Source organism: Colletotrichum siamense (genome assembly GCF_013390195.1).
Source record: "Colletotrichum siamense strain Cg363 chromosome Unknown KSG_Cg363_contig02, whole genome shotgun sequence".
NCBI lineage: Eukaryota > Fungi > Ascomycota > Sordariomycetes > Glomerellales > Glomerellaceae > Colletotrichum > Colletotrichum siamense.
In genome coordinates this window covers 6,226,504-6,364,628 of record NW_023501015.1, presented here as the reverse complement: position 1 = coordinate 6,364,628, position 138,125 = coordinate 6,226,504, and the positions used below count along the sequence as shown (strand labels likewise).

General features: G+C 51.0%; 25 protein-coding genes across 25 annotated transcripts in view; 8 read left to right on the top strand and 17 right to left on the bottom strand.

The window, feature by feature from the left end:
* The window catches only part of ATG27 (Autophagy-related protein 27), a gene marked incomplete at both ends in the record, with an annotated part of 1,156 nt that extends 348 nt beyond the window's left edge, over positions 1-808 (bottom strand). The window contains 2 exons of the mRNA XM_036635504.1: positions 1-474; positions 544-808. The exon at positions 1-474 is cut by the window's left edge and continues 94 nt beyond it. Coding sequence (XP_036499070.1) covers positions 1-474; positions 544-808 — 739 coding nt within the window. The remainder of the gene's footprint in view (positions 475-543) is intronic.
* A 1,014-nt stretch (positions 809-1,822) lies between these two features.
* spt20 (SAGA complex subunit spt20) lies at positions 1,823-4,863 on the bottom strand (the record flags this gene model as incomplete). The annotated part of the gene is made up of 2 exons (XM_036635503.1): positions 1,823-4,494; positions 4,551-4,863. 2 exons carry the CDS (start codon positions 4,861-4,863, stop codon positions 1,823-1,825), a joined length of 2,985 nt encoding a protein of 994 aa, XP_036499069.1.
* Positions 4,864-7,844: 2,981 nt separating this feature from the next.
* CGCS363_v003653 (uncharacterized protein) lies at positions 7,845-9,114 on the bottom strand (the record flags this gene model as incomplete). The annotated part of the gene is made up of 2 exons (XM_036635502.1): positions 7,845-8,444; positions 8,500-9,114. The coding sequence occupies 2 exons, from the start codon at positions 9,112-9,114 to the stop codon at positions 7,845-7,847; spliced, it is 1,215 nt and encodes a 404-aa protein (XP_036499064.1).
* An 806-nt stretch (positions 9,115-9,920) lies between these two features.
* Eif2b3 (Translation initiation factor eIF-2B subunit gamma) lies at positions 9,921-11,838 on the top strand (the record flags this gene model as incomplete). The annotated part of the gene is made up of 4 exons (XM_036635501.1): positions 9,921-10,101; positions 10,191-11,546; positions 11,598-11,718; positions 11,772-11,838. 4 exons carry the CDS (start codon positions 9,921-9,923, stop codon positions 11,836-11,838), a joined length of 1,725 nt encoding a protein of 574 aa, XP_036499063.1.
* A 6,535-nt stretch (positions 11,839-18,373) lies between these two features.
* Positions 18,374-19,707, top strand: brlA (C2H2 type master regulator of conidiophore development brlA; the record flags this gene model as incomplete). The annotated part of the gene is made up of 2 exons (XM_036635500.1): positions 18,374-19,398; positions 19,455-19,707. 2 exons carry the CDS (start codon positions 18,374-18,376, stop codon positions 19,705-19,707), a joined length of 1,278 nt encoding a protein of 425 aa, XP_036499066.1.
* Positions 19,708-23,982: 4,275 nt separating this feature from the next.
* On the top strand, positions 23,983-26,367 carry CGCS363_v003650 (uncharacterized protein; the record flags this gene model as incomplete). Its single annotated transcript, XM_036635499.1, has 1 exon — positions 23,983-26,367. The coding sequence occupies one exon, from the start codon at positions 23,983-23,985 to the stop codon at positions 26,365-26,367; it is 2,385 nt and encodes a 794-aa protein (XP_036499065.1).
* A 275-nt stretch (positions 26,368-26,642) lies between these two features.
* On the bottom strand, positions 26,643-27,448 carry cel12C (Endoglucanase cel12C; the record flags this gene model as incomplete). Its single annotated transcript, XM_036635498.1, has 2 exons — positions 26,643-27,042; positions 27,114-27,448. 2 exons carry the CDS (start codon positions 27,446-27,448, stop codon positions 26,643-26,645), a joined length of 735 nt encoding a protein of 244 aa, XP_036499975.1.
* Positions 27,449-32,035: 4,587 nt separating this feature from the next.
* On the bottom strand, positions 32,036-33,582 carry CGCS363_v003648 (uncharacterized protein; the record flags this gene model as incomplete). The annotated part of the gene is made up of 4 exons (XM_036635497.1): positions 32,036-32,281; positions 32,336-32,394; positions 33,117-33,281; positions 33,444-33,582. The coding sequence occupies 4 exons, from the start codon at positions 33,580-33,582 to the stop codon at positions 32,036-32,038; spliced, it is 609 nt and encodes a 202-aa protein (XP_036499976.1).
* A 2,820-nt stretch (positions 33,583-36,402) lies between these two features.
* Positions 36,403-37,435, bottom strand: CGCS363_v003647 (Secondary metabolism regulator LAE1; the record flags this gene model as incomplete). The annotated part of the gene is made up of 6 exons (XM_036635496.1): positions 36,403-36,445; positions 36,511-36,930; positions 36,989-37,123; positions 37,177-37,214; positions 37,265-37,302; positions 37,351-37,435. The coding sequence occupies 6 exons, from the start codon at positions 37,433-37,435 to the stop codon at positions 36,403-36,405; spliced, it is 759 nt and encodes a 252-aa protein (XP_036499969.1).
* Positions 37,436-38,921: 1,486 nt separating this feature from the next.
* CGCS363_v003646 (Secondary metabolism regulator LAE1) lies at positions 38,922-40,560 on the bottom strand (the record flags this gene model as incomplete). Its single annotated transcript, XM_036635495.1, has 10 exons — positions 38,922-38,967; positions 39,025-39,444; positions 39,497-39,631; positions 39,687-39,724; positions 39,783-39,820; positions 39,879-40,005; positions 40,072-40,094; positions 40,150-40,235; positions 40,282-40,310; positions 40,369-40,560. The coding sequence occupies 10 exons, from the start codon at positions 40,558-40,560 to the stop codon at positions 38,922-38,924; spliced, it is 1,134 nt and encodes a 377-aa protein (XP_036499970.1).
* A 5,755-nt stretch (positions 40,561-46,315) lies between these two features.
* CGCS363_v003645 (Transcriptional activator protein acu-15) lies at positions 46,316-48,910 on the bottom strand (the record flags this gene model as incomplete). The annotated part of the gene is made up of 1 exon (XM_036635494.1): positions 46,316-48,910. The coding sequence occupies one exon, from the start codon at positions 48,908-48,910 to the stop codon at positions 46,316-46,318; it is 2,595 nt and encodes an 864-aa protein (XP_036499967.1).
* Positions 48,911-66,574: 17,664 nt separating this feature from the next.
* aah1-1 (Adenine deaminase) lies at positions 66,575-67,687 on the top strand (the record flags this gene model as incomplete). Its single annotated transcript, XM_036635493.1, has 1 exon — positions 66,575-67,687. One exon carries the CDS (start codon positions 66,575-66,577, stop codon positions 67,685-67,687), a length of 1,113 nt encoding a protein of 370 aa, XP_036499968.1.
* Positions 67,688-72,329: 4,642 nt separating this feature from the next.
* LIPE (Hormone-sensitive lipase) lies at positions 72,330-74,575 on the bottom strand (the record flags this gene model as incomplete). The annotated part of the gene is made up of 2 exons (XM_036635492.1): positions 72,330-74,421; positions 74,484-74,575. The coding sequence occupies 2 exons, from the start codon at positions 74,573-74,575 to the stop codon at positions 72,330-72,332; spliced, it is 2,184 nt and encodes a 727-aa protein (XP_036499973.1).
* Positions 74,576-76,136: 1,561 nt separating this feature from the next.
* Positions 76,137-77,960, top strand: CGCS363_v003642 (Heterokaryon incompatibility protein 6, OR allele; the record flags this gene model as incomplete). Its single annotated transcript, XM_036635491.1, has 1 exon — positions 76,137-77,960. One exon carries the CDS (start codon positions 76,137-76,139, stop codon positions 77,958-77,960), a length of 1,824 nt encoding a protein of 607 aa, XP_036499974.1.
* Positions 77,961-81,855: 3,895 nt separating this feature from the next.
* CGCS363_v003641 (uncharacterized protein) lies at positions 81,856-83,015 on the bottom strand (the record flags this gene model as incomplete). Its single annotated transcript, XM_036635490.1, has 2 exons — positions 81,856-82,844; positions 82,895-83,015. 2 exons carry the CDS (start codon positions 83,013-83,015, stop codon positions 81,856-81,858), a joined length of 1,110 nt encoding a protein of 369 aa, XP_036499971.1.
* Positions 83,016-85,239: 2,224 nt separating this feature from the next.
* Positions 85,240-85,590, top strand: CGCS363_v003640 (uncharacterized protein; the record flags this gene model as incomplete). Its single annotated transcript, XM_036635489.1, has 1 exon — positions 85,240-85,590. One exon carries the CDS (start codon positions 85,240-85,242, stop codon positions 85,588-85,590), a length of 351 nt encoding a protein of 116 aa, XP_036499972.1.
* Positions 85,591-89,408: 3,818 nt separating this feature from the next.
* Positions 89,409-91,177, bottom strand: GAD4 (Glutamate decarboxylase 4; the record flags this gene model as incomplete). The annotated part of the gene is made up of 4 exons (XM_036635488.1): positions 89,409-89,462; positions 89,519-90,748; positions 90,822-90,849; positions 90,909-91,177. 4 exons carry the CDS (start codon positions 91,175-91,177, stop codon positions 89,409-89,411), a joined length of 1,581 nt encoding a protein of 526 aa, XP_036500835.1.
* Positions 91,178-93,911: 2,734 nt separating this feature from the next.
* On the bottom strand, positions 93,912-97,886 carry ufd2 (Ubiquitin conjugation factor E4; the record flags this gene model as incomplete). The annotated part of the gene is made up of 8 exons (XM_036635487.1): positions 93,912-94,803; positions 94,882-95,247; positions 95,296-95,388; positions 95,453-95,661; positions 95,722-96,459; positions 96,520-96,724; positions 96,773-97,443; positions 97,830-97,886. The coding sequence occupies 8 exons, from the start codon at positions 97,884-97,886 to the stop codon at positions 93,912-93,914; spliced, it is 3,231 nt and encodes a 1,076-aa protein (XP_036500834.1).
* A 1,137-nt stretch (positions 97,887-99,023) lies between these two features.
* On the bottom strand, positions 99,024-100,475 carry Traf5 (TNF receptor-associated factor 5; the record flags this gene model as incomplete). The annotated part of the gene is made up of 2 exons (XM_036635486.1): positions 99,024-100,282; positions 100,349-100,475. 2 exons carry the CDS (start codon positions 100,473-100,475, stop codon positions 99,024-99,026), a joined length of 1,386 nt encoding a protein of 461 aa, XP_036500829.1.
* Positions 100,476-102,500: 2,025 nt separating this feature from the next.
* On the top strand, positions 102,501-105,251 carry Capn9 (Calpain-9; the record flags this gene model as incomplete). Its single annotated transcript, XM_036635485.1, has 1 exon — positions 102,501-105,251. The coding sequence occupies one exon, from the start codon at positions 102,501-102,503 to the stop codon at positions 105,249-105,251; it is 2,751 nt and encodes a 916-aa protein (XP_036500828.1).
* Positions 105,252-105,376: 125 nt separating this feature from the next.
* Positions 105,377-108,652, bottom strand: CGCS363_v003635 (uncharacterized protein; the record flags this gene model as incomplete). Its single annotated transcript, XM_036635484.1, has 9 exons — positions 105,377-105,586; positions 105,638-105,813; positions 105,862-106,425; positions 106,472-106,893; positions 106,940-107,067; positions 107,114-107,851; positions 107,909-108,063; positions 108,116-108,505; positions 108,556-108,652. The coding sequence occupies 9 exons, from the start codon at positions 108,650-108,652 to the stop codon at positions 105,377-105,379; spliced, it is 2,880 nt and encodes a 959-aa protein (XP_036500827.1).
* A 594-nt stretch (positions 108,653-109,246) lies between these two features.
* On the bottom strand, positions 109,247-111,468 carry AcuM (Zinc cluster transcription factor acuM; the record flags this gene model as incomplete). The annotated part of the gene is made up of 5 exons (XM_036635483.1): positions 109,247-109,501; positions 109,560-110,353; positions 110,502-110,820; positions 111,190-111,212; positions 111,336-111,468. The coding sequence occupies 5 exons, from the start codon at positions 111,466-111,468 to the stop codon at positions 109,247-109,249; spliced, it is 1,524 nt and encodes a 507-aa protein (XP_036500826.1).
* A 2,344-nt stretch (positions 111,469-113,812) lies between these two features.
* Positions 113,813-118,024, bottom strand: hxA (Xanthine dehydrogenase; the record flags this gene model as incomplete). Its single annotated transcript, XM_036635482.1, has 3 exons — positions 113,813-115,538; positions 115,591-117,792; positions 117,846-118,024. 3 exons carry the CDS (start codon positions 118,022-118,024, stop codon positions 113,813-113,815), a joined length of 4,107 nt encoding a protein of 1,368 aa, XP_036500833.1.
* A 2,243-nt stretch (positions 118,025-120,267) lies between these two features.
* On the top strand, positions 120,268-121,861 carry FUS7-3 (putative aldehyde dehydrogenase FUS7; the record flags this gene model as incomplete). Its single annotated transcript, XM_036635481.1, has 4 exons — positions 120,268-120,540; positions 120,593-120,647; positions 120,699-121,493; positions 121,560-121,861. The coding sequence occupies 4 exons, from the start codon at positions 120,268-120,270 to the stop codon at positions 121,859-121,861; spliced, it is 1,425 nt and encodes a 474-aa protein (XP_036500832.1).
* Positions 121,862-122,013: 152 nt separating this feature from the next.
* azaE-5 (Ketoreductase azaE) lies at positions 122,014-123,078 on the bottom strand (the record flags this gene model as incomplete). The annotated part of the gene is made up of 1 exon (XM_036635480.1): positions 122,014-123,078. One exon carries the CDS (start codon positions 123,076-123,078, stop codon positions 122,014-122,016), a length of 1,065 nt encoding a protein of 354 aa, XP_036500831.1.
* Positions 123,079-138,125: the final 15,047 nt, after the last annotated feature.

The following is a 138,125-nucleotide window of genomic DNA, read 5'->3' as shown; positions in this document are numbered from 1 at the left end:
GCCAAGTCATTCTCAAGACATCAAAATCTCCCTCGGCAGGACCGTAGCTATTCCAGATCAAGGCAGTGCCGTTTCCCATAATCTGCTTCTCGTCGGGCGATGGCCCATCCCCGTCCTTATCCTTGTCCTTGTCGTCATTGTCGTCACGTGCGCGCAGTTTCGTGGCAGTATCGTATTGATCTTCAGAGGTGACTTCTCCCTCGAGACCCGTCTTCTCGCGGTCGCAGATGAACTCGATGATAGCCTTCTGTTTCCTGCCGCTTCTAGTCAAGGGGTAGGAGCCGCCGTTCAGGATGAGCCGGAGGCCTTCCTTCTTCGCGTCCGAGTTGGAGTCGCTGGACTTGAGACGCTCGACCTTGGCATCGAGGGGCTTGCCGCCCACGTCTTGCAGCTCGCCGGCGATCGGAATCACCTTCTCGACCTCGTCTTTGTCCTTGTCGTTGCCCGGGTGGACGGTGCGCTCAATGGCACAGACTGTTTTTCCGCGGTGTTAGTAATCCATCAAATGTCCTGGCTTTGTACAGAAGCAGGCAGGCAGCGTACCTCGCGTGCCGTTGGGGCATTGCTCCTCCTTCTTGACGTCTCCTTTCCGCTTCAGAGGCTTGCAGATGTCGACGGTGTAGGACGTGTTGGTGAAGGTTGGGGGGTGCCAGCGGCTAGTCACGACGCTGTGCGGGCCTCCCAGGGCCTTGAGGTTGAAGGAGACATCGTCTACGCGGATGTGTTCGCAGTCGATGGTGGCCGCCAATGCCGGCGAGGAGAAGAGGAAGGCTAGCAGAAGAGCTGCTTGCGGTCGAGGGAAATGCATAACGGGAGGGCCGACCGAAGGGTCGCTGTTGTCGATGTCTGAGCTTCGATGAAGTTCGGCGGAATGGTCTGGGGGTTGCGTGCGGGTGGATCGGGACGGCAGCGGATGGAAGAGGGAAGGGCGCAGGCAACGTTGGAGCTCGACAAGGTTGCAGAAGGTACCGGACAGACCCAAAAAAGAGAACAAGAAGATGTTACTGCTGCTAATGAATGTGGTGTTGAGCTTAACAGGCAGCGCAGTGATGGTGGAAGCTCGAGGTCACGAAATGGTTCATGTGGCTTAAAGGCCAGAGCAGTCAGTCAGTAACCGTGGATGAATGACCCAGCGCGGCACCTTCCACTTTGGATGCTGCTGCTGGACCTGGGCCGTGGACCGTGGAACCTGACCGTTTCCTGCGCCTTAGCGGCATTAGCGGGTTGCATCATCGGGTCTCTCCCGCGTCATGCCGAAGATTAAGCGATGCAATGCACGTGATGCTGCTGATGGAGTCCATGCACGGACCCTCTCATCCTGGGCGGCCTCACCTTCAATGTGTGGAAGAGTCCTGGCCGGAAGCTGGATCCAGAATCCCACCAACATAAGACACAACCACATACATGGAACGCAATGTTGGATTGAATGGTCTCCACACACCAAGCTCATCTTAAGTCGTTACCTGAACTTTTCTTTTCTGAACTGGATTCCAATTCACTGATGACTGAACTGATATACACAGTAACATATTAACTCGCTCTCAGAGTCCCGAATCGCTCTGGCGTATGCATATGCCGTTTGTTTGCGTCAGCCCCCCAATTCAATAGACGTCCGTCCCTGACCGCACCTTGAAGGATAAGGTAGATGCGCCTTCGTAGGGGTATATAAGATCATGCAAGATCGAAACCAGCCAAACCCTCCCCTAGTCCCTTAGACGCCGAAATAAAAAGACGCTCTTAACATGGCATATCCGCTGTTCTCTCACTCCGCCATTGACTCTGAATCGTCAGGACACTTGCCTCATGGCTGTCATCACAGAATCTACATTCCGTGAGGTCCCATCATCCCGCCCATCCCCTGCATCTGCTGCATTTGCTGGTGCTGTTGCTGTTGCTGGTGTTGCTGCTGCTGTTGCTGCATCATCACCTGCTGCGCCCTACGCTGTGCAAGAACGTTACTTATCTGGTTCTTGGCCTCCAACATGCATTGCCGCTTAAAGTTCTCCATCTCGGCAGGTGGGATGTTTTCCACGCTCCCGCCATACTTGGCAGCAAGGTTAGCGATTTGCTTGTTGTAGATCGCCATTCCCTGCATCTTCACTTGGTTCGTGAGAGCGCTATTCCCGCCCATCGCTTGCTGCTGCTGCTGCAACTGCATCATCGCTTGTGCTTGCTGCATGCTGATATTCTGCCCATTCACATTCATCATACCCTGGCCACCCATCTGCCGCTGCATGGGATTGCCCATCTGCGCCTGGAGCTGAGCCTGGAGCTGTGCCTGCATTTGTGGCGTCATCTGACCGCCGCCCATGTGGTTGCCTCCCATGCGGTTAAGTTGTTGAGCATACTGGGCCGCCAGCTGTTGCGTCATCATATTACCCATGTTACCGCGTTGTTGATGTTGCTGCTGCTGGTGTTGTTGTTGCTGCTGTTGCTGCTGTTGCTGTTGCTGCTGCAAAAGCATGCGCTGGTGCATCTGCTGCTGCATAAATTGCTGCTGCTGGGGCGTCATCTGTTGCGGGTTCATGCCATTCATCATGTTACCCATGCCACTCTGCATAGCTGCTTGCAATTGTTGTTGCTGAATAGCACGTTGCTGTTGGGCTACTTGAGCTGCGATCAGATTGGGATTATGCATTTGGTTCGACATGGATCCAGGTGTGCCGACGTTCATCATAGGCTGGCCCATTTGAGAGTTTGATTGCATCATGTTCGGAGGAGGACTGGCTTGTCCCATGCGAGGCGTGGCAGCAACGGCAGGTCGCGGCACCGGCGTTGCCTGCATACTCGGAGTTCCTTGTGGCATGCGGGGCGTACCGTTGGGATGGCTTTGCTGGCTGGCGCGGGCAGACATGCTGTGAGACATAGGAACACCTCCGACGTTCGGGGGGTGGCCTTGAACTGCCGAAGGCGGCCGAGGAGGGCTGTTGGCCATGTTCGAATTGGACTGCTGCATCGGTACACCACCAGGCATGGGCGACGACATGCTGTGAGGTGTGCCTTGACGAATGACTGGTGAAGAAACTGGAGGCTGAGATGCTTGAGTAAAACGGGCCTGGGTCTGCGCTGGAATACCGCTGGGAACAGCTCCCGTAGTGCCATTTGGCATGGTTGTAGGTGTTGGCTGGGGTTGGGGCGGTGCAGCATTCTGGCTCTGGGCCTGATTCTGCGCAGCAGCCTGAGCCGCCAAGGTTCGTCGCTGCTGTTCTCTTTGCTGCTGCTCTTGACGAGCTTTGAGCTCCTGAGCCATAATATGCTCGCGCCGCAGCTTTTCGGCCTCGGCTTGGCGTTGAGCAGTGATAGCAGCCTGTTGCTCCTGCATCTGCTTCTGTTTCTCTTGAGCGAGCTTGCGCTCGTTCTCTGCGGCCTTGGCCTTCTCTTGTTCTTTCCTCTCATCGTGCTCCCTCTTAATCTCGGCAATGACCTTGAATCGCTCGAATCTGGGCTCGAAGGTGGTGACGACCGCAGGGCCTTCTTTGTCGGCGCCGTTCGGTCCACTCTGTGCTCCGCCGGCGGCAGTAAACGTGCGCTCGTCCAAAGTAAGCATGTACTTCTCTTGGTCTGCCGCGGCAGCCTCGTCGGCAGCCATCTCGGCCACAGTCCGCTTCCTCGTCTTTGGCTGGGGGGGAGAATCTGAGTGCTTGGGGTGGGTCAGAGCATCGAGCAGAGCAATCGTTTCTTCCACATCCCTTGTCGGCTCCAAAAAGAGAGGAGCATTGGTCGCTAGCAGGATCTGAGATTCAGCTAGGTAAATGTTGCTGGAGTCCAACTCCATCCTCTCACGCTTCAGCTTCTTGGCGGGAGGCGGCATGGCTCCCGCCGTGGGAGTGGGAGGAACCATAGTGATGGGTGTTGCAGGGGGAGCGCCGTTAGCATCGATGCTTCCACGTCCATCGGCCGCTCCGCGAGGAGTTGCAGCCTTGATCAGAAGATCAGCCTGGAGGCTCTCTGCCGTCGGATGCAGGACAACAGTGAAGATCTTGGCCTTTGGAGGAACTTTGCTCTTTTGGCCTTCCCCCGGGAGACTGGGCGCTGGCATGCTCTCCTTGTTCTTTTCCTCCGCAGTCTTGTGCTTCGTATCCTCATGCTCTTGGTGGGCGAGCTCAGGCTGAGCTCCGAGAGACTCCTTAGGGTACGGGACGTACGGCGATGGTACAATGTATGGGTTATGATTGTGAATAGATGAGGGGACTACTTTGTTGCTCGAGGCAGAAGTCGGTCGCGCAACATCCTTGGACTGGGCTACGGACTTGTGATCATGTACCTGGACGATGAGGCACCCCTCGTAGAAGGGCACACCCCACTGTGTGAAGTATTCGAGGAGGTCGTGAGGAACTGTGCGCAGCCGCAGGTGTTGTAGGAAAATCTGCATGGGCGACTTGTACTGGAAAATTCCGTCTTGTTGGTCGAACCGGAAGTGGTTCTGGTGCATGTGTACGACAAGGGATGGAGGGTTGCCGGCGTATTTCTTCAGTATGTACTCGGGCGTGACCACTGTGTCGATGTTAGCACGAGCAACGCGTCATGATGCCCACCTCGAGTGTACATACCATAAGGTGGCGGCTCAACGGCTTGGGCCGCAGCCATGTCGGCGGCGAGCGAGGCTGAGCGCAGCCCTGCACTGTTCCTAGAGTTGCGACCGCCCTGGGCCGACTGTTCGCGGCGCACGCGGTTGGCGGGTCGCGCAGATTGTGGATTCGCGCCATTCATCGTCGCGGAATTTGGTGGTTTCTTGGTAGACATCGATGGAGAGGGCGATGACTTGATGGAGCTTGCTCCGTTGGTCTGGATGCCAGGGGGCACTGGACGTTTGATTTTGGACGCGACAGCCGGCGGCTGGATTGCCGTCACGACCGGCGCCATATTGCCGGATGGGGCGGCTACCGGACCGCAACGAGGCTGAGAAGTGTCGCGACTGTCGATATGTTGCTATTGTATGATGCACAGGTAGTATCAAGAAGTACTCATTTGAAGCTGGGATGGGGTTCGTCGATCGCGATGGATGGGGGTCGGAGGTTGATGGATGGGCGATCGTAGCTCGTGGTCGCGTTGGACAAATCGGGTGACGTCGGCGTGGAGAATGGTAATCGGGGTCGCGAGAGGGTCGCAAGGATCGCAAAACCTGCTCGTAAGTGAAGAATAAAAGTTAAGAATTGACAAATGAGGCCAAAAAGAGATGCACTCTCGTTCAGGTTGATGGGTTCGATGCGTGTGGGGTTGGGATGTAGTCAGGCTTCCGCGAAAGAGGCTCTATCTCCAAAGGAGGAACCGCCGCATCTCCGAGACGGGGGGTGCAAAGCGTGGAGGACAGGACGTGGAACTCGACTGGACGCTGCTGGATGCTGGAGGCAGGCCCCAGGCCGCAGGCAGGCCAAAGCCTCAGGCAAAACCCCGGATGCGGACCCACCTTGAGATCACAGTGCGTGCACGGTATAACCGACTTTCTGGGGGCGTGGAATATGCAGAGCCATATCTACCTACGGAGGACGCAGCTAAAAGTATTCGTACATCAGGAGGCCTATATTGCTATACAATTATTAGTAGGGTTATAGCTATAGAGATTATAGATAATCTTTTACTTATTTTAGAAGTAATATTAATACGTTAAAACGAAGATATTTTAAGTAAAAATTAGCTTATACTATTATATTAATACTAATATCCTATTTAGAAATTAGCTTTAAAGGGGGGGGTATCTTTATTTTAAACTAAATACTACTAATACTATTATATATATTTAATATTAATAAAATTAAAAGAATAAGATATTATAATAAAAGCTTTAATTTTAACTTTATAGAAGTTAGATAAGTTAATAGTTACTAAGATCTATAGAGATTTTAAAATACTCTAAAATATATTTACTTTAATATATAAAAAAGCTATAAATTAAGGATAGTAGCTAAGAAATATTATACTTAATATATATATTAAGAATAGCTATTAATATAAATACTTATTAGTTATTATTAATAAACTTAAGGTTTTAATCTTAGATATTCTAATAAAAAATTTAATAACTAAATAGTACTTAATATAGTAAATTATTAATATAATTTATTATATATTTATTTAAAATAACTTCTTAATTAGTTAGTAAACTATATATTAATACTTTAAAAATAAGTACTTTTATAGTATTAAACTAATAACTAAGCTTAAACTAAATAACTAATAAAAGAAAGTATAACTATAATAAGTATTATAATATAGTTTTTAGATAATTAAGGATTAAAAAAAAGTTATATAGAGTAATAAGACCTCTATAATATTAAAAGTAATCTATAATAAGTAGAAGGTTTAATAGAGATTTTATAAAGCTTTTTACTACTATATTATTAAATATAAATAGAAAAATTAATAAGAGTTTATATTTTAAGGATATTTTTACTAATATAAAGTTAAGCTTTATTATATATAGTAATAAGAAATAAAAAATAAATAAGAGTAATATATATAGTAAATAAGTAGATATAATTAATACTATAAAGTAATAGATTAAATAAAATAAAAAGCTATAGAAGTTATAAGAGTAGCTAGCTTAAAAAGGAAGCTTTTAAGGCTTAAGTAGTAGAAATATATAGCTAAAACTAGCGCTATAAAATAAAACTTAAAAAAAAATAGTATTAACTAATATTAATATTAATATTTAATTTTAAAGCTACTTTTTATATTTTTTATTAAGTAATAATAATATATTTATCTAGATATAGTAGTATAAGAGGATAATATTAGCTTTTATACTTTATATTAAAATTAAGAGCTATAAATAAAGTTAAGTATAACTCTTATAAACTAGTTAGTTAATTTATTAGATCTCTTAGTAATTAAACTTCTCTAAGTATATCTAAAATAATAGTAGAAGTTTATTAATATTAATAGTTACTAGAGATTAACTTAAATATAGAAAAAAAACTAAAAGAACTTCTTACTTAAGAAATTATAATACTTTATAAAGTAAATCTAATAAAATATCTAATAAGTAATCTAGTTAAAAGAGGGTAATAAATATAAAGAAAAGGTAGTTTTACTAATATTAATAATAAAAAAAGAGGTAATACTATATATTAAGATTAATACTTTTTTAACTTAGCTAGATATTATAATAGTAAATAATAATAATTTATAATAAGAGATAGTTAATAAACTTAATAATCTTAACTTAAATTATTAAGTTAATAAATATATTATATATACTACTAAAGAAGTAAAATCATTAGAAATTAATAATATAAATAATTTTAATATAGAAAAATAAGAATCTAAATAAAAGAAAATAAGAGAGATTAAATATAGCTTTAGAAATATAATATTTATATTATATAAAGTATTTTTAGTAGTATAATAAAAATTTAGCGTTTTTTTATAATTTTAACGATAGTAAAATTAACTATATATATTGAAGTAGGGTGGAGGGGTTATTAGAGGTATTAGGGGCTAGTGCTAAAGTTTAGCCGGCTTCTAGTTAGCCGTACTGTGATTAAAAGTGGGGATGTATGAATACTTTTGGCTGCGTCCTCCGTAGAAGTAAAGCAGACGACGAACTGACTGGCACAATCCAGACGCTGGAAATAAGAAGAAGAGACCTGGATTTGATTTCAGTATAAGCTTAAGGTCTTTCTATGCGGAAGCAACCACTCTCAAGAAGAGAAATCCCGGCGAGTCGCAACCTCAACGGTCGATTACGATAACTATCTGCTCTCATGATAAACGTCACATGATATCGTGGTATATACCAATCCAAATAAAAACACACATTTCCAAACCCTTCCTGCCCTTTGTAGCCTCCCATCATACGGCCTTCGTTCCACGTGAAAGCTTTTTTTGTACAGCGGAGGCAATATTTACTCCCGTCCCTGGACGCGGCGTGCCCAGTCATCGTGGACCCGCATCCCATCAACGACCACAACGCCGCGGCCCCGGCCGACCCGGTCCGGACGCTGCCACCACTTTTCTTCTGGCTTCTCCGCTTCCGACTCGCTGTCGGCAAGACCCCCGTGCCCGTTGTCGGCACCCACAACCAGAACGATGTCGTGACGCAGCCAAGTCTGGAGGCTGGATACCATTTGGCCGTTCTCGCCAGCCAAAGACTCCTGGAGATACACGATCTCGGGCTGCAAGTGGCGTAAAATGTGGGTGTGTCCATTGGCAGTAGTAAAGGGCAGGACCATGGTCTCCTTCTCAACCAGAGCCAAGGCCTGGGAGTAGACAGCGTTGAATGCAGGGCTCGTGGCAGAGGCGTTCATCAGAGGGCTCTTTGCTGGCTCATCTCCAGGAGTTTGGGCTTGGTGGTGGGAAATGTTAGAGAACGACGAGCTCAGCGAAGGTGGCGGGCGGTTACTCGAAGGTTCACCTGCAGTCTCCTTGAGACCAGGGGCGTAGATCAAGACGAAGAGCTTAATGCTGGAGAAGTCAGTGTAGCGTGGAATATGCGACAGGATTGACTAAAGCAAAGTCAGCAACAAAGAATGAGGTATTGGTTCAGGAGGAGTCCCTTACGGCATGCTCATGGAATCCATCGTCATCAAAGTCATCAACATGGCTGTCTGCAGACACCACAATGGCAACAGTCCTCCTTCGCTTCCCTGGCTCCCTCGGAGCGGAGGATCGCTCCTTGCGGGCATCAGCTTCCTCAGACCACGTCTCGTGGTCGGCGTAGGCGTTCTTATCCTCCTCGCGGATAGCTGCTAGCGCGCGCCCGGCGACAGCACCTGCTGCAGCAACACCCGCCGTCACAGTCTTGCCGGCGGACTCGAAAAATTGCTGCGGGCTGGGAGTGCGTCTCAAAGCGCCCGACATGCGCGCCCCCCACGTCTCTGCGCTGACATCGGCATCCCGGGACGCATCGCCAGTGGTGCCGTAGGTCTCGGCCCCAACATTGCTTGATGGCGGCTTCGGTCCTCTGGAGGAATCGTAGGCAGTATTGCCGCCAAAGTCGGCGGCATCGTAGTCGAGGTCTCTGACGTGGTCGGTCTCGGGATTCTCGTCCTCATCCTTGCGCTGGCTCCAGACCCAGGCTGCGAGACCAACGGTCGCAACAGTCACAGTGACTGCGAGCGGCACCCAATGGCTCCATACCCCGCGACGCCGAGAGTGTTGATCGTTCCACGACATTTAGATTGGCGTGACCATTGCACCAGGGCGCGGGGCCCAAGTTGACGTATATTCTTTAGAGATCGGTAGTGGATTTCGAGCTTTCGGGAGCTACTGGCGGCAATTGGGCGCTTCGAACAGACGGTGTGGATTTGGAGGTTGCCGCAGGTGAATCGCCAAAGATCAATGCTTCAATGAGCCGCCCGTGATCGTAATGGCAAACGGATGGTGTCAAATGACAGAAAATCGCAACGAGGAGGTGGGCTGGAAATCGCCCACTTGTTCGCGAGCTCGGGTGGCTGGGCTTGGGGTGCGCATCAACATGGGATGGATGAATGGGGATATGGATGGGGACACACTGGATGACGAGGAGCTAAGGCCCCAGGGGGATCCCGAGGTTGATTCTGGCTGCCATTGGTTGCCGGGCCAAAACAAGCTGACAAGTCCTGGGCAGCTGACAGCGCGACACCTGCCGGGCCGAGGATGAGCCGTTTTTCGTCTTCAAGCTCGTCACGTGCAGTCTCCCCACCATGACGCGCCGGATCAGGACGTGAAAGTGGGTCCACAGAGCCCGTGCCTCCCACTCACAGTCACAGTCGGAGTTTTGGTCGATGACTCCTTCCAGCGGCCAATTATCAAAAAATAGTCACTGAGTCGGCCCTGGCATTGACGTCGCAAACACAGCGCGTACAACCCATAACAACACCATCCGAGTCTGCAATTGCTAGCGCGAACTCGGCAATCCCTCTTGTACCCATTTCAAAGCTCGGAAGGATCTCCGAGGACCCCTCGAAGCAGACGCAAACACCCCACCATCGCATCTCAAGATGCCCCACGCTGTGTCGATGCCCTCACCAGGGCTCCAAGCCTTGGTGCTTTGCGGCCCAGGATCTTCGTTCCCGACGTTCACTTCCAACCCCGATGAAAACCCCAAGGCGCTGCTGCCCATTGCCAACCGCCCCATGGTCTGGTATCCCATTGACTTTTGCTACCGCATGGGAATTACAAGTGAGTTGTCTCGGCTGGTCGTCGCCTGAGCATGATCTCAGCCTTACCCCGCCATCCGCTCCTACCCGCACGAGGCTGACCACTTCCAGATATCACACTTATCTGCCCCGCCTCAGCAGAGAAGGCTATCACTACCGCCTTGAACACAAACCCTCACTTGACGGCGCTGCCCCTGCCTAGGCCAGACATCCTCGCGCCCAAGGACCTCGACCAGACCACTGGTACTGCCGAGATCCTCCGTTTGCCTGAGGTGAAGCAGCTTGTCACGTCCGACTTTGTCATTCTTCCATGCGATCTCATTTGCGAAGTTGCTGGTGAGAAGCTGCTGCAAGCATGGATGGTCAAGGGAGCTAGCATGTCCGACCTCCTCGGCGCACCCAAGTTCTCCGGCAACAGCTCCAGTGCCTTCAGTGGCGGCCTCGGAGTATGGTACGAGACAAAGACAGCCCTGGCCGTCAAGAAGGAGGAGACCGACTTTGTCGCTGTTACGCCGTCTGCGCCCTCCGCTGTTGCACCGCCAAAGGGATCTTTGCTGCCGCATCTCTCGAACCTCGTCTACTCTATGCCCACAGACACCTTGAAGGACTTAACCGAGGAGAAGAAGGGACTTCCTATTCGCCACGGCCTGATGAGAAGTCATCCCAGGATACGTATGCTCACCACACACAGAGACGCTCACCTTTACATCCTCCCGAGATGGGTCATGGACTTCGTGGAGAAGAATGAGCGGTTGGAGAACTTTGGCGAGGATGTCATCGGATGGTGGGCAAAGGCTGGCTGGCAGACTGGTCTCGCTGAGAAGTTGCAACTTGACGAGGTGCTTCGCAAAGACGAAGAGGACGACGATGAGGACTCCGTCCAGGAGAGTACGACATCACCCCAGGACGACGACCCGGAGGAGCTTCGCACCATCCCCGGTGGCGACGACGGCAAGAAGACGGACGGCAATGACCACGCTTCTGGAAACACTCACAGCGACCTCACAGTGCCCCCGATCCTCGCTTACATTCACCCTTCTCAAGCGGATGCACCGCTGGTCCGACGTGTCGACACCTCCAAGCTTCTCCTGAACGTCTCACTGCATCTTGCAAAGCTGCCCTCGGTGGAAGAGACAGGTGTTGACACCGCATCACCTTTCGCTCACGCCAAGAAGGTGGCCTATCCAGAGGGAGTCAAGGGTCGCACGACTATTACCAAAGCCGACTGTCTCATCGCCGAGAACGTCACCGTTGAGGAGAAGGTCTCTATCAAGGAGTCTGTGATTGGCGCCGGCTGCCAGTTGAACGAGGGCGCGAAGCTCCTTCAGTGTCTGCTGATGGAAGGAGCCCAAGTCGGCAAGAACTGCAAGCTCACAAGATGCATTTTGGGCAAGAGATGTGTCATCGGAGATGGAACAACCCTTACAGATGTTGAGGTTCAGGAGAACCTCATTGTGGAAGCCAAGAGTAAGTTTACAGGCCCCGAAGAGAGGACGCCGATTGCTAACTCAACTATAGCCGAGGACAAGGACAACAAGCTCATGAGCTCTGACGGACTGGATGCTACGGAGGAGGAGATGCAGGAAGTCTTGGACGACATGGACAATGAGGTTATGGCTCAGAATGAGGAGGCAGTCGAGTAAGATGCAGGATCGATTCAAGAAAGAAAAAAAGCCTTACTCTCCATCTCAGCCAGGCCTCGCCGGCGGTGCCCTTCATCGGCGATCTCTTCTCTCGTGCTAACCTGGTTCCCTTCTAGAATATCGTGAGCGCCGTCTAGTCCCAGACAAAAGCAATATTGAATGAGGGTGGAACGACACGCTCGACCTAGCCACCGTCGAGGACGGACCAAGGTTCACTAGACCGAACTTATGGGGTCAAGTTTCGCGAGTAAACATGTGCAAAGGGGCAGCAAGACATGGAGACACGAACACAGAGACTTCGAACCGACTCAGGCGCCAAGAAAGGGCATTCGGCCCATTGAGATAATTGAGTTACTCCTAGCTGCTCGAGACGACTTCACCAGACCTTCCGGCCATGGGTGGAGAACCGGTAAAAATGTGCCAGAATCGCGGCGGCAGGCTGGTGTCCGCGGGATAAACGGCACTCGAAGGACGGCCTCCCATCAGTGGAGAAACGCGGCCGATAACATTCCTAATGCTCGCCAGAGCCCAGGTACTAGCAAAGGGGTCGTTCTTGCCGTGGTGGCTCGACGAGAACCCCTTGAACCCCTCTTTCAGGGACTTGTGGTGGCTTCATCAGCTAGACAACATCTCGAGCATCTATTCCCGGCGCAAGCTTCCAAGCCACAAGATGGAGGAGGTCCCAAAATCATCCGACTTTATTGGGCCGTTGCACCGAACATGGCGCTGAGAGACCGCTGACGAGGGTAGATCTGAAAACCCCTCAATCGCGACTTTCCCATCATGGCAAACGCGGAGTTTCTCCAAGGCTACAGAATGGGAATCGAGAGAACCCCTTGATCTGCCCGACCCGGAGAATCGTGGACGAACTATTTGCTGTCTCCGACATCTACAGTACATCATCATCATTGGGCCAGGGGTAGGAGAGACCAGCCGGGGCGGCGGCGGCGCTCTGCAGAAACAGCCCTTCCACCCACACATCTTGCCAGGGGACAAGACTTGGTCTGCTGCAAGGATACAATCAATATTGGGCCACTCAGAGGCCCGATCAGAGACAATCCCAGCCGAATCGAGGCTACGGTCCAAGCGGTGCCAGTGCCGAGCAGTCGACATCGGGCATTTGCTTACATGACAGATGTGAGCTATCACAATCCTTTATTGTGGTGTAAAGGAAAATGCGCATTGTCCTCCCATCGTCCCAGGTTGGCGGGTTGCGTGACAGATGCTGGAGTAATGGGCTAGCGAACAGACGGCGGACGATTTACCGTTCCCCCTTTCGGGAGGATGTTCACAGGGGCCTCGAGAGAGGAGCCGATGATGAGCTCTAGTTTTGAATCTGAATCGCATGCGCGGTCGTACAGAGGTCTGATTTAATCAAATCTAGCAACAATGGCCGGTGGAGGCTTTCGACAGGCGAGCGAAGGAAGAGACGGACTAGCAGTCGTACGGCGGAGAAAGAGGACCAGAAAAAGAGGTACACCACATGAAAAAGGCCAGGCGTCTGGACAAGAGACAAGCGTGCTCCCAGGTACCTCGAGGAACGCGCTTACGCGGGACTATGGATGGTGAGACCACGAAAGTGAGTCGTTCGCGCGAGAGTTGTGCGTTCCTCGTGGCCGTTGTGGCAAACCACGAAAAACCTGGAAGTGCAGAGAGAGAGGAAGGGAAAAGCAAGAGACAGAGGCTCTCCCACGCGCGTGTTTGAGGGTGTTGGATCAACAGACGTGGACGACGCTCAGCATTCCTCTCGCGTGTGCGCCAAGTTTACAGGAAAAAGTAAGAATATGATGATGGATGGACGGTGTGCGCGAGGAAAGGAGCATTTCCGCGCCGGTTCGCCCCCAGGCACCCGGAGGTCTGTGGAGCGAACTGGCGTCTGGCCCCGGGGGGGCACCATTGGCGGCGAAAGCCGAGGCCGCAGACTCAATTTTGAGTGTGTTCATGGTAATATGGAGTCGCGGAGGTAGTGCTGTGTCAGTTCTCGGTGGTGGCCTAACGGCCGAAGGTTGTGTGTGGCCTGCTTTTTCCGCCTGCTGCTACGGCGTTCGACGTGCCTCTTTCCCAGGGACAGGGCGGGAAATGGCACTAAGATTGAGGCGCGATGGGGTTGAATCATGAATTTGAGAAATGCGTGTGGTGGCACCTTGGTTCGGGGTTTGGACAACGTTCAGGTCCCAGGGACACACGCTTTTGATGGATGTGCCTGGGCTACCGCACAATCTAGGCCAGGAAGCGGGAGCAACGGCTGAGCTCTGTCAGTGCCACAGCCTTGGCTATGAAGCAAGAGGCGATGATCGTCGACCGTTGGATTTCTCTCCGGGGATGTTGCGGGATGAACAAAGACCGTGAGCAAGGTCGTCTCAAAACGGACGTCCTGTCAAATGCCACTTCGGGCCTTGATCGGATCTATCAAGAAAGGCCCGGCTTAAATTCGACCGGGGAATCTTGGACAAGAGGTCAAGGAGCATAAGCCAGCACCAGGCACGAAGGCCGGTCCGGGCTCCCATTGATGGAGGAGGAGGGGCAGTGGGGAGAGGAGGGGAAAAGCCATGGTGGCCCCGCCTTCAGCCGGTGACGAGCGAAGTCTATTCTGGGGTTATTCACAATGGCGTCTGTTTCCTAGGAGCGATTATGTCCCTTTCTCCACGGGCCCGTGTCACTCGACAAGCGAGCGAGGAGGGTATGGATTAGAGAGAGGGCGGATCCCGGATGCCGCCATTCTCGCCAGCCTGGGAAAGAGAAGCTCGGCCCTGTTCGCGAGCCGTGACGATGCATTCACGGGGTGATGGAGTGGGATGGGATTTGTCGACCCCTGTCCGCCTGAGTCTCGGCTTCGGCAGCTTGTCGTCGATCATGGATGGGCTGGGAACATGCTGCAGCTCGACCAGGGGAGCGAGGAACAAGAGTGGATAACGAGCGCTTTCCTTCTCTCTTTCTCGATGACGACGCTGCAGGCTGCACAGTTTGAGTATTTTGCCCAGAATTATTTGGAAAACCACAGCTGCATCGACATGGGATGAGATTCAAGTGAATCTCCGAATGCTACGCTGCAGGTGTGATACAGAAAGATTAGACGAGTCTTGGATGCAATGCACGGATGTTGGTGTGCCTGAGTGAGTTGACTGCAGGCCTGGGGTGGTGATGGTGGTGGAGAGGAGGGGACAAGAGGACGAGGAGGAGCAAGCGGACGAAAGAGAGCGACAGAGGAAAAGAGACACAGTTGGCGGCGGACCCCTCAGGCGGGCGCGCCAAGTAGCGCGCCGATAGACGCGAATTGCGGACGCTTGGGGTGACGCTAGCCACCGTCACGGCCCCTTGGTGTCGGACCTGGCTCCTACGAGTTATCGTGTCCTGCGTGTCTAGTCTTTGGGAGTGGTCCCGGAGATGCAGCCCGTCATATCGGAGGCTGAGGGCGAAGGCCGCCGACGTATGGGTCGTCCCAAGTGGTTGTTGACCTGCATCCGACCTGCAGCAGTCTCGGCCGGGGGCCAACATCCGTGGGCGTGGTGTGTGTGGTCACCATGCTGTTGGCCTTGGCTCTCTCTGCGTCAGAAACACAGAGAAGGAGAGAGAGCAAGAGCAAGAGAGCAGGGCAGAGGTCGAGGAGGATGTGCGGAAGAGGGTGTGGTGGTGGTGGGTTGGTCCCCTGTCAGTGATCATTCATGATCGGGACCAGGACCGGGACTGGGACTGGGACTGGGACTGGGACGGGGAAGCTGTGTCTAAACTTGGTGACCCGAACGGTCCCCGCTTTTCCTTTCAAGCGTCCTTTTGAGCCCTTCAACCCTTGTTCATCGCACTCTGCCGGGATCTGCTCTCTCAAGCTCGAGTCTTTCTCGCATTGTCGAGGCTCTGAATGGGCGACCCGATGACCTAAGCCTGAGCTGCACATGGGTTCGAGGCCAATGAGATTGAGTGATGAGCAGCAAGCATCATTCGCAGATCCTACCAATTGGATGGTGTGTGGGTTTCGTCCGCTTGCAGTTTTGCCCGTTTGGCCGTTTAATCCTCCCCCCAATTGAATTCTCACTCTCTTTCTACTCTTTCTTTCAATCACGCAACAAAGTTTCCGCTCCTTCACCCAACCCAACCCAACGCTCTAGACTCACTCGGACGAGCGTTGCAACGGTTGGCCCTGACTCAAGTTCCTGGCCTTTTCTCAGCCTCTCTGTCACTTCCAACTCTCACTACAGTCCACACTATCAATCCGTCTCTCCTGATTCCCCTCCCCCTCCCCTCCCTCTGTATGACTGCCAATGGCTCTTGGCCTGCTCACACATTCCGGACGCTCTTGCTCGTTCAGTCTTCCCGCAGTTCTAGTCCCCTCTGGCTTCGAGTCCGTCTCCTCAGAACTGCTCAACATTTGCTTTTTGCACATCTCTCGTCTGCATCGTCCTGTCTCAGCGCCTCTTTTTTATGATGAGAGGATTAGCCACTTGGCTATGCCATCCAAGCGAGATGTGCATACCTAACTTACGTCAGTCGCTGGCTCGCTGCTCATTCTCACTGTGTGGGCTCTTATTCCCTGGCTAGCGAAGAGCTGGCGACCGGGGTGCCAGCGCCGGCCTGCTGTTTCTTGCTTTTCCCTTGCCAGGCTTTTGGCGAGCTCTTCACGGCCATCGTCATTTCTCACATTTTGCACTGTGTCTCATATGCATCATACATTTCATCCGCGCGTTGGGTAATGAAGGCAACTGGAAAGAAAAGAGGCACACACACTGGCAGATTGTGCCTGCCTAAGTGTCGAAGCTTGCACCGCGGCCTGTGCCCGTGTCTCACACCAACAGCACAGCTGGCACAAGACTCTGTCGGCCCATTGAGCGCCGTACGTATCAAGTTATCAATCCTCCATTCCAGGCATGGCGTGTCTCCATTCCGCAAGGTTACACACATTCAAGCTGCACTCTTACACGCAGAGAGGACAGAGACAGACGCTGCGGCAGACGAGACACACGCACGCACGGCAGCAAGAGCCCCGGTACGTATCCCCGGGCGCCTTTCTCTTTCTCTTTCTCTCTCTCTATCGTCTGTGTGTGTGTGTGTATGTGTCTCCCCACCTGCTCACTCACTCGCTCGGCTGTCATGCCGTCTGGTCCCCTTTGGCCTGTCAAGCCCAATGTCTCCGACCCCACCACCACCACCACCACCACCACTGCCACTGCAGTTGGCTGGTCTGTCCTGCAACACGTCTGTTTTACCGCGACCTGTCATCCACTACGTAGTTTTGAACTATGAGCACGCGTTTCTCGTGCCCCCTTCTCACTCTCACATATGACGATGGAGCCATCCTGCCTCCCTGCTGCTCGTTGGGTGCTCACCAGTAGGAGTCTACTGCCTGTCTCGCCTGTTCGGGCGTCCAAATCTGGAGATGGAAGAGAGATGGAGAAGACGAGCGCAAGGAAGTGGATTGTTCAGACCCCTGTCGCCCATCACCCTCACCCTTCACCAACCCAAGATCCACGAGCAAGGTGCAAGCCAAAGCGGTTCATGCAGGTCCTCTTTCTTCTTTCACCTCCTCTCCCCTGGGGGCGGCCGTGAGAAAATCTCCAGTTGCCTGGCAGTCCCTCGGCCGTGGGTTCGAACCCCCTCCCCTGCTCTGGCTCAATGTCGACTCGATCACTCTTACTCCCCCAGACCAGGGGTTTGCTCACCCAAAATGCAAACCAAGATAGAGTAGACCGGGTTGGCCTGGCCGCTTGGGGGCCCTCGACGAATGGATACAGTACATCACACAAGGACCACCAGCCTTTCCCAGCATCCAAACTTGGGACCTGGCTGTGTCCCCATGTCGGCTCCTAATTCGGAGTCTCTCTCACTTTCTCTCTCGCCTCTTGATCGCTGCCCAGGTTCCTCTGCATAGCCATGTTTTCTTGACAAGAGAAGAAGACCAACAAAGCTGGCCCGAGTGTTGGATCACCAGCTAAAAAGCCCGTCCAACGTCCGGGGCACCGTACCTGGTGCTGGTTCAGCTTATCCTCTCAAACTGACACATATATGTACTGGGTCGCGTTCATGGACCGGGCGATCGTCTCATTGTTTCTCAGGGACGACGAAACAGACAGGCCGAACTGGACCATCCCGCTCAAGAAACACTCGCACGCTGCTAAGGCTCTGGGCCCTCGTCCATCTGCGCCCATTAGATCGGTGGATCCCCCTCCATATGACTTGGGGAGCCTCTTTTGCCTCCCTCTTCCTGCACCTAATCTTCGTTCCTGTCTACACGCCCCCCTCCCGCGCCGCCGCCGACGCCTCTGCTACTGCTGCTGCTGCTGCTGCCCTTAATTCACACGCCACACCTCCCATCCCCACTATCACGTACTCAGACCTCGATACATTCCTATCTGGGGCTCACTGTCTCTAAAGCCTGGTGTGTATTGATGACACTATTTCCCCATTCTGTGAGGATTGCCCTGCCCATCACTCTTTAGGGGCGTCATCTTCATCTCCGTCGCCCTCCGTTCCACGATATAACTTTGGTCGAGCCGCTCGTCTGTGGAACGTTTCTATGATCCCATCATTCTTCATCATCTATTCCACCCGCCAACTCGCTCCCTCTTCAGTCGACCACGCCCTCGACCGAATTTCACAAACGGAGCGCAATAACAACAACCGCCCAGCAACCACATACTCTACAACATCACAGGCACAATGATGTCGCAAATGTGGCAGCACGAGCAGGACCACTCCATGGATGGTATCATGGACTCCTTCCACACCGAGGCCAGCTTCGGCTTCGACGGTGCCATGTCCGTCGGCACTACAACACCAAGCTTCTCCGCCGCCTCGTCCGTCTACGATCCCAACGGGCCCTTCACCCCCCGCTCCGGCCGCTCTACACCTCACGACCAGAGCTCATCATCGCAGTCCACCATCGACTTCGACTCCTCCTTCTCCGCTCACAGCTCCTTCAGCTTCGACCATGCCTCAACACCAGACAAGAGCTACTTCCCCAAGCCCGACAAGGTCGAGATGGGCATGCCCATGCAGTATGCGCAGTCGGCCATCCCCCTCACCCCGTCGAGGAGGCAGAGCGCCGGCTACGGCAGCATGGACCATCTCGACTACAACACCATGCTCCACGTCACGCTCAACTCCCACTGCGTACCGGGCATGTCCTCGCCGCACCATCACAACCACCAGCAGCACCACCACCAGGAGCCGCAGTACGCTCTCGCGCAAGACCTCCACTCCTCCCCTTTCGTGATGCCCACGCCGCACCGCCAGCTCACCAGCTCGACGCCGAGCAACGTCCACCAGAGCATCTGGAGCTGCAGCAGCGAGAGTCCCATCATGATGTTCGGCAGCGATGCCACGCCCTCCACCTCCCCCCTCCAGGCCATGGGCGCCGTCAAGCGCGAGACCACCCACTCCCCGTCACCCCTCCGCTCCTCCCCCACCAGCGTCGCCGCCTCCGCCTACCGCAGCGCCCACAGCCACGGCTCCCGCCGCCAGATCTTCGCCGAGGTCCAGCGCAAGACCCTGGCCCTGCAGAAGAACCAGAACGACATGGAGGCGCTGAGGCAGCTGCGCTCCATCCAGGTCAACCAGGACGGCTCCGTCCTCGACTGCGGCTCGGTGAAGGTGCGCCATGTTGCACCTAGGAGGGAACGCTGCACCTACCCCGACTGCACCAAGACCTTTAAGCGCAAGGAGCATCTCAAGCGTCACTTCAAGGCGTGAGTTCATCATCACATGAGACCTTCAGAGCACAGCCAACTAACAATCTCACCAGAACACACGAGAAGGAGGTCGAGCTCTACACATGCCCCGCAACAAATTGCAACCATGTGTTCAAGGAGCGCCGGGACAACTTCGTCTCCCACCTGCTCCTCCACAAGCAGGGCAAGTCCAGCAGGACGCCGTACAACGAGAAGGCCGCCAAGCTCTACGACGAGATGTGCCTGCAGAGCAAGAGCCGCAAGCGCGTCAAGACCGGCAGCGCCAGCAGCGGCAGCTCCAGCTCCAGCTCCAGCAGCAAGAACTGAGGTCGAGTGCGCCTGGCGCGGCTGTGAGACACGCAGGCCCCGGGGGGTTGCGCTGCGGCCGAGAAAGAGGAGAGGGGACCTGCCAAGACGCGGGATGGCAGCAAAATTACGGCCGTTCAACCTCGCTACCTACTGCGAGACAGGGCTGCTGCGCCTGGCACGCCACGCTGCGTGCTTCCTCCCCATCCTTGCAACGACATGAGACGGGGGGAGTTGGGGGCCCCCGGGGTGCCTTTGACCGCACCAACCAACCAACCAACAAACTGTTAAACAACAAACTCACACAAAAAATTCTTAACCTGTAATAACTTTTCATGTTCCGTTGCACCAACCAAAACCGAGTTTTTGATTCCCGCGGGAGGCGTTCGTCAAGGAAATTTGTCTGCATTTTTACACTGTTTCAAAGTTGGAGGGGGGCCAGTTGGAAGGGAGGATGCTTTTGCTTTATCAGAGGTTTTATGGTGGCATCGGTTCTTTTTTTACTACTACGCAACGACGTTACATGCATTCTTTTCTACGATTTACTCGACAAGATCACACACACAAAAGACGAGACACACATATTTTTATCATCAGACACACAAAAATCTTTGTTCGGAATTGGAGACAAAAAAGAAGTCGTGAGAAAGACCAAGGTGGGAGAGGAGGATAGCGGATTGGGTGGTGCAAAGGCGCGAATTCCTGGGAGGAGAGGCCAACTTGTTTGTCTTAGTCTACCGTGGCGGCGGGATTCTGAAAGTCAACGGCGAAAAAATGGATCGGGAGGGGGCGGCAGATGACGGCTGAATGATGATGTTGCCCATCTGAGATTTCTTTTGATACACTGTACTACTCTGTACTGGCGAGGATACGAAGATCATTTTTTTTGCAAGCACGAGTGGAAGATTAGACAAATTGCTACACCTTGAAGAGACAGCAAGAGAGAGTTGAGAACCGAAATCAAAATCAGGACACTTGCATGAGCGGGTCTTCCGCTATCGCAGTCACAGAAAGTTTCAATGCACATTATTTGGAAGCAAAGAGCAGAAAAAAAACATCAAACGTTTGGTCATTTCCCTCGTGCGTTAGTCCCGTCTGCAGCTTGTTGAGGAAAAGCAGACAGACGCAGGTTCGCAGCAACGCCGTGCAGGTCGCAGACGCAATCTTGGTTCAGCTTGCATCGTGCATGCCCTCTTCGGCCGTTTGGGAAATCGCAGTGGGGCCATGATTGGCGCAAGTACCGAGGCGTTCCCGATCTGGGCCTTCTTTTGCCTTTGCAAAGTAGCATCACTAGCATCAATCAATTCTCTCTCCCCCCTCCCCCGTCGTGCCTTGCGCGGTAGCATTCTTGGAGGGCCCTATCGACGAGCACTAAGCTGAGGTGAACCCTCCTCTCGAGGCTCATCTCGGCAGGTCCCTGTGCTGATCCCGACCGAGCGTGCGAGTTTAGGGTGTTCGCTGCTCCACTCACGCGCGTAAGGTGGATGAGAAAAAAGCTGGTTCGGTTGATATGCCTGTCTCAGATTCGGCGAAGACGCCGTGAGGGACGACTGCCATGGAACGTCCCTGTATATGAGGACAGCTGTACTGGTAGGTTCCGAGCCGTTCATCCCATCTCCGCCCAGGTTGTGACTGTGCTCCATTATGTTAATCCAGAGGCGGAAAAGGTTCGCTCAACGGGCGCGGTTCAGGCCGTCCAGGGCCGTTTTTGGGAGCGATGTGGGCTCGGGAAAGCTTCCGTGGTCCTTTTGGGCCCCCCTGTGGGCAACGAATGGGCTGGATCACGGGACGAGACGGATGGAGTGCGAGAGGGGCACGAAGGGGACAGGGGCGATATGACTGGAATCTAGGGGCTCGGTGGGAGATGGCCGAACGGCGACGATGATGGCATGGCAGGGGGTTGTGCATCAGGGGCAGGGGCGAAACTGCGAGATGGTGCGATAGGGATAGGCAGAAAAGCCAGACTGCAGAGGCCGGCAATTGGGGCAGATTGGATATCGGAGAAGAGTTGGAAAATCTCCGTCTGGCTTGTCTTGAAGGGGTTTGGTGATCGGGGGAAAGGCGGCGGCCGAGGGTGGATGCCGTGTAACCGCCAAACGTCGTCGCGGCTCTGGCGCTGCGGATGGATTTTGGTCTCCCCATTTCTGGAATTTCACCTCTGCCTAGTTCTACATAGTCCTTTTGGCCTTCTGTCTATATCGGTCGTCGTTGTGACCGCTGTCCTTGGTAGTAACCGATCTCGGTCTTGTCACTTTCCAAGCCCCTGATTAGGTTTGGTGTGCATCTCGTTTCCTTGTTTATCTGAGCTGTCAATATCAGTCATAAACGATGGAAAATTGGGCGACTTATAATCAGGCCATCATGTAGCGTTGAGTAATCTAATCAACGCTCGGATGTGAGTCTTCATTGAACTCTGAAGAATTGATGATCCCATACGGCGTCGATCTTGGCCGGCAGCCCGGCATGCAACCAGACGGAGGATTTTTTCTTTGCTCAGATGCAACTATTGAGTGCACGTTTCAGGTTATGGCTTTGTTGTGTTCGTTTCGTTGCACAGCAGCAGATGCAGCTGATCGAATGCGGGCAGCTGCGCCATCTGGTTTGCTTGCTGCAGCTGCCCATCCTCGAACGCAGGGGTGGCCGTTCCCGAGGCCTAGGTTGCAACGGTGACAATCACGTTGTGCTACCAGTCGGGGGTTTGTTAATTGACCTGCTGATCGTAACAAACATGTTTCGATATTTCTTTACGGATCTTTCCTGCATCTTCCATTTACTTCAAACAACAGTTCTTCTCGGCCGGGGCCTTACAGTGGCACGCGATATGAAAAGAAGCAATCGCTTACTTTGCATAGACGCAAAGCAAACAAATTGCACGAGTTGAACGACAAGACCGAGATTTGGCTTATGTTAGCTGTATCCGTAGATACCATATACCAGGCTGCAAGAAATCGTCTTGGAAAACATCAAGAGCATGGATGTGAGCGGAATTTCGCCATCGATGATCTGCTTACGCTCGGTTGCGACGATTGCCATCACAGCAGGGGATGCAAGCTTGGCGATTGCTTGTTCCAGCTGAATGAGTGGATGAATTAAGGTGTGGTGTTGATGTGATTGACAGTTGACGGGGGGCTGAAGCGCAAACCTTCCCCAAAGCAAGGCTTCCAAGCCGAGGAGTGCGCCGTGCGCTGATGTGGGGCGCGCCGGCGCTCGGCCGGCGACACGGGCAGCGGAGCCACAGGTGGATTGGTCCGGGGAAGCCGTCATATGGGGCTCGGTGGGTCCCGGAGGCGCCATTAGCGCCGAAGCGGCCTCCCGACCCCGGCTCGTGTCACTTCTCTCATTCTCTTTCAGCTGGCAACTGTATTTGAAGGAAGAGATTATTGATTATCGCGTCTAGGCAACCTCTAATGACTTGCTAGTAAACGGGGGAGGCTGGCGGATGTGGCGTAAATGTCCAAGCCTCAAGTCATTATGTAATCCAGCAGAAGCGGCGGCAAGCCCATCCTGGCCCCCACGGAGTCTGTTCCCCATCATTTCCGTCACATTGTTTATTCGTGTGCAAAGCAATTCAATACGTACGGACGAACTGCGTGGGCATGCATCTCACGCCCCCAGCTTCGGCCGGGATGCCTGACGTCAAGCAGCAGCCGACACTGAACATGAGGCGACAGAAGCAATCGGGCGGCCCAGCAAGCCTCGTTGCCTGGTTCACCTGTCCGTAGACAGGCGTGGTGCGCCCGGACTGTGTCTGTCTTGTCAATCTGTCAATTCAAACTGGCAACGGCGTCCGTTCGTCACAGTCGTTGGGCAAACACACGTTGGACACGTGCGACGGTGCCACCACCTCGTCAATTCGTCTCATCGTCCGATCGCTTGCGCTTACTTGAACCACCAACACGACCATCTCATCCCAACGACACACGACAAACGACAAACGCGGGGCCCCTCGGTTAGATCGCCATTTCTTCGTCATTCTGGCGCATCGTCGCTCACTGGAACGAGACCTGCATCATTCGCATTTCTTTCACCACCCGCGTTTCTCGCGCCACTTTCTTTTTTTCCTTTCGCTGCACTGTAAGGTACTGTTCGGCTCGCGGGCAGTTCCTGCATTGCAGCAGTCGAGGTCGCCGCATCATCCTTGTCGCCGTCTCCATCGTCATCTCTATCGCCATCCGTCACTGTCCGTCGTCATTTGCCATCGTCAGCCATCGCTGGCCATCGCCCACCATCATCAACCACTGGAGGATCATCCGCTGTAACGTATCGTCGGCCGACAAACTGTTTCATCAGGCGACAATGGCCCAAGACACCCAATTGCCATCGTACCAGGATGCTGTCAGCAGGCTCGACTGGCTTGAGCTTGTTGCACCATACGTCGAGTACAAGGACTTTTCCAGCCTTTGCTCTGTTAGCACGCATTTTTATGCAATCTTTGCTCCCCGCCTCTGGAACGACCCGTTGGTTGCCGTCCGCCGGTTGGGGCTGGATCCCAGCGACGACCTCGACTGGTACCTCACTTTCGCTTTCGACCGCGTGCAGCACGTTAGACAGTCTACCCTGTCCCTCATCACCACCCTTGACTTTCGTGTCTTCGCCAAGGACACCGCCCACTTCCACAATACCAACAGGACAATACCAGAGACACTGCGTTTATTACCTAGAGTACTCCCAAACCTTCGGTGTATTTTGTTGGACGGTCACACCGAGGCCGACCCGGCCACTTTGAATGCGGCCCCAAATTCGGGGGCTTCGCCCCCGCTGTTGGTGCTAAGCATGGCGCACTGCGAGGCACAGTTGCCGTCTGCTTTTTTCACCTCCAATGTCCTCCAACACCTCGTCTATCTTGACGTATCCGGCCTTCCGGGCTCCCTGCAGCCGCTCTTGGCGGCAGCTCACGGACGTCGCCATCTGTGCCATCTGAAGGTCCTCAAAGCAAGACGCCGGGAGATCAACGACGGGCTTGCTTTGCAGCTTTTCCAAGCCTTCAAAGCCAGATTGTGGAGCTTAGATCTCAGTGAGAACAACGTTACCGATGCAATCATTGACGAATTCGTCGCATTGTGCTTCAATAGTCCCTCATTACGGTCTCAGTCCCAGTTCATGGCGGAAGGGAAATTGTCATCCGACGGCCACGGCAATGACTCCCACGGCAGATTCGTCTCTATCCATGAGTCTGACTGGAGCGGCACCTTCAAACATCCGGAGCGACACTTTGTCGATGCCCCAGTCTACTCCGCCGATGCGACTCGGGACCTGCAGGAGGACGAAGCAGTCCGGTCCAATGGCAGTGCGCCATTAAGGCGAGACATCGCGGATCACGTTAAGGCCGCACTCGCAGGAAGTATGGATCGGCCGGTACCTGCTTGGGCCGAGGTGCCGCATCTCGACGTCTGCACTGCGCCCGCCGGGATCACGCATCTGCACATCTCAGACACGCATGTCACCTCTGCAGGCGTTGAGAGGTTGATCAGAAACTCCCAAGGCCAGCTCGAAGAGCTGTCTTGCGATGGCCTGGCTTTCCAGCCTGTGCAGCGATCTGATGCTAGGCAGTCGCTCCCATGGCCAAAGGACGTGCGGCTATCCGGTGTCTTGGGTTGCTCGCACGTCTTCCGACCTGTGTTCTCGTCCAATCTGAGGGTTCTTCGCGTTCACCATTCGCTTGTTACCCTGATACCAACACTGGAAGTAGAGACCTTCTCAAAAATGGCGTGCAACTGGCTGGCGGAGACCACCGTCCGCGAAAAGTCCGAAATGGCCTTCCCGCAGGCGTTTGAGCCGGATATGAACCCCCGACTGACATCGCTTACCTTGACTAATATCCCCCGCCGGTCAAATGGGCCTGTAATTGAGAAATTGGTGCATTTCCTAAAACTTTTGGGTTTACAAGAGCGGGCAATACAAGAGATGTCGTCGTCGTTGTCGGCGTCCTTGTCTCCCACTCGGCGTTGCCCTGCACTGCTCCGCGGCGTCCGCCATCTTCGTCTCGAATTTGAGGCTGAATCAACAGAGGACTCTGCAGGGTTCTCGACATCAGACGACCTAGATGCCGGGGATCTTCTGGACGGAGGCGAGGGCTTCAGCTTTTTCAGCGACGAGCTGCATCAGCCCCGCCCCCAAAACGCCACCAAAAAGCAAGCGGCAGACGTCGAGGCCACTGCCATGCACCTGGCTGACCCGGTAACGGGCCGCTTTACTTTCTCTCCGTTCAGTGAATATGAGGGTGAATACATGGACCTTCACGATACATGGCATGGGCAATCTTTCCAACGAAAAGTATGGATTGGACCCGGTTTGCCGACTACCGCCGCAATTAATGAGTACATGAAGTTGGTACAACACTCAGTGCTGAGGACAAGAGTCGGTCCCGCAACACCTGACCACATCAAGGCGGGCGTCCCACCGGGCGCACTGCTCTTTCATGCCGCGTGGGACGCTATTGTCATGCCGCCAGAGCTGAAGCCTCCGGAGCCCGCAGAACTCCACGGAATGCGGGATGTTCTAGAGGCGATAAAGAAATTCCGGCTCGAGAGCAGGGCTGAATATGAGGCAGCGAAGAAGGCGGCCGTTGGAGGCATGGCTGGAGTCAGCAGACCTCTCCAGCATTCCTTTTGGTCTGGAAAGCTCGAGGTTTCTGTTCAGCAGAGCGTGGCACACTATCGAGCGCCAAACTACTGGCGATAGCAGCTCTCAATGTTCAAATGTCTCTTTCGCAACGTTTTGTTTCTGACTCGTCTCTTTACGGTGGTTCAGTCCCAAAGCATTTTGGTCATTTGTGATATATACTATGTTTTGGAATAAGTATGAACAGGAAAGAAGAAGGAGGATCCAGCTGCTCAAAGACACTAATGCCAAATCCACATGTCTGTCTCAGCTTGCGCAGAACTCCACAACTAACCAACTGACAGCTCATCTGTACTAGCGCCCGCGAGCTGACCTAAGCCCGCATTCACACTCACTCAGTTGAGGACCGCGGTGTACGCCGAGGTCGTGAAGACGGCGTTGGAGCCGACGAAGGGCTCGGTGCCGGCGCCGATGCTCTGCAGGATCTGGGACGAGGGCAGGCCCTGGCTGTTGATGAGGTAGGTGACGAAGGCCTTGAGGTCGCCGCTGAAGCTCTGGACGTTGCTGGGGGCGACGAAGCTGAAGACGGTCATCTGGCCGTTGGTGCCCTTGTACAGGTTCCAGGTGCGGCCGGCGACGGTCGGGGTCGCGATGGTGCTGCCGGTGGCGGAGATGGGGCCGGCGCCGCCGAGGGAGCCGAGCCAGATCATGATCTCGTACTGAGCGGAGCCGGAGGCCGTGGAGGAGGTGAAGAGGTCGTAGGCGACGTTGGCGACGAGGCCGCTTCCGGAGTAGCTGTGTATGGTCATGTTAGCATTTTCCTTCTCTCACTTGAACGGGATGGCAAAGGGGTTTGGACTACGTACCTCCAGTTCCAGGTCGAGGGGATACTGCCGATGGAGCTCAACGCCTTCTTGGTGATGCTGACGACGGCGTTGGCGTACGACTTGACGTTGTACTGGCCGCCGGACCAGCTCCACTTGGTGGACCAGACGAGGTTGCTGCCGGACAGGCCGGTCAGGGTAGTGCACTGGCTGCCGGTGCCGGAGGACATGCCCCAGAGGTTGTTGTAGACGGTGTACGTGCCGGTGACGGCGGAGTCCCACTGGCCGCAGTAGGTCGACGCGCGCTTCTCGACGGTGGGCGTCGGGGTGGCGAGGGCCGCCAAGGGCAGGAGGGCGAGGATGGCGGAGAACTTCATTGTGACGGGGCTCGGGACGGGGAGTGTGGGGCCGGGTGCGGGATCAGAAGCGGGCTTGGGGCAGAGATGAGATGAACTGGTTCAGGCTGGAGTAGGCGATTACACGATATCGATGGCCATCATATTTATATCTAAGTCAACGGAGGGATATACGAGGTGTCGTTTTGACTTTCTTGGCGATAATAGGCCCAGCTCCATCACTCATCTATTTTCCCGTCGGCCGGCTTCATAACAATCCATGTGGAAGGCCCTGTCCACCCGCGCGAATGGTTACATGGATTTCATAGCTCCTATTGAGAAAGGCAACCTACCTTCCGCAAAGACCCCAGAATGGGAGGTCACGAGAGATCTCGTATGCCAGGGGCTGACGGCTTATTTACTTGGGGCAACGATGATCATGCCCTCTCCTGATTTAACGTCCCTGTTGGCGGCAATTCGACAGCACAGTCGCATTTGAGCTAGCACTAATTCTTGTCTGCCATTGGCGGCTCCTGGGGTGCTGTCGGGAACCGGAAGACGGGGCACACATGTTGCGGGGGTTTGTCGAAACCACGAATCAGGGGAACCCGGCTGTTGGCGAGCGGCCGGGGGCTCCCGAGTGGTACAAAGTTCTTTACAGATCTTTTTAGTATCATTCAACTCAAAATTGACGATTGAATGAGTCTTTACCAAAGACTGTACAGATTGAAATCCAAAGTTCACATATTGTAGTTGAGATGTCATTGAAAGGTTGTATAATCGACTGAGTCTTCATCAAGGCTAAGGCCAAGGCTTGAATTTCCCAGCACTGCCGACATCACTTGGCGCGCCCACTCTCGTGAACCTTTGCGTCGACGGGATTCACGGGATATTTCCTTGCCCTGGTACTGGAACTGGGACTGCCGGCGAATGCGGGGTTGACTGCCGCATCCGCACCCCGGACTCCGACCTGGATGGTGGGGTAGCAGGCGGGATCAAACCTCTGGGATTGGCGGGAATGAAGAGGACCGTCAATTTTGGGAAGCGCAGCGGAGAGTTGTGCGGATTGAGCCCTCTGTTCACACGGATCGTCTACTTGGCTGCGTTGCTCTTCGCTTCACAGCTACAAGGCACGGAATATCAAACATTGACATGTTGGCCGGCTACTCTCGGTGGAAGGGCTTCGCCGGAGCCTGGCTGCTCCGGGCCCCGATTCTTAAGGTAGGCAATACATTACGTACATGGTACACCCGATCGGGTCTCCCAGGCGATCTCCTGATTGACGATTTTGTCCCCGATCGGCTTCGGCAAAATCTCTTGGCCATCATCGCCTATTGTTGGTTTGGACTCAATATTCTGTTTCAAGAGGGAGGTTCAAACAAGATGGGATTCTCACTCGTCCTCATGCGCGACTCCATAATTCATTTATCGATTGACGTCACTCACAACCACCCAGAGAGCGAGGATGGCTCCGGGCTCATCAAGGCACTTGATGTCAGCTTACCTGGCTAAGGAACAAGCAACATACGGGCATCGAACGGCATCATATTCCAGCCATGAAGACTGAATCGAGATAGAAAGACATTTCCAAACAGCCTATTGTGGGTGAGCTGGCGCCATGGCTCACTTCAGCTGCTCCCCGCCGTGAGCCCTCGTGGTGAAGAAGGCCTGGCTGACAGCGCCACTCGGGCTCCAGTTCTTCCCAAAGCCTTCCGAATGGGAAAGCCGAAAAGAAAACTCTCGCGGAGGAAATATTCGCTGAATTGTGAGATTGTGAGAGTTGACAAAGGCTGCGATAATTGGTTTTTTTTTTTTTTTTTACCCCTCTAGGCGTTCTTCGTTAGCATGGCGATGGCCATGACGGCGTCGAGAACTGAGCAAGTCTGCCATGTTTGGTTTTTCTACACGCTTGTCTGCTAGGCTCGGGGTCGAAGCCTCTGAGAGGAATGGTTTTACCATCGCCAGTTTTTGATTTTTCCTGCCCTTCGTATCTGCACTTCGCGTGGCCAGCGGCTCTGACGGATATGAGATGTGAGCTGGGAAGGGTCACCTACCATGGCTGGGTTAGATTACGCCATTTGGAGGAAAAGCGCCAGTGAACATTGTACGCCTCCCAAGAACTCGAGGGTGCCAGGGCCCAGGGACCCCCGGAGGAGACGCGTCTGTTGGTGACCCTTTTCCCACAATCTTGGGACGATCGACCCCGAACCTGGCAATTGTCTTGGATGCACGTCTAGCCTTTCTCCTTGGGTCTTCCTTGCCCCTGGCCCGCGGACGTGCGTCGTGCCTGGCATCTGGTGGATCAGGTCCCCGACGCGTCGCGACGGGGTCCACGATGACAAGTTAGCGATAGTGGTGATGGTTGGGCGAGAAAAAGGGGGGTGGAAGGGGGGCGTGTTGGTACTTAGCGGCGGGTTCAGCTGAGTAGCGCGGCCGGGAGAACGGACGCAACTCTAATCTGAAGACATTGCTTTTCGTGAGCCCGGGGCGTGTGAGATTCTTGACTCTGAACTCGTGTCTTTCGTAAACACACAGGAGAGGGTTTGTGTAGGCACTAGGCTTCCGGGACGAGGATACGAAACCCCGAGGAATGGGATTTGAGTTGTTATGAATCCCTGAGGGCAACTCAACACCGCACTGTCTCATCTGGCGTGCGTTCTCGATCGGAGCTGTCCACGGATGGGAAGCCTTAGGCAGGATTAGACGGAAAAGGTTCCACGTGCTTGGGACCATGTGCAGTGAAGTCGAGGAGGCTCAAATTGCCCTGGAGGCAGAGATGAAAGGGTGGTGCAGGTGAAGTCGCACTGTGGCAGGGGTCGAAAGGAGACGGACTTAGACACTAGAGGTGAGCCGGCCGGGACGGCTTTTGCGGGCCTGTCTGGGCCAGGCGTGGATTGGATAGACCGAGGAACGGGCACTATCGGGGAATGAGACGTGGTAAATCGCGCGGGCGGGAGCCTAAGGGCCCAGCGTTGAATGTGTGTGTGTGTGTGTGTGTGTGTGTTTCTCGGTGGCTTGGCTCTCATAACGGGCTAGACTTGGCCTGTTTGATGTGTGTGTCTATCTTGACATTCTCTACCCACGATTCAGTAGATTCGGGGTCGAGACAAAATGAACTGGCATGTGTCGGATGAGGCACTTGCAAAGTTTTACTAGTTCTCTTGTCCGGTTTGTTCCCATTGTTTTCCACGGGGGCTAGGCGTGGTTCGGGCGAGCTGACCACGCGTCTTGATGCTGGGAAGAATGCAATGTTTGAGAAACGCCTCCAAGGGGAGTTTCATGAAAGACTTTGTGACGGTGGAAGGCGGAAGGCGGATGGGGAATTTTCAAACGGGTCGCTGAATACCTTGCTGATCTTCAATATCTCAGACGGCGATCTCATAAGGCCGTACGGCTGTGCGGATGGGGAAACGGAAATGAGGCTTGATACCTGTGTTTTGTGGCGTCCTTGACGTGCGTGATATCTCTGCACAACCCTTCATGCCCCGTCTTGCATGTGGGCTTGCTTACGGGCGCTGTCCGAATTCTCAGTACATGCATGTCTCTCCCCGATATCTGCAGGTCGACACATTGGGAAAACTGCAACTGCGTTGGGAGGTTAGTCTCACTGCCTCCAGGGACGAGGCTACGGAGCGCCACTAGGGTATGCAGGAAGACAGGATCCGGGGAATGTTGCATATGTGTGGGTGGGCATGATGGGCGTGCGAGTCGCGTTCTGGAGGGGAAAGACTTTTCAGTTCCCCTTCCTCGGTCTTGGAATCTGCGACAGGTCGGTTTTCATGGGTGGTTTGCTGATTTCCGGCCCCCACCTGAACTGAGATCCATGCTTTCCTTCGAAGGGTCCCCAAATGACTAACGGCCTTGTCCTGGTCCTTGTGGTTCCTGTCTTTGGCAGCCAGAGGTATTTGCGATTGGTGCATTAGCGCCTCCCAGCTGAGCAGCCCGCAGGACTCTTGCAGCCCTCGATCGAGATCTAGATGACGACGGGCTGGTGCTCCGGGTATTGGTGCCGGGTACCTGAGTTCGTATGAGCGGCTGAAGTCCGAGGAGGCCTATGGCTGTCGCCGCAGATCTCGGCCCCTGTTCGGGGATCGATGAGTAAGGAAAGATACTCCCAGTTTCGACATGTTGGTTATCGACTTGGCATAGGAAAGTGCTGGAATGTAAGGCCTTCATTGATGCCCGTCAAGTATCACGAGAAAGCCTTAGACCACCTGCGGTGCCCGCCGTTCTCCGTCTACTTTCTCGCGGAATGAAGCAGGTGAAGCCGCGTGAGGGGAGAAACCAAAGCTCTTGTGCGCCCTTCAAGTCCAGTTATCGGCAAGCGCGGAAGTACAAGAACCGAACTGGGGAATTGTTGCATCTCGGTTTTCAATCACATCCAGGCCGAAGCTTTTGTTCCATGAGGCAGTCCATGGCCTAGCAGTCTCTGTCTCACTGTTTCAAATGGAGTACTCAAGAGTCTAGACAGATAGTAACAGATAATGATCAAGTTCTGGAGATCTGACGTCATAGCGATGTTGTTTCTAAGGGTTTGTGAAGCAAAATGAGCATGAATGTGGATTAAGATTACAGATCTTTCGTGCAACGGGATGCATCTTTCATGGCTCTGATTTGGTAAAGACTTTTTCACCGTTGCGTCCAAATGATTTCGTCCCAAGAACCCCGCTCGTTGTTCCGTTGGAACAGACGACCATCATGGAACCGGAAAAGTCTTCCGTATTCGTAGATCAGGTGGCCAGGCTCTTCAATATCCAGTGGCGTTTCGTCAATGGCTGGGCCCTTTTCCGTTATGGCGTCTACGGCTTCAGCAGCCTGAACCGGAACTTCGGGTTTGCGTACTGACAGCTTCACCTTCTTTGCTGCTACCACTGTCTATCATACAGATTAGCGCAATATGGCAATCCAGAAAAGGGGATATATTCTCACCTGACCAATCAAGGCCTGAACAGCCTGTACATCTCCCACGTTGCAGTCCACGTAGCGGACTCCAGTGCTTCAGCCAAGTTTCTTCCACGAATGGACGATGCTGCAAACTTGGCGAGATCTTCATCTAGACTTTTCTCGTCACGCCCTTCGTGGGTGCCGACGATGAGAAATGGAACACCAGGAAAGATTCCAGAAATCTCCGGCACCCAGCGTTCCCCGACGGATTGAAACTGGGTGTCGCTGTATTTTCGCGAAAGAAACAGGAAGACATCTACTTCCGAACATGCCATATGGAGGAGAGAAGAATAGTCCTCCACTCCAGTGGTGTCGTGAAGCTCAAGGTCAACATAAATATCAGTCACTCTGATGAGCGTCAGCTGAAGTCGCAACAGCTTGCTTCATGGAAGCAAAGTAAACTGTTCCGGAAGCATACTTCACAGTGCTTCGCGAGCAATCAGACCCCTTTGGGATATCTGCATGTGCTGCAACTGGGGCATCGCCCATGAAAGTGTGAATCATCTTGCTTTTCAATGCGTTCGAGTCCCCTATCACGACCACTCTGCATGAAAATGAGCCGAATTCCATCCCAAGGTTGATGTCTAAACTCACTTTATTTTAGGCAATGCTCTCGATGACTCCACACTCGGCACTCTTCGTGCTACAGGGATCTCGCGAGTCTCCATGGAGGTTGATGTTAAACTTCGTATAGAAGTCTGTCGGTTCCAAGCCATTGCAGGCTTCGAGTACGATGTGTTTTGCATTGTAGCCCTCCTCAACTTACCCTGCGGGCGTACTGGAAGAGCTTGCTCCATGAACATGGCGGAGAAGGTTGACCCTGGGGCAACCAAGTGTACGTCGTTAAGGGTGATGGGTAGGCGGAAGGCAGAAACGACTGAGATATCATTTAGACTGAGACCGGAGAGCATGCTCCACGCATTTGTGGGCGCTGTTGACGTTGTGTAAGATACGTCGCACTGGTTCGAGTGAGAACGACTATACACTCTCGACCTTTGAAGGGCAATCTCAAAGTCCCATCTTGCGAACTCAACTTGTCCCGAAGACAATGACGACGATGGCCTGGCTCTTGAAAATGGTAACGAAGTCATACTGCGTAGTGAGCGGCGACTGGACATGATTGAGATCGCGTCATCCATGAACTTGACGGACCGAACATCTAAAGGACCTCGGTCTTCCATAAGCTGCAAATGTTGACCGAGAGTTCTATTCTGCTCGAGGACCTGCTCCATCTTTACAAGCATCTCGTCGTAGCAGCGAAGCGCCTCGGCATTGGAGTGGCTAAAACTCAGTCAACCTCGTCCTGTAAACTCAAAGGAATTGAACGGTGCCTTTGGAGAACGCTAACGATCAACGTTAACGACGTCTTCTGAGACTCCAAACGAGGCAAAAGACTCAAAACCCTCTTCTCGTTCCAAACCCATGTCAACCGATACCGGAAGCCATCCTTCTGGCAGACGAGTGATTCGAGTTTTGAGAGGGTAAAGACTGCATTCGTAATGATAATAGCGAGATGCTCTAGCTGGATTAATCCTTTACGAGATGCTGAAAGATGATGAAGCGATTCTATCATGGACTGAACAGAAGATAATGCAAGCTTGATCTCCCCAACGGCCTCCAGTGTTGCTGCTGCTGACTGTGGCGCATTTGCAGTGCTGTCGATGAACCCAGATACAACAGTGTAAACCTTTCCAGTCGCAGCTAGTAGACCTGCAATAGAGGCCGCAATGCTTAGAGGATCTGCCATTTGAGTAGATAAGTGCTTGAAAGCATAGTCAATGGTGAATTAGCAGTAGATCTACCAGCCCACCCCCGATCGTCTTTTCTGGGGATTTAATATGGTTGACGTGCGACACCGATCGCGGTGGCTTTCACATCAATACCTATGCAGGGGGTCAGACCTAGTTGCAAACCATGATGCCTGGCTGCATGCATCGAAAGCGCGCTGTCCTGCAGCCTGTTGTAGGCCCTGGTTCTCTGCCTATTCTCGGCTCAGCTGCGCCCCGCGTTGCCAGCCAGTAGAAAACACCAAAAGGCTGAAGATGAATTAGCGAGCCAGTAGGAGATGACGTGAAGGTTTCTCCCCGTAAGGATATCACACAGCCCCTTCGTTTACGCTTGAGGCATCGGACTTGAACGGCAAGGCATCTTGAGGCAACCGGAACACTGGTTTGCCGGTTCTCAAGGCATTATTGGCGCATGCTGGCTAACTACCCCAACATCAGCTGATGAAAGATTCTCAGCATGCAGCTTTCGACTGGAGATTATTGCTGTCCAATGGGTCGCGCGCGGTTTCGATCTCGGTGCAGATAAGTTGCGTCATCGCATTGGATACGTCCTCCGTTTATCTGATTCGCGGTGTTCTCCAACTTGATGATGATGACACATACGGGGCCTGCTGTCTCGGTGTCAACCACACCTGCACCCCTTAGATATCGAGGACGTTTTGCGACAATTTCGCAATAAACTTGCCGCTTTGAATAGCATTACTCTCACATCGAAGCTTCCGCTTTCATCGCTATCAGCTCGAGTGCGAACACTCCCCTCACTCCTTGTAGCGCCAATTTGTGTACTCAGTTTCGGTCAATCTGTCATACCGTAGAGGCCGATTAAAGATGACTGCATGCGTGGTACTATGGCGCAGAAGGCCGGCATATGACAGTATTTGCGTCGACTCATTGGAAAAGGTTCACGATATTTGATAACAGGCTCATGGCCGAATAGTTAAATGGTCAGTTCTTTTGGCGGTCTTTCGTAATCTACAACATCTATCAAAGTCGTCAAACCTTTTCAGCAAATGCCGCCGATTCCGGCATTCTTACCAATCAACCAGCACAGACGAGGCTGATCCGGGGGAGCTTGATTGTATGGAGTGTCCACATACGCCCAGGTTTGCACGTATGCGAGTGACTCCTACGACTTTTGAAAGCTGGAGATATGATAAGGGACGAAAAGAGGAAGCCAGTCAAATGTTTGCATGTATTTGGCGACATGAACCATGGCGCTTATGTAGATACAATCTGGTCATCAATAAAGCCTGGCGGGACAAAATCGCGACCAAAGCCGCTGTCGAGACCAACGGCGAATGGGTCGAACCCTCCTTAGAGAATTGCTTGACACTGGGGAAGAGTTTCAATCATGACGGCTTGAAAGATCTCCTCCATCGAGCCTCGGCCGTCGATATTTCGTAACCCTTTAATCAACTCCTTGCAACTATGTTCACTCGGCTTGATAGAGTCTTCAACAAAGTCAGCACCTCGAAGACTTCGCCTCGTGCCCCTTCAACGAGGTATCAGAAGATGCAGAGGTTTAACATACACCTCGTTTAGCACTCCGGATCTCCGTTGTCACAGCAGACCACCTGTGTGTCCGTTCCGCGCAAGAAACAGGTGTTTGCGGGGCAACCGCCGTCGTAGAAGTTGCAGTCAGCCGAGACAGTGGCCGCGCAGAAGAGAGCCGCAGCAAGGGCGATGATGTGGTTGGATAGCTGCATTTTGATTTTGGTACGATTAATTGCGAGATAAGGTAGCTGAGAAAATGATTTCAAAGTCCGGGAAATCTCGACGACGGGGCTTTATACACAATTTGAAGGCTTTCTAGCATGGCCGATTGTTAATGCTTGCTCTCGGCGTACCCGACACCAGTTACTGAACATTCAAAGGCTATGTTTACTCATCACGGCGTAGCTGGGTCTTTTGCGAAAGCGAAGGTTTGGATTATACTGCTTTCGAGTAATTGCCAGGGATGATGTGCTAAGACAGGAACTGAAATGCGCTGATCAGTGTTGTGAGCTGAGCAACCTGAGTCGTACGTCATTTTCTGAGCCGTCTGGAGAGCCCGGGTCTGCCGGAGTACTACTCAGGCCCCAGGGGGATCCTTAAAATAAATAAAGTTTTCTCAGTCTCTTCACAAACCTGCGGGGGAGCATGATGAGGTTGAGTAGTTAATCAAAAGTAACACATGTACAAAGACGGACTACTCCCACAATATGGCAAGTCAATTCAATCTAAGAAAACAACATCGGCATCTAGATATCTTCATTTTCGCACCTCTTACTTCGCGTCGGCTTCCGGAACTTGACCATAAACCACGTGACTGTAACAAATTAGCATGAGTTCATACCTTACTCGCTGCAAGGATTCAAGTTTGGGGATACTTACAACTGACAATGGCCATGGTAAAGGTTCGACTTCATCTCTTTGCGACATTCAGCAAAGAGCACCTGAGCCTCCATCTGAGTCCACCCAAGGACTCCGGTAAACAGTCTCATGTTATAAGCTTCGAGTCCATCGGTGATCTGGACCAAATTCATATACCCGAGATCTTTCAGACGCTCGTCCTTCGCCCAAGTTCCGATCGGCACTTTGATCATTTTGTGACGAATGTTGATAAATCCAGCGTCTCTCAACCATCCCTCAAGTTGCGGACCAGGACGTGGGTCCCGGCCTATCATACCACAGGAATCGATGAACATTCTGTCCATCTTCATAATGAAGGTATCTTCGGTAAGGGTGCCATCGTCGCAATGATAGAGAGTATCCCAGTCCTGGAATTCGACCCAACCTCCTGGGTTGGTGTTTCTAGTGTACGTTAGTCATTTGGAAGGGCTTGAGTGTGCGGGTGGTTGATTTTGCCTACGCAAAAGTATTCCGCACCAGTTGCGGCCAGTCTGCAATTGCTCCGGCCATTATACGGCTGAAGATGAAGTCGTACTTGGGCCCAATCCAAGGGCTCTCGACGTCGTCGACCTCAAACTTGACGTTGGGTGGAACCCTAGTCCGTTAGCATGCCTTGGTAGGTATTTGTTACCATCGAACATAGCTCACCATTCCATCTGGACAGGGCTCAAGTCGTTCCCAATTACCTGGCAATCGTTAGATGGGAGCAGAGCGGGAGATCGTATGAGCGGCAAACCTCAGCATTGGGAAACTCATCCGCAATCTGGACGGCCCCTAGGGACTGTTAGCTGTTGAAGATGGCGATGTGAGAGGCTCACCAACAAATTCCAGTTCCGGTACCAACGTCAAGAATTCGATGGACCTTGGTAGAGTCAAGTGGAGCGTGGTACAGCTCCCCTTCGGTCATTTTGATGATAAAATCAGACACAAAGTCAAGACGATCGAGCTCTTGCTGTTCGTGAGTAAGGCTACTGTTAGAGTACTTTCATTTCTCGTATGCTGCACAAAAGACTCGACATAGGGTTACCTCATCGTTTGGGCCATAGTATGCTGGAACGCGGTTAGGAACCAAGTTGAATTTTCAAACACATTCGACTTACCACCGTGGCGAAAGGCATGGTAACGGCGTCCATATTCAGTGGGGTAATCAACCACGCTTGAGCTTAGCGATTTCGTGTACGCAGAAACAGATCTGAATGATGAGCGTAAATCGGAATCAAGAAGCTTGGTCAACTGTACAATTGATCGTCCGGAATTGGATCATTTTCATTGACCTAAAAGTGCCATTAGAGACATGGTCATTGGCTCTGGAAAAGGAAATACCGACGCGTTCATCAACCTCGATTGGAACTTGCAGGGCAACGGGAGCAGTCACAGTTTCGTCAGCGCCTTGCTCCGCAGGGGCTGCCGTCGAGCCTGGCACAGTGGGTGAGGCAGTTTCTGATGTTACGGATTTTGGAGATGCAGCTTTTGGCTTCGGAGAAGTTGCTTCTGTCGTTGAAAGAGATGCCTTAGATGGCGAAGAAGTCTCCACCGGACGCGGTGATTTATTTGTGTCAGCCATATTTGGTGCGACTGACAAGACTCAGCAATACGACGGCGTCAAAATGGAAGGCTTTGGGGGAATAGAAGATACTCTCAGAACCTGCCAAGACAAGTGAGGAGAAAGTTGGGAAGAGGAAACCAACGGAGGGGTTTAGTTCAGATAAATATAATATTCTGCAGTGGGTTTCAACCGACCATTGAGGTCTGTTAACCTATTGTTGGCGCACGATGCGTACATGCCCAGCATGCAGATGCACGAAGCATTTTCCTAATCCAACACACAGTACTGATAGTGTCCAGGGTGCACAGCTGATCAACGTCTGCTAATGTGGGACCAGACTTCCAATAGGATTCGTCCCGATGGTTCATCCCCAATATTCTTCGACAAATGCATACTGCGTAAATCAGTACAGGCTGCGGGGCTTGTTTCCTCTTCAGATCGATGTCTCCAGTCCGAATGGAGGGCACAAAGTGATAGAACTCCAACAACGCAGGCCAGCCGTGACTACAGCCTGCTTGTTGCTTGGCACGGGAGAAATAACATGGAGTAGTTGTCATCCAGTCATCGAAGAAACCCACTCCGTCGAAAATCGGACTCGGAAATTCAGTATATGAGGGAGAATATTTGGTGCATTCGGCGCACGTCAGCGATTTACTGAAAGCAGAGACATTGGGCGCCCATTTCCCGCATCACTGGTGGACAGTAGCAACTTGACGAGAAAGTATCTGAAAAGGTGCTGTTGCTTGAACAATCATATTTTAATCGCTTGCTTAACCAACAAGGTGCTAATACTTCTATTGAGGAGCGCGATGCGAAGGGAAAATGCGGACCGCAAGTATTGCGTCCTCTATTTTGCCGCTTCAGACTTTGGTTTCTGAGCATACACGACATGGCTGGTGATATCTTGTTTCAGTATTGTTCACTCATTTCAGTCTGGGTGAAGGACTCACAAGTTTATGTATGCATGAAACGCACCCGTCTTCAATTCCTTGCGACACTGTGCGAGGAGCTCCTGGACCTCCGCCTCGGTCCAGCCAAGAACTCCGGTGAAAAGTCGCAAGTTGAAGGCTTCGAGGCCATCGAGCACTTGGTGTAAGTTCATCATCCCGATGTCTTTGTAGTGAGCGTCCCTCGCCCATGGTCCAACGGGTATCGGGTACCTGTGATGGACGATGTTGACAAAGCCGGCATCTTCGAGCCATTGCGGAATTAGGGGACCCGGCCGAGCCTCGCGGCCGATGATCTTACATGCGTCGAAAAACATGTTCAGCATTTTATGCGTCTGGTGTTTCTCAGTGTATGAGCCATCATCCGACCGGTACAGAAGGTCCCAGTCTTGGAATTCGGCCCAGCCGCTTGGGTTGGTGTTCCTAGAGATAATGTGAGCCTACTATGTCAATAGCTACTTCGACAGAAACTCACGCAAAGATATTGTTGACCAATTTCGGCCAATCGGCAATAGCGCCTGCCATGGAGCGGCAGAAAATGTAGTCGTATGATCTCCCAACCCACGGACTCTCAACATCGTCGACTTCGAATTTGACGTTCGGCGGGACCCTGCAATTGGTCAGTGGGCTCATTCATTGCGACTTGAGGGATGAGGCTCAAATACCAAGTCTCCTGAGTAGCACTCAAGTCGTTCCCAATGATCTGTCACACACACTGTCAGCATAGACTCGACCCTCGTGAAGGCTTGGGTATGGCTCACCTCCGCGTTAGGGAAGAACTCCGCCACTTCGATAGCCCCTGTGTCATATCTTGTCAGTCTCAGACCTGGAAAGGCCAAGCCAGGAAAGTTACAGACAGATTCCGGTTCCGGTGCCAATGTCAAGAATTCGGTTGGTCTTCTCTGGCTCCAAAGGTGCATAGTAGAGTTTTCCAACGGTCTTGACAACAAGCGCAGAAAGAAAGTCGAGGCGATCCAATTCTCTCTAGCATTTCGTCAGCTATCTTTGATGTCTTAGGAACCTTGTGGGTGGCCGGGGTATGGTATTCACCTCGTCATTCGGGCCATAGTAGGCTATGCTAGCGTCAGCGGTAATCCCAAGTCAGCTGTCTCGATCGTGAAGTCTTACCTCCGGCGCGAAACGCATGGTATCGTCGACCATGCTCCGTTGGATAGTCAAGAACACTCGAAGTAACAGATGCAGTGTATGCCGATCTAAAACATCAACCTCAGACCACAGCGTAAAACAGAGCTTTCTTACAATTGATCGTCGGTTACAATGGCAGCACCCTAGTGCCAATGTTAGAACATGGATAATCAACGGATTGACGCCAAGTACTCAACATACACCGGTCGTGTTGTCAACTTCGATGTTATTATCAACTTGGGGAGCAACAGCCTCGGGTGAACCGGGAGCCGCTGGAGACGCAGTCTTGGACTTCGGGGATGCAGTCTTGGATCTTTCAGGGGACATGGTCTTCTCCGCGGGAGGCGAACCCGTTGGCGAACGTGGGGCTTTTGACGAGTCGGCCATGTTCATCTTTGGTCCAAGAAACGATTGCAAACTCAGATTACCGACAGTTTGGCACTGGGTCGAATGTGACGGAAATTTTCTCCAGAACGACTGAGAGATGAACGCAAAGCTCCAGGAAGAGGGGTACGGCGAGGGGGCAGTTGGACCCAGACATTTGGGGGCCATTTGTACCGCCGGCGCCAACATTTCTTCACGAGCTGGTGACCCATTGTTGGCGCAAGAGAAGTTGATTGTGCAGGCTCGGTATGCACAAAGACGTCCCAGTTTCCCCATTCGAGATTCAACCCTCGTCCTTGCCTGTGGTCGGGAGCTAATCAACGGTCCGTCAATGTGACTGTAGTGGGGCCGTTCCGGGCTCCCCGATGCATTCATCAATCTCGGCGAATGAGAAACGAGCCGTCGCGCGATCCCCGGTCTTCTTCACCGAATGAATATGCACAAATCAGCTCAGGTTGCACCCCTGTGTCCTCGCTGAAAGCTACAACGAGAAGAAACAGTGTGAGGAATCCAAGCGAATCTAAACTTATTGCTCGTTTCCAGCTTATGTGTCCAAGCCACGACATGAACTTGCTGACTTGCGCTCTTTAACACCAAAGCGACTGATAGCCAACGATCTGAATGAGAGCGATGGCCAATAAGTGAGAGGCTTTGCTTGGCATTTCAACTCTGTGTCCTCCCACGCCATCGCTAAGACGGGTCGATATTGAAATCCTAGAAATGTATCCAAATGCCCAAAGCAATCATTCGTCAGCCGTCTGTATCCTTTAATCTAAACCTACCCCATTGTTACGTGACGAAGCTGGCCCGGCTACTGTATTGACGTGCTCAATGCGCCCCTTATCGTTTCCTTTCTTTCCCGAGAATAGTCTAATGTGTCCTTGGGGGGTTGCCTGCCAAGAGGGAATTGGCGAGAAGCCTGCATGGAAGCTCTATGATTCAGATTCTTCGTGCACCAGCTCTGTTCCAAGACAAACACTTCCCAACCTGCATCGGATCGGGGAACACCGCTCGAAGTAAGAACATTTTAGCCAGCATCCCTAGGATCTAGGCAACTGTTGGACTTCGCATTCAAGAGATGGCGTTGCCGAGAGATGCAACGGCCTATCAACCTATTAATGTCATATGAAATTGAGGTTTAGCTGAGGCGGACCCCAAAATGAAAGGCTTGTCCAGAAAGCAACACGGCGCTTATGCTTAGACTTTGCTGTCAGGTTGACACTATGGGCAGCTGTTTCACAATGGCGACTGAGAAGAGTCTTGAAGAGAATCAGGTATTATGTGAGACCGCGCCGTAATAACACTCAGCTAAGCCTTTGATTAGTTTCAGTTGTATTATCAGTCTATCCAGTTCCTCACTGGCTTTACAAGTAGCAAGTCTACTACTCAAAGTTAGTAACTACTGGTCTTGATATCTCACGAGTTCTTCATTAGGCGAAGAATCTATGAATATCCCTGACAAAAAAAGGAAAGGGACTGATATGTATAACTTGATTCACCAGAGTTTTCTATCTTGGCACAGGCAGTCCATCCAAGACGAGGATCGATTGATGTCGAGATCTCAGATCTATGCCCCCTCATCACCTGTGAAGATAACACCGCCCTGAAAAAAAAAAACCAGCCTCAACGCTTGCAACCTAGGAGATACCTAAAGAAAACGGACAAAGAAGAAAATCGGAGCAAAAGAGGTAACGATATTCGCCAGCTAAAAGCCAGGCTCAGTCGTCAACCACCACTCTACGGAACGCGGCCACCCAAGTCCAGGCTCCATGGACTGCCAAATTTGGAATTTGATTAATAATCAGACCCGCCTTGCTAGCTCAATCGGTAGAGCGTGAGACTCTTAATCTCAAGGTTGCGGGTTCGACCCCCGCGTGAGGCTCAAATCCTCACCACGATTGACTCAGTCCAATCCGTCGGGTTCTTCTTTTTCGATTTTTGGTTGCATTGACTGACCAGGACTGACCAGCATTGATCGCTTTCATGCGCATGGCTAACGATGAGTGACGAGCCATGGTAACTCGCAACTCTGTTCATCTTGGTCCGCCGTAGATCTGTTCATCCCGTTGTATCACGGTGGCGCGTCTTCCGAACCTCACTTACACACTCCTCAGTGGAGCCATCACCAGAGACCGCCCAAGTCTGCATCGCCACGCTTTCCAGCCTGCAGGCAACTTACTACGCGGTACGTCAAACCACATTCTGTCTGATGAAATCTCCGAACCCTTCTTGTTCCCAGCCTCTGGGTACCGCATCCAAGGTTCACGACGCGTACCCGGCTTACACCAAAGTCCACCTCACCAGCATCCCCTCTCAGTAAGCCCCCTCTCGTCGACGGTATTTGTCAACCCTCTTCAATCACAGCGTGCCTCACACGACGGCCAAAAAGTCTTGGAACGCGCCACAGTGTTGACACATTATAACCTCATCGCCAAGGTCCACACCGGGTCTGATGGAAGGATAGAGCAAGCAACCGCAGCCGGGCCGCGCCCCCGGCCTCCCTCCCCCATCGCTGAACCCTTCCACGGCGAGCGTCCTGACCGGCAACCCTCAACACCACGCATCGCAGTCTAAACTCCGACGTCAACCCTCGGGGAGCATCCCTTCTAATCCCTCTCCCGAAACGGAGAAGCCCATGATCCCTGGGAGGGGATTTACAATCGATAGCCCAGAGCGCACATATCCCTGGCAATGATGCGCGAAAGAGAGGAACGCCGGAACCTTGAACGAAGGATAAGTATCTTAGTGGGAGGGCCAAGATGTACCCGGCCGCCGCGTGCCGATGCGGCTTCCAGCCAAGAGGCGGCGGGGGCCAAAGCCCGACCACGTTAGGCGAAGGGGGGGAGGGGTAAAGAGCCAAGGCCCGGGATGCCGGCCGGGCGGTCCCCGACTTTCCCTGTGCTTATCCCTCCTCTCTCCTCCAAAGCCGTGCCATCGTTTTCGTTTTCCAGCACGCGCCAACCACCAAGGGTAGAAAAAAAAAAAAGGCAGAAAAGCAAAACGATGAAGAAAGAATTCTCCGATTTTACCCACTTTGCCCACAGACGCCGCTGACACTTTGACATGACAACCATCTAAAACAATCTTGTCACGGTCCGTCGAGAGGACCTTTCGATGGAGGCCGGGGAGGGACGGGGGTTCCAGAACGTCACAACAGCCAAACGCCCAAAACTTGCAACAGAAACCCCATCACGGACCAACTACTCTGTGTCAACGTCTCGATCACGAACCAGTAGGTAGGAAAAGAAGAAAAAACTAAGAAAGGGCTGTGTTGAGTTGGCGCTAGTTGGCCAGACCCCCCCGTATCACATCATCCCGTCAAACCCGTCACTAAATCGTCCCAATCCCGCACCCGAAACGGTCTACATCAGAGATTCTGACTGAGCAGATCATCGCCCACACAGCCAAGAACAAGGGGGACGAGCAGAGAGAATCAATGACAGCGATAAGCTTGTTTTTCTCAACATGTCCCCACACCATCAGTTAATCACAACAAGGCTGTGTCCGTCCACGATAACCGACAAGGCCAGTTCGCACATCATTTGGGTGGTGGCCCTCTCCCCAAGGTTCAACCCGTTGCCGCTAGCCCAAAGATCCTTGCAGCATGTGTGACACGCATCTTCTACGTTCCGTAGCCTCTTGAGACTCTCCCGCTAGTCAGGAATGGGCGGACGTTCAGGAGGGAAAGGGTGGTGTGTGGAGTGTGGTAACCTACATTCGGCGGTGGCAGTGCGTTCGAACCTTTTGGTTATCATCTGCGTTCTAGTTCTTCCTGTGGGGGGAGGGAAGTTCCCTGGCCACACCACGCTGCCCAATGCAGAGATCACATCTCAGGGTCTTGGATCACCATACCACCTCAAACAGCTCTCCTCCTCACAGAAGATTGGGGCTAACGCCAGACCTTACTGATGGGGCCGTACTGCAACCCCCAAGGGAAGGCAGGTCATCGGTACCAGTTACCAAACAGTGAAATCGCCAACTACCACCACCCCGCTGGAAGGGGGAAAGCTGGCTATGCTATGCTGCGCTGTCCCAGTGGCATCCAACCAACTCCCCCAGCAGACGAGAAACACGACGCCAAACGCTCCGGACACCGCCCTTCGCCTCTTCGCGCTCATCTCGCACTTGCCCAGTTGACACAAACCTCGTCACACCAGCCCAGCAGCCAGGCCCCAGGCGCCAAACGGAACTACCGAACAACGCTACGACTGGATATCGTGATGGGCACGTAAATTGCCTCAAAACACACGTTTCTCTGCTCTGTCGCCAGATGTGTTTGTGGTGCTTGCTGCGCCTACCAAGGTAGTGAAGCGAGTCGATGGCTTCCAAAAGCTTCGAGAGAAATGTCACAATGTTGGTTTTGGAAACGTCAAACGGCACGATGGCCCCAGGTTCAGACACAGGATGGAGAGAGAAACCGCGCCAACACGGTCCCCTCCCCACGTTTGCGGCGGGCTGGCCTCGCTGGACGCCCGAAATCGTGCGGCTTTTGATTGCGTTGATCGTTTGCTTGGTGTTGAATCCAGTTGAGTTGAAGCCATCGAGAGCTTGTTGTTCCTGCAAAATGCGCCTTTGCGCAGAGTTTGTGCTCCCAGAGATGTCGCTGTGTACACTCCATCGCGCCCATCCCAATTGTAATGATTTCAACCAAATTTTCCTAGTCAGTAGATCTCAAGACGAAGAAATCACACAAGGACAGTTCCAAAAAACAAAATATTGTCATCGTGGTCTGGAAAATACCAGCGAGTTCCGTGCCTCGCTGGCCAGCCGTAAAAATCCGCTTCGTTTGTACATAACCTATGTGCATGTAGGTAATGCAACTTTTTTGCGTAGTACAAAATTCCGCAGTTGCGACAAAAAAAGAAAAAAAAAATGGTTCCAAACATAGAAAAGATGATTTCGACGTCCAGTCAGCCCAACCCCCCATATAGACAATATTCCCCAAACAAAGACAGCAAATCAAGAAAAAACCGACTTTCCAGCCATCATCCTCTTTGCACTGGCGTCCACCCACAAAAGGAAAAAAGGCCCGGCCTCTTCCTCTGCCCCGTCTCCCACGGTTGATTAAAATGACCAATTCGACAAACGTTGGAGCCATTTGAAGTTGCCAAGGCACTGGGCGACTTCCCGCCTGCCTTTGCTTTTTCCCCGCCTGTCCACCAATTTCCCACCAAGGCTTTTGGTAAAAACTCCTTTCACCCGGACCTGGTCTTCCAGCGAACCAGGCCAAGAGACACAAAGGGAAATGCCAAAACACGAGAGACCCTGCCGCCTCCGTTCCCCGCTTCCACTGCTTCCCCCGCCCGGTGTTTTAGTGCAGACATTAAGGTGTTAACGAATGGTTTGAGGGGGGCCCTGTATGGCTACGCCCGCTCTGGATGTGGTGGTAGAGAAAGGAAATTTTGGCGAAAAATGACTGTGGAATAATAAGAAAAAAGAAGAGAGATGAAACGGCAAAGACGACGTCTATAGCCTGATCAACACATTATCGTACAGTGGAGCCGGATTGATGGCTCCAGTCGACTTGACAATCGCAAAGACTGTCCTGGGAAACCGTCGTATCGTTACGCGGTTTCCGAATCTGGTCATTTCCGTGACGTTCGTGAACGGTCATGATTTTGTTGTTGCCTGGGTATTGGTACTGCGAAAAGACATCAGGAAAAGATCATGTATGGCTCCGTAACGGTATTCCCTGGGAAAATCGGTACACCATCCACAGGACGGGTCGCTCAGGGATCGTACGGCGCCAGGCTGAGTAGTCTCTCTAGATGATGTTCGCGATGCTCAGCCTGTCCTGCGGCCGACCCTTTGCGCTCGCCGTCGGGCTATTGCTGCTGCTTCCCTCGCTGGCGGGTATGATGCTCGGCAGTGCAGGGGCAGGCGTGCCCTCCGACTTGATTCCCGCGGGCAACGCCGAAGACCAAGTTGCGGACGTTGGGGTGGGCGTCGTATTACCGGAGGCCAGCCCGCGGATGGCTGCCTCAAGACGTTCCCATCCACCCCATTCCTTCATCTCTTCGTCGCTCAGACCGGTACGTTGCTCCGCACTGAACAGACCACTGCTGGCACCGCCGGAGGCAGTGATGGACCCCGGCGATGTGGGAGAAAGGATGGCTTCGCGCTCCCCGCCAGCCCAGATCCAAGCAGCGTCCGGTGCGGCCTGCAAGTCAGCGCTGACATACGCCAGGAGCTCTTCGTCGTGGAGAAGGGCCTCTTGCAGAGGGGTAGGGCCAGGTCGGCCCTGAGGCGGAGGGGGCGGGGCGAAGGGCTTCGGCGGCGTCGTACGAGCAACGAAGGAGGCATACTCGCTGCGCTTGGTGCCGAGTGCTGAGACGAAGAAGGCGAGGAATCTTCCACAGGGAATCGCGACGTCGCGCCTTGCGTCGATGGAGGCGAGAGCGCGCAGGCATGTCGTTGCGTGGTCCCAGTACCCCGCCAGCAAGAGGAAGAGCGCACATCGGAACGTGTGCGTGGTGAGAAGTGCTGTTGCACCATCCGCAAGGTTCGGGGTAGCGCGCGAGAGGAGGGAAGCTGTTTCAAGAGCTGTGTGAGTGCACTGCTCCATAGCAGCGAGGCGAACGTCGGGAGGGCAGGTTGGAGCGAGGTTGTGGCGGTGCAACACGAGACGAGCGTGGAGCAGGTAGGTGAAGGGTGTCAGGAGGTGAGGAGAGATCTGCCCTGTGCTTGAAGTGTCGCAAACGGGTGGGAAGGCTCGAAGGCACGACACAAAATGCTGATCGAACGTTGCGAGTCTGGTCGGGGCCACAGCTGGGGCTGCCAATGTCTTGATCAGGGACGAGTACGATCTGATCACGTTGATCAGAGCTAGGAGCGAGTGGTTGAGGGGTTCTCGGCCAGGTGGCACCATAATACCGCCTTCGTGGATGTAGTGATCGTCAACGCCAGCGGGCAGGGAAACATCGCAGTCCGAATCGTCAATCAGGACAGGGCGGCCAAGATCGAGCGCTAAGCTACGGTCCAGGATGTATATCGTCCACCAAACTCGTCGGCGCATCTCGCCCTCGATGACTGGCCAAGGTCCGGATTCTGAGTAGAGGCCGAGATCCTGACCAGCTCGCACTGCGGTGCCTAGCCACGTCCAGGCGGCAGACTTTTGGTTCATTTCGTTCAAGCACAGAATTACAAGCACCAAGGCCCGTACATTGTCGAGAACGTAGTCGTTATTCCAGGGGTCGATCATGCCCCGGGCGACTTCGAGGAGCTCCGCGGCTCGATAGGCCCGGTGTGAATGGGGGTCCGAGCTGAAGAGACTTCCTAGTGCCAACGCAGAGAAAAACGTGGAGAGCCACGCCGGCTGCACCGATTTCGTGTTTCCCATCCTGTAGAGATCGTCGACTCCAGTTTGAAAGGTTGGCCAGTGTAGGATGGGAAACATGGTATGGGCTGAGCCATAGTAGGCGTGCAGCAGCTGGTCAGTCGTCTGCCTCGGGGGCAATTCAGGCCTCTGCGGATCAAACAAAGGTGTCGTCGGCGCTTGACGATACTGCGCCGGAGGCTTCCAGATTCCACGAGAGAAGATGCGCATGTTGGACCTCGCTCTCGCCAGGTCATGCATCGGGGCAGGTCGCTTCCTCCGCTTCGGTTCGGTACCAATCTCGGGGAGTTGTAAGGGGAGTTGCTCAAGACCATCCGGATCAACGTCCATCGCACCATCTCTCTCCTGAAGCATCCGCCTCATGCTGCCATTTTCTCGTCTCAGGCGTTCCAGCTGCTTCTCGAGGTCTTGTACCTGCTTGATCGATGACATTCTACGGTTGGTTTCTTTCGTGAACTGGCATTTGACGTTGCGGCTGGAGCATTCCGAACAGCTCGTCGTCTCTGTGGCATCACACTTAACCTTTCTCTCCCTGCATGCGTCACAACTGGGGTCTTTCCTCCTCTGCCTGTACGCTCTCTTCTGCGCCTGCGAAATGGGCGGCAGCGAAGCTGTAGAAGGGCCTGGTGTGCTCGCTACCGACTCCGCCGAGGGAAGTGAATCGCGTCCCATGATCGAGCCCGCAGTCACTGGCGTATACGGAGTGAAGGCGCTCTGGTTGACGGGTGGCAAGGGCGGGATGCCAATGGGTTGTGGCGGCGGCGCCGCCGTTGTCCTCGGTCCTGTATTCATCAAGCCTCTGGGAAGGTACTGAGATGGCTGCTTAGGTGAGGTCGCAGATGAAACCGAAGAGGAGTCGTACGACCTTGTGGAAGGATTGGGGGATCGTGGATACGGGTTGTGCGACGATGCAGCCATTGCGGAGCGCTGTTCAAATGACCAGTACTCGCGCGACTGGTTCAGAGGAGTCTCCACGGGCTCCCCAAGATGATGAGCAAGAGGAAGGCGGCGCTCCACGAACATACAGACGGATGTGTCGGGTTGGCGAGACGAGAGAGTCTGGTTGGTATAAGTGAACTCGGAAGTTGGCACGGGGACTAGAAGCTAGATCCGGAGCCAGTCACGAGCACGAAAATGCTGTTCGCCGGTGTGAAGTTGCGGCTCACTCAGCAACACAGGTCAACCAGATTTGGTTTTTGTCTTCGTGGGTCCGGGCAACAGGCGTACTGCCGTCCTCTTCGACGATGCTGGCGAGAACGCGTGTTGCTGCAGCTGTCCTGTGTAACTCTAGACAGGCTAGACCCACGACTCCGGCGGTTTGCTTGTCTGACCTCGGCCGCAAAACTGCAGGACGGCAAAGATGAGCGTGGAATACGGCCGTTGTGCTGTGTCAACCCGCTGTAGAATTGGGTGCTACCATACGATATCTGGTACGCAGGACTTGGATTAGCGGGATGCTCTCCAAGATCCGTCTGAGTAGCCGTGAGGAGAATGGTGTTGTTCAGAATCAAGCCACGAGTCAACCACGAAGGAACATGACAATGACAGCGAGGAACGGCTTAACTCTTGAACAAAAGACAGGAGGAAGAAGCAACCAACAGGTCGAGATGGGCGGAGGGTAAGAGGTGTAAAGAATGACAAGATGTGGCTGCGCGGGATGGTGGCAGAAATGGGGAGTGCGTCTGGTCGGAGTAAAGAGAAAGCGGGTAGGGTAGAAAGACAAGGGAGGCTAAGGCAAGGCAAGGCAAGGTACAGTAGCGCTGCTTAGGTCGCTATGTCACTCGACGGGTACAATACAAGCACCGGGGGTTTAGTGACGATGGTTTGCGGTGCCATCGAGGCATCAGGTCTGGATCCGGGGCTCTCCGCGCGTGGAAGCAGAATCGGAAATATTATCTGGAGTGGTGGAGGGCTCGACGGCATCCCTGCTAGCACTAGCACAGGAAGCAAGGAGGACGAACAGGGCTGTGGAAGATGCTCATCAACCAAAGTAACTAACGTGTTTCGACCGGAGAGTGGGCGCTGCCGGGGTGCCAGGGTCCTGGTTCAAGAGGGCGAGGGACCCAGGAACCTCGGACAAGTCACCAGGAAGTCCCATGATCCCTGTGGTCAAGCGTCGACACCCAGCCCAGGATTCATGATGGCGAATCGGCAACAGCTTCGAGAATAAGGTCGCCGTGCCGCGACTCACTGACATTTCCCGTAGACAAGCCCACTTGAACTTGGCCAGGGTGCTGGTCCTCAACTTTTTTGCGCAGGAAACAGGGGAGGAGAACATGGCCACAACTGCTGCTCCCCTAGACAGGGGTCATCTTAAAGGGGCTTGACAAGTTGGTTGGGTTGGCCTGCGTTGATATGACTTGTGTTCTATGATCTGAAGGGACCACGCGGTTTGCGCTCCTTTCATCGGGGATTTCGTGAATGGTGGGCCAGGAAAAGGGCACACACGTTACCACGGATCCAGTCGCCCAAGGCCGCTCACGATGCAGAAGAGGTAATAAAGCGCCCCGACTTGTGGGAGGGTAATCAGTCATGCAGCTTCGACATCTAGGCCTGGGGAAAGGAAAGGGGGGTTTGCCTGACGTGGATGTTGACTGAGGGCGGGAAAGAGTTCAGGCGTGACGAGAGAGAGAAAGAGTGGGAGACAGAGAGAGAGAGAGAGTGAGAGAGAAAGTGTGTGTGTGCATGTGGGTGTGGGTGTGTGTGTGCAAGAGAGTGTGGATGGATGGATGTACAGACACTCTTCATAGGATGTATGGATGGGAGTTGGGTGCCCGTCGTTGGTTCGGTTGACTCTTGCTAGGGGAAGAACCTGCAGACTCCGCACATGAAGCTCTTCCACTTCTGCACTTTATTGCAGGAGACTTGTTGCTGTTGGGAGTTGGCCGGCATTCTCTCGGGTTGTGCCACTTGACTTCTGGCGCTGTGGGCTGAGGGCCTATTTTAGGACATGATGTGCATCCGGAATCCTTCCAGCAGTATTTGCAGCAACTTGCAGATGGGCCAACTTTGGTCCAGGTCAGTTGCCTGCGTCTTCTTCTCTGCCATGTTGGTTTTCGTGTCTTGCTTCTGCTTGCCCTGCGTCCAGTTCCTCTACCGGGCTTGAGGCGACTGGACAGCCCACAGACGAGCCGACTACAGCCCGCCCGGGCGGAGGACGTGCGCTTAATGAGAAGGGGCCGCTAAGCCGTTCGTCGGGAGCTATCGAAGAATGATCTTCGGGGCTTTTTCGCTGCCAATGGCCGCAGCGGGTTGATTGGTTTGACGACGGCCGACAAGCATGGCCCTGACCACGTAACCGCGACCCGATCTTGTCATAAAATCTGGCATAAGGGTAATGTCCGTGGCATTGCGTACTAGCCGGTTATAACAGAGGGCACTTAACCAATATCTGGAGCGACGTACGATATTGAGGTGCTTTTGCTCAGTTGATAAAGGGGACGATATTTCGATTGACCAAGGCATAGGACAGGGGAAAACGAAACAGTGACATCCACGTACCTTCTTAGTCCAAGGATGTCTCGGCGAAACCCTCAGAAAAGAGTTCACCCTCTGCTTGCAGACAATGTGCGAGCCCGTGTCTGTCAACGTCTCAACAGATTCTTTCTCAGCCACCAGCTATGCTCTGTGTGTATGTCGTGTGCGGTCCGTCGGGTAACGGCTGGTTCTCGACCTTTCTGCAACGGCCAAGCACGTGTCTTGTTCACTGCTGAGACCAACGGGCAATAAGCATATTTCGGTGGCAGAACCGAAAGCCCGATTGACGTTTTATCTCTCCGAAAGGTGTCGATAGACTGGTGCAGACAGGGCTTCAGCAAGGGACAAGCGAACGTTGCTCGCAGCTTTCTCAAACGCGTGGCGTAGGATGGCGTCGCCAAACCCTGTGTGGGAAGGAAAGTCAGCACCCAGAGCAGGGTTCTTACAGCGCCTTGGTGTGCTTGTTGCGTTTCTCAAGTATCCGTTGACCGATTCGAGGCTGCTCTCCGGGCTGTTGGCTAGGGGTTGAGATTGGCGGGGACTGTTTTCGCAGGGGCGGGAATCTGCACGTTGCCGCAAAAGAACACGGTCCACTGGCCACGCAACAGACGTGATGCTGTTGCAAGGGTTCGAAGAGCCAGCCGGTGTCAATGGCAGGGTGGAATGTGACGAGTTTGACAGGCCTAAAGCCGACGGAACCGCAGAATGGCGACAAATGGGCTTCCTTCCAACGGCCGCTACCACGTTTCTTAGCCGGGGTTTGACAGGCCCAGCCGGCGAACGCAGTCACTACTCGAGGACTGTGGCGGACCTCTGCTGCAGTTGGACGGCCTGAGAAGGGGGACAAGACCCGGAATTGGGGCGCAATCACTGTTCGAAACACTTTGATTCGTGACCTGTTTTCGGGTGTCTTTGAAGGAGGGTGTCAGCCGCCTGGCTTCGGCTATGTTCTGAGTAGGATGCAATAGAATCGTTTCCAGGAAGTGACGATTATGGTCGGCGACAAAAAGGAGTAACTAGATATTTTGTGCGGAGAGGAATACGCATTTGATGACGCAGACAGTCGTTGAACCACCGGTGTTATTGATCAACCACGGCCTGAGCCGGTCCAATCTGTCGGTGCTAGATGGGACTGGTCTTGGCAAAACCAAAAGAAGTGAGCTGGTCCTGGAAGTCAAGATTGAAGTCGGTATGTATAAAAGGAAAGCCCAGAACGATTCAGGGGTGGGCGATGAGCATAAAGACAGATGTGATATGACGGTCGTATTAAGGTGGGCATGAACGGTGATCTCCAATGGAAGACGCAGGACAGATATTGAGCGCAAGGAGTACTCTATAGTTGACGAGCAATATCTGTGGAAGCCCAATGCAAAACAAGTATGATGGGGTTGTACTGCCGGAAGTTCCCAGACTGACTGGAGAGAAGTGGCTGTGGTACTCAGCCAAGGGGCGAGGCGTTGCGTGGCCCAGAGAGCAATACCCTCGTGGTAATAAAGCATACGGATACACTGACGGGCAAAATTTCTGTTTTGACAAACTTCTACCGGTATGCCCACGCGGTGCCGTGGGGTAGGTAGGTTAGGCTGGTGCCCTGGAGTGAGTAGTGACGACGGTGTAGAAAGACGACGGGCCAGTGATCCCACACACCCAGTAGCCCGGGGCGGGACAGATCAGCACTGCAAAAGACATCCTTGCAAGGGTGTGTGGGCGAGCTTGAATGCGCCTGGAGATGGTCTGTCGTCCTGTCTTCTTCCCATCAAGGAGCCGATCAAACGCACCAAACGGCACGAAAGAGGCAGGTCAGAGACGACAGTGCTAAGAATAAGCCATGGCTGGCGAGGGGAACGCTGGTAAACCGAATTGGCGCAACGTTCGTCTTGCCGTGGGTGACAAGTGGCAGGCAGAGGTCAGTGTGAGCCACAACCCCGCAAGCACCAAGTTGATTTTGGCCTTTGAGAGGTTGGACGGGGCGATTGTTAAAGTCCCGGTTCCAGAAAATCAGATCCCAGGCCGGACGCAGCGACGGGTGGTAGACGCCGGGTCCTCTTCATGGGACAAACAACGTCAAAACTGCATAGTCCAAGGCCAAGGCGTGAGCCGGTCGGAGACTGTCCGATGTGTAAGATGAGGCGCCGCGAGGAGAGTTACATGGCGCTGGGCTGCAAGCCTGCGGCGCCATTGGTGTGCGTTGTCGTCGAAAGTGGCGTCCAAGATGTGCACACTAAGGGCACCGCACCACACACAGCGCGTTGTAGCGTGTTTTCTGGCATGCGCCGCAGAAAAGACTTCCAACTGCTGAGCCAACGGCGGCGAAAATTCAGCTATCCGTAGACAACACAATACAGAACTGATGCAACTGGTTAGCCCGCCCGCTGCTGCGTGGTGGCCTGGTCCACACCCTTGGGATATCGGGGCCGTGGAGCAGGCTGTGCTGGGACTTGGAGCAGGAACTCCAAGAAATCTGAAAGGACTCGAGTCAAGCTGAGAGCTGCATCGTCCAGGGCCCTGACCCCTGGCCGGTCTGTTCCTGTTCCCGTCTGTTCCCAAAGGAAAAACATCGGCGGGGAATCGGGATGGCCAGGATCCCGGGCAGGGATACGCAGTTTCTCAGGTCTTTAGGTCAACGCTTGAGGTTTTTTTTGGTTTTTTTTCTTCTTCGTTTTTGATATGAGGAACGATCGGTAGTCTATGCTATGAGAAAGTCTCCCGAATGGTCTCTGCAGCGCCGCAGCCCCGGATCATGTGTAACCGCCTAACCGTTGGAGTCAACGAACGGGCGTTAACATAAGTTGCGCCAGATGGGACGATGCGAAGCGAGGAGTTCGCCTCCTCTGGCTATCCCTAGCCTTGTGCTGGAGGCTTCGTTTTCGTGTATCATTGCGTGGGCTCCGGCAGGGTAGGTACAGTAGGACAATGTGGCTCTCGCGGGTATTGTCTGGAATAGCAAAGAGCGAGGTGCTGGCCGGGCACAATAGCGGCGCTAGTCAATGCCGTCGTTGGGTTGGGCTTTAGTGTGGCAGCTCTCAAAACTCAAGTGCAAGGCCCCCGGACGTTGAGACAGTCTCGATTCTCCGTCAACGAAAGGATGAGCGCCGGCAATCCATGGTGAGAGGGGGGAGCTCAGCCGTTCAACCGGCGAGGTCGGCCGGGGAGGAACGGCAAACCAAACGGACCTCCACAGCGGGTTCGTTGAGTTCCGCCCGTAGCTAGGTGTGTGGACTGTGGAGAAGAGGAGTGCGGTGCGCTGGGATGGTGGGCTTACGAGATGAATGGTGGTCGTAAAGAGGTAACCGAGGGCTATCTCGGGCAGCACGCACCGAGTTCAAGCTTCTTTCCTAGCGGGATAGGTAGCTGGGATGGCTTGAGGCAGATGTTGGTGGTGTGAAGTTGTATTAGTTGTGCGGGCGGGTAGTGTGTCTGGTCACTGTTGACGAACCGTGGTGGGTGTTGGTGGCTGTGGCAATGGCAGCAGTGACGTGACAGCCCGATGTCATTGGAGAAACAAGCAACGAATCGACTCATCAATCAAGGGGCAACAGACGAAGACGAAGCCAAAAGCCAACGCCAGCGACAGTGCCAGTGCCAGTCGCGGTCAGGTCGACCAGTCAGATCGGTGTGGGTGTGAGTGCGAGTGTCCCGCCAAAGTCGCGATTGAAAGACCCAGGACCGGGCCCAGGGCCCAGGACCAGGACCAGGTTTCGACTCCGGGTCCCGAGCTGCTGCACGGGAGGGTGCTAATCCGTGGCGCCGTCGCAATTGGCATCTGTAGCGTAGCGCAAGTACCCATAGGCCGTGCCTTTGTCCCAGAATCCCACCCAGAACGCCCTCCAGTTCGAGCCGAGTACGTCGAGAGTAGCTTCAGCCGTTTGATAACGTAAGGCAATGTCTTGCGGTTGGTCTTTTGGAGGTAGGGTTGTGTCGTCGCCGCCTCGCCTGTGGTTGGAAGAGAGGGAGAGAGAGAGCCGAAGCAAGCCCACCTGATGCGGCATCCCATCTCAGGCACATGTTAGTTCATCCATGGTGGTTTCAAGAGCGTCTCCGGCAGGCTTCTTCCTGTGGCTGGTTGCCGGCATGTTGCGGAATGTCGATCCAGGATATGGCGGGTAAGGGTGGCTTTGGAGACGGGCGGGCGAGGGAGCGAGCGAGCGGCACGTTCATCAGTGTTCATCTGAGAGGGCGATAGAGTTGAAAGTCTGAGTGTCCCGCATGTGTGTGCAATCAGAGAATCAGAAGCAAGGTCGTTGTCGTCCGACTTGGTCCTTGGGTGCGGCGTGCCTGGGCTGAGTTGGCTGCAGAATGAGTGCGGGCATGTTCAAGAATAGCAACAGTCAGAAAGTCATTCGGTATTGCTTGTTTTGATTAATGGGGTGAAATCAGGCCATTCCCAAACAAGAGACGGTTGGCGAGAGACGGAAATGCTCGCACCCCCATTATGTCTGAGGCGGGTTGAAAGATGAGGGGAAGGTCGGTCCAACAGTTTTTGATCTGATGATTTTGCCTTGCTTTGCGTCGGTCGCTTCACTGATGGGCTCTCCGGCTGCAGTTCTTTGCGATGACCTATTTGGTTTGCCTTGACTTTGGTCGCTCCGGACCGACAGTAGGGGGGATGCTATTGCTGGAGCGGCCAGGTTGGGAAATCAAGAGGGATCCCTGAGCGGGCAGAGTTTCGCGGTGCCCGTTCGGCTCCAAGCGACAATATGTGGTGATAGTGCTGTTGTTGGAGGTGGTGGTGATGGTGGTGCTAGGAATAGATGGCGACGGGCGGCACGGTGATTTCCGAGGCTGTGGTCAATTGCTCTGGGACCTCCTCCATCCACTCGCAGCCGTACTGCTAAGTATGGTACTCTGCAGGGCAAGGTACATTGATTGCCTCCCCCCAGGCTTAGAGTTTCCGAGTCGAAGACGTGGAACAGAGTCGGGCGAGGAGGAGTCGGGACTCGGAAGCAGAGACTGTTTGACTGATTGAATTGAATTGAGGGGCTCAGAGCGAGAGTTCCAGTTCCAGTTCCAATTCCAGGTGCGATCGACCGCATTTGCCGTGGAAACATTTGATGGGAACTCGGCATTGGGTTGATTAGACAGCAGGGAGCGTTGCTGCAGCTGTGATGAAGATGGACATGATCGACCTGCGGAAGAGGAGAGGAGATGAAAAGTTCGAGGCCAGACTCCAGCACAAGGCAACATGAAGCAGGGAAGTTGGGGCCAGGCCAGCCCACGCCAGGCAGGGTGAGATGAAGGAAATTAGCAGACATCTGCACCTGCACCTGCACCTGCACCTGCTGCTGAGTTCTCAGCTGTTGGAAGGGGCGAGGCGAGGCAAGGCAAGGCGAAAGGAAGGCACCTACCTCCAGGAAAGAGTACCTACCTACCTACCTTACGCCTATCCGTACCTTCCTGGAGCAAACCACCAGAGCACTTGCACTTGCACAGCAGCGACGACACACCCTGCCCTGTGCCACCTGCCATTTGCTACGTCCCACCTGGTGCCTGCTGTCTGGCCATCTCATGGTCTCCTTCCACGACACGACCCTGGCCTTGAATTGACTGCCTGCAGCCCGACATATGAGGCATCCATCAGATTCTCAAGTGGGGCCTTTGCGCATGTTGAGGAAGGCAGGAAGTACGTACCTGAGGTAAGGTAGGTAGGTAAGATGCTACCATAGGGACCTTGCCGAGATATCGCTTCCCGGACTGGTTCCTGCCACCAGTTGAACAACATTCGGGCTCCAGTTCTCTCCATCTCTTCACCTCATGACAGACGCTCAATGGTTTCGCGAGGCCGCCTGGCGAAACCAAGTGAAGAGACACTGACACTTACATGGGCGACTGGGGTCCCGTCTCGACTGCAACTTTGGCTTTGTGCCTGAGGCGCAGGCCACTCAGATAAACTGTGAGATCGGCAGCTGGCGTTGGAGCCAATGGAACTCGGCAGACGGCACTTGCCTAATTTCCAAAGCCTTATGCGGTGCTCGTACGTATGTACCTGCCTCACCTTACTATCACCCTACTCCGTACCTGTCTGAGTCTCTCCCGTCTCGAACTCTTCCACGAGCGTCGTCCCTGGCCGCTATTCGCACCCTGACGTAACCCTGGACCTATTCATGATGAGAAATGTGTGCCACCAACCGCGACCTGGTGGCTCCCCGGCCCCAAGCCAAGGTTCCTCCTTCGGCTGCAAGTACTGCGGTAGAGGCAAAGCAAATGCTGTACATAGTACATCGACATCGCGCCTGCTCAGTGGTGATTGTTCCTTCCATCTCCTTAGCGTCCCTCGGCACGGCTTACGTACTGTACTAGTCCCGTATCGGATTAGTGCCCCCAAGCAGACAGGGCGATCCTCCGATGTACCTCCGTACCTCCACACCTCCGTGCCTTCCCGACCGAGAGAACTGTCGTTGTTTCCCTGTTCGGTATCGCACCCTACCTAGATCCTGGAGCCTGGAGCCTGGCACCTGGGGTCCCGAGCCCGGAATTTGCTCAACGACGACTCGTCCTGCGCGGTCAGCTTTCCGTTCCATGCCTCTCTATCCATATCCATTCGCCTACGGGGCAACATCCGGACGCACCACCTACAAGGTACGCCAGCAACGCAACTCTTCCTCGTTTCTGCTACCTACCCTACCTACGTGCTACGCAGTACTCCGCCGAGTTTACGAGCGCAGACGAGACTTTGATGCAAGATTTTCTATTGCCCACTCACTGGCCCATGCAGGCAGGCAATCCTCGCCTTGGTTCGTCTATACCATCCCACACACTCCGCGACCTCCTGGACTTGCCCTTGGCCTCGACCTGGTCCAATCTATGTGCTACGCCCATGCCGGAAGGCCAGCCGAACCCTGATCAACACCTTGGACCTGATCCGGATAACATCTCCACGATGGCCCATGCCTTTTGGTACCTGCTTCGCCAACCACCAGCCTCCGGCGACTGGGTTTGAGGAGGAGCCCCAAACACTTTTGTCTGTCGAGGCGGTCTGTCGTTGCGTCACGTCGCTTTCACTTACACGAGTCGGGCTTCCATACGGACTCGGGTGGTTCCTCAACAAACATCATCACCCGCAAAGGCAAACGATTCAGACAAAACGAACCTTGCCTTTGTACGAGTACCAGTCTGCCTGCCCGGCCCCGAGGTATTTGGTCCTGTTCACTCGACCTCGCCTCCGGGCCAAGTCCCGACCCTCCTTCACATCCCATCGGGGCCATCAATCGCGGTAGACATCAACCGCCCATGGATGATGCCTACTTTGCATTATTGCAGTACTCGCACCTCCTCTTCATTGCAGCAAGCGCGTGCCACTTGCCAGGTCAGCCACGCTTCGACATCTGAAAGGAATGCAATTAGCCTTTCCCCAATCGCCTAGCCAGCCGAAGCCTACACAACTGCCAGACGTTAGCTCCCACCGGCGTCATACACTACAATGAGTCGGCTGCTGGTACTCCAATCGAAGAAGTCAATGCCCCCATCCGGATAACCTCCATCGCAACCCACCTGCCGGCTGGAGATCATCCACGGGCAGCTCTAGCCCCGAATTACCGCCTTAAGCCCGATGCCGTCAAACCGTGGACCGCCAACGACTCGGCCCAACACCAACCACATCCACGTCTACAACCCACCGTCCACGAAGTTTGTGCCCACGAAGCTTGCGGTACAGAGTACAAACTCGGCATTCTCAACGCAAGGCTCCATCTCGCCCTGCCTCTGCCGATCCAGGAGCCATCGGCCCCACGCCGCCCACCAATATCGTCGCTAAATGATGATTTTCCTTCCTCAAAGCCGCTTTATTCCTGCATGCTAGGTACGGAGACATTGGCCATCTCTGACTTTGACTGTTCATATCTGTCCCCCCTTGGGATTTGGTGGAGATGTTGAGCTTCACACCAACAGGCCCAAGGTTCAAAGTACGGCAACGGTCCGTGATCGCTAACCATATCTACAGGCGCTACCAGGCGTACCGAGCACGCAGTAAAGAGAATGTGCCACTTGCAATTACATCGAAACTCTTGCAGAGAGGTTCCGCCGGCCGGGGATTTTGATGACGACCGCCTCCTGGGCTAGTGGCAGTGCTACCGAGCCCGCAGATTGACTACTTTGATGCCCACTTGGAGGATTCCGCATTTCAACCCCATCGCAGTGGTATCACCAATAAAAAAAACAGTCGGTATCATCCGGATTCCGGACGCCCCCAAAAGCTCATAAAGTGGCTCCGTACGATATCGCATCCTCGAGGTGTCACGACCATCCAATTTCCCCGAATCATGTCCCACAAGCTCCGTCCTGCTCGGGGTGCCACGCACGGATGACACTTGCCAGGCCTAAACTGCCCAGGGCACGCTGCACAGAGGGAGGGGTTACGCCACTAGCAACCGGGATAACATGCCAGCAGAGAGGGCCAGGCCAGGCCGAGAACCGTTGACAGCAAACGTGCGAACGGGGGAGGCTCCAGTTCCATCCCACGCTACTTGCACTACAAGCTGACAATGGTCAGTTGTCGACGACATCTTCGGCCAGATGTCCGGCATCACTGGAGAAGACATGGCAGCGATTTGCAGTGGCCGACCCGTATCCCTACCCGTGAACACATGAGTAGCGGTTGAAGTTACACCGAACAGTTTGTTGCCCACACCTTTTGCAATGGATGGGATTTTCCGGCTGCGAGCACGGTACAGAGTATTACGTCGCAGCACTAATACCTCTGGCTCTGGGCTGGATCTGGCAACCCGGTCAGAGGCGCCGTAGCCACGTTGTCTGCCCCCTACAATCAGGCTGCGTACCACCTGACTGCCACTGTTTGCTACGGTACGAAAGGTCCATTTCGGTTCGCGTTCAGGTACCGGAAACCTGAAAGTGAGAAGCGCCCCAGAACCCCAGCCAAAAAACATCGACATCGCTGCCGATGGCCCGAAATTTCCTCCGACACGCTCGCCAGGAGTCCCAGGCTTCTCGTTTCTTCCCCGAATATCTGTCAGACTGCCACGCACTTGGCGTAGCATCGAACCCCCTCGCAGCAGCGGCAGTGGCAGCGGCATCACCAGAACCCAGCGGGTATCAAACAGCACCTCGACGTGTGCCTGGTTTTGTATGCGGCCTCCTGCCTCCTGCTTCGCCCTCTGCTCCTCCTCCCGCTCCCGATCTGCCATCTTATTTAATGCATCACGGCACAAGTTAGGCGCTCGGCCAGTTAGCCGAGCGCAAGCAAGCCGAGCCGACCAATGGCGTGGGCCTAATTCCCTCAGCGCAGGGGTGGAACATCATCTTGGTTGCGCAAGATTTGATCTCGCAAACCGCGTCTTCCCGCCCTGGAACGCCCCGTGTCCGCTGTCGTGTGTCGAAGGTCAGCGGCCACAGCGCTCATGAAGCCCTGTCCTTGTCGGATTGTTCCCCCCAAGCTTGTATTACACCAAGTCTCCAGACACACTATTGCTCCTGCAGCAGGAGCTCTAGCTGGGCAGACAGTACACAATGCAGCGGCGGACGCAATACCTACTACAGCACAGCACGAGCCCTAAGGGGGCCTAGTTCTGCTGGCCGCCGGCTTCGTCTCCCAGCAGAGCCCAGCCGCACAAGTCGATCCCTTCCCCTTTCTTCCTCATGGCCCTTTGAGACGCTGTTTTCTCGCCTAATAGGGACTGGCAAATGCATCCATCACGACGCAGCATCCCACTTCCCGATGAATATGCGGCCGACGAGATTCGGAGGCTGCGTGTACGTTCCCACCCAGTACTACGGCACACGAACGGCCAGCCACGGCCATGCTTATCGCCTCCACGTCAAGAACGAGACGCAGAGATGGCTTCCGACCCCTTGGCCTGCTTGGCTAACTCGATACTTGCAAGCTACTTCTCAACGCGCTAGGCAACTAGCTGCCAGTGGCACACAGGCCAACATCGGTCGAATCCTCCGATATGGAGACGTCCCTTGTAAGGTTCGGAGGGGTTCACACCCTTCTCCAAGCAGGGCACGTCCGCCATGGGGTTGGGACGTTTTCCGCATGGTACGGATACTTGGTTCGGATACCACAGTGGTCGAGGCCTGCTGTAGCGATTCACTGCTCCACTGGTCCGCATCGTTCATTGCATAAAAAGGGTGTTGAGCATCGGAGCAGACATCGGTACTCTATCCATGAAGCAGAAGCAGCCATGCCCATGTCCAGTGGCCGACCCGGAGCTAATGCATTGATCAGAACCAGCACGAAATGAACAAGACGCCAGCAATACCAACCTGAGCAACCACTGCGACGCGGGGTTTACCTTTTGATGCGCAGGACGAACAGCAAAAGCTAGCGATCCAAACACCTTAGGGACAGACATCTTATGCTTCTTCCTTCTTGCAAGCCGATCATCTGTAGGATGCAGGAGGTCCAAGGCCGCAGGAATTGAGGCTCCCGCACTCCGGTTGTCTCCCGGCTTCTACCCGTCCAGCCTGTCTCGCCCCCAGCCCAGGGCACCCAAGGCAGTCTCAGCTGGCGTGCGTCCTGACTAGCTTCCCAAGCCACGGTAGAGGATTGCGTGACTAAAGCGCAGATCAGTGAGCAGTGGCAGATGGTTGCACAACAGGTGCTCACAAACATGACTGCCAGTCGTACGCAGAAGGGGCCTGTTGCACGACTCGTTCCGGCCGGCACAGCGAGCTTGCTGCAGCAAATGTAACGCGATCCTCGACTCGTACAGTACCTTTAGATCGCCATCGTTTATTGCCTTTGGGAGCCGATGCAGGAGACTTTTGCTCGGGTCATGGCGGCTACACATCAACCAGGAACAAGGCCAACAAGACACGATGATACCAGGGGTTTTGCAATCTGATGGATTATGGAGCCCGAACAGTGCCATGTGGAATGGGGACGGATGGAGATGCTGACGTTGCCGCAAGTCTACATCTGTGCACGAGACCGACGACGGCCGCGCTAGCTCGGGACCGGTTCGATATAACGCTCATTAACGACGCCATTCCGCCCCCGCCCCCTTTGCCAACATCAACCGTTCCTCTGCCGCAGATTAACAGCATGAAGTTATAGGCACGAGTCTGCATGCACAGGAGATTTGGCCTAAAGGAGCTGTGGAGCCGACGCATCGCATCTCATCCCAACCGAATGCCGAATCTGCGTATTGTATGGATGAGATCGGCTCCGCACGCTCATTGTATTAATAGCTAATTCAACCATGGATAGACGATGCTCCCGCGTTGCTATTCCGTGTGTTTAATGCCCACAGACAACAGCATTGCTTGCCTTTGGCATGCTGACTTTGGTTATCAGAGTTCTCGGGACCCTCGAGACCGTTCCATGGTGCCGCCCACAACCGACCACACTTGCCATGCTGCTGGCGCGATTGGCGTACCTAGAAAAGCTGGCTCGAGCTCAAGGCTTGTCGGCCCTGATGAAACATGACAGCCCGGAGGAGTGACTTGCCAGGTTCCATCCGCGAAGCGAATCTACTATTACAGACCAACCCGCTGCCAGTTTATCTGATTCCTTAGACTTCTTAGCGCGCAGAAGATTGGGTGATAGCCGAGCAGAGTCGAGTTTAGCTGTGGCAGCATCCCGTCACCGGCACGGCCTCTAGTATCCAAACTGGCACATCCTCCGCCCCCTCCAACTACACCATCTTGGAGCACCGAAACGGACCAAGTACAGCGCGTGTTACAATGCAAGCATCATTGCAGCAGCCCGAGTTGCACAAAGGCCCCGACTCGGTCAATCACGGCACCGCGGAGACGCCATCGACCGTCGCTGGGACTTAAGGTGTCATTCGGTATTTCCACCGGGAGGGAACAGCGTCCTGGGTAGCGTGATCACCATCTACGAGGCAAGGCAGAAGTGGTGTGCAACCCCGCATACAAGACGGCGTCGTTGGTGGTTGTGACTTTATTGTCAAACCTCAGCTTGGACTATGGATCTCCCATCAACTGGCAACCTACTTTCCACTTTCCACCAATCCAGGCGGTACTGGATAATATCATGGCTTGATGGCGCCCGCGTGGCCATCGTGTCTTGTGCCGAGGACCGCGGAGCATCGACTCTTCCGTGGTGGCACGCGACGTAACACGGCCGTCGCGGTCTGCGAGGGACACAATAACGGGTGCTGGCAACATCGTATCGCATAGCTTAAATTGAGTGCGCGACCAAGTACAGCGCGATGCCGTGCGACGGAAGCTTCATGTGGCAGCCCACACTTAATTAGAGAGAGAGAGACTCGAGACAACATGCGCAAAACGACCAGCGTGATGGTCCATAGCCTTCTGGATCAACATGATCAACAGGGCAAAGCATACCTGCAGCTCAATTCAGAGGAAGCTGCAGGAGAAGTTGTGAGTTCGCAATTTTTGCCGGAAGCGATACCAACAGACACCCTATCAGTGAGCGCTGGGCATTTGGCTCAACCCGTGTCTCTGTTCGTGTCTCTGGCGAACATCAACTTAGAGTAACCGCACCCGAAGAATGATGCGGAGAGAGGTTTTGACTCCATAGCGGCAGTTGGGTATTGCCAACAGGCGGTCTGCAAGCCGTGTGAAACAGGGTGACCAGAGAAGCCCTTGCCGACTTGCATGAAGCTGGGGCAGATGGTCTGTCTGAATGGTTCCCACATTCCTCTCGGTGGGGGTGCATGGGTGCCACCCAGGAGCATCCTCGCCCGCGGGTTGGATGCAGACACGGCGGGAGGACGCCGGGACGGGTCCAGCACGGAGTACGGGAGCGTCGGTAGGAAGTTTGAATTCCTCGTGGTGACCGAGGCGTGCTGTCGATCTTCAAGAAGAAGGTTTGCAGTCACATCCCAAATCTTTGGATAAGGTAAAGAGATGCAAAGTCTGACAAGATGGTGGTTGCCGACTTCAAACGGACAGAATTAGAACACGCACACAAGGCTCGACACGAACGTGGGCAACGGTCATGTTGTTGCGCACAAGCATCAGGTGCGCGCACGGAAACGGCCATGACAAGCTTAAAAGACACACAAGGGATGAAGGGACGAAAGACGGCATAACCCATCCTCCCATCAAACACGGTCTTGGGAGCTATTTCTGGCGATAAGCTTTTGGAGGTATGGCTGGCGGAGGCTTCTTTTCGGTTGGAGATCGATGGTTGCGACGGCTCACGTCACAGACACCATGGGATTGCCCGTGCCAGCATGGATGGGGCTGACAATCAAGCATGTCAAGGGCCAAGAGACCCTTCGAGGGGGCTCAGACCAGACCAGACAAGGGCGCTGTCCGCTGCATCCTTCGGAGCAACAGCCTGAGGAGGCGTGTTCGGCCGTCCATCTGACAAGCTTGGGAATATCATCCAGAGGTTTCAACGATGCGAGAAAAAGCTGCACTGCTTCACTCTGACCAAGCCACCCATCCATCGGGTGTCGTTCCTCGCGTCCCACGACCCGACGGATCTGCCCACCGTACCCTTGTCGTCTGCGGTGTTTTTTTTTTCTTTCTTTCTCATCCTACGTCCCTTGCCCCTACGCTCCTTGCCCTGTGAGGCCCACGACTTACCCTGCAGTCAAAACACTGGGATCACTGATCAGCCCTCGCGACGACCAGTTGACGTCCAACCCAGGCCCGGGATGATCCCTACGGCAGGCTTAACCAGTGGTCTTGGGGAGCAGCGGCGACGACTCCCGCCAGCACGTCAGCCCCCGAGAAAAATAACCGGGGAATCGGCAGGTTCTTGAGACCTCTGCCTTCTGCGACAAGAAAAAGCAATGGGAAAGGTCTGGACTCTGGAGACAAGCCATTTCCGCCCATGGAATTGAATCCTGCATGGGATGATCCGAGAGACAGCCGGTCACTAGTCGACCAGGCACGGCAAGGTGCAGATTAGGATCTTGACAAGTTGGATGGCGGATTGAAGCTGGGTGTGCCTTCTGCCTGCACCTTACAATGGCAAGCTTCCATGAGGACAGCAATGATTCTTGCGGATTTGAGTGACTCGACAAAGACAAAGATCCTGCGACAACGTGCAGAGCCAGGCGAAGATGAATTAGGATTGCAGCCCGAGCTGTCTCGCGGCTTACTCGTCCATCATCTTGACAATGGTCCATCCGGAGAGCAGCCGCTTGTGGAGTGAGTCGCACATACTTCGACGAGGCATTCCCGACCATGCACGTCATTGTCGACATTTTCGATACTCAACTGCTGCCCTCTGCGACATGCCATGTCGGCTCACGGATTCCCGGAAGGCGATGTGATCTGTAAATGTCAGTCAGTAAGACGTGAGATGCTGCCCCGATGCAAGCGGCTGCGACATGACCGTTGCGACAAGCGGGCGATGTGCTTGGTTTTGCGGAGCTTGTTTCGTCGTAGGTCACATTTCATCTCATGTTTCCCATGTCGATGCAACTCTTAGCTCGCTTCACATGGATATTTTCAAACCGTCTTGTCGTTCGACAGCTTCGTTGGTCGTGCGTTTAATGCCGCAGGCCGTCGCGAGCCCGGAAAACTGGTCCACTCGCAATAGGGAAACGGCTGAACTGCTGGGGATTCTGGCGATGCTCGCCTCCGGATCCGTGGCACGGGAAGCTTACTTGACCAGGGGAACCTTCGTCTTCAGCCTCGTTCTCGCGTTGTACTCAAGCCTGGACAATGCTTCATGTGTTTTGGAAGCTTGTTTCTCCGGCCCGAAATGGGCAGCCTACTTTCGCCATTGTCGATACCCGTCAAGACCGTTGCAGAACGGATTGGATATCTCCAACTATTATTCCACATTGCGTGTTCAGGCCACAAGGTGATCAGCCATCGCCGGAGAGGGTCAAGCGGCGATGCAAGCGCGTCGACACCTCGGCGAGCGACGCTTCGCCGGCCTCCGTCAAAGAGACGCGGCGGTCGCCGACCGTTGACTCATCGAGGGGGCGACCGATTGATAACGTAACGATAGCTCGATGGAGACGATGAAAACGCTTCACCAAATCATGATGCAAGGTTTTGAGAAACTTTCAAAGGGCCAAAAAGACCAAAAGAGGCACCAAGCCGTGCGTTCGTCTTCAATACTTCTAGAATTTCGACAGGATCTATTTTGGTCGTGAACGACAAAGGCAGAAACGTCGACACTTGGGCAAACTTTTCGAGGTGAAACATCCCATTATACACCACACACCACCGCATCAACCTTTTTGGGCGCCGACTTCACAGCAGCAGCAACAGCAACAGCAACAGCTTGCAAGCCTCTCCAGCCGACTTACCCATCCATCACCTTTCAGCCGAGGGGAAAAGGCGAGTCTACGCAGAATGTGCAACGACAAGCTCCACGATTTCCTTGTCGATCTACCCAAATGCGAGCACCACATACATATCGAGGGCTCGCTGGGGCCCGAGCTGTTGTTCCGCCTCGCCGAACAAAACAACATCTCCCTGCCCTCTGACAAGGATCCGGCCTTTGCGAGTGTCGAGGCCCTGTACGAGCGGTACCGCAACTTCACGTCCCTTGACGACTTCTTACACTACTACTTTATCGGGTTCTCCGTGCTTCTCACCGTCACAGACTTCGAGAAGCTGGGGTACGCCTACTTTGAAAAGGCAAACTTGCAGGGCGTCCGCCATGCGGAGGTCTTCTTCGACCCCCAGGCGCACACCAGCCGTGGCGTCTCGTACGAGACTGTCGTCGAGGGCCTCGTTCGCGCGCGCCGCCGCGCTGAGGCCGACTTTGGCATGACGATCGAATACATCGTTTGCTTCCTCAAGCACTGCCCCGTCGAGGACGGCCTGCGCATGTTCCTCGAGGCCAAGGATGCGGGCCACTTCGCGGACGGGACCATCGCCGGCGTGGGCGCGTCGAGCAGCGAGGCGCCGTACCCACCCAAGATGTTTAAGCCGATCTACGACGCCGCCCGGGAGGCGGGGGTCCGGCGCACGGCGCACGCGGGGGAGGAGGGCCCTGCGGCGTTTGTGGTCTCGGCGCTCGACGACCTGGACGTGCAGCGCGTCGACCACGGACGCCGGTCGAACGAGGACGAGGCCCTCATGGCGCGACTGGCGCAGACCAAGACGCTGCTCAGCCTATGTCCCATCTCGAACGTCGTGCTGCGCGGCGTGACGGAGATCAAGGAGCTGCCCATCCGGGAGTTCCTGGATAAGGGGGTGCGGTTCAGCATCAACAGCGACGACCCGGCGTACTTTGGCGGGTACATTCTGGAGAACTACTTTGCGGTGCAGGAGGCGTTTAAGCTGACCATGGAGGAGTGGGAGGGCATTGCGGTTGGGTCGGTGGAGGGCAGCTGGTGCTCTGAGGACAGGAAGACGCAGCTGAAGAAGGAGATTGAGGCGGTTGTTTCCAGGCATAAGGCCGTGCTGGCCTTGGAGGAAAGAATGGAAAGCCTCGCGGCGCAAAAGAGAAGTTTGTAATTTAAATCTCTTTGGGGAATGGATTTTGGCGTTTTTAAGTCTTGATGGGATAATGTGCATATGACCTGAGGCTTGACTGGAAAGAGGACGGCCGGCCTGCAATAGAACACATCCAAGGACAGCTTCGTGTTTAGTCCTCAAAGCTTTTGAATGCTCTTTATCATCGCTGCCGTCCTTGGTACTGCTGTCGTCGTCGTCGTTCCTGCTATGATTGTCGGTGTCCTTCGTGGCTCTTCTACCGTGTGCCTTCTCGACACTGTCGTCATTGCCGTCCATGAGGCTGTTGTCGTTGCTTCGTCAATATCGACATGTTGGCAGCTCCTACCAGCTCAAATCTTCCGATTCTAGAATTGTAAGACGGGCATCGTCTCTCAATTTCCTTCACCCTCTACTTATTCATCTCGTCGAGTATCTAGTCCGCTCGCATACAGACGGTCGCGTATTTGGAGACGAATACCTCCATGTACACGGCGATGAGGGATGATAGCCTTCCCGCCAGCAGAGTCTGAACACGCCCATTCATTTCGAGCTTCGCAGCGGCCGCGGACGCAGGCTGTATTAACTGCGTACTTCTAAGAAACAAGCTTGCCAGCCCGCCATTGTCATTTTAGTCTGCCAGCTGCGATGATGGCTTTCCGGGAGCCCTTTCATACCCTGCAGATGCGGCACTTGGGAGTTCGTGAGAATGGGCTAGCAACGTGCTCAATCAACCCCGCGCGAGAGCTTTCTTGCGGGTATAAAAGTGATTGCACTGGCGATACAGGTCTCAACGGCCAAACAAGCAAAATAGGACTTGATCGTTGGCAACGAAACACAGGAGCAAGGGATACCAGGAAGTTGCCAACGAAGCCGCCAGGAACTGACCTCCATGACCCGGAAACGCCTACAAACCTCGCCCGGTTTGCGTTTATGTTGTATGTTGCTTATTCTGCTCCGTATTGTATCGATGCCACTGAGCGTCCGTTACGTTCTTGCTCCGCGGCCTTCATTTGCGGGCATCGCTCATGAACCCATTGGAGGCCTTGGGTTCCAATTCTAAGTCCTTCTCAGTCCTTCGATTTGGGCTTGCTTCCAGACCTTGTAAAAGTATCTCAAGGCTCTCTTTTATACTTTGACGGGATATCATGACATGCAATGCTGTACATATCTCTCATGACGATGCATGCCAGGGCAACTCGGCGTAACCAGAAGGGTTTCCGGAAGGATACTTAGTTATTCTCCCCAGCTTGCGGCTCTTTTGTAGGGTGTTTGTTCTCTTTTGTACTGTACTGACACCCCGAGAAGCACCGTATTTATTTCCTTTTCATTGCCCTTGTCCAGTGTTGTCTGGAGGAGTTCTGTCCATAATACTGATGACGTACTCGAATGACTCCATCTAACAGGAGCAATTGGGTGCCTTCAACTGTGGTCATCTCTTCAACGCATGGAGTCTCCTGTGTTCCCGGAGCCAACACGTTATTATGGAATGTTTCTTAACTCTCGGTCTTGGGAGCACCTCTCAAGGCCCCATATCATAGCGTGAAGCGACACAATGCTGCAGATGTCTCTCACCACGCCAAGCCATACCTCCGTTAAGGAAAGCTCACACTGGTCAGAGCAGTGCCATTGGCTTCCTCCTCTGTTATCTCTTGTGTATCTCTGTTCTTGTGTCACATCTGCTGCATGTAGCCCAAGCTGCGGTTTATATCAGCAGGCCGCACCCGCTGGTGGTGGGCTCCATTTACCTCTTCTTGTCTGGTATCGTCCGTTTTAATATATTCCGTGCAATATGCATAATGCAGTGCATCGACTGACTACAAGCTCTGAAAGAGCACTTCCTTCCCTTAGCCCAAGGTCAATCTGATGTTCAATTCCAAATCTTTTATCAGAATCGTTTGCAGATGGGTGCCGGTCTTGCATTTGTTGTGTCTTTCTTTCTTGTGACTGTGCTGATGGACTGATGGAACTTCTTATATACACACCATTTGACTGAGCAAGCCCCATGATGAGGTCCAACGTCTGAACTCAGGCATAAGCTCTGCTATTCAGATCAGACGCGGCCATCCATTCACGCTCGTGTTCCATTGCATTGCATATATATGTGTACAACGAAGATCCCGAAGGAATGTGAATGCAAATTTGCCGCAGTAAAGTGTCAATGTCGGGGGACTATGAGCTCGGCTTTCAACACGGTATTGTCTTCCTAGACGCCTAGTTCTAGGGTATTTAACCGGTATTCTTCATATGACAGGGCGCGAGAGGATCCGTGTAATTGCCAACAAAGGGGAAACCGCATTGGAATGACTTGCTGGAACAAAGTGTTCATGAGTTCCTCGAACACATTCGTGGTTTACCACTTTCATTTTCGGTTCTTGTTCTTGTCCAGGCTGTAAGTTTACTTTGTTCCCTTAAGTAGGCGCTCATGTCGGATTTATCTTAACACTCGGAAGGTTCTGACTGTATGTGTCCACAGTGAGCCACGAGCAACACAACAGTATGTTGTGGGACATGAAGCGAGGCTAAATCATAGACCTCGATGCAGCCACAGACACGTCGTAATGAGGACAATGAAATACCACAAGTGAGGAAGAGGACCTTTCCGCCCTCGATATCATAGACTTTTGTAATCGTATGGTCGCAGCAAACCGTAAATGAGACACGTGACGTTCATAGTCCGAGCTACTTTAATATCTGTGACGATCTGGGATGACGACGCCAGAGCTACTTATACGAGATGTCTCACTCAAAGCAGGCACAGCTGCCTTGAATCACGAATGACAACGAGCGAGAAATACTGCTCATCGTAGTATCCCATGCTGCATGATAAAGATACACACCCACTTTTATGAGGGCTGGTAAAGTGTCACTGCAGATCTGGCATCACTGTAAGCGCGTCGAGTTCAATAAACGGGGAGAATACTCCGAAGGCGACGATGCCAACTAGTTTCAACAGACAATTGGACGTGATACGTATATATGAAAGCCTTCATAAGACGTGCTGCTTGCGAGACTGCGGACTTCGGAAGGGTCCCTTGATTCAGACATTGACTGGTTTGATGGATGGAGGTCATCATCCCGTATTATTCTGATGGCCGAAGCAATCGATGATTACACGTAACTTATATAGCCTAGCTTATTGAACTGTACCCTGCGATGACAAGTGTGGACGGTGGGTTACGACCGCAACCCTCGTGGCAGTGGGCGATGAAAGTCGGCAGAGGACGCAGAGCGAGCGTGATCTGAAGACATCTTGACCCGAGAATACCTTTGATTGGCAACATGGAGAAGGACAACTTGGGAACGACGGGTCAATGGAGCCTCATCTCCGTTTTCATTGCCGAAAGACAGGCTTCTGCTCGAAAATTCCAGGTCTGTCCCGCCAAATCTCTTGGCATATCCTGTCAATCACTGGTCAATAGTAGCACGCTATACTATAACTCTACGGTTTACAGGCTGACCAGAATTTGGGATGCGCCGCATTTCCTGGCGTGCCTCTTCCTCGTCACAGGCATCCCTCAAGCCCTGTCTGGTATTACGCAACATCATCGTCAAAAGGCACTTATGCCGGCTCGTCACTCTTGTCTTGAAGTCCGACTGCTAGGGCTTTCTTGAACGGGGAAAGACCGTCGGGCGCCACTCTGGAAAGATGGGATAACCATGGTATATGTTGACGCCTTGAAAGATGTACAGCATGAGGCAGGTTTCGGTACCCGTCGACAACGAAAAGCCGGAACTAAAGGCGCAAAACCACCGAGATGGAATCTGTTCACGCTGGCTATGGCCTGAGGCATATGATGGGTGGTCTTGGGACATGTTGACGAAGACCAGCACTTGCACCATCGTGTTTGGAAGCTGAGTCTTTTATATTGTATTACCGTATGGATAAACCGACGATAGAAACCATGGATAGAGGGTGAAGACTGGTACAGGTCGAACTTGCTCTGAACGTGGGACGGCCCATTGCCTCTTTGAGTGACCATAACCCGGCAAACTTGGAACTTCAGCAATGGAAACACCTAGCTTTCATATATGCTGGTGCTCATTTTGCCGCATGCTGCGGTCAGTTTCGGCCAACCAAACCAACCATTTGACTGGGAGTGTCGTTCTCCTGCGTCTCCTGTGACGTATTCCATGTAATACGCAATCGACCCTGAACCTCTAAGGCTCATTCAACAAACGTCTTGTTGCGCTTGGATCAGGGCACGTCACCTTCGACTTCAAGGCTGGATGGACCTGGCTGGCCTCAGACTTGTTCGAATGATTTACGTCCCGGTCTTCCATTTCCTTGACCCTCTCATCCTCTGGCGCTGGAGATGAGGTGTATTTATATCTTCAACATGTAGCGAAGCTTCCGTCAGTATAGCGTAAAGCCTCTCGCACATGTTTGCAATTACTACCCAGCCTACGAAAGCGAGCATGATGATTCACACCCCCTCGCAATATTGGACGCTCCCAGGTCAGTGCCGGTCTTAATTAAGGACAATGAATGGAATGCGTTGGGTTTTGTCATGTCTATAAGGCTTGATCCTACTCTGATGTGTGTACAGTTTCGTTGGCGAATCCAATCTACAGACATTCTAAACCTCCCAATATTTCTCCATACAAAGGAATCATGTACCAGAACACCTCGTAACCACGCGCCTGTTTCGAACACCGGTAGTCATCAATCATGCTCACCACCAACGCCAGTCAATCCACCGGCCAGGCCCTGCATGCGCCTTCCAAGTAGATCATCTGTACTCTTGAGCTTGACCAAGCTCGCGCCTGTGCTCTTACTTGCGCCCCTGGCCCTGCCGTTCTTCTTCCCATTGCTAGCCTCAACCTTCTCGACAAGTGACTCGCCTTCCTGCATTGGCTGAGGTTCTTTTGTTAATGTCTTGCTTCGGTTCGCTCTAGTCATGCTGATCTCAAGAGGCCGGTCCTCATCGCCGCTCGACTCGGTGCGGGTGTGATGTCTTCCTTGTGAGTTGCCGTTCGTCGCCTGTCCTCCCACGCGGCGACGACCGCGACTTTCACGCTCTCGAACGGCGTCGGCGTGAGCAAAACTATCCTGAATCCATTCGGCTGATCTGTCGATGAGCTTCCAAGCTGGCGGGTACACCGTTGGGAACTGGAGGAAACCGTGAGAGATGCCTGGTATCAGCGTCACCACAGCAACATCCTTCGCGTTAAAAACAGGCTCGTAGCCGTCGCCAAAATCGGATCTCTCGGCTTGAGCCTGGTCGAACATGGCCTCCTTAACCTTGCGTATGCGGGCAGAGAAAATGACCGTGTCGTCGACCAGGGGATCTCGCTCGCCGGTTAGGAAGTAGACCTTGGGGAAACGGGCCAGGAGAGAATCCGGAGCCACAACAGGCGAGAGAAGATAATCCTGACTGAAGTCGGGGCGGTTGTGTGGGCCGATGTACAAGATGATCATGGCACGCATCATCTCAGGAGTGAGGACGCGGTCGTTGAAGTAGGAAATCATGGAGGACATGGCAAGACGTGTTCGTAGAGGCTCTGAATGATGCGAGGTGCTCTGCTTGCGCTTGGCATCCTGCGACGATAATTGCGTGTTGGACAAGGCCTGAGGGCCACTGTGCGAGTACTCCGGGTGCGGACTTGCAAGGGCCTGCGAAGACGCGATCTCAACTTCCTTCGCCGTCAGCTCCGTCGTTTGCTTGGAGGCACTCTCCTCTTCGTCGTCGGTCTGGTGCGGAGTGCCAACCAGGTCATTGTACTGCATGCTCTTTCGTCTTATAATAGACTTGTTCGTAGCCCTCATCTTCCTGTCCTTCATCAGTGACATTTGCTCATCCGACATCCAGTTGCCGATGTTCATGTCGAGACCGGGGTAGAACAGCACCAATCCATCAGGCAGGGGCAAATCCCCAGTGCTCACGTAACGGCGCATCGGTGCCGACGTTCGCTCAATGATCATCAGCGTCGTAGATGTAGCCAAGTTTCCTCCAGCGCTGTCGCCTGTGAGCACGACGCGAGGCGTTTCTTTTCCGGACATGCCAATGCATCTTCCCTTGCTCCGGATAATGGTGGTGTAGACGTCGAAGCATTCGTTGAGCGCATACGGGTACGGGAACTCTGGAGCTTTCTTGTAGTCCAAACTCAACACTGGAAGTCCAGTCTTCGCAGCCCAGGCAAACAGCTTGTCGTCGTTGCATCGAGGATCCATAGCGACAAATCCTCCACCTGGAATGTCGAGGATGATTCGGTTGTGCCTCGCGAGGTCCGTCAGCGGGCCGTCAAAGTAGAGCCATGCAGATACTGGCTCCTTGTAATCACTGCCATTGGGGCGCGGGATGCGGATGGCGCGAGGCGGCCAGCGGGAAAAGCGAGGTCGCATCAGACCTTGGAAGAAGCGCAAGTACGGCGTGGTCCCTTTGTTCCAGGAGACCCGCAAGTGCTCTACAGTAAGCATACCTCGGACCTTCCGGACCTTCTCGTCGGCCTTCTCGGCGGCAAACATGTAGAACACGGAGAAGACAATGCTGGCAAGGTCGCGCAACCATTTGGCTCGGATCTTCATGGCCGTCCAGAAACCAGCGTCAAGGGCAGTCAGGACCCACGTCGCACGAAAGTAGGTGGCATCGTACATGTTCGACATGGGCTCGGGGCTCGCGAGACCGAGCAGGGTGCTGAAGTTACGTGCAGCGTAGAGGTAGAGCATGGTGGCAACGACTGTCTGCCATGTTGTAAGTCGTTTTGTCGTGAGCTTGGAGAGGAAGCGCATGAAGGGAGGGCCATGGGGATGACCTCTGCAAAGATGACTGTCAGCCGTATTCTCATCATTGGGTCTCCAAGGACTTGTGTCTCGTACCTGAAAATGTAGGCCGACCAGAAGGCCAGGACGGCCAGCACCTGGAGTCGGCGCGACTTGACCGAAGGCCGTCCGAGGACGTGGTCAATCATGGCGACTAAAAGATGCTGTGTCGAGGGCAGCAGTGCCAATCAAGGAAAGGGAGGTCGTCGAATGTTTGTAGGTTTTCGTTGCAAGCTCATGGGCCTGGAACACCGAGGGCAGCCGAGAGCTGACCAAGCAACAGGCACACGGCAGACCACGAGGTCGTGGCTGGTAGAAGAGCTGGCGGCGAACGAGTCGACGGGACGGCGCAGCGCGAGTAATGCGATAGCCTTAGACTAAAAGGCCATGGCAAGGTGGCCGGGCTCGGGAAAGCGCTTGGCGACGAGTGCAGCGACGGACGGCTTGGAACCACGGACCGCCACCCGAAGGATCGACTGCTTCTACGGGGGATTTGGAGTTTGTTTGGAAGCTTTCGGTGGATGACAAGACGATGACGGAGAGCTGCAACGGACGACGATGGTGTCGGATCGGATCTCGCGGGGATGAGAGCTCTCGTGGTCAGAGAGGGTTGCTGTGGGAGGGAGAGCAGCAATCAAAGAGCCTCATGACAGAGGGTCTTGGGCCAGGGTGCTGGCGGCACATGTTTCAATGCGAAAAGCGTCCCGTGTCGACTGCGGTGGCTCGGTTCAATTGCTGGACAGAGGTGAGATGGTGACGTCCGTTTGGGGTTGGGCAGCTGACATGTGAAAGGGCCCAAGTTTAGACTGCACTTGCACTGCACCTTGATGCTGCTGCTAAACCTGGAAATCACGGGGCAAGGCACCTGGCTAGAGGCAGTGGAGGGGCACGCGGCCACTGTTTGACGCAGCGCTATTCCCCTTTGGGCGATCCCCCGGATCCGACCAGCAGGTCCGCCAATCAGTGCCTGCCGGTTGTCACTTCTAGCGCTCTTCGCTCGCCGGCCACACCGCTGCTGAGTTCCCCTCCCCCGCTGGAGAACTCCACTGAAGACCGCAGATGCAGGGCCTCCTGGCTTGCTGTTGGCTGTGTTTCTCCAGGAACATCTCCAATCGAGTCACGAGCATATGAAAGGCCGATGCCATCCGGACCCTTTGACGATGCCGGACCCCGACGAAGACATTCGCCAATTCTCACAACCTCGTGGTTCCGATGAACCAATACCACATGTGGATGGCCATCCGTGACGACTGTTGATATCCTGCTGCCTGTCTGGGCGTTCCGAACCATGATGTTGCAGAAGCCACCCCGAATACCAAACGCGATAGCTCCAGTCCTTTTTGAAGCTTGCGGTCCGCCTTGATGGCTGCTACGAGACCCAATGCCAACTTCGAGGTGAGATTCATCCAATGCTAGGAGCACTGGACGCATGCTGACTGCCTCTGGCAGTTGGATCACAACATTAGGGCTCCCATTGGCCAGCCAGTCTGACCTGCATGACCACTGCAGGCAGCACAACATGGAGCGAACTGATCTGCTCCATCGTCATTGTCCCCGTCAACATCGTACAAACCGACCAGACGTCCATTCGCCGTCTCCTGGCATGCCAGCCGCGATGGTCATTGTCTTCGATTCTGCGGGGGAGAAGCACTGAGAAGTCTAAACTCGTGTTCTCAGTAGTCGACGTACTCAGTCGACCCCGCACTCAAGATGACGGAGCTCTTCAAGTACAGCCCGCTGGATCTTGCAGGGCGATCCTTCCGGCTACTGATGCTCCACCAAGGAACTGCAGGCGAGATTTCATGCGATATCTTCGAAGCAAGCCTTGAGCCAGACAGCGCCATGCCATACGAGGCCCTGTCATACGCTTGGGGGAGTACCGACCAGTCCGAAGCCATTACCGCGAATGGCAAAATTCTGCATGTCACCAAGAATCTCTACTCGGCTCTCGAGCACCTCCGCCACAAGGAGAACAGGATTCTATGGATCGACGCCATCTGTATCGACCAGACCAATCTCCAGGAGCGAGGGCACCAAGTTGGGCAAATGAGCGACATCTACAGACAGGCTGACCAGGTTCTCGTGTGGCTAGGACCCTCAACGTACGAGACGAAGGTCCTCATGGAAAGCCTTGGGAAGTTGCAACGGAGTGTCTCCAAGCCGGCAGACTGGACCAACACTGACCTCTTGGGTCGACAGTGGCTTGAGGTGGAGCAGAAGAATTATCTCGACTACGCCGCTCTGGCCGACATTCAACGTTGCGGGCTTATGTCCCTACTTCACCAGCCATGGTTCAATAGAATCTGGATCATTCAAGAAGTAGCCAACGCAAGAGCTGCTACCATATGCTGTGGACAACACTCAATCCGCTCGCACGTCTTCGCCGCCGCCCCAGGGCTTCTCGGCCTCGACCCTGAACCCCACCGCCAGGCAGTCCTGGACCTTATGCCGAGTCCGTCTCGGAAGGCCTACACTCAAAAGAAGCACCTTCACACCCTCTTACGAAGCTTCCGCCAGAGTCAAGCCACAGACCCCCGAGATATGGTGTATGCCTTACTCGGCATCTCAGATCTTGACAGCGACATCATCCCAGACTACAACAAGCCCGAAGTACAAGTCGTCCACGAACTTCAATCGCTTCTGTTCTTCGGAGCAGAATTTGCTCGAAACCTAGGCCAGTTCGCGGCCATGCGGCACTTCCTCCTCGAACTCCCGGCCCTGACCGACAACGCCTTCAAGACCCTCATCGTCCGCGGCAGATTAGACGAGGTGGAGGAGCTACTGAGGCGAGGAGACACTTTCTGCATCACGGAAATGACTGCCTCTCTAGCAATAGTGGAAGCGGGGGGCATGATGCGAAAGCTTCTGGAGTTGAACCATCCAAATTTGACGTTCAGCCTGGATTGCTTCGACTACATGTTCAATTGGTGTAGTACTGAGACTGCGTCTCTGATCCTCAATCGCGCGGGTGAAGAATTGAGATTTATCACGTCAGGTATGGCCTTTGCGATGAGTGGTGGAGCCGAAGAGACTGAGGAAAGAGGAGGTATTTCGGCCTTGATGACGACCTGGGCGAGCACACGCACCATTTTAGTCACCCAGAAAGGATTTGAGACCTTTGCTGGGATGGGTAATATGCCGGCAGTTCGGAGGATATTGGAATCTGGGGATAAGAGCTACCGCGTCACGGTCGATATGCTGGTCATAATGCAGAGACAGGCCTCGAACGCGGTGAAAAGGCGCGAGATATTGGAGTGCTTGCTGACACAGAATGATGGTATCATTACAGTTGATGACGATGCGGTTGTTTGGATTATTGGAATAGAAGATGAGAAGATTGCCGGGTTTCTACTCCAGCACATTCCGTCGCAAAGTACCCCTCAAATCACCGCAGATTTGGTAGACGATGTTTCATTTCAAATGGTGTTGAACGACGAGTGGGAGCACACTACTGGCCAAGAAATGGCCGAGAAAATCACCAAAACCGTCCTTGATTGGGATCAGAGAGGTGTATTGAAGTTCACACCGCCGTAACAAGAACCCAATTAGAACAGCCCAAGTCTAAAATTTGCCCATTTTCGTAGCTTTACACGTGTGTTGCGTGCCCCTCGCATCACCTGATCCAATGCGCTCCTTTGACCTCCTCTTGTGTAGAGCCCTCTGTCTACTTTCGCCCTCCATCCATCCAAAGTCCGTCATGCACCCTCGGCGGTCTGCACATTCTTGTTTTCGGGGTTCGGCATGGTGTGAAGGTAGCGGGCCTTGTGGTCTTGAAGCAGCGTACTCGGGCTTGTCGGTAGCGGTCCATGACATATGATATATCGCATGTGTCTGTTGGAGAGCTTGTTAGATTTGCAGCGATGCCTAGGGATATTGCGCTAATACTGGCCTTCGGTACATGCGCCGTTTCAATCATCTACTACTACCAGGCTGTCGATTTGGAATCGGCCTTCCGGAGATGATGGCTTCGGTAGGTGAATATTCCAAGTTTACCTGTCATGATCTCTCAAATATTAGCAGCAAGCCCTGGAAGCATGAGAGGCGTTCAGAATGCCATCTTGGAAAACGTACCTCAACGAAATTGGGTTTGAGGGCTACGGTCGTCCTCCAAATGTGTCTGGAGAAATGTCAGCCTCTGGAAGTGTAGTGCAAACGGCACGATAGACAGACAAGCCGATGTTTACCGTGGGGCGTCCCATCTGTGGACTTTTGATATGCCATCTTGAAAGAACAGGGCATCTGTTGGTGACGATTTGACTTTTTGTCAAAACCGCTTCTCTGTGCCAATCCGGTTCTTCCAGAGAAGAGGCTGTGGGTGGTGTTGACATTGCCCAGAATGTGCGAAAGTGCTGCCAGTTACTTGCTAGGGTCAGCCGGATTCGGCTGCAACGCTCTGGTGCTGTGCTTTCCCTAATGATAGCTGCTTCAGATTCCTCGCAGGCTGCAGCACCTATTGGGCCTTGCCGCCTGTACTCGCGCAAGGTACCGGGAGCCGCCTAGTCTCGCCGTGGTCTTGCAGATGGCGACATGGGGATCGTGCAACCGTACTGGGTGCGTCTGCTTTGGGATAGACGCTGAAAATGGATGCTATTGGTTGAGTGAAGCTCGGTTCCGCAACATGGTTTGCTGCTCTTCCTCAAAGGTGCCGAGTCTGTGATGGTGTCGAACCTTGCACATCTTGGAATCTGGTTTTCGAACTGGCTGCCCTGATGCAAGTAAGCTCGTAGAAGATAGAATGACTATGCCGCCTCAGAGTCATGAAAAGTGTGGGTAAGGATGAATATGAAAACCGTCAGTCGTGTAGGCGACGAAGGAGTGGTGTTGAGAATAGCCAATGCCTTCCGCCCAGGAAATTGAGAGGAAGTCATTGATTGATACAGTAAATCGCAAATCTCTGCTGCCCCAGAAATGTTGCGATCGCTTTGTTTCGTTGAGGTGAAGTAGTAAGCCTCGCCTTGTCGGCGTTAGGTGTATATGTGCGTGTGGGTGGGTTTCCAAAGATGGAGAAACTCGGAATCTCTGCCGCCTCAGAGATATAATGTCATAGACAAGGAAACGAATGCATGTTCTAATCTTTGGCACGAAAGTGCCAAGTCAAGGAGAGTGGGAGTGATTGGGTCCAAGTGGCCAAGTCTCTGCCGCCTCAGAGACGAGCCGCAGAAGAGTGCATAGGATGAGGATTGATCTGCCGCCACAGATAAGATGCCGATCGTTGCATGTTGATGAATCGGACTGCTCTGTTATCGCGTTGAAGGTCCAGACGTGTGAGTGAGGTAGGGTGACATCTCCGCCGCCCAGGAGATGATGCCAATGATGACTTGGGTTATTCAAAATTAGCTAAGTCATTTTTCGCCGTCATAGACAGACGATGGGAAAGTAGGGTTTGATGGGTTGCGAATCTCTTCTGCCCCAGAGACTTGCAATGTGATTGATGTGGTTGGTTTGTTTGGCTTTCCAACATAGAAGACATTGAAAACACTGCCACGGGTTTGAAGAATTCTCTGCTGCCCCAGAGAAATTCATATGGTGTTTTTCGGTTGAACGATGATGCTTTTGTGCTATTTAAACACAGCGATGGAATCGTAGTATCTTGGGCCTCCTGCCGCCAAGAGGAGTTGAGTGTGAAGATTGGTGAGGAAGGCCTTCAACTAGGTTGAGAAGAGAAGGTCTCTGCTGCCCCAGAGACGTAGAATGAAGAAGTTTTTAGTGTAATGAAGGCCTGAGAAGTTCCATATTCACGCCCGTACTAGCGCGAGGATGGGAAATTGAGAATTTGTTGTACCGAACGAATTCGGGTCTTTGCCGCCAAAGAAAGTCTGTCCAAATTTGGTATGACACTGAATGATCCTTGCTGCCTCAAGGATGAGTTGTCGGACCGATATGAGAGAGGTCAAGTTGCTGCGCCCTAGGGACGACGTGATGGATGGTTGAGAAGTAATGTTGGATGGCAATGTGTGTCTCTGCTGCCCCAGATACTACACAGAAAGCCTCGAAAGGATTGTTCTGGATGATGAAATAGAGTCGAAGCTTTGAAGTTGCCCAGATCATGAAGGGTCGTGTGAAGAGAAGTGTGATCTTGTGGAAACGACATGTCTCTGCTGCCCTAGAGATCAAAGTCTGATTGTGTGAAATTTGGTAGTCTCTGCTGCCCCAGAGAGAAGGATAAGTGTGAAGGATTGAAGTGTTGAAGAATCAATCTCTGCCGCCCTAGAGAGACAAGAAGGAGTGTGAAGGATTGAAGTGTTGAAGAACAAATCTCTGCCGTCCTAGAGAGAGAAGAAGAAGAGTGAAGGATTGAAGTGTTGAAGAACAAATCTCTGCTGCCCCAGAGATCTGTCTGCCAGAGTTTCTCTGCTCATGAACGTAGGGTGCCTGTACTTTTCCAAGCATGCCAAGCGGAGGTTTTGTGAGAAGTTTTGGCCCGATGATCTGACTTGTGGAAGGGTCGCCAACCCTGTTCCAAGATGCGTATTGGGTAGCCGATCGAAGAAGCTTGTTCGTACCCAACGAAGAGATGGCATCGCCGTACCGTGTAAAAGTGACTAGCGTTCGAGATTTGCCAGCCAAATTTGATGTCGGATGTCGGAGTGTGGTTTCAAGGGAAGTGGTTTGATTTTGTGAAGATGTTTCTCAAGGTTGAAAGAAAGGTGATGATGGATCGATTGTCTTTCCCCAGAGACAATCCGTGATGTGCATGTTTGATCATGGGTGTGATGACGACCTCCCAGGACCCGAAAAGGATGTTGCAAGTACTGGGTTGAAGTGAAGTCATGAATGTTCCAAAAGGATATCTCCGCCCCAAGGAGAACCAAAGGATATGATGTGTGTCGTCGAGTCTCAAGTGCCCCAGTGATGTTGAGACTCGGAAGCATCAAGGTAGTGTTACCAAGATGACTTTGATGCTTGTTTGAGAAGGTCCGAGGCCGAATGCATTGACTAGCCATGGACGCGAGCGTGGAGTAAGGTTGAAGATGCTCCTGGATGGAATAGCTCGCAAAGTACGGATCGATTTGTGATGTGATGATTGATTTTCTTTGTGATCCGTTGTCGCGTCAGTTTCCCCATCTTCGATTCCCCCGAATCGCGATTCTGGGTACTGACACCTGACACCAACGTGAAGGTGCGACATGTCAGGCTGATTTTTTAATGAGGTTGACTCCTCGGTAACCACTTGGGAGGGCAGCAAGTGGATGGATGGGGGAAGGGGGGCGGGGCAGAGAAAATAATAGCCTAACCGGGGCGGCTTGCGGTGTTCGTGTCGATGGGCATGGGCGGCGAGGAACTGACTGGCCCAGAGGCCCTAGCGATAGAGGCGACCAGAAGAGAAGACCGAGAGAAGGGGCCGCGGACGGAACAGGAGGCGGACGACGGCGGACAATAGCGACGATGACGACGGCGGCGGCGGCGGCGGCGGCGGACGACGACGACCTCAAATATCCGAAGAGAAGGGGTGCTGGCGGCGGGCAGGGAGTGGCTGGAGCTCGACTTCCACACATGAGGCACGAATGGCCTCAGCCTCCTCAAGGAAGGCGCGGGAGAAGGGCAGGTCCGAGTCCTCGCTCTTGCCGTATTCCTGGACGTACCGTGGGACCACCCAAAACAAAGGCCAAAGCCAGAGACGGTCACCAAGAGCGGCGCGGAGGTTGCCGTCGGTTCCGAGATCCCATGGGCTGCGATGCGTGACATGGTGCTTGAATGATCCATCGGGCAGACGGATTACCATCGGCCACTCTGGCCGGCTGCGTCCACGAGCGTACTTGACAAACTCGCGGTGAGGCGAGTTTTGACACCCTAGCCGCTTCCATTGCTTCACAGCCGGTGCAAAATACACCCAACTGATCATGAGCGGGAAGGCGACAGCGAGAGCGACGAAGGTCTGACGCGAGGACTGGGACGGCAGACTCAGCGACCAGCCAAGGATGGCGAGGGCGACCGTGTGAAAAAGCGGGACGTAGATCATCACCAATAGGTAGGGCTTGATGGTGTACGCGCAGACCGCCGTCCACAACCACCAGCAATAGTGGTCATAAACAGGCAGACAGCCGATGACCTTGCCCTTGGTGGTGACGCAGTGATAACAGCGGTCGAGTATGCGAGGTCCCTCCTCCAGAAGCCGGGGTTCCTTTGTGCACGCGACGCAGAGATTGGGGCGGTTGCCAGTTCTCAGGTAGCGCAACGACATGAAAGCCGAGTCCCATGCCTGCATACAGGCTTTTGGACCGAAGTCCGCGAGCTTGGGCAGGCGGCGGCCTCTGTAGATCTGCGCAGCACGTATCCACAACGTAGCCAGCGTTCCAGCGAGGAGGAAGAGACAGGCGGAAAACACAACCAGCAGAGCGAAACCGGCGTTGCGATGATACACCGAAGGAGGAGTGACAAGGTCCTGTCTGGTGTACCAGGGCAGGATGAGGCCAACCACTAATAATGTTTAGTGCGAACCCAATAGTCAATAAACGACCACAACTTACGAATAAAGCGGTAGACCGCTACAGACGTGCCGACTAAGTCGAGCACAAGAAGAACTGGTATCCACTTGCAGAGGAACACCCAGGGCACTGCAACGCAGCGAAAAAGCCAGGAAAACGCCATGTTGTCGACAGCAGCGGCGGACGACAGGGCAGACCAGAGACGACGAAGGCGACGACGACGACGACGGGGAGCAGCAGAAGCAGCAGCAGAAATGACGACGACGGCGACAACGACAGCGAAGACGACAAAGGACGACGAAGAAGGCCGACGACGAAAGACGACGACGAAAGACGACGACGGAAGACGACGACGGAAGACGACGACGAAAGACGACGACGAAAGACGACGACGAAGAGCGACAGAACGAGAAAACAACGGCGAAGGCAGCGACGATGAAAGTTCCGGAGACGAGCGGGGCAGAGCTCAGGTGACAGGCGGAAAGCTTTTGAACACAAAAGCTACTATATTCGAACCAGTTAGTTGCGGCTTAGAGACAAGAAAAACAAGATTCACTCCAAATCGTGGGGGTTCGGACGTACCGTCGCGGGATCACGAAGAGAAGAAGAGAGGAAAAAAAAGCCAGGCAGGACGAGATCTAGAAATATCTACTCGCGTCCCCGGGGGAGGCGGGTGGGGCAGGACTGCGTCTCGCTAAACTGTCTGCCTGCTTCGAAAGCGGCAATCGCAGGTTGGAGGGGGCTTCCTTCCTTCCTTCTCGACATTGGTCTAGCACGGGTTGTTTGTAGGCAGGTGGCTCCTTCCCTCTCTCTTACCTACCTACACTCATACTGTCATGAGACCCGCAGGAGTCGGCAGTCGGATGGGGCTATGGGCAATTGGATCGCCTCAAAATGCAGGCACGATGTGGGATGTCATGGGTCTTTTTTGCATCTACGCTGAGGTTCTGTAGATCAGATTTCCCCGATGACGTTGCGTACCTTACGTATCTGTGTGTCTTGGCCAAGCGCCACAGGGCTCGTCAATGACTTTTTTTTTTTCAGGCCATTATGAACTCCCCAGATACAAATGCCCTCGCAGGTCTTTCTACTTCCAAAGAGGAACGGAAGGCAACAAGTCCGTCACACATTAGCAGATCGTTTGACCCCCGTTTCTTGGCCAGGCCCTGCCAGCATAACTGGCAGTCGCGGCGAGGAGTAGACTCACAGACGGAAGTAAAACCAAGACACAAAGCAGGATGGAGGAACAATAAACCTGATCTACTTAGAACCCCGCCCACGCGACGTCCCACATGCTATGGTCAACATGGCTCATGAGCGCCTGTTCTGCTTCCGCGAGGCAGTATGGTTCACAAGGGATGAAATGCGGGACCACTACTTGGTAGACGATTTCCCCCTAAGTCTTGGAGCATATCCTTTCCATATTCAAAGAAAGGCAAAAGACAAGAATGGAAGAGCAGAATGCAGCTGATCCGTACTATTCAATGAGACTGAAACTCGATTCTTACCGGGGACGACGCCTCTGACCTTGCAGGTAGACAGCTCAATGCGTTTCCTTTGCAGCTTGTCATATTATTTCTCCTTCATCATGCAGCTTGAAAGATAAAGGACGCAAATATTTTTTTTATTTTTAAATGCGTTTTTGCTCTCATTCCCACCCGATCTGGGCGCGTGAGGTTGGTGTAAGCTTCACCTGTTACATAAGCAATGCTGGCCGTAGCGGGGTCAGGGACCCCTACGGCGGTCACGCACGCTCCCCTCACCTTGCCAGCCCAAACAGGCTGGATCCGACCACTGCCCGAATGGACAGAAGCGCGGCGGGAAGGGAACTTATGCGGGGCTCTGGTTCACATGCTATGCGTTCTCTTGTTCAGAGACGATTTTCTCTTCATCTCAATTTCCATGTAAATCGAAGATGCACATAGTCGTAGGGACCAAGCGAGTCCATCGCAAGTGTCGTATTTCAAGTCATATTCACGTCGTAGAACACTCACAAAGGCTTTTCTGTAATATTAGCTGGCGTCTAGTAATTGTTTTTCCCACACCCTGGCTAACAACCAGAGACACCGTGATAGAGTGCACTATTACTTTGATGCACCAAGTCGCATGGTATTTCTCGTGAAACTTTTCAGCTTTGGATTTCTCCGCCGATGACACTTACCCTTGTAGGTAACATACATGGACAGCAGCCAGAAGTGTACGAACAACCTGATTGTAATCAACGGAGATACCCTGGCTTTCAGTACTTATTAGGTGCGAATTTCTCGAACAATCTCATCAACTTATTCCCTTACTGCAAAACATCAGTTCCATTACCCGACACACGTCAATTCACCGCGCGCCATCATAATAGCCATCTAGAACAAAACATATCACAACCTACCACAATGAAGATTAGTGCCGCTTTCATCCTCGCGACAGTTGCCGTCAGCGTCTCGGCGGGCGGCCCCAAGAACAATTCCCCTCGGTTTACGGGCTTGAACAAGATTCCCGACAATGAGCCACTGCCTCTCCACCAGGCGCCCGACTGCTACCAGAGCTGCTTCCAGTCGGCGAACCACGCACTCACTGGGGACATCAACACCGTGAACCAGAGGGAGTTTTGCGAAGACAAGTGGACGCACTTTGATTGGTGGTTTGAGACCTGGTTGATGGGATGCGTCGTACCGAGCTGCCCCAAGGAGGATGGCGACAAAGCTCGACGATGGTTCAACTCGATCTGCCGTAGTAAATCCTGAACAACTAGACAGATTGTACAGGGGGGTAGCTCCTGACGCGCAGCGTAGCGGAGCAGCAGGAGCGAACGAAGGAGTTGCGGGCGCAATATCAACATGAGGAAGCTCTTGGCTAATCGCCCGTAGCTTCAGTGATCTTGGCGGATTAGTTGAGTAAACCGGAACTAACATAAGGTTATTCCAGTAGGATGATAAGAAGGGCTTTTGAGGACAGGTAGGAGGGCTACACTCCCGCTGAGGAATGACGGGAATCAGTGCCGAAAGTTTAGCTTCTATTGTAGTTTCACTGGAAAATCTAGAGGTTGAGAAAAATGCTCAAAACTTCACAAGCAACTTTCGGTACACGAAGTAAATCACCGCAAGGGTCCGACATGTATGGGTTTCTGCAAAACCCATCGGAGTTACGTTTCGTTCAGGATATATACACATGTCGGCTACTCACTCGATCTGAACGAGCGCTTTCCTTCTACCACACAGCACATTGCAACCCAGCAACCCAGCAGTCTGGCAGCCCGGAAGTCCGCCAACCTAGCAGCAACACATCTACAACACCGAAAATCGTCAAGCTTATCTCTAATCTATCCAAACCACATATCCCCGATAAATAATTACAAAAATGAAACTCAGCATTTTCTTGTCCGTCGCCATCATCGCCACGAGCGTTAGCGCAGGCAGCCACGGCTGGAGCCGCCCCAAACACCTGGACAAGATACCCCAAGACAAGGGCCTACCCCTTCATCAAATTCCTGAGTGCTGGCAGGGCTGCTTCCAGTCCACGAACCACGCCTACGGCGGCGGCGACTTCAACACAATCAGCCAGCATGACTTTTGCGAGGACAAGTGGGGGCATCTCCGTTCCTGGTCCAAGACGTGGGGCCACACCTGCGGCATGATCGAGTGCAAAGACAAGGAGGACGGCTATCGAATGGTCCGCTGGTACAACGCCATATGCACGATTTGAAGATGGCATGATCATGAGTCTTAACGCTGGGGGCACGCGTTGGGCCATGGCTATCAATAAGGGAAGGACGCATAATCCACATCACGCTGTGTTTCGATTTTTCATTGGATGGTTGCAAAAGAAGGGGTAAAGTACAGGTTGTACAAGCCGCATATTTTCGGAAATCGGTTTTCTGGCTTTGGCAAGCTCAGAGCATATGAGGGAACGATGAATGTCTCTGTCATTACCTTATTGGAGTTAGATGGTTTATCTGCTGGTTTACTCGCCCGTATCTTGAACGTATTCATCTTTGAATGCAACCGATCAAACCGCCCTCTACTCTACCGTTTTCTGACCTCGGCGACGGGTGTTGCCTGTCGGACGCAGTCTCACTCCGAGTATTGACCTTCAGTGATAGAGTGCATAATCGTAGGGCAGATAGATGCCCTTCTGAAGGGCACCTAGTGTGGGCGCCGGACGGGCTCTTTTCGCTGCGGTTTGTTGATGGTTGTTTCAGCGGAATACCTCGGCAGCAATGACAACCGGTGCCTGCGAGCTGTGTATTGGACGACATATCAGGCGGCCTTCTGGCTCTCTCGTCGTTGACAAAGGCGATACCTTTTCAGGATATACCAGTTGAAAATGTAATACTTGACAGATTTTACCACTGCCCACTGCATTTGTTGGCTTGAGAGTAATTTGCAGGGCTCTGTTATTCTATTTATAGTACTTGCGCACCTACAGGCCGTTGAATCTGTAGGCACAGGGAAGACCGATACAATAGAATCTATGCTTAAGCTTCAAGGCTGCAAATTTGTTCAGAGAGTCTGGAAGTTGCCCCATTGTCTGTGTATCTCGTGGTTCCATAGTGATTTCTACGTCACCCGTCACGTGTTCGGCGTACTGCGTGTTAAAGGATAAATACCACCAGATATCGCGAGATATCCCCCAGCCAGAACAGAGACAATGCATGGAGACTTTTGGACCGATTGCAAGTACAGCATGCCGTTGCTACCTTGTGCAACTTTGCCATGCCAGCAGAGCCTCACGTTGAATCGGTGGAGAACTTGCCGATCTCTTTGCTTATCACTCACTATTCTTCATCTCGGCTGCTTGCCACTTATTTGCTGAATATTCATACATCGAAGGGACACCATTCACGCGTGTTATCAGATCCACCTTCTAACAAGATGCCGCTGCAAAGTACCTGAACTCAACCCTTGGATGGGAGTTCAAAGACCGCCCATCATTTCAATGGCCACGCAACTCTTCTTAACGTTTCTCCTAGCCAACACACATCCACCAAGTTTATATACACTGCATGACCGGTGGCCCCGCCACAAAGCATCGGCAAGCGGCCTTGACAATATAAATTAAGCATCCAGGTACATCGTAGATGTCTCACCCACAGCAATACATAACGGGCAGAGATTCCTAGGGTGTCTGCATACACAGAACAAAGTCAAAATCACTGTCGCTTTCGTTGAGCAGGTTGGAAAGGTGCTCGCAGGCAAGAAAGGATTCCACCAAGCCATACACATCCCTGCCGTATACATCCCTAGAATACAACATAGAAAACGCCAGATAGCGAAATTCAACCCGTCATTGAACACAGCACCACCAGCGTGTCTTCGTACTTCGCTCCTTGCATCCAGGCTTGCTTTTCAGAGAGAACCTTTCCTTTCCAACTGGAGCCTAACCGGTGCACCAAGTGTATTGTGGTGTGTTGGTTTCCGTTCACCGCGTGCATGCCGAGTTTATATACCATTCGCGATAGACCATGCCCCAAGTGAACCACCTTGATTGTGTAAACAAGGCATCCTGGTACACTCGCAGCATCTTGTCTGAATCAACAAATTGTGCAGAATACATCGCAGGAAAGGCCAGACAGCGAACTACAAACTGTTGTTGAACACAAGCACACCAGCGTGTCTCCGAACTTCCTTCATTCTATGAGACATAACCTTGGCGACTGGGACTCAATGTGCCTACTGTCTTCCAGATGTGGCTAGCCTCCTGGATTTGTGGTGTCTTGGTCGCTGTCCATGGCGCGTAAACCAGATTTATATACACTTCTTCACGGCAGAGAGACCCTCCCTAAGCGAGCCATCTTGATTGTATAAACTAGGCATTGGAGGATCCTATCCGTAACAAATTGACGGTGCAGAATACGGCGGAGAAAATGCTGGACAGCGAACCAGAATCCTTAGTTTAACACAAGCACAGCTGCGTGTCTTCAAACTTCGTTCGTTCTGTGAGACAAGGCCTTAGCGACTGGGACCTAGTGCGATCACTGTCGGTTGGAAATGGCTTTGATTTGCCGTGTCATGGTTACAGTCCATGGCACATAAACCAGATTTATATACACTTCTTCACGGCAGAGAGACCATCCCCCAAGCGAGCCGCCCTCATGGTACATAAGAGGCGCCTATGGGTAGACTCGAGAAATCTGACCAAGCGCAAATCCGTTCCATGTCAATGTTTGCCTCCAGACTACCAGACCTTGGCCTTTGACGAAGTCATGCAAGACAGCCAGTTCCCTGGAGCGACCCTTTTCCACCGGCCCTTAGCGTCGAGATCCTTGTCCTTGACTTTCGTCTGTTGCTACAGTTTTCTCTACCGGTGAATACCTGGTGAGCGCAGGGACACGTAAAGTATTCCGGACTGAGAAGCTGCAAAACCAATTGACCTCGAAAACGCATCATATTTCTAAGATGCTACTCTGTATATAGAATACACACTCAGAACAGTAACAATCCACCTCTTTTCCCCCTATACCCAAAACCAGCCCGACCGACCAACCGGTCACTCATCCAAAAAGTCATGTCAATCATTAATCTCGTGTCCAAAATTGTCTTTATGACTACACCCGCGGAACGCTTTAGCAGATGGCATGCGTTTTGCCAGTCTTACCCTGCAGGGAGTGCTTTTCCTTCTGTAGACGGCAGTCAGCAAGATCCGCCTCTCGCGCACGGGGGGTTGGGGACAAACTCTGAACTTTGGGTGGTTGTGCGACGACTTGGTGCTCGTGAGGTGGTGCTTGTGGATGAAGTCCTGCTGCCGCTTGATGCTCTCCTGGTCCATCTGCTCGAGCAGGCCCATGCACAGCTTGATGTCCGTGATGAGCATGTCGCAGCGGCTCTTGCTAAAGTCCTCGCGCACGACGACGCGCAGCATCTTGAGGTCATTGGTCTTGGGTGCCATCGTGTAAGCCGGAACAACCCAGCCGCGGACACGCAGCTGGTGCGCGAGCGCAAACTCGTCGTAGTTGCGGTCCTCCTTCTCGGGCAGACGGAAGGCGACGAGCGGCAGACCGGCGCCGGAGCGCTGGGACATGATGGTGAAGCCCAGTACCTCGAGGGACTGGGAGAGGTAATCGGCGGTGCGGGTGAGGTTGGACATGATGGCGCGGTAGCCCTTCTTGCCGAGGCGAATGAGCTGGTAGTACTGGCCGATGACTTGGGAGGCACCCTTTGAGAAGTTGAGTGTGAAGGAGGCCTGGTCGGCGCCGAGGTAGTTGATATTGAAGACGAGCTCCTGGGGAAGGAACTCAGCGGCGCGCCAGACGATCCAGCCGACACCCGGGTAGACGAGGCCGTACTTGTGGCCGGAGACGTTGATGGAGACAACGTTCTTGAGGCGGAAGTCCCACTCAAGGTCCGGGACGACGAAGGGCGCGACGAAGCCACCGCTGGCGGCGTCGACGTGGATGGGGACGTCAAGACCTCTCTTCTCGAGCAGGTCGTTGACGGCCTTGACGTCCTCGTACTCGCCGGTGTAGGTGGTGCCGAGGATGGCGCAGATGCCGATGGTGTTCTCGTCGACGAGGTTGACCGTCTCCTCAGGGTCAATGACGTAGCGGTCGGGGGTGCAGTAGACGAGCTTCTCCTCAATCTCAAAGTAGCGGGTGGCCTTTTCCCAGCAGACCTGGACGGCGGAGGACATGACGATGTTGGGGTGCTCGGTGCTCTTGCCCTCGGCCTGGCGCTTGTTCTTCCAGCGCTTCTTCATGGCGAGGACGCCGAGCATGATGGCCTCGGAGGAGCCGACGGAGGACGTTCCGACGGCGCCGCCGTGCTCGCCCTCGCCCTGGGGCGCGTGGAAGAGCTTGCCAATCATGCTGACGCAGCGGTTCTGGATGTCGGCGGACTGGGGGTACTCCTCGTAGTCGATGAAGTTCTTGGGGAAGGACTCGCACATGAGCTTCTCAGCTTCATCTTCCTGGATGTGGGGGTCAGCGTGGGAGGTCGAATGCGGGGGTGGGCCAAGGGGTTTGGCGGCTGTCAGTTCTCACCATATATGTCGTCACGAAGGAGGCCAGGCTGTTTATCGTGTCAGATCTCTGGCGTATGTATGAAGTTACAGGGCTGGGGGAGCTCACTTCATCATGGGGTTGCCGTCGAGGCTGAGCTCGTCCTTGATCATGCGGTAGGCGACGTCCTTGGGCATCTCGTCCTCGGGCATCTCCCGCTTGGGCAAGTCCTGGTTGGCGAAGCGGGAGCCGTAAACGCTGGTGGTGTAGCAGTCCTCGTGGTCGGCGAGCTTGAGCTGGACGTCCTTGAGCTTGTTCATGACCTGGGCCAGGTGGCCGGAGGACGAGTCCTCAGAGCCCGAGTCGGGGGGCGTGGCAACGGTTGCGAGGTGGACCATTTTGAGACGGCGAGAAGGTGTTACGAAGGAAGAGATGAATGGGCAATGTTGTGAGGAGAAGCAGCTTTCGAACGGCGTCGAAGAGGCGGATGAGGGACGACGTTTATAAGAGAAGATGGAGCTGGGACCTTTGGCTGTAGCTGAGTCTGAGCTTTGGGCAGACGAGGCGAGGCGAGACTGTCAAGCAGCAGTGGATGGGACGATTTGTCTGTGAGCGATGGGAGAGCGAGAGAAGGGGAGAAGAGAGGAGAAAGGAGGGCATCGAGTAGTCTCGGCGGAGCCAAGCCAGCTGGACGCGGGCGTGGGCGTGGCACTGCATGCCGCAGGCCAGGTCCAAGGCCAGGTCCAGGTCCAGTGCATCAGGGGGGCAGACAAGGACAGGGCCAGATCGGGATAAGGTGGAATGGGAGCTAAGGTACTCTCTGTGGTGTACGGCATCGCTGGTGAAGCCCAAGCTCCGGTACCCCAAGGCAGGAAAGCTAAGCTGGATACGCAAGTTGGAGGTTGCGTTGCCGTAGTGGTGGTGGTGCGTGTAGCAAGCTTGTAGCTTGCGGCAAGAAAGGCAATGGCAGGTGGGGTGATTGAGCGAACCTGAAGCCGGAAGGCGGGGCAGGAACGCTGACGGCACGCTACGACTAAGTCAGTACATGGGAAGGTGCGGTGTGGCCGGTACGTACATGCCGAACCAGAGCTACCTTACCTCTTGCCTACCTTGTACATCATCGACGATGACATCCACAGCATGCAAGCCATGCAGAAGGGCAGGGCAGGCACTTTCCAACAGCGGGGTCCCAAGTCGAAACGACGGTAGGCCTCCCTGACGAATTTCACCGAGGACAGAAGCTGTAGCAGTACTGTTCCCGCTGAATACATCGGATAACGATACGTGTCCCAGGCCTGCCCGGGAGCCTATCCCAATCAGAGGGGTGGTCCAGAACTGCGTCAGCATTGGATGATTTGATCAAAACACCGATAGCAAGATGGAATAAAAATAACCCCAAAAAGTAAACTCAGCAACGGGAACAGCATATTATCCGCAAATCAGAAAAGCACGGCAAACGAGATGACTTTTCGCCCAGCCCGCGAGACCCGAGTCTGAGTCTGTCTCTCTCTCTATCTCTCCTGTTTCCAGCAGAACCCGAAAAGCACATGTTCCTCGTCTGTTATGGGCGAACATCCCAATGTGCCCCCTAATCCTCTCTCCCAGACAACAGAAGAAGGACGAGGAGAGGAAAGGGCGGCCTCCTTCAATTCCCTCTCTTACTCTCACAGCTGCCCACGTCTCACTACCCACATGCCTCACCCCCCTACCACTCCTCCTCCAACCAACCGGATGAGGTGCAGCTGGGAAGCTTTCCCCAGGTCCCAAGCCAAACATCCCAACCACGCCCAGCACCCAGCACCCAGCACCCCCAAAAACGCGCTACGCTCAAAGCTTGGCACGGGTTGACAGCTTCGGCTGGCCCACCACTGCAACCGCCCACCCGCCCCAGCAGGTGCCGCCCTGGAACGAGCCGCTCCCACCCAATCACCCCCCGTGCCGGTCTTCCGCCACAGCGGCCCTGGCCCCGGACCTGGGACGCCGCTTCCCCCCTCCCTCCACCAACGATCACCGCCGCTTCGTCAATCACTCAAAGCACGAAAAGAGCCGTCTCCTCCAGCAATATCCATCGGCGGGCTCAAAACTTCTAAAAGGATAACACGGCTCGGATGTCAATGCCTAGCACCAAAAACCTCACAGCCACTCGAAACATCAACCCAAAACATCTCACTTAGGGGGTGGAAAGAAAACAAAGTCCACGGCAATGCATTTATTTCCCTCAGAACGACAAATGACATCACCACCACCCGTTCATCCACCCGTCAAGCCTCAAAAATCACCTCAGCCCATTTCGTTCCCAATCACCATCCCCCATGTCCATCCCAAATTTCCGAAATGGCATCCTCCGAGAAAAGCAAAAAAAGAAAAAGAGGAAACCAAACCCCGGAATTTCATTCACTCTTCTTCACCGATTGATCCAACCCCCAAACGCCCGCAAATATCCGTAGACCCCCCACGCATCACCCCGACGCCTCAACCTCCGTTGTCCGCTGTGGCTTAGCCCCCTCAAAGCCGCCGACTGTGGTTCGACTTTGGCTCTCGTAATCTTTCGCAACCCCCTTCGGAACCACACCTTGTGCTGCCCATCCCATTTCTCGGTGAAGGAGAGTCCGACCCGGTCAGGAAAATTGATGCCCTACAAACATATGAATCTACTTATCTCCTGTTCGGGCCGCCTTGCCCCCTTTTGCCAGCATTTTCTCTCTTACGAATCATCAGACGGGCCTTACTTTTCCGCTTCTCGCCAGCGTAACCGTTGCTTCTGGTTTCAGCTCCTTCATCCCGGTTCGCCCGAGCTTCATCTCGTCTCCTTTTTTCACTCGGTTGAATGACAGGCGAGAAGCTCCGTCGGCTTAGGCCTCAGGTTCACAACGACGCAAACAGGCGAGCCTCTCTGTCACAAATACCGGCCATCTCGCTCCAAACAGCCATTCTGCTACTCACTGCTCGCTCTTTCTAGAGATACTCTAATCCAGGTCTAACCACTGCCTGGTATCATGATTGATCCCCTAACTAAACCAGAGTGAATCCCGATGTCTAATCTTAACACATGCATGTTGGCCGCCTCGAAAGCCGCCATTAGCCCAATTTCATAATCCTGTAACCCATTCGTCAATAGCCATTGCCTTGTCCTCAGCCCTCCGTGGTGTCCATAGAATCACCCTGCACCTTGGCCTTGGCAGCCGCTATCTTCTCGGCCTTCCACGCTTCAATCTTGGCCTTCAGCTCAGTATGCGGGATCGCGTCGTCTATCGTCATCGCTTGCCGCGTGAACGGGTCTTTGGGATCAGACAGCAGATGCTGGACAATAGTCGAGCGATCCACAATGTGCTTCGATGGCAGGGTCACAGGGTCCTTCATCAGATCGCCCATGATGGGGTCCTCGAACTCGGCCGGGATGTCACCCAGGTCGAGCTCTGCCTGCTCTGCTATCTCCTTGGCTTCCTTGAACTTCTCCTTCAGGGTGTTGAACTTTTCCATATCCTCCGTCTCCTTCATGGACCTCTTCGACAGAATATAGCTAGCCTTGTCAAAGTTGGCCGGCTTGTAGGAGCGACCGTCCGAGGCGACAGCTTCGATGAAAGCCTGCGAGGAGCCAAGGTTGAGGTAAATGTCCACGAAGTCCGACAACAGCACTCGGGGCTGGAAGTGGTACTTTTGAGGATCATTCACCTTCAGCTGTCCCATCTTGGGGCCAGCCAGAGTGTCCAGGTTGTAGTTCAACATGCTGGCCAGGCGCTGCACGATCTCGGGCATCGTAAATGCAGACGACAGGGCAGATGTGAATAGCTTCATCATCGCCAATGTCTCGTTGGCGAGCTGCATGTACGACGTGGCCTGGTTCTCAAGGCCCGAAAGCTCCTCTTGCTTCTTCTGTCTGTCCTGAGCCGACATGGTCTGGTCAGCCTCCAGTTCATGCTGGAGGTTGTGGATCTTGGGGAATTTCGTCAGCGCCTCATCGAGAACGTAGGTGGCATCGTTGAGCAGAAGATTGACGAATTGCACAAAGAACTGTCGATTGACCCTGTACCAATGTTAGCGGCGTTTCTTGCACCTGTCACACGGCGTCGCCTCTGAGTGTCTTTCAAGTGCCACAACTTACTTGCTCTCTCTGGTGAGCTGCTGCTTGTAGACGTCATTGCCCCAAACACACTTGATGACCTGGAAGATCTCGTATCTGATGTTGAACTTGTCGTAAAACTGAGTGTGAGCTCCGGTCGACTCTGCCTCGATGTAGAACTTCATCAAGGCGTGCAGCAGGTGGTCGTTGGCAAACTTGGATCCGTAAAGCTGGTCGCCGAGGACACCCTTCTTGAAATGCGAAAAGGGCCAGGTTCCGGAGAACAAGAGCGTGACCAGAGACGACTTGAGGTAAGGGTTCTTGATGTACTCGGATGATCGGAGGAAAGCGATACACATGGCAATCATCTCACTGCCGACTGCGGACGGCATGATTTGGGGAAGGTATCTAGGAGATGTTAGCATTCGCAGCTGTACTGCACAGTGATAGACGCACCTGTAGACGAATTTGAAGTTGTCAACGACGTTCTGGAGAGCGTATTCGGGCAAGCAGGCGAATGACGCTGGCGTCTGAGCGGGCAGCGGAAGTCTGAGTGTGGTCAGTGATGGCTCTGAATGCGTGCGAGGAATTGGTAGTCACGGCAAAAACGTACTGAAGATCCGTTGTGTCAGGCTTGTAGTCCGTTTGGCTGGCAAGGCGCAAAAGCCAGACAGCAACGTAGCGCATGAAGCGGAGAGACAACTCCTGCATCTTCTCGTCGAAAAAGACACCCTCTATGGCGTATTTCAACGCAATTGCCTTATTCAGGACCTGGGTATGCCTCTTGAGAGTCACCTCGTACATGGCGAGTTGAGCAGGGTTCTGCATTGGTGATTAGCATTAGCACATGGCATCGACGTTGCCAGGCGGAGAGCTACTCACGTTCACCATCTTGTGACGCTCAGCCTCCATCTTAGCCACATGCGTCTCATAGAACTTGATGTCGCGCTCCAGATTCTTGACCTTTGCATTTGTGGCCTCGCTGCCGTAATGATGAGCGGCGAGAGTTAGGAAGAATACTTCAGAAATGAAGTTGGATGTGCCCTCGGCCTTCTTTTCGTAGAAAGCATCCGACGTCGCTTGGTCGGCGTTGATCTTGGTCTCCTCCTTGATGTCCACGCGAGGGCTCCGTCTGAAGTAGTCGACTTCGATTCTATCAACCTTGGAGAAAGTCGTGTCCATGAACGGCGAGCAGAATCGGTCGAGAATGGCTGTCAGGTTGGTCATGAACCCGTCGGAAGAGACTTCCTTGGCATCAACCTGAATAGCTCTACGCTTCTTGTTGGAGTTGATGGCGGACGCGAACCAGTCAAGGACGCGGCTTCTCGTTTCGCTGTCGGCTCGGATAAAGGCGTTGGCGATCGTGAACAACTCATCTTGGTGTACCCTCAGGATGGCGCGCAGTGCCTCCTGCGGCTGGGCTGCTTGTCTTCTGTCCAATCCTCGGGGGTTTGGGAAGTAGGTGAGCGTGACCTCGGATTGCAGTGGAGAGATCCGGAAGAACGGACCCAGGATGGTTGCCTTCTCAATAAGAGGGCCAGAGTTTTGTGCAGGGAGGAAGTTGGTGTGCTGGGCCAGAGCATTGAGCAGTGGCGGGAACTTGGTATATGTCATCAAGGCCTGGTTGCGTCAGTACAACGGTTCCCATAAGCTGTCGCCCGACGCCTTGCCGGAACTTACATTGAGGTATGGCTTGTAATCGCCATCCATGGACATCTCTGACAACTTAAGGCTGAGGGTGTTGATCGCCTCGGCGAACACCACTGGGTACTGCTCATCCTCAGGGAACCGGTTCACAGCTTCCCGCAGGAAGTCCAGACACACGCCGTCATCAGTGTCGTGACCTCTCAGGAGACATGACGCCAGACTGTCAGGCTGCGATCGGCTGCAAATTGTCAACTTCGGCCACTGTGAATGTCCCGCGATAGCTTACCCAAACAGGTCAGGCAGAGTCAGAGCAAATAAGCAGTTGCTAACACACAATCTCTTCGCCTCATCAAGCACCTCTCTCTTGTCCTTGGCCGTTTCCTTAACCGTGATGTATAGGCGCAGAATGCGCTTGAAGCACGGCAGCAGGAAGCCGAGAATGGACTTTTTGTGGTTCAATGTCGACAAAGCCTCCAGCAGGGCACTGTCCAGAACGCTGGTTGTCAGCTTCAGCGCCGCATCTGACTCCGTCAGTTCGCTGTTCGCCCCCGGCAGAAACATAAGCTTGTGGCCATGGATATCGGTAACTCTGTGTGGATCGACAGTGATGCGGAAAATCTGTGTGAGGGTTCGGTCGGAGAAGTCATCGATGGACTCTTCTTGGACGACAGTCGGGCGCTTCGGAACGGGTGCTGGCGTGGTCTCACTCTTAGCGGCTCGCTTCTGGCTATTACCCTCGTTCGATTCGGCCTTGACTCCAAGCTGATTGAAAGGGTTCGGCTTCGGTGTCGATGACGAAGTGATGTTGATCTTGCGCGGCTCTTCGGCGAGGCCCTTGCCCTTCTCTTCAGTTGGTGTCGAGGCGCCCGAAGCTCCGGGATTCGGTGATGTATCGCCCTCCGGCTTGGGAGAGGTCCTGGCGGCAGAACCGAGCTTGGCCAGACGTCGCAACCGGATCTGCACAGCACGAATGGTCAGCGAAAGTTCCGACTTGATCTTGCCCCATGCCCGCGATTGCGTCTTCGTCCTCCGGGCTTGTGCCATCCTGGTGTCTCGATGTGTAGCTGTAACTTCGTGATTGCAGGAAAGAACGGCGCGTCAGGCGGTAGGGATCGATTGGAAGAGTTGACGAACAGGCTATCGGCGACTTCGATGCAATCTAGGCGGCCGGGCTCAATCGAGCTGCTTGGCGATGTTGGGTAAAGGGCAGCAGGGTCGCCGGCATCGTGGAATCGGGTTCCGAGATCGAAACGTTGAATCGGTCAAGGCCGTTTGGAGGGGACCGACAGAGAAGCTCTCAAGGAGCTGCGCAGCAACCAAATCAAATCCATAAGAAAGCTTACCTCGTTCATCTTCGCCGTGTCAGGCGCATCTGGTGCCTGGTTCTCGTTGGGATCCATCTTGTCGTCGTCGGTCGTCTGAAGACAGTAGGACTACAAGCAGCGTACGAGGCAGGTGTGCCTATCCCAGGTGGTCCTTGGGTGCACAGGAAAAGGTTGTGAAATTGCCGACGCCTTGCACAAGGCTGAACGAAGCTGGATAAGGTGCAGTGTGGAAGGTGAGGCCGGTGAGGTAGCTCAAGGTGGGCTGCGTTCAGAAGTGTTGACGTCCAGCAGGGCCTTGCAGTGGTGGGGAGGTAGTGCGGCGGCGGCATGGAGGTGCACACCAAGCGGTGAAATGTGGGGTGTGGACCAGTTAAATCCGACAAGGGCGGCCAGGCACCCAGCTTTCTCCGATTTTTAGCGGATTGTCTACTGGGAAATGCAAAGTCCACCACCAAAGTCCGCTGATGAGGTAAGGCACCGGGTTAGAGTGAGGGAAGGTGCACCCTGAACCTTCATTAATAATCTGGTCGCAGCTGCCTTTCATGCTTGGTTGCCACTGCTGGCTTTCCAAGGGTTTCTACACAAAAAGATAGCCAGCTACCTAGCTGGCTATCTTTTGAGGCACAAAGACTGAAGATCAATGGGGTCTTTCAAAGACGTCTCCGAAGGGGTTATGTAATTACCTAGACCCCAAGACTTCTTGTTTCCTGTTTCAAGCGGCTTTGAGACCCTTAGACCCTTAACAGATGATGCTCGTAGACGTCTGCAACTGCTTCAGATGAACCTACGCCGAAAAGAAGCCCATTGGATGCGGCCTGCATCAAGGTTTCTGATAAAACATCAACAGCGTCTAGAAACATGTTCCAAATATGGCCCACTTGGCTCACTCATCCGCATCCAAAAATCACGATATCGATTCAATTACTATGTGCTTCGAGGCATCCAAGACCTGCTGTAGCTTTTGGGATATAGCAACCTTTGTACGTGAGAACCAATTTTGTTTCAAAGGGCGGCCCGCTGCGTAGAGTGCCTGCCCCAAGGGTATTTCCGTGCCCAATCCGTGTCGTTGATACCGTGGGTCCCTCCAAAAACGCCTAAATATCCAAACAAATATACTCGTACACGAGCTCGCGTGAGGTGCAAAATATGTGGCCGTCAAATCAAAGCTAAATCGTAACAAGTTGCCGTGGCTCGAAGGTGTGATGCGGTGGCCTACAGGCGGGGTATACCGTTCGACCCGTCACTCAACCTCCTCGACGACGACGACGCCTCTCCGTCGCTGTCCGAACTGCCTCTCGTGCGGCTCGTCCCGCTGGCGGTCCGATTTGCCAGCCGGCTGCGCTCAACCTCCTCCCGGCTCTTATTCATAAGCCAAGCCATGTGCATCTTGAGTATCCCCAAGGTGCTTCTGAGTTCCGACATATTTTCTTTGATAGGTATGACGTGGTTCAGTACCATGACCGTCTGTCGACCCTCGAGGTCGGTGAAGTCCTTTCTAAGTTCTTCCATCCGACGCTCCATGTCTTCGTAGATGCTCATGACTGCTTCCGTCGGTTTTAACTTGGGCCCGCCCTGGACGTTGTTCAGGTTGAACACGTCGTCCCACGACATGCAGTCCCGCCTCTCATCCTTGAGTTCCAGAATCTGTCGCTCTTGTTCCTCCTTCACCTTCTGGAGTTTTTCAATCTGCTTCTCTTGATTCCTGACCTTTTCTCCGACGACAGCGACAACCTTGTAGATGCATTCATCCTCGTGAGCAGCAAGTGTTTTGCGAATCGCCTCGTGGTTGCAGCCGTAGTCGCCGTATTTGCACGCGGCAGTCACCTCGGGGCACTGATCTGCGAGATGCTGCTTCAATTCCGACACCCTGATCTTCTCCCCGCAGTCGGCGCAGGCCGTGATATTCTTCGGGCAATCTCTGATGACGTGGTCCGCCATGGATGCCGCCTCCATCTTCTCCTCGCAATACTCGCACGCCTGCTCAAAGTGCCAGCATTTTCCGGAGGCCGCCATCCACTGCTCCACTCTCCTATCGCACGTCTTCTCCGGACAATCCTGCAGCGTGTAGCGACACCCCATCGCGTGCCTGACCACCTCCTCGCGTTTCATCGTCTCGTCGCATCCCCTCTCGGCATTGGGGCAGTTTACGACGAGGCTGTCGAGCATGTTTGTCAAGAGCCTCGATGTCTTGCAGTCCTTGGCTCGGAACCTGGTCCGGTCGATGGGGCAGGTGTCGGCGGAGAAGAAATGGCGCTTCAGGCATTCGAGGCAGAAGGTGTGGTCGCAGGGCGTGATGACCGGGGTGATGACGGGGAGTTTGCAGATGGGACAGACGAGGTTGTCATCGGGCTCTTCGACGTACATCAAGGCGGAGAAGTCGACAAGCTCCTTGACGTTGTCGGGACTGAGGGAGTGTCGTATGGCTTCTCGCACGGCCAATTCCTCGACAGGCCATTGAGTGGGGGCTCGCGCTTGTTGTGGCTAGTCAGCGTGTCTTGTCCGGACCATCATCTCTTTGTCTGCGAGTCTCAACTTACGCGTAAACGGAATTGGAACGTCCTCGACAGATCGGACAGCCTCTTCGACGAGGTTGTGGACGAGATGGGTGATGGTGGCATCGTCCTCGGGGGCGGCGAACGGTGGCTGTGTTGGTTGTTGCGACATGGTGCTGACGGTGGTTGTTGTCGTCGACTTTGGATCAGAAGGGGGGTTTCGAGGTGGCAGAGGAGATCATGATTGAAACTCTGGCGATGGAAATTTATCGCAGTTGCGGTGAGCGTGTCCGAATCGGAAGTGGGTGTTTTCGTGGGACCGCTGGAGGCGCGGAGGAAAGGCAGAGTTGTGGAGGAGGTTTACAGTTGAGGCCCAATACGGAGTGGATGGAAGGGAATCGGCAACGAGTGAGGTGACGTCCAGCCCAGTGGAGGGCTTCCATCAGTCATTTAGGCCGAGGGTCCGATAAGCACTTCAGCCGATAACGCTACTCACCCTCGCAACCACGGAGTGCCAGTCCGCCCAGTCAGCCAGTCCAGCACGGGTTCAGGTCCTGAGGGCAGTCCCGGTCAGGGTCAGGTGCAGGGCATTGGAGGAAACGGCCGCTAAAACACAGTGTTAGTCAGCACCCATGGTGGGAAGGGGCACCGTCCCCGCATTTTCTGGGCCCCGGCATTGACCAGCTCTTTTTCTGCCGGGAACACCAGAGAAACAAACATTCCCATGGCGAGCATGACATAACGTTGTCTCCAGCAGCCCTCGATATGGGCAAGATGGGATGCACTTTGTCTTGGACGATGGCGAATGACAGCATCGAGCCACGTTACACGGGCGGAATACGGAGCCAAGACCGCCCTTGCATTTCTGCAGGCAGCCTATTGACTGGTTCTGTCGACCCTTATTCCAGTGTCTCTACCAGAGCATGGAGCGGAATAAGAAAAAAGGATGCTTCTGGATTCCGTCGATCTCATAACCGAACCTCACCATCGCGGGCATTTGGTGGAGCGATGCCGTCACAGTTATCGAGCTTCACCGACCAGCCCGCTTTGCTCTGAATGTTGGACACATCGAGCAATACAGCATGTCAAATGCACGACCAATTCATTCGTTCCTTGGAGGATCTCCTGTCTGATGCTCTCTCATTCTCGACCGAGGTACGGCACTGTTCATGCGCGACCACTAGCTGAAGGCAGATCTTACCCGTCCTTAAGGGTGTAAGATACAGAAAGCCCAACATGAACCGCAAGGCTGCCTCGTCCCTCCTGATTAACTACCAAGTCAGCGGCTAACAGTACACAGGGAAATCATATGACGAGCATGCCCATCCAGGCATCCATATTCTCTCTCCAACTCATCCCCGCAACTGACGACCCCAAAAACGGGACCGTCGTAAACGCCTGCTTCATCCACCTGTATGACCTGCATATCGCCAACCCGCCATCTTAAGATATTACGTGAGACCTCGCCTTTCCACACAACACATCCAACAACACCTACCTTCCCGCCCGTTCAGCCCCTCAGACAAGGGGACACAAACCCGAAATGAGTCGTTCGTACTTTTTCGTCCTCGCTGGTTGGCCAGAGGGGAAACCGGCCAGCAAAGGCAAGCTGCATTTCATGCAAACACCCACAGCGCTAAGAGCAACGCCAACCGACCCGATGGATGGACGACCCTGAACCCCGAAACCCTGCGGCCTCACTTCAACCCCCAACCTCCGACGAGAGCCTGTCTATCACCAAAGACCCAAACCAAGCGCGAGCTGCATCAAACTACGACTCTCACCACTTAACCGAGCCGCGCGGTCGCTCCGACGTGCAGACGACCCCATCACCTTCATTCGTCGCCTTGCGAGGGTGATATTCAATATTAAACTCTCGGCACGTTTACAACCAGGAAAGCGGCCAGTCGCGCGGTGGTACAGCGGGAGCTATCGCAAGCGCGTCAGCCCTAGCTAGCACATCATGCCGGGGGGGGGGGGGGACTTGCAGCTCTAAGCTGATGGTGATGGAGGGTTGGCAAGCTGTACAGCTGTACAGCTGTACGGCTGAGCTGTTCCGTGAAGAAAAGCAAGCCATTTAAACCCAGCCAGGCCTTTGTCGATGAATGCTGAAGACAAGTCCTCCCCTTCTCCAGTCATTCATTTCCTAACCTTCAAACAACCAAACCACCACGAAACCCATCACAGCCCTTCCAACATGGCAACCTACGGCGACCCCCCACCACCCCCTCTCCCCTCCCCATCCGCCTCCAAATCCCGCAAGAAAGCGCCCCAGGCCGTGCTCTCCGACTTCTGGGCGTCCTTCCACTCAAAACACCAGGGCAAGGTGACCTCCATCTTCCCCCGCGCCCTCTACGCCTCCCTCCTACCCACCGACCCGTCCCCGCGCGACGGCGCCTCCTCCTCCCTCAATGCCGCCCGCTCCTACGAGGCCGCCGCCGCCGACTGCCGCGCCAAAGTCAAGCGCATCGTCCGCGAGTGCGAGCGCACAAACGAAAAGTTCACCGACCCAGACTTCGACATCGAGCACGACCCGGAGTCCAACTGCCTCAACGGCCTCGTTCGCGACGACGACGGCGGTATCGGCGACGCCTCCGGTGCCGTCGGCGTCAGCGCCTGGGACGTCAAGAACTCCCTCGACACTTTGACGGCTGCGCAGGTCCTCGGCCCGAACTCCACCATCCCCATCGACCCCGCCGCCGTGTCCCGCTTCCTGGGCGGCGCCGGCGACATGTGGAGCCCGTTCGGCAACATCTCCACCTCCAACCCCAACTCCGGCGCCGCCAAACAATCCGCACAGAATCCCCGCACTCGCGGCATCAGCAGCTCGCGCGGTGTCAAGGGCTGGGAGTGGTACAACCCAGGCTCCATCCACCGCGTCGACTGGATCTTCGAGTCGCCACAGTTCACCGTCAACGGCTACTCCTCCTCGGACATCAAGCAGGGCGCCAACGGCGACTGCTGGTGGCTCGCGGCCGTCGCGACCATCGCGCACCGCCGCGACCTCATGACGCGCGTCTGCGTCGCCCGCGACGAGGAGTGCGGCGTCTACGGCTTCGTCTTCCAGCGCGACGGCGAGTGGGTCTCCGCCGTCGTCGACGACAACCTCTACCTCAAGGACAACGACTTCGACTACTACTCGGACGTCTACGACGCCTCCGGCAAGAAGGCCCGCCTGCACCGCAAGCGCAACCAGACCGGCAGCGACGCGCTCTACTTCGCGCGCTGCGAGGACCAGAACGAGACCTGGCTGCCGCTGCTCGAGAAGGCGTACGCCAAGGTCCACGGCGACTACGAGGCCATCTCGGGCGGCTGGCCCGGCGAGGCCGTCGAGGACATGACGGGCGGCGTCACCTCCACCATCGCGACGAACCGCGTCCTGCGCAAGGACAAGCTCTGGCGCGAGCTCGTCAACGCCGACGGCGAGTTTGTCTTCGCCCTCGCGGCCATGGGGACGGGCTGGGACTGGCAGAAGTCTGGCCTCGCGCTCGGCCATGCCTACTCCATCCTGCAGTCGCGCGAGGAGGTCGACGAGGACGGGAAGCGGGTGCGCCTCGTGCAGATCCGCAACCCGTGGGGCGAGCGCTCCGAGTCCGGGCTCGGCGAGTGGAACGGCCCCTGGTCCGACGGCAGCAAGGAGTGGACGCCGTACTGGCTCAAGAAGATGGACCACAAGTTCGGCGACGACGGGCTCTTCTGGATGGCGTACGAGGACATGCTCTCCACCTTCATGTACATCCACCGCACGCGGCTCTTCGACGAGAAGTGGACCGTCGTGCAGCAGTGGACATCCGCCAACGTGTCGTGGGTGACGGGCTTCCTGCAGACAAAGTTCGTCGTCGAGGTGAAGAAGGCCAGCACGGCCGTCATCGTGCTCACGCAGCTCGACGACCGCTACTTCAAGGGCTTCGAGGGGCAGTACTACTTCGAGCTGCACTTCGTCCTACAAAAGACAGACGGCAGCGGCAACGCCTCCGCGGAGCCCGAGCAGATCTGCCGCGTGCGCCCCGTGCACAAGTGGGAGAACCGCTCCGTCAGCTGCGAAGTCACCCTCGACCCCGGCACCTACGAGGTCCTCCCCAAGGTGACCGCGACGCGGCACAACGCGGCGCGCACGGTGGAGGACATCGTCAAGGACTACGCGGAGCGCAACCCGCAGAAGCTGCGGCAGGTGGGGCTGCAGTACGACATCGCGCACGCCAAGGGCGGCGTCGTCGACGAGGACGAGATCCTCGAGAAGAAGAAGGCCGAGGCCAAGAAGAAGAAGGGGGACAAGAAGGCCAAGCGGAAGAGGAAGCAGAAGAAGGCGTTGGTGGTCGCGGCCAAGGCCCTCGAGGAGAGCGCCAAGGTCGTCTCCGAGCTTGCCGAGGGCGGCGACAAGAAGGATGACAAGAAGAAGGAGACGCCCGCGGCGGCCAAGAAGGAGGAGGGCAAGGAGAAGGAGAAGGACGGAGACTGGACCGAGGTCAAGGACTCTGACAAGGAATCCACCGGCAGCACTGGGCTCAAGTCTCCCCCGCCAGAGGACAAGCCCGCGACGTCGCCATCGACTGCTGGCGCTAAACCGGGCGATGCGCCTGCCCCTGAGCCAAAGAAAGACGAGGACAAGAAGGAGGAAGAAAAGAAGGACGAGAAGAAGGAGGAGGCTTCTGAGGAGGCCAAGCCAAGTGAGACCGAGGAGAAAACTGAAGATGCCGAGGTGCAGACAGAGGATGCCCCCGTTGAGGCTGTCGAGGAGGAGGAAGAATCCGATTCCGACTCCGAGACCGAGTCTGTCGTCGATGACGGCGAAGAGCCCGTGAACCCACCTTGGAACGCCGTCTGCGTTCTCGGTCTCCGCGTCTATGCTGAGGATCCGGAGGTGGCCATCAAGCTCGTCAAGCCGGCCGATGATGAAGAGGCTTCTGCGTTGACTACTGAAGGTGAGCCCGCTGGTGCTACCGCGTAGATATGTGGCATGATTTGATGAGATATGACGGGAATGTAAGCGATGATTGCTCACTTATTGTATTGGGCGGATGGGCTATAGATACAATTAATCTAGTTTCCTCTCTATTGCAATGTGCCCCCTTATCATTTCATGTCAAAGTCAAGCTTCGCCCGTTTCTCGTGACACTGCCTCTCCAGTGCTCCTCCGTCGCTGGCATAGTGCGCTAGGTTGGTCGCGAGGTCTGCCCACGTGTGACACTCTTCGTATCTCCTTTCGTTGTAACAGTCCACGGCCTGGTTGAAGGCCGTCGTCGCAAGCCACTCCAGCTCTTCTGTGGGATAAGGGTTCGGGGTCTGGTGGTCCAAAGTCAGTCACGTCTTTCGCATAGCCTCCCAAACGCTCACCTCTTTGGCACTCTTGGCCACTCCGATGGCCTGTAAGATGACCTTTTGACCTGATTCCGCGTCTAACAACCGTACCGCTTGAAACATGCATCGCGTATACTTGGCTAATTTGTCGCACTTCATGCTCTCAAGCTCCCAAATCTCATTGACGACGATTCCCAGCGTTGAATATAATTCTGCAAGATTGTTAGCCAATGTTTGCAGGAGTCTGGTTGGCCGCTTACTGTCACCAGGTAGTTTGCCCCCCAGCGCAAGATCGCCAATTGCCTTCCACGACCTGACATCCTTGCACGGCCTCGCGAGCTGAAGAATTTCTCCCAGGCCGTTGTAATCTTTTAGAGCCAGCGCTGCCTCGAAATCAAAAACCAGTAGCGCCGCGAGTTTAATGTTCAAATCCTTCTTCGTAAGGGCGTCTGCTGCTGTGGCTTGCACCTGGAAGAGGCAGTCGTACGCCTTGACGTGCTTCCTTGCATCCAGGTAACACTGTAATTGCTTCTCCGTATTATCTTCTGTTCGAGCTATTGAGATCTTGCCGGCTGCCATGACGAAGTGACTAAACATGGTACGGAAGCGGAGATCAACCATTGAGTCCGTGGGTAGATCTGACGGATAATGGTTGATGATTTCAAGACAAGAGGCAAACAGCCGCAAGACAGGATAAAGGTCCCAGTTTGACGAGTTCTTCAGGCCAAGGTTGTAGGCGTTCTGGCAAAACCAGTCCAGCTCCATGACTGTAAACAAACGATTTCCTTGCTTGTCCTTGGGGTCTCTTTGGACTGCTTTGGCAGCTTCACAACGTCAGTCGCGCCAACTCCAATGCTGAAAAATGCATACCTTGTTCGAACAAACCAGCCACGTCTTCAATACAAGCATTCCGAGCTGAGCCCTTCTCTCCCTCCACAGCCGCCACGGCTATTCGAATATTGCTGCGAAGCAGTGCCGGTAGATGTATCGGGGAGTCTTCGTTGAATTCATGTCTTTCGAGAAGCTGTTTCATGGCCTGCCCGGCGCAGATCTTGTTTCTAGCCCTTTGCGCGTCCAGAACACAGGCATAGAGAAAATTGGGGTCTTGAGCTGCTCCCGCTCCTATTCGCTCCAGACAATCCGCCGCCAAGTCATGATCCCCAGATTGGAGTGCAACCTTATACATGAGGTACCGCGTCATGGTCTCGTTCCGTGCCGATCCTGGCATCTCATGGAATATTTGTCGGGCTCCCTCGGTATTGTTGCGATTCAGGGCGCAGAGAATGAGCTTCCTGCGGCTGTCAGCATAATCAGTTGGCAGCCTTTGGCCATGCATACCTGCAGAGTCTCGACCTGTTAGCAGGTCCTCCATTCTCAAATATGGATTGCAGCGCGATCCGACACCAACCCTCGGCAAGTTGAAAGTGACCTTGGTTGTAGTTGACCTCGATCTTCTTCCACATAATCTATACAATGTCAGCCACTGAAGGGGAGTTGCAGTGAAGTACTCACAGTCAGAGCTGCAACGGCGGCAGACGCGCCAAAAGGCTGCGTCAAGTTTTCCTCTACACCTCGCAACACATTCATCAGCTCATCGATAGCAAGCTCGCTGTCCCTCTGGCTTTCCTCCATCCATAGTCTCAATAGCACGAGCCTTTCCACCCACTCGTCTCGTCCCGAAGAAACAATATTGCTCTTCAGCATCCCATTCACCATACGCAGGGCCATTGACGGGCTTTTGTCATGAAGCTTGCGCGAATGGTGAATGAGTAGCTTGAAATGTGCCTCCGAGAAGTTGAACCGCTGCACCATGTGCTTCAGGATATCTGCATACGCCTCGACGTCGAAAACCTCCGCTGGCGCTTTCTGCAGCAACTCAAGACGAAGCAGCAGCACGACCGGCTGCTCTCCAATCTCTTGCTCCACGTAGCTGACCAAATCATGCGCCTTCTGCGAGGCCTCGGACGTGTTCATCCCCAGAAGGGCGTGGATATGTGCCTGGCACACGGAAAGGCGCAGCTCGAGCGCATCCCTTGGCAAACGGTCGAGCTCCTGGCTGTTGATGATATCGTACGCCCGCTCGAGCCACTTGACAGCCATTTTGAAGTCGCCCTTGTTGCAGAAGTCCTTGCCGATTTCGAACAGAACCTCCGTCAGCAGTTCGGCAGAGCCGGGGTCGAGCGTCTGGATCGTCGGCTGGCCCTTGTCGTACATGAAGTCGGCGACATTGAGGTTTCCCTCCTTCCAGCACTGTCATACCCCCCAGTTGTCAGTGAACGTAACCATCTTCATGATCAAGATGCTCACCATTGCGGTCCGTAGAATGTAGTACTCCGACTCCAACCTCTTGCACTCCGCCAGATCGTCAGGTCCCAGCATCGTCTGCGTCAGTCTTCCCAGGAGGTCGCTGTAATTCGAAGCCTTCAGATATACCATGTTGGTAAACTTCGCACCGCAATCATCTGTGCCCTTGTCAGAAACCTCATCCCGTCCAGCGACCAAACCAAAACTCACCAAGGCACATCCTCCCAGCCTTCAGCGCCAATCTCATCAAATGCACCACATCCGCCAGCGGCATCCAGTCCTCCGGCCGCGCATCCTCCGCCACCTTCCAGAATCTCGCAATGTCGATCATAAAGAACGCAAACACCCGGCCCCGAAGCAAGAGCCTCTTCCGCGTCGGCGGCTCCCCGGGCATCTCGTCGCGGCGGAGTCTCATGCAAAGGTTCCATAGCTCAGTCCCCTTCCGATCCAGCTCATTTCTCTGGCTCCTGGACTTTCCTCGGGGGAGATTGGGGAAGCCATGGGTGTTGTTGAGCTTCTTCATGAGCTCTTCGTGGAGTGTGTCGATTGCTGGAGGATCTCGTGCTTCGGGGAGACGTTTGAGGAGGTTGTCGGCGAAGGCTTCGTGGGTCAGCACACGGATGGCAGGACACCAGAATGATATCACGAACCTATGAGCTGGGTCGTCTTCCCGGCGCTTTCTGGTCTGGGAATGTTTCTCGACGTCGGTCTGGGAGAGTCCCACTGCCTCGGCAGGTCTCGAGGCATATCGGATACTTCCCCAGGCTCCTAGGGGGTGACGTTGAAAATCGGCCGTGTTGCGATGCAAAATCGAGAAAGAAGCTTGATTGACAATCGGTAGCACTCCGCTGTAGTATTGACCCGTTCGTATCTGGGCGATGATTCGAATCTCAGGTTGAGTATGTCACGACGTCGGACAACAAATTGGCAGAAAGAGAGAAGTCGAATTTTGAACTGGCAGTTGCCTACCGTCCCCGGGAAGGAACGACGAACGATGCACCTTCCTTGCCTCGAAGCACCGAGCCCGGAAGTGGGTCTTCACAGATCGGCCCACCAACCCGGCAAGAACCCCACACCCGTCCGGTGCTTCTCCGATGAACGGCAAAATGTATATATACTGACCTTTCCGTCGAAACTTCAAGGCCCAACGAACAAGTTCCACCATCCAGAAACGTAAAATGCATCCAAAATAAAAGATAATGCCCTGGTATCCTGACGCCGACCCATTTTTTGTTTCTCCAATCCCAAGGCCTCCGCGTCGCCTTCCCCTCAATCAATGCAATGAATTACGGACGGGCTGGAAGATCATTGGGCAGGAAGTTGCCGATGATGAGTGTAGGGCTATTCGACGATTAGGACACGGCCCGCGAAGGCAACTGATGAAAGAGGACAAACTTGCATCTTATGGTTATCTCGTTGAATCATGAATGAAAAGCAGCAGTTAATGACCGGATCCGTCGACTTGTCGTCCGGGCTTTTCAGCGTGCAGGCGGTGAGTAACGTATCGTGAGCGGGATCGAACGCAATCGTCCCAAACTCCTCCCAGTATCGCACCAGAGACTCTTCCGTGAGAATCTCATGCAGAGAGATCTTGCCCTGTACCAAAAGTCAGCCAAACACAAAACCATCGAGTGCGCAGAACCACGCAACATACGTCTCTCAAGTTCTCAACTGGCACATGCAGCAGCTCCGCCATCTCATTATTCCCCCTGAAAATCTCCCCCGTCCGCCTCCAACAGCACGCCGGCACGGCCATGCTCGCAAACACGCGGTCGTACTCCATCAGCTGCTTCTCGAACCACATCTCGACGTACAGCAGCTCCATGTCCGTCAGCGCCTGCGCCTTCTCGCGGAACTTGGGCCGGAAGCGGTCGATCGTGCGCAGGATCTTCTGCTTCGACGACGGCGCGATGTGGCTGTCGAGGTAGGTGCCCAGCCGCGCGTAGCCCTTGACGTAGTTGAACGGCTTCAGCAGCCCTGCCTCGTACTTGGCCTTGAGCACGCGGTCCATGCGCTCCTCGGGCGTGTCGTTGCCCGACGGGTCCGCCGCCTGCAGGTAGTACTCGCGCGCCTTGTCCTTGTTGTCGCCCTGGACGACGCTGCCGGGGCGCGATATCGACTTGCCCTGCTCGAGGTTCGGCGGCGGCAGCATCTGCGACAGCGCGTTGGCGGCCGTGGCCCTGTTATTGGCGGCGCCGTTGTTGTTGCTGTTATTGCCGAAGGTGGGCAGCATGTCGTTTGCGCCGGCTGACCTGCTGAAGGCGGGGCTGTTCTGGGACTCGTCGGAGAGGATGCCGCCGTCATCGAGCAGGCTCGTCTGCAGGAAGTCGTTGAGCAGGTTGAACTCGTGCGTGACCTCGGGGGCGATCATGTAGTTGTTGGGGTGGTAGCTTTGCATGTCGTGGTAGTGGTTCTGCGCCGTCAACCACGCGTCGGAGAATCCGGCGACTATTTTTTTCAGGGGTCAGCTTTCTTCTGCCCCCTTGCCATCGCGGCTTTTTGTTGTTTTCGTCAATTCAGAGACAGGCGCCGCCAAGCGCGCGCATCTATACGAAGGAGAGGGAGGGGTAAGCTCAGTAGCAGAGCAGCAGCCTACATTGGTTCATATTGCTGCCGTTGCCCGGCATGCCAGACACCGAGCTCGGTGACACAAGGTGCAGCGGATTGCCCTGGCCCAAGACAGCAGCGCCAAAGGCAGCGGACGCCTTCCTGTCGAAAGGAGGCGGCGGGCCCATGGACCCGGCCGCGGATTGGTCGATGGAGCCTCGGGCGGCGAGCTCGGTCTGCGTCGACTCGGAGTCGTCGACGGCGGAGGCGGCGTGGGAGCTCTTTGCCTTCTTGGAGTCGGGATCGCGGGGCTCGTCATGGCAGAGGTGGCCAATATTGCGCTTTATGCATCTCGTACACGGTCGTTCCTGGAGCACGACATGGTCAGCAGGCGGTCGAGTTTAGAGATTGGCCGGGCAGGAGGGAGGGAGAGAGCATGGGGGGAGTGGGCCTTTTGGCGCAACGCGGAATGAAAGAGATCTTACATACGAGATCGCAGGTCATATGCTATGTAGCAGGCAAGACACTATCCGTCAGCCATCTTTTCTCTTTTCGCATTGTTATGTTGCTGGTGCTCGCGCAGGGGCACGGCGCAGATGTATGCATGGTAAGGGTTGGCCGGCTGGCGGAGCATCGCACAGCAGCATCGCAGGCGGACAATAGTCTCAGCGCCATGCGCAAAGGCCAGGGAAGCCAACGCCAATTGTGTCCGTCGGGTGAAGGGCAGTCGGACTTACAGATCGCCGGCAATATACGCAAGCTGGGAGGGGAAGCAGAGGTTAGCTAGTGTAGTCACGCGAGCGGGGGAGCCGGCAGAGGGGACACGACGGAGAGCAGCAAACTGCTAGGTGATCGCAAGAAGTGTGTAGACCAGCAGACGTACCATGATTGACCTTGCGGCGCTTCTTGGGGCTCTTGGAAGGCTGAACATGGTTGCCGTTCTCAGGCTTGTCACGCTTCTCCTTGTGTTCGTCTTGCGACTCGGACTTGACGTCCTTGGCGCCGTTCTTATCCATGGCGGGTCGAGGTTCGGAATCAGCTCAATGGGGCTCCCGCTCCCATTGGACCTTTGAGGTTACGCAGAGGCCGAGGGTTCGCAGATCATTTGACGAGGGGTGGCCCTGCGCGTGTTGCTGCGGTTTGCGACTCTGCCGTGGAGGAAGGCGGTTGTTTGCAGGTTCGAAAGGGCAGCGGGAAATCGAGTGGGCGAGGGGGGGAGGCGTTTGCTCGTGCTCGCGGCGCGCGTAGGTATGCGTGTGCGGGCAGCCGGATGGAGGCTTGCTCGTGGTTCGGGTAGCCTTGCTCTGTGGAGTGGATGCTTTGAAAATTAGGGATTCTCGTGATCTGGTCGCAGGCTGCAGTGGTGGCGGACTGTGGGCGCCGGGTAGAGACAGGTTCGGTGAGGACGGGGGACCGTTCGGGGCGGGTTCAAATCGCTCGGTGGAAGAATTTCGCGAGATCGTGACCGGGTTCGACAGCCGAGGGTGTGGCGTTCCTCCCGGGGGGGAGGGGTGTGTCTGTCTGTTGTTGCTGCAGCACGCAGGAATTTGCGTTTGGGTGTCGATGACGCTGATCGGTCCCGGCAAGTTGGATGAAGCTGGAGCAAAGAACAAAAAGAAAAGCTCCGCAACGAGAGACTGTAGGTAGAGTCAGAGTCGAAAGAAAAGAAACAGGAAATTTAAAAAGCCGGAATGGCGACTTGCAAAGGAAAGTGGGCTGGCTAAGGTACGAGAACCACAACGACAACCACGGCTATTCCGTTGGAAAAAAACGAGAGATCAGGCAGATCGGCCACCCGAGTCCAAGGTCAGAGCCGGTCAGCGCTGGGCGCAACCCCCATTGCTACGTTGTGCTGCTTAGGTAGCCCAGCAGGGTCAGGACTCAGTGGAGGCCCCAGGTCGGCAGCGACAAGGGTTCCATTGCAGTGAGGGAGGTCCCTCCAGGTATTCGTACCCTGCCAGCTGTGTTCAAGGCTCGATGGCACGCCATGAAGGGGGGTGCGTCACCGTTCTGGGGCAGGCAAACGGCGGGCGAGAGGCCATCTCACAGCGAGTCCGAAGAGGTACCTCACGGAACCTGCCCGCTGGAAAACCTTCCTCCCTGGGCGTGACCCACTGTGACTGCGGACGAGGAGCAGCAGTGATTGATGAATTGGATTGCTTCGTCCTGTTGGTGCCGGCAAGTGGCTCAGCACTCCCAATTCGCATTGAAGCTGGGCGAGGGTGGATTTGACCACTAATTTTCATGTCATTTGTACATGATGGAAAGCGACCTGCCTTACCTGCCATTGGTAGCATTCGCCGGCGACACTTGCCCAACAGCTAAAGGTACCGCAGGTTACTACCTAGGTTGAGGGTAACGCACTCCTCAACACCAGAAATGATATCATCACTGCCATCAAACACAACCAGCACAGACATCAAATGCAGCTTCCCTAGCCTCGGGCCCTGCCCTGCTCTGCCCTACAGAAGCTACCTGGCTAAAAACCCAGCGATCCGTCAGACCTGTGTCTCCAGCTTCTAAACTTGGGCACACTACCGTCGCAATGCAGACATCAATCGCTGTGCGCACCGACAGCGACAGAGAGACAAGGAACCGCTGGATGGCACAGTGTACGGGGTCAAAAGTCTTGGCTTTTGCCCACTTCCCACTGACAGCACCACTCCGTCCCAAACTCCAGCACATTTTTCCAACTTCTGTCTCCAGTAGCCAAATGCAACAACTTGCAGCAGCGCTGGGGAGGGGTCGCCTGTTGAGAGTACCCAAGGTAGCCGCAGCTAGCGATCGTCAATATTCCCCTCGCAGCATGCAATGTAATGTCAGCATGAAACCACAGCCCGCCATTCGGTCCAGAGCCTTTCACCTTCTGCTGCTGCTGCTTCTCCTCGGTGACGGACGAGTCCCTCGGTAAACATTGCAAAGCTCAATTGCTGCTTCCCTCCCGCCGACCCAAACAAATACCTAACCCCTCATCATCCCATCTTTTAACCTCGTGCCTTCACGGGCCACAGCCTGGACTTGGCGATTTGGGGCAACCTCAGAAGAGGAGCACAACCCAGCCCTGCCGGCCCATCGTGTGATGCTTTTCCGTTTCAAGTGTAGCTCGGAGAATGGGGGTGTACTATGTACCTTGGGGACACCCGCTGCTTGCTGACTGTGTATGTACTGCGTTGCCTATGCGAATTCAATTGCGCCTATCAAATGTCCATGTTCTCTCTACCATAACCCCCATACAGAAGAAACACACGGCGCCCTCTTTTCTCATCATGTCGCAAAAAAGAAAAAATGTACCTCAAAGAACTCCCATTATTTCAATCCCCCCTCATTCCAAGAAACACCCATGCACACTTGGCGCAGCCTCTAAATGGCTACAAAAAAGCTCTTCTCCCCCTCCTTCGGCAGCACCCTCGCCCTCCTCATGATGGGGTCCTCGCAGCTTAGCCGAATCCTCTCGGGTGTCGCCGGGCTCTCCAGCCTGAGTAAGCCATCACCCACCCGGTCTTCCCCGACCGTCGCTTGCACCCCGTACTGCCGCCTCGCCGCCTTGAGCGCGTCGCGGATGGCGAAGAACACCGCGCTGCCCATGAACAGCGGCGGCTCGCCCACCCCGCGCGACCGCTGGATCGTCCGCAGGTCCTTCCACTCCACGTCCTTGAGCAGCGACACGTTGAACTCCTGCGGGATGTCGCGAAACCCGGGGATCTTGTACGCCCCCGGCCCGCGCGTGAAGAGGTTGCCCGCCATGGGGCCGTTGCGGAGCCAGAGCGATTCCTCCATCGTGAAGAGGCCGAGGCCCTGCACGAACGCGCCCTGGATCTGGCCGTAGTCGATCGCGGGGTTGATCGACTGCCCGACGTCCATCTTGATGTCGGCCCGGATGCAGGTCCACGTGCCGGTGAGCGTGTCGATCTCGACCTCGGCCGCCGTGACGCCCTGCGTGAAGTAGAAGAACATCTTGCCGCGGTTCTCGCCCCAGGTATAACCGATTTCCGGGGTCTTGTAGAATCCCTGTGCCGAGAGGTTCACTCTGTCAAAGTAGGCCGCGTGCGCCAGGTCCTTCATGGTCGCCTTCGGTCCGAGCTTCTCGCGGTACGGCGCCAGTCGTTCATTCAGCTGCGCGCAGGCATTGTAGATGGCGTATCCGTTCAGATCCGACGAGGCAGACGCTGCTGTAGCCGAGGCGTTCGCAACCGTGTTTGTCGCAGTCTCTGAGATGAAGACATTGTCCAGCGGCACTTCGAGTGCTTGCGCTGCAATCTGCGTCATCTTGGTGTGCAAGCCCTGACCCATCTCGGTGCCACCGTGAGCCACGAGAACTGATCCATCGTGATAAATGTGAACAAGAGCGCCGGCCTGGTTGAGGAAGAGGGCAGTAAACGAGATACCAAACTTTGTCGGGATAAGTGCCAGTCCACGCTTGCGCCACTTGTTGTCGTCGTTGAACTTTGTAATCATCTCCCTCCGCTGCTCGTACTTGGACTCTTCCTGCACCTGCTCATACATCAACGGCACATGCCAGTCCGTGAGGGGCTGGTTGAAATGTGTAGGCTCCAGCGGCTTGTAGAAGTTGATCTCGCGGAACCTCTCGACCGGAATGCCCATGCGATCTGCCACCTCTTCCATGTACGTCTCCGCGATAAACATGCCTTGCGGTCCTCCGAACCCTCGGAACGCCGTGTTCGACATCGTGTTTGTCTTGCACAGGCGTCCGCGGATGAAGACGTTCGGGATCCTGTAGCAGCCATCGCTGTGTGACATGGCACGCTCGCATACAGCCGCACTCAGGTCGAAGCTCCAGCCGGCGTTGTTGAAAACGTCCAGATCCAAGGCTTGGATCTTGCCATCCTTGTTAACACCAACCTTCCATCTGCCCAGGAACGGGTGGCGCTGGCCGGAGGTCACCATGTCCTCCTCTCGGGTTAGCATGTATCGGCAGGGTCGCTTGGTCTTCTTTGCTGCGAGTGCTAATGGTGCAGTGACCTGGACCGATCTCGTTTCCTTGCCACCGAAACCACCTCCCAAACGCTTAACACGAACGACGATCTTGTTTGCCGCCACTCCAGTCATGCGAGCAACAAATACTTGTCTGCTAGAGTTTAGTTTGAAGAACAAGATTCCCCACGAGATGTTTGACTTACGTTTCGTTGGCGTTCTGGGTACCAGAAAACACCTCCATCTCTCCATCTTCAGGCTTGGGAACAACCAGCGAAGCCTGTGTCTCGAGATAGAAGTGCTCCTGGCCACCCATTCTCGCCGTGCCCGTGAAGATGTGGTCGCAGTTCTTGAACGCCTCCTCGGTGTCTCCATTTTTGATCTCGCGGTAGTAGTTGTGGAAGCTATCCTGCTCGATCGCCTCTTCGATTGACAAAATTGTTGGCAGCTCCTCGTACTCGACCTTGACCGCGCGAGCAGCCTCCGCAGCTCTGTTTGCTGAGGTAGCAAGCATCATAGCGATAGGCTGTCCGGCGGTGAAAACCTCGCCCTCAGCGAAGAAGGCCTCGTCAAAATGCGGTGCGCCCCAACGGTTCTGTTCCGGTGTTTCAACGTCGTTGATATCGACATAGTCCACCACGCCTGGCATGTCAAGGGCTGCAGAGTAGTCGACAGACTTGATCTTGGCGTGTGCCTTGCTTGACAAGACAAAGCACCCATGCAGTTCGTTCTTGAGGGAAGGGATGTCGTCGATGTACTGTGCCTCGCCAGTCACCTGCTTCAGCGCCGCAACATGGCTCTTGGACCTTCCGACAGTCTCCTGCTCGTACGCAACAGCTGCGTCATGGTCTTCATGTCCGCCAGAGATACCTCGCTCGATTTCTTGAATGGCTTCCTTGTCGACGTGTTGGCTCTGGGCATCCATGGCTGCGAGAACGTCGTGGTAGAAGCGGTAGAAGAAGCTCAGCGCCAGGGCCTTGCGGTACGATGCCATGCCTCCGGGCACGCTGAATTGAAGGTTGAAATCTTCGCCAAGCGCGTCCATCGCGCCCTCCAGTGTTTCCAACTCGGCGATGCGCTTGCCAATGAGGTACTCCATGGTCTTCTTTGCTGCCACAGTCATGGCAGCCATGCCGCCGTAGATCAGATTGCTCTCGGTAACGACACCGTCATCGTCCACCTTGATTCTCAGAGCACCGGTCACGATGGCGATGTCGTCGTCTTTCCTCTTGGCCTGCTTGTACGCTCTGAAGAATTCGCCCTTGGAGGCCGTAACCGGTATCCTGATGGAAGCAATGATGGCGTCTTGCGCAAGTGCTGTTTTGCGGTAGCCGGTAAAGAACTGTGACATGGGTATTTCCGTCTCCTTGCTTTGAGACTTGGCAACCAATACAGCATTGGCAGCCCACAGAACAGGGTTGAGATCTGAAATCGGCGACGCCGTCGCCAGATTGCCAGCGGGCGTACCGACATTTCGAATCTGCCGTCCAGCAAAGTATTTCAGTTGCTTGTAGATAGCCTCAAATACCTGGCCTCGGGTTTCACCGTAGTGCTTTGTGGCCTCCTGGCTGATGTGCTCGAGATCGGTCAGGATGACGTTTCCGCCGATTTCCAAGTGATCGTCCTTGAATTCGTACTGCCTCAGCTCAGCAATATCGCCCACGAAGACAGAAACAGGGTACTGCTGCGCCTTGAACTTGATCTCAATCTGAGTCTCGGTGCTGCCGCCGATGATCTTGGCCGAGGGGTAGACGCTCTTGATGTCAAGGAGCTGGGAGAGCGTAACGGGCCTGAACCACCTCTTCCTCTTGTTTCCAAACGCTAGTGGCCTCATTTCGTGCTTCTTCAGCATCGGGGGGAAGATGAGCTCCGTGTCAGGCTTGTACTCGATGAATCCGGGTGGCGTGAACCTCTTGATGGGCTGGTCGTCGGCCGCCTTCTTGTCCATGCAACACCCGCCCGCCTTCTTCTCGCCGTTGCCATTTTCCATGCAACAGCCGGAGCCGCCGTTTGTCCTCGCCTTGCCGCATCCCCTCTCAACACTGAACGTCTGCGCGGCCTCGAGGATGGGCTTGTATCCCGTACACCTGCACAGGTTTCCGTCGAACGCCTCCTCGATGTCCTCTTCTGACGGTGCCTGGTTGTTGCGCAGCAGCGCGTACAAGCTCATGACGATTCCGGGTGTGCAGAAACCGCACTGACTGCCGTTTGTCTTTGCCACTCGCTCCTGGGCGGGGTGTGGCGCTTTCGTGTTTCCGATGCCCTCGATGGTGATGACATGCTTGCCATCGACGCTGGCCAGGGGAGCCAGACAGGCGTTGACGCTCGCGTGGTAGATTTGCTTCGTTGTCGGGTTGAACTGGGAGATGACGACGGTGCAGGCACCGCAGCCGCCTTCGCCACATCCCCTGTGCGCTGTCAGCGTGTGATAGACTCCTTGGGTGCTTCCGAGCGGACGTACAGCTTGGTTCCGGTCAGACCAATGCCTCGCAGGTACTCTAGCAGGGTGACTTCGGGGTCGATCTCGTCGAGGACGACGCGCGTGCCGTTGAGGTAGAAGCGGATGGTGTCGTCAAAGTCGGTGGTCAGCGTGTTCAACGGCCCGGCATCCCGCTCGGGGGAGATGGCGATGGGCGCCATGGTGTCTGGCCTTGTGTCCTGGTTGGTGCTGGGACTGTCACACACAAGTCACCGGCCAAAGAACTCTGTTGACTGCAAATTCCAGAAAAAGGAGAAAAGTGAAAGAAGTGAAGGCGTGCGTTGGGGATCGCGGTCGAGCCAACCCCGCAGCTTTAAAGCGACAGCAAGCGGCGAAGACGAGACGAGACGAGACTAGTAACGGGCGTGGCACCGCTGGAGTTTACAGTGAGGCCAGGTAGGGGTAGCTCTGACCCCGGTCCTGTCTGTGTGTCGCTGTCCGGTTGTTATCAGGTGGATCGTCTGGCGTCGTTGTGACAGCTCCGTTGCGTTCCAGAAATTCCTATTCGCCCATCATGCCATTTTGAGATCTGTTTCCTCGCAACACACGCATTCCGCAGGCTTGGTACGACAACGAGATGCATTTGTGCCTGTAATGGCTGAAGGCCCTGCGAATCACATCAGGGCTGTTTGAGCTTATCGGCGGGGCGATGCCACTGTCACTGCGATTTTTAGCGGGTCGCGTAGCGTTATCGTCGGCCCCTCCCCCTCCATCGCCCCTCCTTCCTCCAGCGTCTGGGCTGGCCGCCGTCGGATTTCGTGGAGAGCCGCCGCTGGTGGATGGGCGGCCGGGCTCATCTAGCGCCCTGTGCATCCCCCTGCAGCGCCCTGCGCCGGTTCGCAGCGGCCCCTCTGTCGGCCGGCTCCGCTTCCGTCTCGTCGGACGCTTCCACCATTCCCACTCGCTGCCCGAACTTCGTCACATTGCCCTAGGATGGAGATGTTTGTTGGAATCGCCATCTCTGCAACATTTGTGATTAATGGACTGGAGAACTTGTGCCAGCACTCGAATATTTGATTGAGAGGTGGCTCAGCCAAGTCCCTTTGCTGGCGTTGACTGATTATTATGAGCAGAATAACTAGACATCGGTGAAGAATAGTGAAATAATACCGATGGGGTACGAGCTTGCCCCGGGGGAAACCTGTGGCACGGCATAGCCTACATCAAGGCAACGATGGCTTGACTGCAGAGAGCCCAGCCTCAAATCAGACACTAGATACATCCCACCACGCGAATTGTTGTTGCGTGGACATACAGTCGGATGGTATGGGGATATTTATAGTACTTGCATATGCGTATCGAGTCTTGGTCTTTCTCACAAGGACTAATGAATGAGAATTCGAAGAGAAGCCAGTAACGATCACCGTGCTGGTAGGTCTCTGGCTACAAGCTTACAAGCCTACTACGAGCACCAACATGTCAGAGATTAGATGCTTTTGAAGTCGTAATGTTGAGAATCTTTAGCGCATTGAGAGAGCGAGAGGGCTGCATATCTAAATGATAATTAGGAGACCGCCTATTTTTCCTGTGATAGAGCGACTACTTTTCATTGTTTAGTTGTTGTTATTGTTATTTCTATCGTCTTCGTTTCTATCGTCTTCACTATCCTTATTATCGCTATTGCTATTGCTACTATCGTCGATAGATAGGTACGCAGGAAACATAGCTGCGCAGACACAGAAAATTGAGGCGGTCTCATGGTTAGACATGTAACACGGGCCCAGGTATGCCGAGGCAGCACGATTGACTGACTATATCCCTCTAAAAACGTAGTGTCTAACTTCCCAGCCTCTACTCACAGTCTACTACCCACGACGAAGCATACTTAACCGTCTAACATCTACATTCGTAAGATTCCTTGAGCTTCGGGCTACTTGATGAGTAATCTCGAGATTATTTAGGCCTATTCAGCAGTGTAGCTAACGTTAAAGTGGTGACATCGATTGGAGAGTGTGCACTCTTTTTTTGGCCCCCGCATGCCCCTCTTCCAGATTACTGTCGAGGTGACATTGCGACTTTTGACAGCTCCCCTTCCCTTTTCATCCCATCTCCCGCCCGCAAACAAAGACAGAGTTTGCCAGATGCAGCCCCGCGCGCGCCTCTCCTAGCCCCATCTCAACTGCCGCCAAACCTTAACCAGCATTCCACGCCCTCCCGGTGCCAGTTCCGGAATCCCACGCGCTGGATGGCGTTGCCGACTGGGCAGAACCCCTCATTCTCCGCAGGAGCATGGTAGCATTGTGGGATTCCGTGGCAATGGTCAGCGAGTACTAAGCATGTTTCCGGCAACGGAGAGTGTGGAATAACCCGTGAATGCTGTAGATATATCCAGCCCCGGTGCCATCATGGGGTTCAATTATGATCTAAAAAGATTTGTATATAGACTTGGTAGGAAAATCGCATCATGAAATTCTTCAACGTTATCGACGGTCAGCGCCGAAGCAGCGACAACAACCACCAGTGCATCGATCCCCGCACCGAAGAGCCGCTATGGGACGCTCCTCTGGCTACGACGAAGGACCTCGATGAGGCTGTTGAGGCAGCTCAGAAGGCGCTGAAGACATGGTCCAAAACCTCGGTCGAGGATCGCTCGGAATACCTGCGCAAGATCGTCGAGGTCTTTACGGCGAATAAGCAGGAGCTCATGGAGATTGTCATGAAGGAGACGGGCAAATCGGTGAGATACCCCAACATAAGCTACACCGGTGACCTAACTAACGCTCACTCAGACTCTCATGGCCGAGATCGAAATCGGAAACACCTGCCAACAGACTCTCTACTACAGTACGTCCTCTTCAACCCTCCCACACCTCCCACATCCTCACAACCTCTTAGCAAAGGTCCATCTCGAAGATGAAGTCACCTTCGAAGACGCCTCCCTCAAAATCGTCGCGACACACACCCCGCTCGGCATCGTCGGCGCAATCTGCCCCTGGAACTTCCCCCTCATTCTCTCCAACATCAAAATAGTCTCCTCCCTCGTCACGGGCAACTGCGTCATCGTCAAACCATCCCCCTTCACGCCCTACTCCGTCCTCAAGTCCGTCGAACTGCTCATCCCCGTCCTGCCCCCCGGCGTCGTGCAGGTTCTCAACGGCGGCGCAGACCTCGGCGCCGCGATGACAACTCACCCGGGCATCGCCAAGATCAGCTTCACGGGCACGGTCGCTACGGGAAAGCGCGTGATGGAGAGCTGCGCGAGGACGCTGAAGAGGCTGACGCTTGAGCTTGCGGGGAACGATGCGTGCGTGGTCACCGATGACGTGGATGTGGCGGAGACCGCGGGGAAGGTGGCTACGGGGTGCTTTTTCAATGCCGGGCAGATGTGTGTGGCGACGAAGCGGGTATATGTACACGAAAGCGTGTATGAACCGTTCTTGGAGGCGTTTACGAAGGAGGTGCAGAAGGCATTTGCGGTGAATGGGGACGCGGCGGCGCCGAGTTTGTTCGGGCCGGTGTCGAACAAGGCGCAGTATGATGTTGTGCAGGAAATTGTGAGGGATTGTGAGAAGAACGGGTATAACGTCGTTGCGGCGGAGAATCCTCTGGACGGGAAGGGGCTCTGGGTGCCGCCGACGATTGTGGTCAAGCCCCCGGAAGACTCGATGCTCGTGAGAGAGGAACAGTTTGGTAAGTTGACAGAACTCAAATCACCTTTTTACAAGACGCCATTAGAAAGATTAACATCTCACCCAGGCCCCATCATCCCCGTCCTCTCGTGGTCCACCGAAGACGACGTTGTCCAACGAGCGAACCTCAGCAACGCAGGCCTGGGCGCCTCCGTCTATTGCAGAGACGTCAGCCGCGCCGAACGCATCGCGAGGTCCCTCGAGGCCGGCACCGTGTGGATCAACATGCCCGAGCAGCCGCACCCGGGCGGCTTCTTCGCGGGGCAGAAGGAGAGCGGCATCGGAGGAGAGATGGGCAAGCAGGGGCTGCTTTCGTACAGCTACACCAAGAGCTTGCAGTTTTCAAAAGCCGGGAGCAGCAAACTATAAGACGATAGAGGCGTCTAGATGACGACGGCTGTAATAAGACAGGAATTGTAGTCGCTCTAACACTACAAGGTAGAAAAGTATGCAGTCTCTCTGAAAAAGGGTCATCACGCTGTTCATTTGTTCTCATGCAAGTTACACCCTAGAAACACTTCTCAAGCCGCCGTCGCCCGCTTCTCAATCTCATAAAACTGTTTCGCGACGTCCGTGAACGTCTTCTTCTCATCCGTATACTCCAGCCCCAGAAGCCTCTTCGCCGACGACGAATCCACCCCAAAGATGCCCTCCGGCAGGGCCGTCTTCTCCGGGTCGCCCTTTGGTATCCTCCCCGCCAGCTCCGGCAGCGCCTCCCTGAAGTAGTTCGCAACCTGCTGGTGCGAGATCCCGCCGGGGCTCACCACAAACCTGTTCCCGCCGGCAGCGGGCTTCGTCGCCGCCAACAAATGCGCGCGCGCCACGTCGCGCACATCGACGTACAGGTGCAGCTGCTCTGGCGGGACAGCGCTCGTCTCCGTCAGTCCGGGGCCGAGGAAGAAGCTGTACAGGTTGAAGTTGCTCTGGTTGAGCTCCGCGGGAGCCTTGAGGTACGACGCGTCGTGCATGGGCCCGTAGACCATGGGCGGATTGATGGTCGCGATGTCGAAGGGGGGCTGCTTCTCGACGAGGAACTCCCAGGCGGCCTTTTCCGCGAACATCTTGGAGGAGACGTAGGGAATGACGGGGTTGTCCGTGGTCTCGGCCTCGTGCCGCGAGATCTTGAACCAGTCCTTCTCGGAGTAGATCTTGGGCGGGGACGTCACGGGCGGGGCGGCGCCGTCGATGACGGCGGCCATGGAGCTCGTGATGACGACGCGCTTGACGGATTTGCCCTTGCGCAGCACGCCGTGCAGGATCTCGGTGGTGCCCTTGACGGCCGGGTCGATGAAGTCCTTGTTGGACTTGCCGGCGCGGAAGTTGAAGGGGGACGCGGTGTGCAGGACGAGGTCGAAGGGCGGGTCGGAGACGAGGGCGGTGTCGAAGGCGCCCGGGGCCGCGATGTCGGGGACGAGGGCGAAGTCGAGCTGCGAGGAGGGGTAGGCGGCGAAAGTGGCTTTGAGCTGGTCGGCGGAGGACTGGGAGCGGACGACGGCGCGGACGGAGTGGCCGGCCTCGAGGAACTGGGCGAGGATGTGCTGGGCGATGAAGCCGTTTGCGCCGGTAAGGAGAACGCGGTGTGGCATTTTGGATGTTGGTTCTCGAGATCTTAAACCCTTTTCGTGATTCTCTGCTTCTATACAGTAATGCGCAGGAGTGATTTCGGAGGTATGAGAGCTACTTTATACCCCCCTCATACCTCATATCGCGGGGCATCGACTTCGGACGGAGCTCCTGCGACAAGGCAACAAACTTCCGAATGTTCTGTTTCATGACTCGTCATCTGAAAACCACCCTTATCAAACGGGCTCTCCATACTAGACGTGCGCTGGTTATGCGGTCGTCTCAATCCAAGCTGCGGCGATTAGATAGCTGGATATCTATTAGAGTTTCTGGAGGGGTGATCTTGAAGGTCGCATTGCCAGGGGGCAGATTGGATCCGAAGCCGAACAGCTCGCGGCGGCCGAGAATCGCGGGGCCGTTATCGTCGAAATAAGCTTCAGGGTCTAGCTCCCAGAGCTCCCGGGAGGTGGGAGCTCGGTCCTTGATTACGTGCTTGGTGAACGGGAGCTTCGGAGGAGCATTTGACGTCAGTCAAATGCTCTCATGGCCGTCGTAGTCAGAGGCGGCACTATTGCCCGGGCATACGCGTGTTTGTTCGTCTCTTTGAGCATGTTGACTGACCATGGGCAATGATGAGAATAACGACAATGAAGACACAAAGTTAACGGAAATGTCATTGAAGACCAGGGCAAGAGTATTAGTCAGTCTTATCCGGCCGGGCCATCGATACATCCGGACCTCGTGGACCCGCCCCCGACTTTCCATAATCGCCGACTCCAGGTAATTTACTCATACACCAACGTAACCCAATCTGCGGCTGTTGACAATTGAATGAGGTCTACCAGATGCTATCATTGCGCCATTGTTCTCTTATGTTTATTGAGTTCAGCCATCCGTAAATTATACAACTCTCTGCCATTCGGTAGCAGAAATCGGCACTTGATGACCCGGCATCCCGCATTTCACTTTTCGGCGCTACGGCGATCAGCAGCCAATCCCGGGCCGGAACTCTTAAAAAAAAAAAAAGCCCTGGCCCCGGCAGGCCCGATTTTAGGCCGGACCCGCAACGAAAAAAAATCGCACCGCACCAAAAATTGCGAATCACTCCAAAATGCAAAAGAGTTGACCAGCCTGGGGGTCGAACCCAGAATCTCCTGATTGCACGATTGAATCGTAGTCAGACGCCTTGCCATTGGGCCAACCGGCCAGGTTGAATCCATCTCCGGATGTTGACTTGCTCGCCCAATTCTGAGCTTGAGTACACTCCGCCGTAAACACACTGAGCTTCATCTCCGGTTTCTTCACCCCGCTACCACATGAATCCAAATCCAATTCACCGCACATGCTGCGCAAGAATCAGCTTCTTTCTCTTCAACAACAAGCCCCAAACCCTGGAATGCATTCGTCTTATCGTCCTACTGTGGCACTCTTGCTATCTCCGCAGGCTTATTCTTCTGCCTAGACCGGTCCCCATCCCAAGATGTTAGAACAAGCATTGGATCAGGCTGTCGCCCCGCAGGAATGAGGAACTACTGCCACGGGGTGAGAGGGGCAAGCCAGCCATATTTTTGGACATCCGAGCTGATGCGATCGCTTAACGGACTTGATGCCGTTAATAGGTGATCGTCTCGCAAAGATGTCCTCGTTAAGCGATCACAGACCGGGGTGGCTGCAGAGCCATGAGCCCACCTTTGCCAATACTCCATCTCCCTTGCAGCAGACTCCATGAAGCTTCACAGCCTGATGTTGCCAAGTGTAGCGGCACCTGCCCACAGGTGCCCCAGGTGGCCTGTGCAGCCCAGGGCCCCCTAGTGCCTTCTTCCAGCCTCCTAGCTAGGCAGCCCACTTAGCTAGATCATTATATATATCACTACTACTTATTTACCTATACCTCTATAGGTTATAAGCTTAGTACTTAGATTACTAATATCTATAGCTTTAAATTAAGCATTTTTCTACCCTTATAATATTCTTCTTATTCTTTATAGTTATCTATATATTTAAATGTAGCTAGTAAATAGTAATATAACTTCTAATCGCTCTTAATATATTAAACTACTATTATTTATATAAAAATTCACCTTATTAAGTAATATATTAGATAGTAATATTACTTTACTTTTTATAACTTACTTTAATATATTAATTAATTAATAATATTTTCCCTCTCTTTTACTTTCTTATTATTCTATTTATATCCTTTTAAATAATTAGTAATATAAGTAAAAGTATTAAGACCTTCTTATTTAATATTTCCTAGCTAAAAAGTAAATTTAACTAATAATTATAGTTAGTTTTTATTAATATTACTCTATAATTAAACTAAGTTAAGAAGTATATTAATAAGGATATCCTTAAGTTTAATAGTAATAATACTATTAAGGAGATATAAGCTAAGGAGTATAATACTACCTTTATACTACTTATTAGCTTATATTATACTTTTATTAATAAGTTACTTAATATAGGATAGAAGGATAATAGTAATCCCTTTATATTTATATAAATACTTAAGAAGTATATTCTTAAGGTTTCTAAGGATATTATTAACGCTCTTATTAATAAGTTTATTAAGGGTTTTACTTAGGATTATAAGACTTTTTATAATACTTTTAAGTATATTTAGTATTTTTAGACTTATATTACTAACTTTATAAGTAACTTTTCTAACTATCTATAAGCTATACTACTCTTAAACTACTTTAAAACCTAGCTATTAGATACCTATAAGTATTATATTAATAATAATAAGAAGCTTATATAAACTAATATTATTAAGACTATTTATATTTTTACTTAAAATAAAGAATAAAAGATAGGTTTATTACTCTATAAGGATAGATCTTAGCTTTAGTTATTAACTTTATATACCCTTTATACTAATAATAATAGTAATAACTTATTAACTAATAAGTATAAAGTAATTTATATTTACTATAATATAAACTACTTATCTAAGAAGTATTAAATAGCTTATTTAGAGCTAATCCTATTAACTTATAAGAACTAAATAAGCTTTCTTAAGAGGGCTAATAAGTATAAATATAATAAAGATTATTAGAGAGATAGTATTAATACTACTCTAACTACTTCTATCTTTATAAAAAGTTTATTTAGTATTCTTAGTAGCTTAGCTTTTATTAGTATTACTATATAGGATTATTATATTACTAGCTTATTAATCTATATTACTATTAATAGCTATATAATCTATTATAATAATATTATTATTAACTCTAAATACTTTAGTTATCTTTTCTATAATATAAAGCATTTTATAAAATATACTCTTTATAATAATCTACTTCCCTTTATAGCTATTAATAGAGATAATATTTATCCTCTTAGTATTAGTATTATATTTTTTAGACTTATAATCCTTTTAACCTATCTAAGATAATTAATTAAACTATTAATAATATTAAGTATAGCTTACTAAATCTTACTAACTTATTTAGCTTTAGTAAACTTTATAAAGTAAGTATTAATTATAACTATAAGTCTAATAGCTTTATATATATAAATAATACTTATTTTATTAGTAAAGTTAAATAGATTATAGATATTATAGTTCTCTAGACCTATATAACTTTTAATATACCTATTAATACTATTATTACTCTTATTAGCGTTTACTATAACCTTAAGCTAACTTTTAAGATAATATATTATTACTTAATTTATACTTATCTATTTAGAGTTATTAAAGCTTACTACTATATAGGTATTATATTTAGTAAAGAGGAGATAGAGAACTTCTATTATAAAGTATATTATTTAGCTAAGTTAATAGAGATTATTAACTATAATTCTCTTTTACCTCTTATTTAGATTACAGAAAAGATATATCTTAACTTTATTAAAGTTAAGCCTCTATTAATAACTAGTAAGTATTATACTTTATATTTTCTTAATAAATATAATAGATATTATTAGCTTATTTTTATACTTAATTATTATTATAAAGTTATTTATAATACTATTAAGAACTTCTATAATATCTTTATTAATATAATTAGCTTTAATATTAAAACTTAGGTCTATAATAATACTTTAGAGTTTAAGAAAGTTCTTTATAATCTATACTTTACTAATACTTATATTAACTTTACTATTACTAATATACTTTCTATAAATAGCTTTATTAAGTATACTAAAAGAATTATTATTAAAGTAGCTTATATATAGTTAATTAATACTAACTTATCTAAAAAGCTTTAAGATTACTTACTTAATTTAACTATTTAAGTATTTAACTTTCTACTTTAGGATACTAAGAGTAAAATAAACCCTTATAAGATTATAGTTTATAAACTTAACCTTACTACTAATTATAAACTACTTTATATTAAATATCTTTATACTTTTAGTTATACTACTTATATCTATAAGAAAAATATTAACTATCCTTTTTATTCTAGAAAGATAGAGGTTTATATAATAAAGAGATATCTTATTAGATATATATCTCTCTACAGCTATATTTATTATATTTATATTTTAGAGAAGAAGAAAGTTATTTATTACTATAATATTTACTTCTATAAAGGATTAATAAATATAGTTCTTTAACCTATATATAATATACTAATTACTAATAATATAGAACATAATATACTATTTAATAAGCTAGATCTTTAGATCTATAAAGGTATTTAGGGGCTATAGGCTATAGTTAAGTTAAACTGATAGAAGAAGCACCCTAAAAGGTAAGTATAATATTATTATACTATTTTTGCTTACTTCTTCTAAGATCTTCTTTTCTAACTCTTTAGTGAGTATTTACTAAGTCCTCGCTATAGAAAGTTCTATACCCTATCTCTATAAGGTTCTCTATCCTTTTAGCTTAGTTTAGCTAAACTATTATTAAGTCCTTCTAGTCTAAGTAGCTAAACCTTTATAATTATTCCCTTTTTAATTATAGTAATCCTTATTATAGAATAGGATTAGTAGTAGATAAGAACTTCTATTATTTATAAGGGCTTTATAGTTATTATTATTATTATAGGTTATCTCTACTATCTATATAGTAGTTATCTACTATATATTTACTAAAGCTCTATTATCCCTTAGTACTATTATTATCTCTATAGGTCTTATAATCTTAGCTTAGAGGTTATATTATTTACTACTTAGGTTTCCTTTAGGGATCCCTTTTATCTTTTAAAAAAAGAAATTATTTTTAGTAGGTTTTATGCTTTTTATTTATAGATATTTTATTTTTTACTTAGTAAGCCCTCTCTAAATAATAGTTTTATAATAACTTTATTTTTTATCCTATTTATCCCCTTTTTAAAATAGGTGTATTATAAGGCTATTTAGAACGTTAGATAGTAACTATTATTATTAATTTACTATACTTACTTTTTTACTTTTAGTAGCATTTATTATAATAAATAACTGCTATTCCTGCTATCTAAAGTTATAGCTACCTCTCTAACTACTTAATAATACCTTATATCTATTTATAAAGTAGTGCCCTTTTTCCTACTTAAGGTTAGTTTTTCTTCCTCCTTATTATATTATATTATAATATAATATAATAGCTTTTATATTTTATAAGCCTTTATTAAGCTTTTATAAAGCTTTCCCCTTCTAAGTTTACTTTTATATTTAATATTATAAGTATTAAGACCTTAATCACTTATATTCTATTACTATATAAGCCTAATATTTTAGTAAAGAATAGTAGTACTTATTAGTATAACTAATTAGGTAATAGTAAGCTTTATATCTCTTATACTTTATAGCTCTACTAAACTACTAAAGTAGTATATACTTATACTAATATAAGTAATACTACTTATTAGATATATTATTTATATAGTGTTAAGTATTATAAAGTAAGTATTTAGTAACTTTTTGCTAAAGTATTAAACTAACTATTAGTATAACTAGATCCCTAAATACCTTATTAATAGCACTTAAATCTTCTAGAACTAAGTAAAGTATTATACTACTTAGACTAAGGCTAGTAAGTATTATTAGTATAAGATCTACTATATATATACTATAATTACTAATAGTTAGGCGTTTCTTTTAGTGCTCTATAAGTAGTTAGTAAACCTTATTAAGCTTTAATTTAATTTAAAGTAGTATAATAACTAACTACTATAGATAAATATTAAGGAGATTACTATTAATTATATTTAAGTATATCTTAAGATCTAACTTAAAGTATATAATCCCTTAAATTATATTCTTTCCTTAATAGCTAATAATTTCTTTATAGAATACTTACTAAAAAAAGGATAAAGACTTTATTAAGTAGACTTATCTTTAGCTTAAGAACGCTTTACCTTAATACCTCTATAATAAGAGCTATATCTTTAATTAGGCTTAGTTCTTTAATAGGTTTAATAAGGTCTTAGAGAAGTATCTCTTAAGTAATAACCTTTATATATCTAGTTTACTTACTTAAGATCCTTCTAAGGTCTAAGTTTCTTAAATACTTTATAATTTTTATAAATATACCTTAGTTATAATCCTTAAATATATTAGCTTTAGCCTTACTCCCTAACTTAATACTTATAAGGATATTAGTACCTCTTCTATAAGTATTTATAAGAATCTTATTAGCTCTAAGGATAAGGATAAGTTATTAGAGGGTAAGAGTAGTAATAGTAGGAATAATATAGATATTAATCTTAATAGTAATAGTATTAATGAGGATTTAAGTAACTTAGAGGATAATTCTTAGTAGTTTTTAGTAGATCTTTAGTAAGTATATAGTAGCTTTTTTTTAGAGTTTTAGGTTAGATATTTTTAAGTTTATATATTACTTTTAAGAAGTGGTTTTTTTAGAGTTTTTCCTATAATTAATTAACTTTTCCTATTTCTCTATACTACTTATTATCCTACTTATAGTGTAATTTATACTATTACTTCTTAAATCCTATAAAGATTTATAAAATATTTACTAAGTGTTCTTTAAGCTTTTAGGTATTATATTCTACTAGCTAGCTTTTCTACTTAACTAGATATAGGGAGCTTATTAGTATATCCCTTTATAATACTATATCTTTAACCTCTTATTCTTTTAGGTCTTCTTTAAGGTCTAAAAGCTATACTTTAGTAAGCTTTTAGTTATACTATAGCTCTAATAATATAATAGAGAAGATATTATATATTTTATTATATTTCTCTAAAAGTTAAACTTTATAAGCGTTAAGGCTTATAACTTCTATAACTAGTATAAAGATAAATTATAAAGTAAGTTTTTATTAACTTTTTATAAAGTAGAAGTTCTTTATTAAGAGTTTTATAATATCTCTAACGTTATATAATTATACTTTCTTTTTAGTATTTATATTCTTAGCTTAGACCTCTATTATATATTACTAGTTTTTAGCTATTTTTTAGTAAACCTCTATTAGTTTCTTAAGTCTTTCTTTAACTCCTTAAGTCTTAATTTTAATATTTAGTAAGTAATAATTAATTATTTAAGGATAATATCCTATAAGAGCTTTAAATAAGGATATACTAATAGTTATATATTTACTATTATTATATAAGAATTCAGCTTTAACTAGCTATATTACTTATTAGTTATATAAGCTTTTACTAAACTTTAAGAGGTATATAGTTAGTATTTAATATATTTTTTTAGTTTAGCTATCTATCTATAGATACTATATAGTTAAGATATACCTTTTTATATCTTAAGCCTTAGTTTAGTCTTATTAGAACTAGCTAGTAATTAATTTATCTTAGTTATTAATAATAGCTTTAAGTATACTATATTAGTATTTAACTTCTTAGTATAAGATTCTTATTAAGCTTATAATATTTAGTTACTTAGTTATTACTAAGAATTAAGCTACCTTAGTTATTTAGTATATAACTACTAGAATTATATTATAAATAACTCTATTATCTTAATAACTTTTTAATAAGCTAGTTAAGAAGTCTAAGAAGATCTATTAGAATAGATATATTAGAAGTTCTAATATTTATAGTAGTCTATATAGCTTATACTATAACATATATACTTCTTAGTAATATAGGTACTTAGTAATATATTACTATATATCCTCTATAAAGTATAGCTAATAAAACTTTTATAGAATTAGTTCTATAGTCTTATTCACCTCTATATACCTTAATCTAAATATATTATAGTAGTTTCTTAGGATTTTATAGTAGAGGGATCCCTCTTTTAGGATAATAAGTTTTCTTCTAAACTAAAGGATATTATTCTTATTAAATTAGTACTTTTAGTGTTCCCTAGTATCTTAATAAACCTTAGATATAAGTTCTCTATAGAAGTAGTCTTTAGCCTATAGTCCTCTAACTATCTATTTAAAATTTACGCCTAGTTATAGTATATATACTATTTTATCCTAAATAAGCTTCTTTATTATAGTATATAGGATATACTACTCTAATATAATAACTTTAGCTCCCCTTAAATCCTCTAGTATATTACTATCTTCTTATAGAGTAGTTAGTATAGTATCTATATATAATTTTAAGTAAGTAATAGCACTAATATATATATTTTAATATAATAAATTATTAGTACTTTTTATAAAGTAGTATTAACTTAAAGGTGAGGATCCTTTAACTTTAAAGCTAGCTTTCTAATAAGGTTCTTATATATTTTACTAAACAGCTTAGATATAAGTTTTTATAGTAGCTATAGTTCCTTTAAGCTTAGTAATATATTAATAAGTTATTACTAATAGCTAGCTAATAAATCTTAATTTCTTCTTAAAAGTAGGGATTATATTATCTACCCTAAAGTTTTCTACTATATAATTAAAGTATTATAACAGTTTATCTACTAGATTAATAACTCTTAATCTATATTAAATTTTAAAATTAAACGCTAATAAGTAGTAGATTTATTATATAAGCCTTCTATAAATATTACGTATAGGTATAATAAGTACTCCCTTTAGTACTATATAGTTTATAAGTACTAAGAATTTCTTAAGAAGCCCTTAGAGGTATTATACTTAATAATCTAAGCTTTCTATAATAGTAAGGAGCTCTTATTACTTTATAGCTTAGTATCTTTCTATATCTAAAAGCTTTTTTAACTAGAAAGCTATTAAGTACTAAATAGTGCTATATTTCTATAAAAGTATACTAGATACTACCTAAATAGATATATTAGTTTTAACTTTAATTTCTAGTACTAAGTTATAATATCTTAATATTAAGGCTTTAGTAAATACTCTCTAAAATATCTTAAATACAGTCTATATCTCCCCTATTTAAATAAAAGCTCCTAACTTTATACTATTTTAACTTCCTTTTAGTATACTATTTATAAAAGCTATAATATAAAAGTATTTAGTAATAAATTTATAGTAGAAATTATAAAAGCTAAAGAAAACTTAGATATCCCTAAAGGATTTTAGTACTAACTATTTAATAACTACTTAAACTCTATTTAGGTCTATTTTAATACTATTTTAGGTGATATAAAACTTAAGGAAATCTACTTCTATTTAATAGAAGTTATACTTCTTTAGTTTTATAAATAGCTTAATAGCTTTTAAGCAATATAAAACTATATAAAGATCTTTTATATACTACTCCTTAGTGTTTAAATAGATTAAGATATTATCTAAGTATATAATATAGTAAATATCTAGAAAGTTAGTAAGTATTTAGTAAATATATACCTAAAAAGTTACTAAAGCGTTAATAAGCCTAAATAGTATCACTATATACTTAAAATACTTATATTAGGTCTTAAATATAGTTTTCTATCTATCTACTTTATTAATTATAATTCTATAGTATATCTTACTTAAATTAATCTTAGAAATAAACTTTATATTAGTAAACTTATCTAAAAGTTTACTAATTAGTAGTAGAGGGTAGTAGTTTTTTACTATAATTTCGTTTAACCCTCTATAATCTATATATAATTATAAGTTACTATCCTTTTTAGGTATAAATAAGACTAATACTTTAATAGAGCTAGTTAAGTAATAAATATATCTAGCTACCTCTATTTCCTAAATATATTTAGTAAAGGTTTATAGCTACTCTATTAATATAAAGTATATAGGCTTATATAGGGGCTCTTTACTAGGTTTTAACTTAATATAATATACTACTCCTTTTAGTTTAAAGACTTTTTTTATATTTTCTTTATTAAAAATATTAGTAAAGGGTTTAAGTTTTTTAGGGATCTTCTTTTTATACTTATTATTTAGTAAGCTTTTACTTAAAGTATTAATATCTTTTTTATCTAAAGCTAAAGCTCCTATTAAGTATATTATATAAGCTTTCTAGCTATTTTCTATAATCTCTTATACTATTACCTCTAGTTTAGTAAGTAAGATATAATTATATAACTAAGTATAAATATAAGTATTTATATAGATATCTTTTCTATTTATTAAGTTATTAGATAAAAAGATATCTTCTGCTCCTTTAAGATATAAGCTAGCTATAAATGCTTAGTAAATCTTCTATAAATAGCCTTAGCTATTAATTAAGAAAAAAGTAAGCTAATAAACCTTATTAATAAGTATAAGTCTCCTTTAGAAGTTTATTAGTTCTAAAGCTATAATACTAATAGTCTCCTTTAATAAGAGTTTTATTATAAGGTCTTTCTATATAAAGTTAACTATAGTATAAATATCTATATCTATTATTAATTTAACTTTATTATATACTTAAAGTATAATTACTTAACTTTTAATAGTTTTCCCTATAAGAATTAAGGTGATTTTTAGTATAATACTTCTTAGGGTTACTTTTATACTTACTTATTTCTTAAGTTTTTAGCGTTAGTTATATAAGGAATAATAATAGTATTAATCTTACTCTTTCTAAAGTTTAGGTTTTTATTATTACTTATTAACTAAGTATAAAGCTTAGTATAATTAGGGGAGATATACCTATATTTCTTATAATTATAGTACTAAGTTCCCTAAAGATTAAGAGGCTTACTATTAGAGCTAAGCTTTATATAGGAGTTTACTAAGTAGTTATTTTAGGATAAAGTTTCTAGATAGCGCTCTTTTAAGTCTATTAACTAAGGGGGTTATAAGCTACTCTTATAAAGGTAGTTTAGGGATCCTAAATATAGTTACTTATATAACTTAGAATAGCTAATAAGCTTTCTTATATATCTCCCTTCTAAAATCTCTTATAATCTTTATATATATAAGGCTATAATATATATATTAGTATAATTAATATCTTACTTAAAAAGTTCGTTTTTTAGGGTCTTAATAAAGCCCTAAAAGAATATATAAGCTTTTATATTACTTATATTTAGCTTACTAAAGGCTTAATTAATAGACTTCTAATAAGCTTAGTATATAATAGGTTTCTTATTATCTTTTTAATAGTATTACTTTAAGGTATTATAGTAGTTTTATTCTTAGAGTTTAAACGCTATATATTGCTTTTTTATAAAAACTCTAAAGTTTTCTTATATAGGGTTAACTTATTTCCCTAATATATCTATAAGCGTTTATTAATAAATTCACTATTCTATTTATAAGGTATACTCTATTATACTTAAGGCTTATTAGATATATTAGCTATTAGAGTAGCTAGGGTAGTACTTATAAGCCTCTTCTATTATAATAAACTAATCTTCTCTTTTTATACTAATAGATTTACTAATAAAATAAGCTATATTATAGTTTAAAGGTTTCTTATAAACCTTTAGTAACTATTTAGTAAGTATTTAGTTACTTAATATAGTAGTAATTAGTTTATATTAGTTAGCTATTATAGTTATAATCTACTATATTAATACTTAGTTAATAGCTTTATTTAGCCTTTTAGTTTAAGCTAGCTTATTAGTAGTAGCTATAAATATCTAGCTTTATAGCTTATCTAATCTATAGGGAGGGGTCTTATATTCCTTATTCTCTTATATATACTTATTATCTATTTAGTAAGTATTTAGTATAAGTAGTTTATCCTCTTTAGAGCTCTTAGCCTTATTTAAAGTATAGCTTCTCACCTCTTTTTATTAACTTATATTATCCTCTAATTATTTACTAAGGTTATTTTCCCTATATAGGTTTATATAAGCTATTTCGCTTAGCGCTTAGTAAATATTTAGCGTAAGTTCTTTAGCTTAATTAGTAAGCGTTACTTAGGTATATAGTATTATTATTATTACTAACTTTCTTAAAGTAAAGTAGAAGTAAAAGAATTATAAAAGTATTTAGGGGCTATAAGCTATAGTTAGGTTAAACTAATAGAAGAAATACTCTAAAAAGTAAGTATAGTATTATTATATTATTTTTACTTACTTCTTCTAAGATCTTCTTTTTTAACTTTTTAGTAAGTACTTACTAAGTCCTTACTATAGAGGGTTCTATACCCTATCTCTATAGGGTTCTCTATCTTTTTAGCTTAGTCTAGCTAAATTATTACTAAGTTCTTCTAGTCTAGGCGGCTAGACCCTTATAAGATCTAGTATAATATAACTATAAATACTTCTAATTCTCTTAAGAAGTCTCTAGAAATTATTACTATAATATTAATATCTTTAAGTACTAATAATAACGCTTTTAATATAGCTATAAAAAGATTAAACTTAATAACTTTACTTTTAAATAAAATTATACTTTACTTAACTATATAGTCCCTTTTAGAAGATAATATAGTTACTATAAATTATAATAAGAAAGCTAATAAGTATTATAATAGTAATAGTAACTCTAATAAGTCTTTTTATAGTATTATTAACTAAAAACTTAATAATATTAACCTTATTTATAGATAGTAAACTTATAGAGATAAAGCTATTAAAGCTATATAATATAATAAAACTACTTCTACTTAACTTTATTAAAGTAACCTTAAACCTCTTAGTTATTATAAGTAGCTCTTTAGTATTTATAACTATAATAAAAAAGTATATATTATTATTAATATTTAGGTATATAATAATATACTTAAGTACTCTCTTAATACCTTTATTATTACTACTATCTCTAGAATACTTCTATAAAGCTATAGTATTCTAAAGACCTTTAAATAAGCTAAAGATAATTCTTATTAGCTTAAATAAAAAGAAGTTTATAAATAAGAGATCTAGTAATTTATTATAAAAGAGGTTTATAAATTTATCTACCCTCTTTATAATACTAAAGTCCTTCTTAGCTAATAGGTTTTTAATATTAAGACTATTATTAATAATATTATTACTTAGTTTAAAGCTTATTAAGTTATATATAATAACTTTAAACATAAAGATTAAGCTTTTTAAGAAGTTTATATAGTAGTTATTATAGCTATAACTCTTTAATTATTCTTTATTATTACTACTCTTTAAGGATTTAAATACTAAATATATAACTTTAACTCTACTTTCCTTATAATACTAATTCCTAATAATATTAAGATCTATATTTATTAACTTACTAGCTTTAGTATTAATAATAGTAAGGTTTAGTTTCTTAAGAAGATATTTTATAGTTTATATAAAGCTCCCCTCTAGTAGTTTAATCTTATCTATACTAAAATAAATAAAATTAGCTTTATTCCTATTAATAATAAGCTCTATTTATTTATAAATAAGGATTAATATACTTATACTTTAATATATATTAATAATAATATTATTACTATACTTAATAAATAGTATATTAAAAGTATTTATAATAATTTTAAGAAAGTATATACTTTTAAAAAACTTAATAAAGCTATATAGTTCTTTAGTTTTTAGATTAAATATAATATTTTAACTAAGAAGATCTTTTTCTTATAGTATAAATATACTAAAGCTATCTTTTATTAATTTAGCTATTAAGATCTATAACTTATAAAAACTCTCTTCCCCTCTTATAAAGAGCTTCTTATTTAATAGGATAAGAATAAATATATTATTATAGAAACTAAAAAGTATATTAAGATAACTAACTACTTTAATTAGTTTACTTAAAGTACTTATATTAATATTACTTATTATATTAGTAAACTTTATTAAGCTAATAGAAGTTTATCTTAGATATATTTATACTTTACTAAATACTTTTTTTATTACTTCTAAAGAACCCTCTATTATAATATTATTATTAGTAGAACTAATCTAAATTAAATTTTAGCTTTTTATAATATAGTAAACTCTTTATTTACTAATAACTAGCTATTTTATATCTCTATTAGAAAATATATTATCTTTTTTAGTAATACCTTTATTATTTAGAAAACTAAGAAATAAATATTTATTACTTTTAATATAACTAAAGTAGAGTTTATAAACTTAATACTTATTAGCTTTACTTTTAAATAGATTAAAAGATCTATTAAGTAGATATTTAATACTAAAATAAATATTTTTATTTTACTCTTTATAAATAGTATTAATATATATTTTTATATTATAAATCTATTAAACTAAGCTTATATTTACTATATTAATATTTAATATAAATAGATTATTAAAAAAGTACTTATAAATAAAACTTTTATACTTTATTTTATTAATAGTTTTAAGATAGTTATTAATAGCTTTATAAAATCTCTTAAAATATAGAAATACTATAACTTTATTAGAATACTTAGATTAATAAATAGATTAGAGGATAATATAGATTAATATTAGCTAGCTCTAAGATTAGTTTAATCTAAAGTTTTAAACTAATTAGAAGATAAGGATTATTTAGTAGTTTAACTAAAGATTAACTAAGTTAATATAAACTTAAAAACTCCTTAGTTTTAAACGTTTTAGCTTTTAATAAGATTTCTAGTGTTTTACTTACTTTATATATATTAATAGTTACTACTAGGTTTTATAGTTTAAGGGGTAGTATAGTAGTACCTACTTATAGGTACCCTAAGTAGCCTATATAGCTTAGGGCCCCCTAGTGCTTTCTTCTAGCCTCCTAGCTAGGCAGCCCACTTAGCTAAATCATCACACACATCACTACTACTCATTTGCCTGTGCCTCTATACTAAGAATAGCTTCTGGACGTCAATTTCGCGAAATAGTAAGGAAATATTTACTGGATAATCGCCCATCAAGTTCGAATTGAGCTTAGTTAGCTGAGGCTGAGTTGTCGGGTACAGTACTCTGGTCTCTGTGTGACCGCACATAATCTTAGCTGCTTGTCGTATTGTTAAATATGACGGA